This window comes from Lepidochelys kempii, chromosome 9 (assembly GCF_965140265.1).
Source record: "Lepidochelys kempii isolate rLepKem1 chromosome 9, rLepKem1.hap2, whole genome shotgun sequence".
NCBI classification, from domain to species: domain Eukaryota; kingdom Metazoa; phylum Chordata; order Testudines; family Cheloniidae; genus Lepidochelys; species Lepidochelys kempii.
Genome location: NC_133264.1, coordinates 76,262,934 through 76,387,544, shown reverse-complemented (window position 1 = coordinate 76,387,544; position 124,611 = coordinate 76,262,934). Strand labels below are relative to the sequence as shown.

The 124,611-nt window shown below is 42.3% G+C and overlaps 4 protein-coding genes across 6 annotated transcripts in view; 3 read left to right on the top strand and 1 right to left on the bottom strand.

The window, feature by feature from the left end:
- The first annotated feature begins 9,166 nt into the window (after window positions 1-9,166).
- LOC140917662 (putative P2Y purinoceptor 10) lies at window positions 9,167-40,016 on the top strand. 2 transcript variants are annotated; one of them, XM_073360940.1, is made up of 2 exons: window positions 9,167-9,184; window positions 38,382-40,016. In XM_073360940.1, exon 2 carries the CDS (start codon window positions 38,435-38,437, stop codon window positions 39,533-39,535), a length of 1,101 nt encoding a protein of 366 aa, XP_073217041.1. In that variant the 5' UTR covers window positions 9,167-9,184; window positions 38,382-38,434; the 3' UTR covers window positions 39,536-40,016. The 2 variants fall into 2 exon arrangements, with proteins under 2 accessions (XP_073217041.1, XP_073217040.1); XM_073360939.1 differs by lacking the exon at window positions 9,167-9,184 and adding an exon at window positions 30,184-30,356.
- Window positions 10,075-23,583, top strand: P2RY10 (P2Y receptor family member 10). The gene is given in 3 exon segments (XM_073360941.1): window positions 10,075-10,099; window positions 10,102-10,212; window positions 20,219-23,583. Coding segments are annotated over 3 exon segments (1,161 nt in total). The 3' UTR covers window positions 21,244-23,583.
- A 25,338-nt stretch (window positions 40,017-65,354) lies between the features above and the next one.
- Window positions 65,355-85,004, top strand: GPR174 (G protein-coupled receptor 174). The gene is made up of 3 exons (XM_073360938.1): window positions 65,355-65,594; window positions 73,201-73,276; window positions 80,827-85,004. The coding sequence occupies exon 3, from the start codon at window positions 81,455-81,457 to the stop codon at window positions 82,454-82,456; it is 1,002 nt and encodes a 333-aa protein (XP_073217039.1). The 5' UTR covers window positions 65,355-65,594; window positions 73,201-73,276; window positions 80,827-81,454; the 3' UTR covers window positions 82,457-85,004.
- Window positions 85,005-117,327: 32,323 nt separating this feature from the next.
- Window positions 117,328-124,611, bottom strand: part of ITM2A (integral membrane protein 2A) — a 16,945-nt gene continuing 9,661 nt past the window's right edge. For both annotated transcript variants that reach the window (XM_073360936.1, XM_073360937.1), the window contains exons 5-6: window positions 122,907-123,057; window positions 117,328-119,557 (exon numbers count right to left, since the gene is read on the bottom strand). In XM_073360936.1, the coding sequence (XP_073217037.1) occupies window positions 119,469-119,557; window positions 122,907-123,057 (240 nt within the window). In that variant the 3' untranslated portion in view covers window positions 117,328-119,468. The remainder of the gene's footprint in view (window positions 119,558-122,906; window positions 123,058-124,611) is intronic.

Genomic DNA, 124,611 nt, shown 5'->3' with positions numbered 1-124,611 from the left:
CTCTGGGTTTGGGTGAACGGTGCTCCATGTGTAATACCAGAGGGTGCCACATTTCATTGTTTCTGGAGGCTGAGCTCACTGCACACAACAGGGGCTTTTTGCATTCCTCCAACCCCCCTCACTTATGCCAGAAGTTCTGTGACTCTCCAATGTCACCCCCCCACCATACTATTGTCCCCTATTCTTCCCCTCATGCCGGGGTTCTGTGTTCATCCCATTCCCCCGTAGTACCTTCCCCTAGATCATTCTTATTTCTTGTTTTTCTGTATGGAAGATAAACTCTATTGGGAGGATGGGCAGAGCTAAAATGGGTGTATTGGTATTCTGGAAGGTGTTAATGGCTACAATCAACTGGTTCCTTTATTTATAGACAATTATAGAGGTGGTTGAAGCTGCTGGGTCTGCTAACTAGATGCCAGGGGCACCACGTACCTCCATTTTCCCCATCTGGTTTTCTCATTTTTCACCAAAATCAGTAAGATTCTGCCTAGAATATTTCTTGAAATTTTGGAATTGATTGGATGTGGCATTCACAAGGTGTCACATTACAGAGACACAAACAGAGAAACGCTATGAAGTTGCGTGTAAGTCCTTGCTTCGCATGGCCGGCCAATGTGTTGTATCTATGGGAATGGCTCAGCAAGGACAGAGTGTATTCCTGCAGTCTACCAGCAGGATCTGTAGGCACAGAGTGCAGGTGCTGCACAAATATCTGCTGTGGAATTCTCTTACATTAGCCACAGAAATTAGCCATTAAAATCATGCAAATTTCCGGTGGCCCAGTTGATATGTTATTGTGTGGGACAGTCCTGGCTTAGCCAGCCTTTCACTTCAAGGTCAGGGCAGTTCAGTAGTGACAAGACATGGGCTTCAACTCTAAAATTCAGATACAGTTTTGAACACCATGAAACCTGGGAGTGTTTGAACTCAGAGATTTAAATGTTTTGATGAAAAAAATTAAACCATCTTTAACCTTAACAGACTGCAACCGTTATTTTCAAATATACAGATGCTAACAGGCATATTACAAAAATACACCTTCATACTTGGCACTGACTGACATTTCTGTTGGCAATCTCCTCCGAGAGGCTAGGAACTTAACCACAAAGGAGTGATAACTCCGCTTTCATCCCAAAAGGTGGTACATGCAATAGATGACAAAGGCATATTGGTGAGACAGAATGGGAGACCTGCCTAGCTATTGCTTGTGATGTATCATTTCTGTGCACAGAGACCTTCCGCTTCTAGAGGTATAACTCTGGCACCAGTCATAAACATGGTCAGTTTACTAATCCTAATCTGTGTATGGGTGCCCCAAGTGGAAATGATCAGACTCAATAAAATGGGGGCATTGCTGTGGTTTTAAAGAGCTTGCTCAGATGCGTTGGTGATGGGCACGGCCCAAAATGAAGATAGAATATTCATCAATAATATGAATTTAATGAATACACTTTTGTGTCTCAGAGAATGGGGACCCAGTGAAGAGAGTATATTGTTTAGATTGCTCCAAACACTTGAGCTTTATAGATAAAAATAAAAACAAGATACTATGTATGACTCTAGCAACTAAAATACAATCTGGCCACTGTCATACGGTAAAGATAAAGATCAGAAAATAAAAGGATGTATATAAATGAACATGTATCACCTCCAGATGTCAAGGACATGTTCTATAAGTGCTCTGTGTGTAGATAAACTGTGGAACACTATGTATTTAAACAGGATATTGAAATGTTGTACTTCCTCCCCAGATGTGGCTAGCAAAAGAACAGAGTCCCTGCTGAGCAAAGCAAGGCAGAAAAGACAATTGAAGTAGTGATTCAGGGAACAGTGGAGCACTAATGAAGATAGAAACTCTAAAAAGGAGATTCTGAAGGCCAACTACAAGTCAAGAAAGCCAATAAATGACTCCTCTTGCTAAGAAACTTGACTTCCTCATCCAGACACCACTGTTCGGGCAGACACATTTACTCTCCCCTTTCAGCACAAAGTTGGAGTAATCAGACTTCATGAGGCAAACGAGCTGGGGGTGGCAGTGACGGAATTCACCCCCAACACTGAATGCGGGCCACTAGGCTACAACTCAGCCCCTTTGTGGCTACTATTCCTGCCCCTCTGCACCAGTTTCAGAACACCCAGTCCATGTACTTGTAGATTCTACAGGTACTCACCGAGTCTGTCTTCAACCCCCCTGAACCCCTTTGCCCAGAGACCCCTCTGAAGATCTTAGATGGGGCTGAGGACTTTGTGTCAGCCAGCCACTATTTGCATTCTCAAAAAGAAAAGGAGTACTTGTGGCACCTTAGAGACTAACCAATTTATTTGAGCATAAGCTTTCGTGAGCTACAGCTCACTTCATCGGATGCATTCAGCTGTAGCTCACGAAAGCTTATGCTCAAATAAATTGGTTAGTCTCTAAGGTGCCACAAGTACTCCTTTTCTTTTTGCAAATACAGACTAACACGGCTGTTACTCTGAAACCTGTCATTATTTGCATTCTGGTGCTCACAACATTCCAGACTCAGTCAACACCCACGGAAAGATTCAGTCTTGCCTTTCTGGGTGAATTTCAGCTTCAGAGAATTACAGAGAAAGTTAAACAGAGCATTATAAAACACCACCGTTTAACATTCAGCTTTACCATTCAAATGTTAGGCCACTCAGATATTAAAAATTATATATTACAATGGTCTTTAAATTTAAAGATATAATCTAAAGAAAACTTGGTTACCTTGGACTATTTTATGCCCTGTGTGATTCTCCTGTCTTTTCACAGACTAACAACAAAACCCATGTTGGTTTGTGGCTAGATGCTTTGGTGTGTTGATGTTGTCAATGCTGGTTTTCAGTTTTCTTGGTGAAATCTTGTACCAAACACAGTTGTGTGCATCAGTTTTCCCCAGTGAATCAGTCTCTCCTTGGAATCTTTTACTGGATGGGAACTGTTCAGAATAGTGCTTGAAATATAACTATTTGCCTTTGAACTCCTTATCCTGGGTGTTACCTCAGTTGGTTTCTCTGTGAATGCTTTGCTTTCTTTCACCAGGACTGAACTTTTTGCTGTCCTTATCAAGAGATTTTCCTTTTTTAAAACCAACCTGTTCCATTTGCTATTACATTTTGTTGGTTAGCTGCTGTTTGCCCATTTTCACTAGTGTGAAGACCATGACATTAAAAAAAATCGTATGTCCATTCCCAAAGATGCAGGTTACTTGATGCTATGCAGCAAGAGATTTTGGATGATAAGGCATTCCCCAGGGTGCAATCTGGACAGCTGAACAGCTGTTTCCCCTCAATTCTCCAACCGAGGTGCTTTTTACATTGCTTCTCTGTGAGAGCAACTACTTCAGATCTGTTCACACACAACCTCTAGCATGCAAATTACTCCCAGCTATACTGTCTAAAGTGCTCTGGCCAGCCACTCTTGAATTACACTGCAACACCAGCAAAGTCCCAGTCCCAAACGTTCCCCCCCCAGAAATGTGCATCTTGACTGCCCAGCCCTCTCCTGGACAACACAAGCTCATGTAAAGTCCGTCATTTTATTAATAGAAAATAATATGCATAAATCCTGTCACCTCATAAGGCATTTCCCAAACACTTCAATCCAAGCTCACTAGCTTAAACCAATAAAACAAGTTTATTAACTACAGAAAGAAAGATTTTAAGTGATTACAAGTAATGAGGCATAAAAACCAGAATTGGTTACCAGAAAACAAAAATAAAACACAACTAATACCTACCTTAACAAACTAAGTGAATTCAAAGCAATAGGCTCTCTCACCACATGCTTTAGCACTCTGGCTGAATGTTTCTCAGTCAGGATTCCTCCCCGAGGCCAGAGCTGTTTCCTTTGCTCTTCCAGGTGTTGTGGCTGCTGTGGGTAGAGAGAAAGGACAGAATAATTTGTGGCATTTGATCCCCATTTTTATACCTTTTCCTCTTCTTTGAGAATCATTGCTAGCTGGGGTTCAGGAGATAGAAAGTCTGTGGGGACAGGAATCTCCAGCAGTTTCTTTTCCAAGACGTAAATTTCTTGCTTATACCTTTTTCCTGCCAAAGTGTGGCCACTTAACCAGGTGATGGTCCGTTTGATTTCCTTGACACCTGGCTCAGGTGTCAGTTTGCTTTTTGTCTCTGAGGAACTGGTTTGTAGCTGCTTCCCTAGATTTAGAATATGTCTTAGTAACATCATACATGTAACAATAACATATAACAATATAACATCATACATATAACAATAACATCATACATGTAACTTTATGTACAATATGGTCAGACATATTTTACCAGGACAATAATGATCAGCAAATCATGAGTTTTCAAATGATACCTTACAAAGCATAGTTTGTACGGCATTTATCATAGTCTTGAAAAAGGAGTGGACATAGGGATACAGACTGTCACATAAGGCATGGTCAAATAAGGTTTAATAAAGACCCCTCATGAAACTTCATCTATTTTTAGAATCCAATTTAAAACCAAACTTTTTCAGAGAGTGTATATTACGTGTTTTTCCCACTTCCAGTTTCTGCCCCAAACCAGAGGTACCAAAATACCACAAATAAAAAACTCTTCTCATGGTGTGGTAGTTTTGTCTGGACCAGAAGAAAAGTCCCAGACTTCTTGTGAGAAAGCTTTGCTCTTCAGGGCTCAGAATTTTCATCCCAATTCTGATGATTCAAGATGCTTAGGTGGTTTGAATCAACTCTGGATAAGCATCCAAGATTTTGGGCGTTCATCTGAATCTAGCTCAGACTCTGAAGTATTTGAAGTTTGTCCTGTCCATAGTTACTATAAGAGATAAGTATTATTACTACTTACACAACAGTTTTTATATGAACAAATGGCTTTGTGATACCTTATAGCTAGGGCCCTACCAAATTCACTGACCATTTTGGTCAATTTCATGGTCATAGGATTTTAAAAATCATCAATTTCATGATTTCAGATATTTAAATCTGAAATTTCACGATGTTGTAATTGCAGGGGTCCTGACCCAAACGGGAGCTGTGGGGGAGGTTATTGTGTGTGTGTGGGGCGGGGGGGGGGGGCGCAGTGCGGTACTACTACCCTTACTTCTGCCCTGCTGCTGGCAGCGGTGCTGCCATCAGAGCTGGGTGGCTGGAGAGTGGCAGCTGCTGACCAAGGGCCCAGCTCTGAAGGCAGAGATGCTGCCAGCAGCAGTGCAGGAGTAAGGATGGCATGGTACTGCCTTGCCACCCTTACTTCTGCGCTGCTGCCTGCAGAGCTGGGCCCTTGGTCAGCAGCCACCACGCTCCGGCCACCCAGCTCTGAAGGCTATGAAGAAATAAGGGTGGCAATACTGTGACATCTGTAAAATAACCGTGTGACCCCCCTGCAACTCCCTTTTGGGTCAGGATCCTCAATTTGAGAGACTCTGGCCTCCACCGTGAAATCTGTATAGTATAGCCTAAAAGCACACAAAAGAGCAGAGTTCACCGGGGGAGACCAGATTTCATGGTCCATGACACATTTTATATGGCTGTGGATTTGGTAGGGCCCTACTTATAGGACCTCTTGCAGACGTTTTACTCTAGTGGTATACCCAGTGATTAAACAAGAGGGAACGGGTATGCTACTGGAGTGCAGAACTGGGCTCTGTGCAGCGTAAGTACTGTATATACAGTAAATTAAGATCTGAAAATGTACCCTTTAAATTAAAGTAAAGTAAAATCTATGCACATGCACTATGGCTAGGAAAAACCTGGCCAGAGAGAATCACCAATACAATCATTTAACGATACCTATAACTCCAATACCTGTTAATAAAAGGTCCAGCGGAAACCAACAAGCTTTCAGTTGTCATTAAAAAAAATATAGCTAAAAAAATTAAAAATTGAACCCCACATTACAAGGTTTTTCGCTTGCCTACACCCACACATCTGTTCTTTTCTTTAACACTAACACACATACCCATTTGGAGATTCTATATTTTGTTCACATATTCTGACTTTTAGCTATCTTGCCTTGTATATTCATTTCTCTGCTTTCTACTTTTAGGGTACAGGTCTGGATTTGAGAATAAACATGTTTATACATTTTTACATCAGTGCATTATTTTCAGTTCCTGGTATCAGTTTTTGTGTAGTTCTTGATGGGTACATAACTGGAATACTAAAAACCACTAGCAAATATTTCTAGTGGAACTGGACAAATGATTTAATATTAATAACATTCATTACAAATTTAGCCTTTTTCTTGTTTGTGAACAGATCAATTTAAAAAATATCTACTAGCTATTCACAATCATTTGATAAAGTGTTTATGTGAGTAAATTTCAAGCTATGGGCATTTGTTCACTTTGATTACTCACTATCCATGGTGTTTGACTTAACGTAAGTCATGAGTTTTTGTGTCTGGTTCCTAATTGGACAACAGTAACTTTTAAATCAGAAGAGTAAATATTTTTCCTTCATATGTTAGTCCTCTTGTTCATGTGAAAATATACATATCTGCGTAAAAAAACTGCTATTCCCCAAACACTTACATGAACTAAAACTCATTAATGTTGTTCCCTTTTCAATAAATAAAGCATGCACTTTTAGTCTTATATTATGGAAAGCAACACAGAAAACAAGCATGAATGTAAAATCAGCATGAAAGAGAATGCAGAGTGTTCTATCTCTGGATGATTCCCTCACCTTGAATCCCTGCCCCCTAACAGAGTCAGCTAGACTTTGTGTTCTTCTCTGCATTAAAAGCAACAAGAGCTTGTATTAAACAATTATATATTTTTTATTTAAGCTAGAGCCTACTGCAAGCTCCAGCCTGCTAGAGTCTGCTCTACCCCCTGCAAAGGAGCCTGGGCTTCTGAGACTGAGCTATAATTCAAGACACAATGTCTATTCAGCTATTTTTAACTCCATAGCATGAGCCCTGCAACCCTGAGTCTGTCTATCTGGGCTCTGAGATTCCCTCAGTGACTAGACACACAGCAAAGTTAGTGACAGAACCCAGAACTCAGACCCGTTAGTCGCTGGATCACTCAACCACTCCCTTTATATTTGTACAACTGTAAGTCAAACAATTGCAACTGTAATTAATCTAATGTCTTTCTTCTACAAAGAGGTTTGCCTTTGCCCAAGTAAACCAAGTCCGTTAGTGACAAACGTGAGGTCCAGGAGGGGTTATAACTGTAAGCATGCAGACTGTAGAGCATGTGAAATAGAGCTGATAACATCTGCATTTTAGAAATTGTTTCTCAGTTTTGGTAAGTGAGTTATTTCTAAATAGCTGTTCCAAAATATTTTCTGCTCAGTATTCTGTACTACTGGGTATTCTGAGGTCATTTAATTTAAAAACCAACTTCGTTGGAATTCACCCAAAAGTAAATTTGTTCCCACTTCTCGTGAGGAACTTAATAAAACCAAAAACAGGATTTGCAGACAAGCCGCAGTACTGTCCAAAGGATTGATACCTCTCTTCAACCAAGTCATGCAAATAACTGCAAAGCAAACTTCTTACAATACATTTCCAGTTCTTACCAACCTTCTCAACAACTCTTTGAAACAGAGAGGTTTATAAACCAGAGATCTACGGGTTAAAGGGTATTAGTGGAATTAGATGCCATTACTTTTAGCTCTTTTTTAGCCTCAAACAGTAAAGCATCAGTCATGGCAGAGTGTTTACAAAGCCAGAGTAATTTATAATTCGCCCAGTTCCCAGAGCAAAGGTGCAGTATGTGTGCTGTTGGTGGAAAGGGGTGAGGCCCGCCAGCTCCATGGCTGATGTGGAGAGGGCGGGCTTATACCCACCTCCTTTGCAAAGCTCCATCTTTTGGGTGATTTGCACCCTGAGAGCACAAGGAGGAAGAATTGTACTGGGGACTCAGGTGAGGCAGGGGGGAAAGAGAGGAAGGCTTTTGAACGTTCATCCTCCCTTGTGTACGTATCAGGTATAGATACAGTATGGCCCTTAGACTTGTGAGCTGACAGATCAATGACTAAATTGTTGTTCCATGAGAAAATAGAACTTGGGATGTTCTTGCCAGTACTCGAATACTGTGCCCTAAACAGGATGCAGAAGAGCATTTACTGCTGACACATAGTGACAGTTACATGCTACAAACCACAGGTCTGACTCTGCAGCACCTGCACAGGCAAAACTCCACTGACTTCCCAAAGGGACTGCAGGATTGGGCCCTCTGACACTTTAAACGTCAGTGATCTTGGGTGAACTCCTGGCCCCACTGAAATGATGGGAGTTTTGCCATTTACTTCACTGGTGTCCGGATTCCACCTGTTAGCCTGACACATTTCAGGATGGTTACAGATTCTCATTTCTAGTGCTGGGTTGCCACCATAAATTTAAAACTGTTTTAATTTCTCTGTCTATTAAGGTTGATGGGCCAGCTCCTGCTCCCACTGAGGCAGCTGGGAACTTTGCCATTGACTTCAGTGGGAGCAGGAGTAGGCCCTGTACATAACAATCACATGGAACAAGAAATAAACACTGCACAAACAGCAGGGACAAATACAAGGCACTAGCTGGATACATTCTGTGACTAGGTGCCCCCGCCCCCCAAAAATAAATACCTTGGGCCAAATGTTAACTTCACTTTCGAGAGTGAGGTGAGGCCCTGGGAACTCTGTAAACATCAGCTCAGAGTTAGGCCTGTAGAGGAGGCCAGGAGGTGCAAATCCCAGCCTCAGGGACCTACAGGGGAAGGAACCCTCCTGGCCCACAGAAGAGCTTTCTCCCTGGGTGATAGCTCTGCCTGGTCTTCCGTGGCAGCCTGGCTCTTGGAAGGGTGACATTGGGAGGCTTCACAGGAACAGTCCTGGAGAGAGAGTTCATGAGAGCTAATGGAATAGTGTAGAAGTTAGTGGGAATGGATCACAATGAGAGTTGTGAGCACTCCTCAGGCGATAAGCACTTTGTACAGGTTACCACAACGTGCGTGAGACTGACACGTCCTGATTTCAAGCACGTATATAGTCTGAGGTGTGTGCACCAATCCTAATGTGTGCTCAGTGAAATTTGTTACAGCAACATTGGATGCGGTCACAGTCTAACCTTATGTTAACCAGTCAGTGGCGTCATTACTGAAGTTGTTTGCTTAGATGTAAACAAGCTTTCTGCAGTGCGTGTAGAGTCATATTTTACTTCCTCTTCTAACTGCACAAGTCTACAGTTATCAGCAGGATTGCTGTGCAATAAGGTAAGGCTGTTTTTCAAGCTGTCCCTTCACATATTAAAACAAAAACTAATGAACCTGCACTGTTGGAATATGCTACATTAAAATAGTGCTTTTCTTGTGCTTTTCATTGTGGAGGTCCCCTTGTCAAAGCAGGAAAATTACAATGAGATAAGCTTGCTGTAGCACACTTTGTTTTACTAACTTTATATTGTAAAAAAATATTTGCAATGAGTGTTTTCTCAAAATAGCTTTTCCATAAAGATAAAGATACAGACAGAGATTTCAGAAGCACAGGCCAAAGCACTATGGTGATTTGATCTGTTTGCCCGCCACATTTTTTGCAAGCATGGAAGAGCTAAAGTAGTAGCTGTAATAAACCACGGGTGTCAGAGAGAGTGAAATTTTATGCTTTTGCAATTAATAGTACCTTAATTACTATCAAATCTTGTTACAAGAGGTTAGTTTGTTCTGTGGTGTAATTTCTGAGTCAAAATGAGTACAAATCTTTTATTTTTAAATTGTATTTGATGGTAACGGAGATTCCAGCAGACCTCTATTTCATCTAGCAAAGGATTTTCATTAGATTAAAAAGATTTCTTGTTCTAGCTGTTGTTTATATGTAATCTATGATGCTTTGTAATTAAATTGTGAGTGCAGAATGATAGTGTTCCTTTGAGCTGGAGATGGAAAACACAATGTGACAAAAGTCTAAAGGGTGGGGCTCAATGTTCTCAGAGACTATGAGGCAGTTGCCACTGATATGGAAACTGCAGCATGGATTAGGATTGCAATTATTAAACTGGATTAGACATAGCTTGATCTCTGATGGATGCATTTAAATCACACTTTCTAAAGCTGGTTTACTTAAGACTCCTTAATACTGTGGCAATCACTCCAACAGGTGGCTAGAGATGAGAGGGAATTTAATAGTGCAATCCTCTGGTGGCTGGTGACTAACAGTTTGTGCATCCTGAAGGTAACTACAGACAAAACTCAGCAGCACAGCTGGGTTCCAAAGCTAAGTAAATGTAAAGGGAATTCCTCTTTTGGTGAGTCAGTTAGCATTCAAAGCCAGTCTTGCCACAGACTCAAGCGGGAGAGACCTTTAGCTTTAGCATGAGATTTTAGCATATGAAATAAGGATGTTGGGTTTTTCTTTTAAAGAGCCATAAAGCAGTGGTTCTCAACCTGCGGCCCAGTCAGCACAAAGCTGCAGCCCATGTGAAATCCTCCAGGCCATACTGGTAGTATTGGATATGGCCCATATAACACATTGTGGGTCATGTATGCAGCCCACAATAGTAAATAGGTTGAGAACCACTGGCATAAAGTCTATTGTTGAAATATGGCTCAATGGATGGTGCTCAGAACTTTACTCCTGTCAGAGCAAATGGGCCAAATTCATCCTGGGCATTACTCCACTTCATACCAATGATGAATTTGTCCCAGCATGGTAGAAATGTTATGGCAAAATATCTGGGAAGGTGCGTGCACTTGTGTGGGTGCTGAGGGGACAGTGGCACAAACTTTTCCCTATCAGTATCAGTGACCAGTGGAATAATGGAGATGCATGATTGATGAGGTAATATCTTTTATTGGACCAAGTTCTGTTGATGAGCGAGACAAGCTTTTGAACCCCACAGAGCTCTTCTTCAGGTCTGGGAAAGGCACTCCTTGTGTCACAGCAAAATGCCAAGTGGATCAGATTGTTTAGCGTAAGTAGTTCACACATATTGTAAGGGACCAAACAAGATAGGAGTAGTCCGTTAACAGTGGGGGTAAAAACCTAACTGGCTCCGAGACTGATCTTGATCAGTTTATGGAGGGGATTGGTGTGATGACATTGCCTACAATGGTACGTAGTCAGTCTGTGGCTGCTAGTAGCAAATATCCTCCAACAGCAGGTGATGGAACACTGGATGGAGAGGGCTGTGATGCTCTGTACCGCAGGAGAATGCCCTGTACCCCTATGTTCATCCTTATAATATGATTGTGTGGTATCCAATGCAAAGTTTGTCATGTCGGGTATCTTCAGAAGGCTCATGATGCACTGAGCATTGTAGTTATAGTAATGTTATAGGTTGTAATTTCATGTATGTAGTTATGAGGCTGAAAATGTGTCCTCATGGCTTAAAACAAGCCCAGGCAAAAACTCTCCAAGAGCAGAGGGGCAGTTCACTCCTCATCAGGGCATGTATGGGACAAACCCAGCCCAGCCTCACAGGAATAAAGTACGCTGACCTAGGCAGCAACAAAGGATCTGTTGGACTCTTGAGTGAGTCACCCCCCTTCTCTTGGTCAGTTTGGGACTACGATGAGGTAATGCTCACCTGCCTCTGAAGGCGGGGAGGGGGACAAAGCCAAGAGGGAAGAAAGGACATGATAAAGGGAGAGACATTTGCCATGCTCTCTCTCTCTTCCACCCCCATCTACAAACACCGCCACCAAATGACTGAAGCTCTGATCAAAGGGGAGAGCCTGGCTGAAGGGCAACCAGCCAGCCTGTGGTGAGAAGCACCTAAGTTTGTAAGGGCAACAAAAGTGTTAAGATCAGCTTAGAATGCGTTTTGCTTTCATGTCATTGACCAAACCTGATTTGTTGTGCTTGGCTTATAATCACATAAAATATATCTTTTGTAGTTAATACATTTCTTTGTTTATTCTACCTAAAGCAGTGCATTTGGTTTGAAGCATGTCAGAGACTCCCCTTGGGATAACAAGCCTGGTACATATAAATATATTTGTTAAATTGACGAACTGATATAAGCTTGCAGCATCCGGGGCATAACTGGACACTGCAAGAGGGAGGTTTCTAGGGGTGTGTCTGGGAGGGGATTGGTGTGATGACATTGCCTACAATGGTATGTAGTCAGTCTGTGACTGCTAGTAGGGGTGGGACCGGAGATATAGGTTAGCGTCATTCGGTTGCACAATCCAAGCAGCTTACATGCTAGAGGCATGCATCAACAGTCCAGGAGTGGGGGTTCTCACAGAAGAGCAGGGTAAGGCTGGCTCCCAGAGTCGAGGATTGGAGTGACATAGCAGATCACTGGTCCAGATAACACCAGGGGAAGTCACAAGGGCTCTGAGTTATTATAGACAATTCTTTCCCAGGTGTCTGTCTGGTGAATCTTGCTGAAATGCTTAGGGTCCAGCTGATCACCATATTCAGGGATGGGAAGGACTTTTCCTCCAGGGTCAGATTGGCAGAGACCCTGGGCAGGGGGGTGGGGGTGTCACCTTTTACTGCAGCATGGGGCATGGGACACTTTCAGTGTAGACGGTGGATTCTAAGTTGAAGTCTTTAAATCATGATTTGAGGACTTCAGTAACTCAGCCAGAGGTTATAGGTCTATTACAGGAGTGGATGGGTGAGTTCTGTGGCCTGCAATGTGCAGGAGGCCAGACTAGATGATCATGATCATAGAATCATAGAATATTAGGGTTGGAAGAGACCTCAGGAGGTCATCTAGTCCAACCCCCTGCTCAAAGCAGGACCAATCCCAATTAAATCAACCCAGCCAGAGCTTTCTCAAGCTGGGCCTTAAAAATCTCTAAGAATGGAGATTCCACCACCTCCCTAGGTAACCCATTCCAGTGCTTCACCACCCTCATAGTGAAATCATTTTTCCTAATATCCAACCTAGACCTCCCCCACTGCAACTTGAGACCATTGCTCCTTGTTCTGTCATTTGCCACCACTGAGAACAACCTAGCTTTGGAACCCCCCTTCAGGTAGTTGAAGGCTGCTATCAAATCCCCCCTCACTCTTCTCTTCTGCAGACTAAATAAGCCCAGTTCCCTCAGCCTTGCCTCATAAGTCATGTGCCCCAGCCCCCTAATCATTTTCTTTGCCTTCTGCTGGACTCTCTCCAATTTGTCCACATCCTTTCTGTAGTGGGGAGCACAAAACTGGATGCAATATTCCAGATGTGGCCTCACCAGTGCCGAACAGAGGGGAGTAATCACTTCCCTTGATCTGCTGGCAATGCTCCTACTAATGCAGCCCAATATGCCGTTAGTCTTCTTGGCAACAAGGGCACACTGCTGACTCAATGTGGACATGAGAACAAATGGATATAAACTGGCCATCAGGAAGTTTAGACTTGAAATTAGATGAAGGTTTCTAACCATCAGAGGAGTGAAGTTCTGGAACACTCTTCCAAGGGAAGCAGGTGGGGGCAAAAGACCTATCTGACTTCAAGATTAAACTCAATAAGTTTATGGAGGAGATGGTATGATTTTGGCAATTAATTGATCTTTAACTATTCATGGTAAATAGGCCCAGTGGCCTGTGATGGGATGTTAGATGGAGTGGGATCTGAGTTACCACAGAGAATTCTTTCCTGGGTATCTGGCTGGTGAATCTTGCCCACATGCTCAGGGTTCAGCTGATCGCCATATTTGGGGTCGGGAAGGAATTTTCCTCCAGGGCAGATTGGAAGAGGCCCTGGGGGTTTTTCGCCTTCCTCTGCAGCATGGGGCAAGGGTCACTTGCTGGAGGATTCTCTGCACCTTGAAGTCTTTAAACCATGATTTGAGGACTTCAACAGCTCAGTCATAGGTGAGAGGTTTATTGCAGGAGTGGGTGGGTGAGATTCTGTGGCCTGCACTGTTCAGGAGGTCAGACTAGAAGATCATAATGGTTCCTTCTGACCTTAATATCTATGAGTCTATGAGACTCATATCCAGCTTCTTGTCCACTGTAATCCCCAGGTCCTTTTCTGCAGAACTGCCACTGAGGCAGTCAGTCCCCAGTCTGTAGCAGTGCATAGGATTCTTCCATCCTAAGTGCAGGACTCTGCACTTGTCCTTGTTGAACCTCATCAGATTTCTTTTGGCCCAATCCTCCAATTTGTCTAGGTCACTCTGGACCCTATCCCTACCCTCCAGCTTATCTACCTCTCCCCACAACTTACTGTCATCTGCAAACTTGCTGAGGGTGCAATTCATCCCATCATCCAGATCGTTAATGAAGATGTTGAACAAAACCAGCCCCAGGACTGACGCTTGGGGCCGGTTCCATTTGATATTGGCTGCCAACTAGACATCAAACCATTGATCACTACTCACTGAGCCCGACAATCTAGCCAGCTTTCTATCCACCTTATAGTCCATTCATCCAATCCATAGTTCTTTAATTTGCTGGCAAGAATACTGTTGGAGACGGTATCAAAAGCTTTGCTAAAGTCAAGATATATCATGTCCACCACTTTCCCCATATCCACAGAGCCAGTTATCTCATCATAGAAGGCAATCAGGTTGGTCAGGCATGAATCCATGTTGACTGTTCCTGATCCACTTCCGCTCCTCTAAGCATTCCTTCTTCCCTTTTTTAAAGTTGGGCACTATATTTGCCTTTTTCCAATTGTCCGGGACCTCCCCCGATCACCATGAGTTTTCAAAGATAATGGCCAGTGGCTCTGCAATCACATCAGCCAATTCCCTCAGCACCCTCGAATGCATCACATCCAGCTCCATGGACTTGTGTATGTCCAGCTTTTCTAAACAGTCCTTAACCACTGATGGCTGCTCACCTCCTCCCCACACTGTGGGTCCCTTCTGGCATTAAAGTCTATGAGTTATGAGTCTCTCTAATTTCCTGGGACCAACATGGCTACAACTACACTGCATAGTGGAATAATGGAATACATTAGTGGACATTTGATTCATATTGACACTTGTGGGCAGCCAGCTATGGTCACTCAATTAGGGTAAACTGCAAAGAATGGGGCAGACAATCCCCATAAAGCTTGTGGATATTCCAATACTTAGATTTACCAAGCCGGCATAAAACAGATTCTTCATTACCTTACTGGTTACTCAGAAGTCAAAACAACACAGTTCCCTTAAAGTGATCCAGCGTCAGGCCTCCATCCAGGTACCCACATCAAATATGGTACCAATTTCTGTACATCTTATTTCATCATATAAAAGAAAAGGTTCTACCAATCCCAAAGGATTGGACACATTACCTCCCAAGTTACTGAATGTTTCAGATCTTACCCAAATACACGCTATCACCAATTCTTATTAACTAAACTAACATTTATTAAAAAACAAAAGAGAGAGAGAGAGAGAGAGAGTATGGTTAAAAGATCAATATACATACAGACATGAGCTCAGTGCATTGAGGTTCAGATTCACAGCATAGATGGTGAGCTTTGTAGCTGCAAAGAGTTCTTTCAGAAATAGTTCATAGGTTATAGTCCAATGTCCAGATCTCATATTCAGGGCGTACCAGCATAACTGGGACCTCAGTCTTGCGGCTCAAACTTCCCCTGATGAAGCCTAAGCAGATCTGAGATGACAAAATCAGGACCCAAGGATCTTTTATACAGTGTTCTAGCATCCACTTGACCGCACAGTCCTGGTTAAACAATAGGCTTTTGATGTAACCTTTTGCTTTCTGAACACTACCAGTAATTAGTTACACAAATTAACACAGGTCAATTTATCCATTAGGCAGTCTATTACAAACTTCAAATATAGACAATGACATTATTTTACCCAAGATTCATCCAAATGTTAATATTCCCTTTTGATCTCTGAATCAATAGTTATAGTGACAGACAGGAACTGTCTGTTTACAGGTGACATCTAAGGTACACACAATTAGTATTACTTCTAACAGTATAGGTTTGGATTTCAAAGTTCTAGCCCATTTAGCATGAATGGCTCTAATTATCATTTGCATATCTGTCTAACATGACTTTAAAGGTGAGCTTTGGGTCATTCAGCCTGCAAGCTGTTAACCCTTTCTAGCCATGCGTCACAACACTGTAAGACATACATATTTATCACAGCTAAGCATTCAGCCAGGGGAAGCCTTCCTTTTGATTCAGCTGTAGAGCTTTTCACTGCTGACTGTGAGGGTTTCTGTTTTCATTGTGACCCCAGCAATGTGCAAGATACAGGAACACTCACAGAGGGGCAATTCTACAGGGAGGATTTTGCAACATAGTTAAATCAGTTCTAGTGTCTGGACACCACTTGATGGCCCCCCAAAAAACAGCAGAGTCAAGGAATGACAGTCCTACACTTGTTGGTCTCAGGTTGACCATTCCTTTCTTGATATTGCCATGGAAATAATATTTTGCAGACTTTCGTCTACAAGTAACCAAGTAATAGTGTGTACCAGTACAGACCATTTCCTTCCTTGTTACCACAGTCTTACAAATGCAAATCAATTAAGCAAACATCAATATTGTATTTATTCATTATTGATTTTATTGAAATGGCATGTTCTGAAGAAAATGATCCAGTAGGAATTTGTTTTAGCAGAGGCTTTCACTGTCCTCTTGTGACTTCCAAACTACTGTGATATGTCTTCATTATAAGGGAAAAAATATAGTTGAATGGAATATGTTAGCTTGCCACCTGTGCTATGCAACATACTGTTGGTGCCCTTGCTTTGTCAGTAGCTTTGTAGTGAGGGTCCAGTGCTGCCAGGTGTTTAACAGGATCCTTCTGTATTTTAGCTTAGAGGATAGTTTTATCATGTTTTAAATAAAGTGATTAATTAGTGGCAAGCCTAGTGAATTGGTGTGTGAGAATGCTCTATACTTGAGCATTATTATCATATAAATGTTACCCATGATTTTGCACTCCCAATCATTTCACTCTCCTTAGTCCATATTTCATCATATAGAGCCTGACCCAGAGCCCACTGAAATCAATAAAGAGCCTTTTACAGGCCCATCGTTCAATTGCTAATTTAATACAGATGTTTAATTTTTATTTTTTGTCAACCACATTTTAAGGGTATTTTTGTAACCATGTAGCTGTGGTCACAATTATTCTGATTCAAAGAGAATCTATTTAATTTCCCTAAATCAGGACTTTCCCCTAACTATAACATCAAGAAGTTAGGGGATTTTTCTCTGAAATTATTCTGGTATCAATTGTCAAAAATCAGAACACAAACTTTTCAATTTGGGACAATCCCAGAAGGCATTAAGACACACAAAACCAATAAAACATCATTTAAAAGTAGTCATACCATATCTATCTAGGGGTCTATGTGGCCCTCAACACCATAGTATCTCAACACCTTATTTTCGCTTACCAGAGTTAGAAATCTCTCTCAAAGAAAAGGCAAAAAGAAATGAAAGGTTGTCAAATCTGACACCTTGTGGCCAATTGAAGAACAGATTATAGGATGAGATGAAAACTGTGGCACAAAAATGCCATTATTCTCTAACTATCAGCAATGCTAGACCTGCATCATTCTGGTCCTATATCTTTTAGCTGAGAAAACACGATTCTAATCAGCCAAGGAGCAACTCAACCAGTGAGAAACCCTTTGAGGGACAGGAATTTCCTCATGTCTGGAGTGCTTGTAAGAAGGTATATTTTGCCATTAGGAAATGAAGGCTGCGTTACTGGAAATCACTTGTATGCAGACAATACTTTACTGAAGCAGGGATGGTAATATGTTTTCTCAGATGCTTATTTAATACATGGGTTCTTTTTAAGACCTGCAGTCGGAGCGGTCTCGCTGGTGAGCCAGGAGGCTGTGCTTGATTACATCAAAAGTGCTTATGAACTCTAATTCCTTAGTTATTATGTAAAATGTAATGAAAGCTAACTGCATCTAGGGGCATCTGCATGCAAAGGGACTGAAACCGAAATACCCCATTTTGATTTAATTTCAGGTCAATGGAATTGAAGTTCATGTAACAACAGCAGTCCATGGGCCAGATTGCTAAAGGTATTTAGATGCCTAAAGATGCGGATTGGATCAGTGGTATTTTCAAAAAAGGCCTAACTCCCACTTATCTCAGTCAGCCATTTCAGTGGGCTGTTTCCTGGGTGGGGTGTAGGTGGTGGCTGTTAGTGCTGTATGGCGTTAATCCGTTGCTGGGCTACTGTTTAAGACCAGGAGAAAAGAAAAGCCAGAGGAATAGAAACACATTTCAAATGAAGGGCAAAAAAGAGAGTAAGCAACAACTGCTGCTCCCAGGGCCTGCTGGCACAGAAAACGGGTGGCCATAGGCGGTGTTGGCATAAGCAGGCCAATGGTGAATTTGGATCATACCCTGTAGTAGACCATCTGCTTCTTACTCATGTATGAGTAACATGCTACAAGTTACCAGGCTAGCATCTACTTACAGAGACACTTCTGCTGGCAGATGCCTCCTGTAGGTGGTACTTTGCAGAAAATGAGTCATTGGCAGTGAATCAATATCCCCAATGCTATATCCTCATAGTAAAACTCCCTCCAGGGAACTAAGGTGGAGAAACTTTCCTCATAGAATCCCTCCATCGTCATTCTATTGGGATACCTAGAAGATCCAATGGATTCTCGTGGATCATAGGGGAATGGGAATCAGCAGAAGGCCTGCAACTGCCATGCAGAAAGTCTGTGCTTTCATAAAAAGAAAAGGAGGACTTGTGGCACCTTAGAGACTAACCAATTTATTAGAGCATAAGCTTTCGTGAGCTACAGCTCGACTGTAGCTCACAAAAGCTTATGCTCTAATAAATTGGTTAGTCTCTAAGGTGCCACAAGTCCTCCTTTTCTTTTTGCGAATACAGACTAACACGGCTGCTACTCTGAAACCTGTGCTTTCATACTGGCTCCATGCCTCTGGTGCGCCACACTTCCTGGCAAAAGGGCGACAATAAAATCCTGCTGCCAGGGACTTCCCTGAGTGGAGCCATGGAAGGAATGTAGAAAAGCATCTGGGAATCTCGTCTCTTTCTTCAGCCACTCCGTGACATTTACATGGAAACAGGAAGCCAGTCTTCATTTTTACCCTTACATTGGATGAGCTGGTAAAGCAACTCACCCAGGATTTTGAGTTAGCAGGAATATCCCCAAACTGAACTTTTCCTGCCTGTACTACCCCCTCTGAGGAGAAATCCCAGTTTGGTTTAAAGAAGGAAAAGTACTAATTTAACAGTTTAATTGGAAATTCCTCACCCCACCCTGATCAGTCTGAAGTTTGAATCAAAGGAGAGTCTGAAAAAGGAAAGTATCATCTCAAAATTAAACAGCTCAATTAAAAATTATGGCCCAGATTTGTGTTGCGGTGATGGGGAGACCCAGGATGACCACATTTTAAGTGTAGTTCAACGTGTTTGGTGAGCAGTAAGAAAGTAAATTCCATTTGTCTAGCCCAGACTGTAGGTTATCCTGGGCTGTCAGAGATAAGGACTTTTTCTAGCCTGGGTAGCAATCAATCCCATCTTCACTGATGGCTATGACTTTGTCAGGGTCCCATTGCTGCTTCAGTGACATGGACCTGGCTCACTTAGAGAAGAATGATTAAGTGATTAGGGAACTAGACTGATACTTGCAGTGCTTAATTTGTGCCAGGGCGGAGCCCCAGCACCTGTAGGCTTGGCAGTTCATAGTCCTGGCACCTCTGGACCTGCTGCATCACTTATGAAAGTAAAAAATTGCTTGAGCTCCAGCAATTAAGCACTGGATACTTGGGACACCCAACTTCAATTCTTTGATCTGCAACAGACTTCCTGTGTGACCCTGGCTGAGTTGCTTAGTCTTGCTGTGCCTCACTTCCCCTGCTGTAAAATGGGGGTAATAGCACTTCTCTAGCTCACCAGGGCATTATTGATTGTAAGGTGCTCAGATACTATGGTAATGGGGACAAGGTAAATACCTTAGATAGAGGGAAATAGTCTTTGAGGTTTCATAACCCCCAAAGTATCTTACTGCTTGTGAAAAAGCATTGAAGAGCGAGAAGGAGATATACAGAGGACATGTTCTAGACTGTAATTCTACTAAATGTACTAATATAAGTAATGCACGTGAAGAAATAATAATATTGATCAATCTTGCATTGCCTTTGCCTTTACAGCAATTGTTTTGGGAGGCACCGTGACTTCGTGGCTAGAGCAGTAGACTGAGACTCAGGAGACCTGGGTTCCATTCCAGACTCTGCCGCTCACTGGCTAGGAGACCTTAGGCAAGTCACTTTTACCTCCCTGAGCCTCAGTTTCCCAATGTGCAAAATGGGGATCATGATCTACTGATGCAAAATGCTATGTAAGAGCTAGATGTTATGATTATTTTTTTACTCTTTACAGAAATCTTCCATCCAGTCCCAAATGATTGCTCAGACACACTCAAGATGCAGAGCAACAGATCTTCAGAAAACTGTGCTGATCCTAATATAACATTTAAAAACTCTCTATACGCAACCACTTACACCATAATATTCATACCTGGCCTCCTGGCAAACAGTGCTGCACTATGGGTTTTATGTCGCTTCATCAGTAAGAAAAACAAAGCTGTCATTTTTATGATTAATTTGGCTGTAGCTGATCTTGCTCACATTCTCTCGTTACCGCTACGAATATATTATTATATAAACCACATGTGGCCTTTTGGAAAATTTCTCTGCTTGTTATGTTTCTACCTGAAGTATCTCAACATGTACGCAAGCATTTGTTTCCTTACCTGCATAAGTATTCAAAGGTACTACTTCCTCTTCCATCCATTCAAAGCCAAAGACTGGAAGCGCAGGTATGACGTCGCCATTAGTGCTGTGGTATGGATTGTGGTTGGGGCTGCTTGCTTACCATTTCCAGTTATGAGAAACTCTGACTTAACCAACCATTCAAATTCCTGCTTTGCAGATCTCGGAGTCAGGAAAATTGACAGTAAAACAGCTTCTGTGATTATGGTAACGATAGCTGAGCTTTTAGGATTTGTGGGCCCTCTAATTATTATTGTATACTGTACCTGGAAAACAAAAGAGTCACTTCAGCAATATGAAATGCCTTTGCAAAATGCCAGTGAAAAACGGAGAGCTTTACGCATGGTTTCTATGTGTGCAGCTGTGTTCTTTGTATGTTTCACACCGTATCACATAAACTTCTTCTTCTACATGATGGTGAAAGAGAATGTTATTACACACTGTGCCATACGCCGAAGCACTCTTTACTCTCAGCCCTTTTGCTTAAGCCTGGCAAGCCTGGACTGTTGTTTGGATCCAATCCTGTACTTCTTTACAACATCAGAATTTCAGGATCAGTTATCAAGACACAGCAGCGCAATCATCAGGAGTCGCCTGATGAGCAAGGAGAGCGCCTCGTCAGTTAAGGAATAAAAACCATGAGCATTTTTTTTAACCTAGTTACATATGAAATCTTGGACTGCTCTATAACTCTATAGTCAAATCGGTAAAATAGAAACACCTGCAGCTTTATTTGATGGGGTTTGTGATGCTGAAAGTCTTTTGAAATATAGAAGACAATACTCATTTAAGATCAGCAGTCAAATGTTATGGGTGTTTGAGACCGGAGAACCCCTGACTGGAGTGAACTGGTGGAGTGCCACATCTGGTCTACCTGAACTAGAAAATACTGTAGGGCCCAGTGCTGCCTTTGCAGGGCGATGGCCTGACTGACCTAGTAGCTCTTTCCTAACTTGTGTGGTTCTGTGATCAAGCCAAAGACACTCCAAACACTGAGGTCCAATGTGCCCTCCTCTCAGCAACTTCTCTTCTGCAACAGAAATACAGCACAGCATGAGAAATAATTAACAAACAAAACCAAGCTTGCATTAGGTCAAAGCACACAGAGACACAGAGTGGAGCCTCCTCAGGGTTTGCAGCTTGATTCAATATGGCAACCACATTTCCAAAGCTACACAGTTGCCCTGTCTACACTATGGTGTCTCTAGTGGATCAAAATCCTGTACTGCTAGAGCCTGCTGTTGGAATTAAGCATATTGTGTTATTCACAACACATTTGTATCTCTATTTCACATTTTCTTTCCATCTTTTCTTGTTCTCTCCTTCCATTTCTTTATATCCTTCTCTTCCATCTCAAACATCTTCTCTTTAGTCACACATAGGTGTCTGTGTATCCTTCCCCTCCCCCTCCCCCTCACGCCCTCCCTCAGCAGCCTGTGCTATAACAGAAGTCAGGACTCGGCAACTAAGTTCTTCAGCTGACCTCCACAAACAGTGCGGCCTGTACATCAAAGAGTGGGCTCTTCACCTGCTGCCAGCTGCCTCCTCCTCAGCTGCTTCCAGTCAAAGTGTGCTATATGATGCAGGACCTTCACATCAGGACTGCAGGCCCCATTGTTCCCTGTTGCATATGACCCTCTTCCATTAAGCGCTTTGCAGTTGGTCCATGCTGTAAAAAGATTGATTTAGTAAATTCAACTAACAAATAAATTAGCAGAAAGAGTGATCTGCAAAAAAAAAAAGAGAGGCCTAATTAATTGAGTAAATAATTAATAAGTCCCTCAGCTCTAATGGTGACCTCAGTGTGAGTACCCCCATAAATACATTAGCTATTAAAACAGTCAAGCAAATTGCAAAGTATTATTTCACAGAACGCAGACATTAGCACCACTAAAAATGGGTCAAATTCATCCTAGAGTAACTCCACTGACTTCAGTGGTCTTATACCTGGGATTGATTCGGTCAGATGTGTGTGTACTGATTTATCCACTTTGTAAACATGTTGATTTCAAAATGAATTTTAAGACAAAAATTGTCATTAAGCAGCAGCAACAGCATCTACATCTTGCAAAAGTAAGCCTTATGTGTAGCTATAAAACACAAACAAAAGTAGCTGAAACACTTAAGTGTAACTACCTGAATTTCATTTTATTTCTTTTTGGCCCAGCCAAAATTGCCTTTCCATTTAGTGTCTCCCAGGTCTGAGGGGGCTGAGGGTGGGGACTATCGCTTGGGTTTAAATAATGATTACACTGGGTATTATCTTTAATGGCAAATGATTACATTATATTGACAATAAGCGAGGTAGCTCACCTACTGTTTTTTAAAGATAAATGTTATAGTTTATAAACATGCAGCTATTTGTAAAGGGATATTTCAGTATTCACATGCATAACAAGGAAATATATTTTAATTAAGGGAATTATTTCTAGCTTCTTAGTGACAAATTTGTTCAATAAGTAACCAGTCCAATGCCCACTGAAATCAGTGGAAAGACTTTCATTGCCTTAAATAGGCCCTGTATTTTGCCAAAGACGTACACACACGCTTAACTTTATGCATTACAAGTTCTCCCGTTGAAACAAATGTAAACAGATGCATAAGTCGTTTGGGCCTAAGTGTATATTCAAGCTTGTACAATGCAATTTTTATTAGTTTTTTTTGGTCAATCAAGTTTCTTTCTCCTGTGCAATCAACTGTTCAATTTACTGCCCTATGTGGATTCAGCCTACAGTTGTAATTATTTCTCTGAGAATTTTTATATATCTTGGTCAGCTATTGTGAAGTGTTTTGTGTAATTTCCTTCAAGCTACTGTTTTGCGCTTTGTTTGGTGGAGACACAAATGTTTAAGGTACCACAATGACATTTGAACAGCTTGTCTTCCATTTTCTTTGCAAAATCATGCTTTAAAAATAAATGCACTTTTGCAAATGTAACACAAGTTCCACAAAGGTGTGTTAATGTCTCAGACAACAATGTGCTTTCCGATCCTTGGTTATTTGCAATACAGTTTTGCTGGCAAGTTCCAACAGCCTATTCACTATGAGTGAAATTCTTCCCTGTGGAGAAGGCCAGCTCAGGACCAATGCAAAAATTAAGTCCCACTTAAGCCCTTAGAAAAGGACTGGGGCCAGCACTCATATAGGCCAAAGACTGCAAAGGGCTACAAATTTGGTTTACTACCAACCTTAGCTGCATTTAAACTGTCTACACACAGTTTTTATACCAATTTAACTATTTCTATTAGGAAGTTGAATTTTCTACCAAAATAGTTAAATCGGTGCAACCCCTAGTGTGGATTTCCTTTTTACCGGTATTGCTTATTGCCTTTCTTCTGCAGGACTAGCAACAGGGCCATCATATCAGAGAAATTCTGGAGTGGGGTGAGAGTTGTGTCAGCATATAGAATGTTATATGTGGTTATGTTATAAGCTGCAAAGTCTTTGAGTGGGGAGCAGGAAGTGGAGCATATAGCCCTATGGAAAGTCTGACAATGGAGGAGAAGGTGTTCCTCTCCCTTCTACTCCCCCGCGCCACAGGAAATGACACCCCTGAATAGCAGAACTAGTATCAGCACTTTTATATGGCTATAGACCCCAGCGGGGGTTATGTTATTTTAACTACAGCAGTATTGTTAAAGCAGTGGAGTTTTTGTGTGAAGACAAGGCCTCAGCAGTGAAAGGGTCCGTATTTGGAGTGACAATCTGTGAAGATCAGAATCTGTGATTTTAAAAAATGTATTAACATTGCTTCAAATAAAGTGGAGATTGCTAAACTATAGAAAAACAAAGTTACAGGCTGATCTCTCGAGGGAGAACGTCTGCTTTTATTTGCTCTGCAGAGAATTTTGATGACTTCTCTTAATGTTACAATTTCTGTGGCAGCAAATAAAATTGCCCATTCTTATTCTTGCCCTGTTGTCCAAAGGCCCTTTTTGAGTGCCAGAAGGAGAACTGAAGAAGAAGCTTCTTGTCTGTGAGACTTGAGATCTCTTGCCATTTTTTTTCATCATGGTCTTAGAGCAGCCATTCCAGTAATAGCTTCTGACATGTTGTCTCTTCTTTTTCACTTGCTTTTTATAGGTCTTCAGGTGAAAAGTGTATTTTCTTAAAAAGTTTCCTCAACACTGGTAAACTGATGTGCTCTCTGACCTGATTCCTGTGGGTTATGGGCCTACATTGCTCTAAAGGCTAACAGCTCGGTAGCCGTTGCAAGGGATAATCTCCCCTTCCACTGTGACCGCACTCCCAGTGCACCAGCCTCTTCTCAAAGCCGCTGCTCCTCTCTCTCTGCCTGCCTCACTCTCTGGCTTGCATAATGGACTTGAAAGAGATCATATATTGACTCTATATAGACTAAAGTAAAAGTGACTCCTGTCATATATCACAGTCCACACCAGTATTTGAATATGACATGAGACTTATGTCTTTCCCCATGGGAAAACACCTGACTTCTCTCCCCTCCCACTTCTGGAAAGTCCCATCTACAGATTTGCACTGATTTCCTTTTGCTCTGAAATTTGAAAGTAAAAATCAGGAGTTAAAAGGTTTTTATTCGGTTTAGACTTAAAACATTAAACAGTATCCCCAACTCATTTGCTCCTTAGGCCCAGGCCTCATGACCCTTTTGGTTAGTATGGCTCACACTTCAAGGGGTACAGCATTTCCACTGCCTACTTGGTTGAGAGATGGTGGTTTACGAATGGAAATGGTAATCACATGATCTAGAACCACACGTCCCATGGGTGAGACCTTGTGGGTTGCATCAGTAGGTTTACTTGTCAGTTCCTCCACTCCTTTTATAGTAAGTTTGCTTCATATGCAATCTGAAAATTGCTTTCATAGTCAGTTTCCTGGTACCAAGCTAGGATTATAGTATTGTGACAGTAGAAAGCATTCCAGGGAATCTGCCATGTTCCATTCTGTGAGGATTCCTTTCATGGACTGTCTACATCCTTGCTCCTGGGCTCCCCAGTGAGTGCATGGCAATTAAGATGGCTTTGTGTTTCCTCAAGAAATACACCAAAAAAACAAAACAAATGACCCTCCCCCAAAATCAACTAGCTTTCATCAGTGACTCCTCAGAAAACCAGAGATGAGCCCACTCCAAAATCCTGGGTCTGATCAGATCTAAACTTTGGGTAGTTGAAATCTGGAACTTTTCACCTTCACCCCACTGCTAGAGAAAACTTAATGTAGAGTCCGGGTTGAAGAACTGGCCACTATCCAAGTAACGTAACAAGTTCTCTGAATTGCTCACATAGATAAAAAATATATCACATATCACCAGGGCTATCAAAGGGTGTGGAAGGTCAGCAACAGCAATGCAATAAGACACTCCTTCACTGGTGAATGCTTGTTGGGTGAAAAAATGTCCAATAGGAACAGGTAATGATCTGTGTTATGTAGGGTGACCAGATGAAACGGACAAAATATCGGAACACATGGGGGAAGCAACAACAACAACAACAAGCGGCTGGAGCCGAGTTGTCAAAGCAAAAAAACAACAACAAAAAACCACTGGAGAGGCCAAAGCCGCAATATTGGGATGCCGGACAAAGAACTAAAAATTGTGACAGTCCCGATTTTATTGGGATGTCTGGTCACCCAAGTGTTATGTATACGGACATTTTGATTATTAGCACGAGTTGCTTGATCTATTGATTTCTTAAGAATTTCCAATTAAAACTCTGAGGTTTGGTAGGTTCTTGTCCCAAGATCAGACCCAGTATTCTGAGCATTTCTGTTCGGCTGGAAACCCTGATGTGCACAGTTACAACACTCATGCTTAAGAAAAACCTTCTGTATTTATAATATTTTATTAACACAGTTAGTAAAGTTACAAACACTCCAACCCAGCAAGGTAGATAGACATAACACAGAATGTGTGTCTGAGCATCCATATGCTCACACCATCGCTTGAAAAAAGACCCGAAGTGTTAGTCAGCGTCAGCATCACCAGTGGCTGTCATCCTGGCATCTTCCAGGAGTTACCTTTCCCCAATGCATACAGGCCGGAATACAACTTTTATAATGTGTTGTGCTGATGCCACTGTGCCTAATGCATAGTCAGTAGGAGTTGTACCCTTTTTCCTTATTTGTACTTCCTTACTATATTAATGTTGGGGTGCCCTTCTCCCATAGGTTATGAGTCCATTTGCCTCAAGCTTATTAGCATATACATCATTAGTTACCAGGGCATTCTTGTGGTCAGACATCTGTTGATGTTCCTAAAATAAAATATCACAAACAGGTACAAACTAGTAAACTTGGGGTTACCTGTCAGCAGTTTAGTCACTCCAGCCTTCTATCTTGTGATATATTACAATCTATGGTTACTCCTGGTTAGCTGCTTATGCTAAGGCTTTTGGGGCCTTATGCCTTGTTTAGCTAAGCTATTGTCTTACATGTCTTGTAGGCTCATTACATTACTGCCTTAACTTATACCCATGCCTTACCTAGAAAATACCTACACCTAAAGGCTACTTATGAGAGGGCTTGTTCCTTGCAGGTTTGATACACGATCCCTCACCTGACGTGCCCTTTTATTTCAGTAGTACCTGGTGAAATACTACCAGTATTTCAGAGAACGTTGCAGTGTTGCCAACTGACAATTTTATTATGGATGTCACACTATTTGGTGTTTTTCTTCAAGTTGCTGCTACTGGAGTCAAGGGTTTTAGTGAGAATCTCAGCTTTATTTATTTTTTAAAATGCAAGTTTCTAGCTCTTATTGCAGAGAAAAACTCTGAAAATGTGCCCTGAGTGCACCCTACAAGCTCATCACCTATTAGGTAAATAAAAAGAACCCCATATTTAATTATTTATTAAAATCTCATGCTTTTTAAGATGATCTCATGATTTGTGGGGCCTGACTCGTGATTTGTGAATGCTTGAAGTTGGTAATTCTGCAGTCCCTGACCCAAAGTGTGTGCAAGTGTCAAAATCCAAAAGGTAAAGAATAACTTTGGCCATTACTCACTTTAAAACAAATCTAAGTCTAAATGAATGCCACTTCTGTAAACACTGTTTATATAATTTATGGTGAACTTCACCCCTTGTCAGAGGATCTATACAAGGCATATGCACCACTTGACTCATGAAAATCATTAAGTGGGCTCTAAGTAGTGCATGGGCTTCATGCCAGGACTTCCCCAGTGGTGAATTTCACTTGATGTGAGTAAAACCCCTTACTTCAGAAAAGTACAACTTTGTTTTACATACATCCTTCAGGTGCATCCTGTTTGATATGTAAAAATGTTCTCCGTTTAGAGAAATGTCGATATGTATTTGTCCTTCTGCCCACAGAATACCAGTTTATAGGCTCAAAAGACATACATTTAATTTCACTGCCACTTTAAACTTCCTTGTACCTTCTGTCAGAGTTTATAAAAGCAGAGGTTATACCCTGTAAACCGTGTACTTGTGCAGAACTATACTTAAGCAAGGATAGTTATGCAAAAACATATATACAGTTTATTCAGTCCATTAGAAGAGAAATAATTATACACTTTAATGTATGGCAATGGCTTTTTAAAATTAATATCTGTGGGCAAGATTGTCAACCTGTGTAACTTTGGTTGTCAGTGATGTCACATAATAGTGCATTCTGTGATGCTTTTAATGACCTAGAATGTGTGAAAAGTTTTCAGAGGGCAAAATAAACTAAGAGGTAAAATACAACTACAAGGGAAAAGCCCACATTTTAAAACTCTCTCAGTTCGACTGTGTTCCCACCCCTTTGGTTTTTGTGGACATTTTAGGGAATGAGTGCGCCATTTCTTTGCTGAAACAGCCACTTTGAAGCAAATACTGGAGAAGATGCACAGAAAACAAATTTTGAATTTGTAAACCTGATCACTGTTTTCCCAACACTGAGATTCGAAGCTTCCAGTCAGTGCAGGAAGCTCATGACTTTGCTGACTCTTATTCATATACAGATTTAATTGAAGTGATTAACAAGCAGGAATAATTCAGGACTCCATAGATCTGTCTATGAGTTTTAAAATATAAGCACTTAGGGCCGAACCATGGACCTGCACAAAGCTCTTGTCACCATAGAGCTTTTCCCTTGTGCAGGCTGCAGAAAGCAAGTTCACACTTGGGGCTGCCTCTTCCCCCACTTGGAGGTTTGGGCTAGTGGATCCATGTAGTTGCAAATGTACAGGCTACATTCCCACTTCATCTAGACAACTCTTCCCCCGACAGCTATTTTCTACTGCCGCAGAGAGATCCACCATGAAGCACCGCTTCATGGGCCATGGAGGACTGGACCCAATAATGCCTGTTCACTGTAGCTGTTACCTTCCCCTGCACAGAGGAATCATGGTGGAACCACTGCTTTAAGGATTTTGTGTGTTCAAATGCATTGGGATCAGGATTTGCCCCACAGCAATTGCCAGAGGATTTAAGCAACAAATTATTGTAGATTATACCTTTCCCTCTTCTCCTTCCATCTTGGTACCCCAGTGTGCATCTGCTTGTTTTGAGTGACCCACCCAACAGGATATAGCAAGGGAAAGAATATATTTCAATTTGGTCAGCATCTATACTAAGAACTGGGAGCACTATGCCAGCTCTACAGTGCTGCCATGTTATCTCTGCAGATGCTGGGACATGATATGTGATGTACATCGTCATATCACAACATTCAGCAGGAAACAATGCAACTGATAGTAACTCATATTGCAATGTACACATGCCATTTTCTGACAACCCAGAAAGTAATATGTCATCACCTCTGCATGCAGTACCATGCTTAAGGAAAGGATATCTTATACACACATGGAAAAGGAATTGAATGAGGCAGAGAAGAGAAAGCTATATCTGGAATACACAACACTGGACATTACATGCCTGTATAAGATGAGAGTACTTTTAGAACATTCAAGCTATAAACCATCATATATTTTGGATATGGAAGCTAAACCAAAATTTCACACCTTTCACTCATTTTGAAATACTTAGATCTATATAAAGAAAAGGAGTACTTGTGGAACTCCCCCTCCCCCCGCCGCTCTCCTGCTGGTAATAGCTCACCTTAAGTGATCACTCTGGTTACAGTGTGTATGGTAAACCCATTGTTTCATGTTCTCTACGTATATAAATCGCCCCACTGTATTTTCCACTGAATGCATCCGATGAAGTGAGCTGTAGCTCACAAAAGCTTATGCTCAAATAAATTTGTTAGTCTCTAAGGTGCCACAAGTACTCCTTTTCTTTTTGCGAATACAGACTAACACGGCTGCTACTCTTAGATCTATATATTTTTCAGTTATATTTTAGTATTTGCTCACGAGCCAGATTTTTGTGTGTGCACAGTTTTAACAAACAGAAGGAGTCTACAATGACAAAACGTCACAGGCAAAAGTAAAGTATAGCTCGACTGAGGGCATGCATAGAACATAGCAGAAACTCCAATTTTGTGCAAAATTAAAGCCTGAGTTGCATCAGAATAATATCATCTGAATTATTTTACTGTCAGGAGCTGAAAACACGTTAGATGGCTAAATGAAAAAAAATACAGGATTTCCTGTTATTCAGTCACTGCATCAGTCTGCAGATGTCAGTGGATTTCGGAGCACTAGGACAAGAGGGTGAAAATTCTCTCTCCGTCTGAGAAGTTTTTAAAAATATCTCTATCGTTGGAATCTACAGCATAAACAGTAGTTAATAAAAACCATTTTGCTTTTTCTCTACCCTTCGCTGTGGATATTTCCTTCTTGAAGAATGGAAGTTAGAATGAGGTAAGATTTATTTTTGCTGCACATTTCCTTTTGTAAATCCAAGCCCTAACAATATTCAGCAATACCATCATATGCTTTTTTCAAGAGAAACTTCAAACAAATACTTGTACTAGTAGGCTGTCCTCAGCAGCCTTTGATAGAAGAGCAATTTGTTGTTTTATTTCTGAGTGGGTGGGTAAGTAGAAAGCAATGCACTGTGATAGAAAGACTGTATGAGAAAACTGCTGAAATGTATTTTACAGAAAATATTATGTTGATTGATAGGATATTACAACAGATCATTCAGTTCTGTTTCACATATTCTTTCAGTTGCATGTGTTAAAAAGCTAATGATAATTACTATTTAAACAAAAGCTGTAGAAAGTCTCATCTACTTAAATCAGAAACTCTAGAAAACTATTTTAAGTCATCAAGTGGATTTTTATTAAAAAGATGCATTTCCCCACCCCTGCCATATTTGACTATAATTCTAAAGATGAACCTTTGCCATAAAGTTCAAATTCAGGTTTGGAACTGAGTTTCCCCAAAGTTTGGGGTTGTTTGGATCTGGAATTAGGGCTACCCCTATATAATTCATAAACAAACAAATAATAATAAAAATGAAAAGACGACATTTTTACTGTCTCTTTGAATTTGGAAATTCTAAGCACAATACCACAGAAATGTAGGACTGGGTGGGGCACACAGTGAGTCAGAGTAATGATAATTCCGGCAATTTCCATTGATGCCTACTGTAATAAAGACCATTATAAGTACATAGCAGAAAGTTAGAGTGCTGATATATTAGTGCTTCTTTGCATTTATGTGTATTTTAATTATTGGCTTAACCTGCTAATTGAGCACATGGCTACTCTGTATAACCCATGTTGCTATCACCTTTACCTACATCCTCCCTCCCCATTCATTGTAATGATGCCATTTTTTGTTTCCAGTCTTCAGTTACCCTGTAAACCCTTCACAACAGGAACAGATTGTTAGTATGCATTTATATAGCATCTAGTATAATGGTACCTTGAACCTGCTTGAGACCTCTAGGCACTACTGCAATAACAATACCAAAATGGAAAATATATTTAAATGATTAAAAGCTACAACACATTAATATTTTTCCAAGGTCTTAGAAAATATTACTGGGTCATAACATCACTGTCTTTACCCAGGTGTAGATGAGGGCAGCACTCAGAAAGAGTCAAAGGGGCCAGAGACAGAAAGGCAAGAGAGAAAATTCACCAGAGGTTCACCTGTGAACACACACAAAATAAAAATCACTTATTTCAGGGAGTATTTTATTGAAGAGAACTGGATTTAATCCAAATTGACAGCAGCTTGTCAACAGGTTCTAGCTGCATTCATTCCATATGTGTGTTACAACTAATAGACTACAAAACAAAAAACCAAGTACAAGCCAGCCAGAGTAGCACATATGTTTTCCCCACATTCGAGTCTGGTCAGCACAATCTCTTTGTTTCTTTTTTTAACGTCTTGAGGCCAAAAAAATCTCAGCTGCATTTAATTAGCTCCTGGCTGGTTCCTGAGCTGCCTCTAAGCCCTTGATGCAAATTTTCCCCCAAGCCCGATGTCATTGGTTAGCTTGGCAGGGCCTCCTTATGAGGACAACATGGAGGTCAGGTGTGTTAGGATTTGGGGGCCTCCCCAAGAAGCACCAAAAAGTCTGTACACCCTTTCACAGAAAGCCACACCCAAAATGATACTATAGGACATCATACTAGCCTCAAAGGAAGTGGGGCCTTCAAAAAGTGTAAAGTTAGATACGAATATCTGATTTCTCCGTGAACCACCTAGCAATTTCCCCTCCATATCTTCCTCAGAAATACAGGGCCAAGGCTTCACAATTACTTGCCGTCAGGCAGAGAAATGGCTTCCCTGGATTCAAAAAGCAGTTTTTACCAGTACAACAAGGGTTTAATTAACATTAATTGAGTCTTCAGACAGCCTTCATGCCTGGTGTGAGATGGAGTTAATTAGTTCATCAATATTGAACGCTGTCTTGGGAAGACCACTACCCAGAAAGACACTACATTTCATGTGTCCATCAGGGAGTTGGGGATGGTGGAGACTTTTAAAGAGGACAGTTGAGCCCTAGAGCTCAAGGGGCCTGATACTGACTTCACCTGCTGTAAATCAGAAGTAAAGTAATGATACAGTACTGACAGTAGCCAGGAAAAGGTGCTAGCAATTTATGACTGTTCACTTGTCTGTTTGGAATAAGGTTTAATTTAGTGTATTTATCAATTTTTAATGTAAAAAAATATGCCCAATTACACATGTACCTAGTTAAAGATTGAAATACAGCCTCCCGTACAAAAAATGCAAAGCCAGCCCAAACACATTCTCAGGTGCGAGGTTGAGAAAAGAGATGGACATGCCAAGTCACTGAACATTGGCTCTGCTGGACAACTTGGAAAGTGAATTCCACAGTTAAGGGCCTCCACTGACTATGCCCTGATAGCAGGCCCTGTAGGGTTACATTTTGAGCGTTTGCTTGAGTGCCCTAGATCCTCCCTCTGGCCAGTGCCATACTGCTCGCTGTTCCAGACTCACCGCCTGCCCCACTCACCCTTCTTGGAAGTGAGCAGTCCTGAAAACAAGGAACAAGATGGATGTGGCTATAGAGGGGACTGGTGAGATAAGCCAGTAACCTTGGTGACAGCAAATACCTCAAGTGCTCTGAGACCATTAACAGCAACAGCCCCAAGCATAAGGGGTCACCTTCCTCATAGCTTTTGTGGGGTCACCACCCTCATAGCTACTGCCAGCACAGACCCCGTGGCAGGATCCGTGAGGAATAAAAGAAGTAGATGACCAATAGCCTAATGCAGACAAGCACATCAAGGACAGCTTAACCCATGCAGTCTCCACTGAGGAGCTTCAGCAGCAATTACTTTGTTCACTATCAGAACCATTCACATGAAGCTACACACAGCTTTTCCAAGGACATCTGTTCTGTATATTTTAAAATATACATTTTTGATTTTGAAAAACACAAGCACGCTAGCCCACACTAACATCTACTTTGCCAAAGTTAATGGTCAAAACCTGACCTACTTTCCCCACATGAGCAAAGTTCATGTATATTTATCTACATGAGCATTTTTTTCTTTCAATCTTGAACATGCTTTAGTGCATTTTTGAAAGAATGCCAGGAGAGAAGAGTAAACTCTCGAAAATTGGAAAGTGGAATCAGTAGGAACTTCAAAAAATGATGACAAATACTTTGACAGTGTTTTTTGTTGTGAAAAGAAAAGGAGTACTTGTGGCACCTTAGAGACTAACCAATTTATTTGAGCATAAGCTTTCGTGAGCTACAGCTCACTTCATCAGATGCATGTGGTTGTTTATTAATACTGTAAGGCCCTGTTGTCATAGCTCCAGGCAACATGATATTGGCGCCCTTGTTAAGTATAGTCAGCATTACTTCCTCTTAACTACATTGGTCACCCTTAGAAACTTGCCAGTTTTGCTTCAGATAATGGTTACGTTCGCATTTGCAGTAATATCTAAATTTCCCTATGCTTATTTTAAGGAATCAGCAAAATTCTGCAGAGATTGGAGTAAAGTTACTCTGGGTTATGTTCTCAGAAGTGCAAAGTACCCACAACTACAGCTGAAGATAATGGAAGCTGTGGATATTTAGAACCTCTGGAAAAAAAAATGAGGCCCTTAGTCACCCCAGGCGAAAAACTCTCCTGTATTTAAAGCTGAGCCCAGTATTCGGGGCAGAGATTAAAGATAATCTAAGCATGGCCCAAAAACCCTGAACAAATATTTTGCCCCAGTTTTTAATAAGAGTAATGAGAAGCTTAGGGGCAGCAGCAGGGTAGGTAATGGAAGGAAGGATATGGAAGTAGAAATTACCCCATCTATATGGAGTCAAACTCAAAAATCTTCATGGGACCAAATTGGAGGGTACAGATAATCTCCATCCAGGAATATTAAAGGAACTGGCACATGCAATTGGAAACCCAATAGAAAGGATTTTTAATAGATCTATAAACTCGGGGTCATACCCTATGACTGGAAAATTGCTAATAAAGTACCTATTTTTAAGAAAGTGAACAAAGAGATCCAAAAAACTACAGGCCCATTAATTTGACATCATTTGTATGCACAGGCTTGGAACAAATTTTGAAAGAGAAAATATTTAAAGACAGAGTTAATTGATAATTGGAAAAAAATACAACATGGTTTTACAAAAGGTAGATCGTGCCAGACTAACTTGATTTTTTTTTTTTGAGATGATAACGGATATTTTAGACAAAGAAAATGCAGTGGATCTAATCTACCTGGATTTCAGTAAGGCATTTCATACAGTTCCACATGGGAAATTATTAGTTTCATTGGAGAAGATGAGGATTAATATAAGAGCTGAAAGGTGGGTAAGGAGCTGGTTAAAGGGGAGTCTACAATGGGTCATATGAAAGATGAACTGTAATGCTGTTACTAGTGCAGTTCCTCAGGGATCAGTCTTGGGACCAATCTTATTTAACTTTTTCATTCATGACCTTGGCACAACAAGTAGGAGTGTGCTAATAAAATTTGCAGATGACAAAAAGTTGGGAGGTATTGCCAACGTGGAGGAGGACCAGAATATCATACAAGAAGATCTGGGCAACCTTGAAAACTGGAGTAATAGAAATGGGATGACATATAATAGTACAAAGTACAAGGGCACACATTTAGGGACTAACAGTAAATTTTTTTGCTGTAAACTGGGGATGTATCAGCTGGAAAAGACACAGGAGGAGAAAGACCTGGGCATATTGGTTGATCACAGGATGACTATCAACATGATACGGCTGTGAAAAAAAGATCTAATACAATCCTAGGATATATCAGGCAAGGTATTTCCAGAAGAGATAAGGAAGTGTTATTGCCATTATACAAGACACTGGTGAGACCTCATCAGGAATACTGTCTCTCATGTTTAAGAAAGATTAATTCAAACTTGAACAGGTACAGAGAAGGGCTGTTAGGATAATCAGAGGAATGGAAACTCTACCTTCTGAGAGGCGACTCAGGCAGCTTGGCTTGTTTAGCCTAACCAAACAAAGGCTGAGGAGAGAGATGATTGGTCTCTATAAATACATCAGAGAGATAAATACCAGGGAGGGAAAGAAGTTATTTAAGTTAAGCACCAATGTTGACACAAGAACAAATGGATATAAACCAGCCCTCAATAAGTTTAGGCATGAAAGTAGACAAAGGTTTCCAATCATCAGAGGAGTGAAGTTCTGGAACAGCCTTCCAAGGGGAATGGTAGGGGCAAAAACCTGACCGAGCTTGATAAGTTTATGGAGCTGATGGTGTGATGGGACTGCCTACAATGGAGTGTGGCCCATCTGCAACTACTAATAGCAAAAATCCCTAATAGCTGGGGATGGGGCACTAGACGGGGAGGGCTCTGAATTACTACAGAGAATTCTCTCCCAGGTGTCTGGCTGCTGGATCTTGCCCACATGCTCAGAGTGCAACTGATTGCTATATTTAGGGTTGGGAAGGAATTTCCCCCCGGCTCAGATTAGCAGAAACCCTGTTCTTTCCCCCCACGTTTCTCTGCAGCATGGGGCACGGGTCACTTGCTGGTTTAAACTAGCAAGTAAATGATGGATTCTCTGTAATGAGAGGTCTTTAAATCTTGATATGAGGACTTCAGTAACTCAGCCAGAGGTTATGGGTCTATTCCATGAGTGGGTGGGCGAGGTTCTGTGGCTTGCAATGTGCATGAGGTCAGATTAGACGATCACAATGGTCCTTTCTGGCCTTAAAGTCTATGAGTCTGTGAGTAAAAGGTAAGGGCATCATACTGCAAACACTACTAAACGTAGGCTGGTATTGTCAGGAGGGCTCAGAACACACAACTGGGGCCAGAGTTCTCAGTTCCTATTTAGAAATCAAAATTTGTGGCTAGAACTTCAGAAGAGCTCAGCATGTGCATGGGGGGTGCTGAGCTCTTCTGAAAATCATGCTCCTGGATCCAGAGCTCCTTTGAAAATTTCTCAGTGGGAGCTCCTGGGTCCAGAGCTCCTTTGAAAATTTGATCCCAACTGTGGGTTCTGAGCTCTTGGAAATCTGACCAGGAGCTTTTTAGAAAATTCTAGCCAGGGGGCTTACAAGTGTGAGCAGTCTTATTGACAGCAAAATCATGTCTTCATTCATTACACATTGTCATCAATGCCAGTCTGATTTTCAAGCACTATGATAAAGATTTTGCAAGATCAGGCCCTGATTTCATGTCTACACTTACCTCCGGAGCAAGTGATCCAGCAGGGGTCGATTTATCGTGTCTAGTGAAGACACGATAAATCAACTGCCAAGCGCTCTCCCGTGGACTCCAGTACTCCACCGGAGTGAGAGGCACAGGTGGAGTTGATGGGGGACTTTCAGCAGTCGACTTACCTCAGTGAAGACACTGAGGTAAGTAGATCTAAGTACGTCGACTTCAGCTACGTTATTCACGTAGCTGAAGTTGTGTAACTCAGATCGCTCCCCCCTTCCCTCCCCCGCCAGTGTAGACCCAGGCCTTAGAGAGAAGCAAAAGAGACATTAACTCGAATCCAGCTGTGACACCTTGTGGTCAGTTTAAAAATTTTATTCACAGCATTTGGTGCTAGGGTGAAAATTACATGGTTTAATCTTAAATGATAATGTTAGCTGTGCGTCATTTTATAACCTGCTGCATGAGCAGTAATCCCTTTGCCTAAGAAAATGTTTCCCCAAAAAGGTACTCAGGAAGGGTGAAATTCATCACAGTAAAGAAGGCCCGCACAAGTACCTCTGCACCATTTAAGCCCTCAATGTTGGGCATATGTGGCACATAGAGATTTGTGCAGGTGCATATGGGTGAATGTCACCCAAATTGGGAGAACTTCTAGGGTAATTGAATAGAGATATTTTTCCCATCATGTCTGGAATGGTTAGATGTTATTTTCTGTTATTACAAAATAATGACTGCATTATGCTATGTGTGTAGTAATGCATTTCCAATACCGACATAGAAACTGACGCACATTTGGTTAGATATTAGTTTATATATCTAGTCCTAAATATGGAGCCAGAGCTCTGATGGATCTGTCTGCTCCTTTCCATCACAGACCTCCTCCACAGTCTGCTGTCTGCTAGCCTTGTCCCTTATTTAAGCTATTTATTGTGTTACTTATGGTAATCTAATACAAGACCTCTATGCCGGTTGTTAAAGATGCTCAGACAGTCTCAGTTAATTCAAAACTATATTTATTTAATCTCTTGTTGGAGACGTCTGTAGGTCTGCACGAGGGCACTGATTCGATAGGCATTTGAACACAGTGTGTAATGAATGAAGTCAAATGTTATGGAGAACCTAGAGATCTGAAGAGTAGCCTGGCAGCTGGCAACAAGCTGATTAATAGCGTCACTGTGGTATTAGGACACTGTCAGAGTAGGTTTACATTCTGGATGGAATTCCATAGGACTACCTCAAGTCAAGGCTGGGTGGATGATGAACTGGATCAGCACATCTAAGAGATGGCCCAGTTCTTTATCCTTCCTAGTCAACCTGCACAACTTTCTGATCAGTGCTGGCTGGCTATGGGACCCTGGCAGAGTTGGGTTTCTGGATAGCTTGTGTGTCTATACCCAAATCCCAGAAGACTTTGGGCTGCTGAATGACTGGAATTGATGAGTGAATAGGACCCAAGGTTGCAGATGTTCCAGAAACAGCTACTCATGTTGGGTTGGCTACAGAGTCATCCCATTGATAACTGTATTGGGAGCTTGTTCAAGTGACAAAATCTCTTTTATGGCCCTACTACTGATGGTAAAAGCATCCTCTTTGCTTGTCATTTTAATCTCAGTTTCTGTAATGGAGTGAAAAACAAAGCTTTTCTTTACATTCCTTCCTTTTCAATAGGTATTTACTATGTGTAAGGTCTCATTTAAATGTATTTGTCTGAATTAGAAAATACAAACATCAATATTAATAAACACTGAACAGTTTTTGCCTTTACTGTCTTTGTTTTTACTCTACAGAAATCTTTCTTCCATCCCATCATCTCCTAAATGAATGTGCAGATACATTCAAGATGCCGAAAAACAGATCTTCAGGAAACTGCACCGATCCTCATATGGGATTTCAATCCTCCCTATACGCAACCACTTACACCATAATATTCATACCTGGTCTTCTGGCAAACAGTGTTGCATTATGGGTTTTATGTCGCTTCATCAGTAAGAAAAACAAAGCTGTTATTTTTATGATTAATTTGGCTGTAGCTGATCTTGCTCACGTTCTCTCGTTACCGCTACGAATATATTATTATATAAACCATATGTGGCCTTTTGGGAGTTTCCTATGCCAGTTATGTTTCTACCTGAAGTATCTCAACATGTACGCAAGCATTTGTTTCCTTACCTGCATAAGTATTCAAAGGTACCTTTTCCTCCTCCATCCATTCAAAGCAAAAGACTGGAAGTGTAGGTATGATGTCACCATTAGTGCTGTTGTGTGGATCATTGTTGGGGCTGCTTGCTCACCAGTTCCAATCCTGAGAAGTCCTACCTTATCCAACAATACAAACACCTGCTTTGCAGATCTTGAAGTGAAGCAAATGACTATGGCAGCTTCTATTACTTCGGTAACAATAGCTGAATTATTAGGGTTTGTGGTCCCCCTAGTTATTATTGCATATTGCACTTGGAAAATGAGACAATCTCTACAGGAATGTCAAGTGCCCTTGCAACAGAGAAGTGAGAAAGAGAAAGCTTTACGGATGATTCTGATGTGTGCAGCTGTATTCTTCATATGTTTTACACCATATCATATAAACTTTCCTTTATTTATGATGGTGAAACAGAATGTTATTACAAACTGCTCCATACGTAGAAGTACTCTTCATTTCCATCCAGTTTCTTTATGTCTTGCAAGTTTGAACTGTTGTCTGGATCCAATCCTCTACTACTTTATCACATCAGAGTTTCAGAACAAATTATTGCGATGTAGTGGCTTTGCCCTCAGGAGTTGTCTCATGGACAAAGAGAGTGACTCATCTTTCCAAGATAACAGCGATGATATTACAACACAAAAGCCCTTTTCACATTTTAAATTTCGGTCTCTTCCAAAACTCTGGTCAAATAAATACATGGAAACTCCTCCAACTGAACCAGAGGGGCTTTTACTACAATAAACCTTTTGAAACTCAAGACAGTTTGTTCTACATAGGTGCAGTCCAAAGCTCATATGGAGAGCACATGAAGCCCAGAAATATGTACTGAATAATGTCCCTGGCCATTATGTCCAAGGTATCCAGCACAGAAAGACATTTTAACTTTTTTTTTTTAATGTCATTCATCCCAATCACTACAACCTCCCCATGCAAAATTCTCTCACACTTCTTGGGTCACCTGTTACATCCCATAATTTATCTTCCTTAAAAAGACACTCCTAGCAGCTGATCTATGTATTGAAATACCATTGACCATCACGGGAATTCCAGCCACTGAACAGTTACAAAACAGCTACAACCTACAGTCCCCCGCTCCTGCAGGCCATTTCGACCTTGACGCTGATGCAGCTATGAAAATGTACCTCATGGTTATGTCTCTGCTTTTAGACAATCCTTGCCCTAAAGAACTCTTACCCAAGGTACATTTAGAATATCTGGTATATCTGTGAATACATTTTTAAATCATTAAATTAATGTTTTCTATTGAAAATAGTAGCATGGTTTGCGTCTTGATTAACACAATTGTTTCCATGTATTCCGACAGAAATGGAATAATTTCTGATAAGATAAAATGTTAGACATTCTTGAAAATCCTATTAATGTTCTGGGTTGTTGGGAAGGTTTCCATTTTTGCTTGAATTAATAGCAAAAATACAACCTTCCAAATGACAATTTATTCAGGAACAAGAGTGAATTAAACTTCAACTTAAACACTAAGTCCAAAAAATTCTAAGCTGCAGAAGCTCTAGAAAATTATAGATACTAGGCTGCACTTGTTCAGCAGAGAGGTCAGTTTATTGAGAAATTTAAAAAAAAATGCTTTCAAGCAACTCTGCTCTTCAGAAGGATTCACCATGAACTACTCAAGCCTTGTCTAGACTAGGGAAAAAAGATTGTTTTTTTAACCCCCACTGAGTTAGCTCATTTAAGATAGTTAAGTCCATTAAAAGCCCCAGTTAATGTCACTGTAGGCACAGCTTAAAACCTTTAGCTCAGTTTTGGCAAGCTATGTCTTAGGCTATGTTTTCCCTGGAAAAATGTGTGCCTTTATGTCAAGATAGCTCTATCAATGTAAAATGCTAGTGGAGACAACAAACAGGAAGTTTTTACCTCAGTGTAGCTAGTTGAGGTCAACCCCAGGTAGAGGGCATAGTATTGAACCTCAGCTACCTACACTGAGGTAAAAATCACCCGTTCATTGTCTCTGCTAGGATTTTACATTAAGGTTGTAAACTCAAGTCAGTTACCTCCGTGTAAAAACATACCTCTTTTAGTGATGAAGACAGCCTTAGAGTCCTGCTTAGACTATAATTTAATCTGCTAAAAATCAAGCTAAAGATGTCTACATGGGTTAAGTGGGGGTTTCAGTTGAGTTGAATTAGCTCAACTGAGTACACTCCATTGAAAAAAGCACCTTTTTTGTCGTCTAGACAAGGCCTTGGACACTCCATAGCCTCTTCTGTTCAGAATTGTACCTGTGGTGGCCCATAGGACTTCTGGGGAATGGCAGATGCTGAGATGGTTATTTACTAGATGAACATTAAAGGACAGATTATGTGTGCAAAGGGGAATAAGGAAGAGGGACCACAGAGCCTTCTCCATAACTTGTTTACCCTTCTAGAGACCAGGTGCAGTTGCAATGGGGAGCTGTACGAACCAGCATTGCCAACTCTCATGATTTTATCGCAAGTCTAATGAGATTTGACATTTTACTTAAAGTCCTAGCTCTTGAAGTCATGTTAAAACACTGAGATTCTCTTGTAAATAAGTTTCCAGCCCATGTAGTTTCAGAGAAAAGCTTTAAAATATGATCTGTGTGCATGCTAAAGGCTCAGAAACCAAGAGGCACATGAAGAGAACACAAAATGTGTTATTTTAAAAATATAGCATGAGTCTTAAACCAATCTCATGGTTTTGGGGCCTAATGGATGATTTTTTTGAACATTTGTCTTTGGCACTACTGAGCAATGTTCCCAGCTAGCATTGCCAATGGTGCAAACAGAAACACAGTGAGAGTGTATCCATAGTCATGGCAGAGGGCCCTGAATGAGGAGACGGAACAAGCTTGTATCTGTTTAAAGAGTGGTGCGCACCAGATTGCATAGGCCAGCTCTATAGTATAGAGAAGCAGAGCCCAGCAGAGAGGCTGGATCCTGGTTCTATATTTTACAGGGCTGATGCTGTGAACTGCTCAATATCTCCTGTAGGGGCAGACTCCCTCACCACACAATGCAATGGGAATTGAAGGTAGACAGCTCCTCTTGAGGCACTCAGTAAATGTCAGCACAACCCTGGGCTGAATCTAATTCAGATACAGCACTAGTAAACAAAAAAGAAGGGATTGCCCCAGGGTGCAGCCTGGGACTGTGGGACCACAGTGCCCCCTTAACTCTCTCCAGCCTGGGCTGTCTCTCACAATGCCTTGCTAGTGACCAGGCGCTGTGATCACTCAGCACAACAGAATGTGGAGCCCCACACCCAGCTATATTGCATGAATGATCCCAGAGCCACTCATGAATCACACAGAGAAAGGCACCAGCCAAATCTGCTCTCCGCCGCCCCCACCCAGCTCCAAGTACTGTACCCCAGGAATATACCATCTAATTTATTAATTGGTTCACCACTTCAGCAATGGAAAGTGGACATACACCAGCCTTTGTCAAACCTGAGCAGATTTGCCCCCACACTTCATACCAACTGACTGGTAAAGATAAACAGTTAAACAAATTTATTGACCATAAAAGATAGATTTTAAGTGATAGTAGGTGATAGGCAAAAATTCAGAGTTAGTTACCAAAAGAAATAAAGTATAAGCACGCAGTCTAAATTCTCAACCCTATTAGACTGGGCAACATCTAGATAAAGCAGTTTTTCTCACCCCACTGGATATTGCAGTCCATAGTATACAGATTTCACCTTTGAAATGTGTGTGGCCCAGTATGTGTCCACTCTGTCTGTTTTATACCCCTAGTCCATGTGCTTGGAAAACACAAGCCCAGGCATGTCTGGGGGTATTGCTGAGTCTCTCCAAGCAAGGTTGAGCAATTCCCCTGGTGTGACCTCATGCAGGTGACTCATTGCATTGTAGCTCCCTTGCCGGACAATGGCTGTTGATGGGTTGTTTCACACCCCGCCCGGGAGTTGGTTACTTTCCTTGCTGTTGCCTCTGGGGAGCTAATATCTAGCTGATTCCCCAACTTACAGCATGTTTTGACAACCATACAACACAATTCTTATAACTTCATATGCATTACTGATAATCATACATGGATAGAAAAAAGACTTTCATCAGAGCATAACCTTTCCCCTGATACATATAAAGCATGGCTTGTGAAGTAATATCACAATTATATGCAGATGAGGAATATGGGGCGTTACAGGGTGCTCCCCCAAGGTACAGAATGTCACAATCATATAGTCATGATTGGGCAAAATGTATGAAGATGACTAAAAGTATATGCTGCCAACTGCTGCTCAGTACAGAGGCGGCAGATGTAATGTTTTGTACTAATTTCCTCCAGCCCACAGCATGCACTACTCTCAGGCAAATTTAGTTTAGCCATCCTTTTTATCTGCCAACTGTGCTCACATTCTGATCTTAATGAATTATATATTTTGCACAGTGGAGTGCAAAGAACACACTTTTCTATTGATCTTGGCCAGAACGAAATTCACACCAGTGCAGAGGAACTATGCAAAGCCCTGCATACCAATTAAACCCTCGGACATGTTGCCAATAAAGTTGATTCTCCATACATCAAGAAGTTGCTTTTGCCAACAAACAGAAGTGATAGAACAAAATGCAGGCTGAGGGTATACATTTTTAAAAGTTAGGCTCCCATTTAATTTTAAGACCAAGTGTAGAATAGTTTCACTGATAATTGAATGTACATTTCTACCCATGTTTCACTTCTGGTAAAAAGCAGCGCTTTCTTTGCAATTCACTGCTCACATTTGCCAAAGCAATTCTGAGAAAGATCAGAGGAAACCCAGACAACCTGAGAGACTGTCATATATGCAGCAGTTAGGACCTCTAACCTGAATCGCCTTCAAAGAAACATCAGTGTTTTGCTCACTTCCTTGCTTTTCAGAAATGCTGAGAATTTTCAGAGATGAAACCAGGCATCTGGGAGAGTTTACAAAGGATAGAACAAAGCCCTAAGCACAGAAAGCTGAACACAGGAAACGGAAGACAAAGACATTTGTTTAATTCAGATGAAAAGCCATGTTTGTATAAAAACATCTATTCTAGGGCTTTTATTGGCATAGCTATGTTGCAAAAGAAATCACACTGCTAACCAGCATAGTTACGGTGGTAAAAATTTTTAAGTGTAGACAAGCCCTAAGATAAACTACAAACGTGTGTGTCCTGGAACAAATATTTGGGGAGTGTCTATGCTGGCTTTTCGGCCAACCTTGTGAGTCCTTACACTCAACTCAGTGGCATTTGTTTGTCTGTCTTCTTAAATTTTTCCTAGCTACTTGGGTTCAGGTCACCAGATCAGTCTCTTCCAGGCTTGTCGGTCCAACAATCACTCCATATCCACTCTGTCCTCCTGTACACAGTCTATCCACTGATTTCTTGGCCAGCCTCTTGTTCTCTGCCCAATAACTCTAGTCTCAAATGCCTTCCTAAGACGATTCCCTTCTATGACATTGCACTCCATTATGTTTTCTGGATATATGCTTATGGGTGTGAATATAATATAACTGGAATATGCTTTATGCAAAAGGTCTCTTGCAAGGTATCATTACAAAGCTTATAATCTACGGAGCATGTTCATCCTATTTGTATGAATGTATCATTCTTGTATCTGAAACTAGGAATATAAAGTATAACTCTGGGGTACTACTGTAATTATGCAAAGTGTGGGCCATTGATGATGGTTTAGAATCTTGATGGCTCCCATTGACTAGGACAACTGAGAAAGCCCCTGCTTTTCACCTAAGATGCCTGCTGGAACTAACAAGGACTATATCCAGAGGATTGGGGGAAAGGATTGGGCCCAGACTACGAAGAAGTCTAGTCTGTGAAAGAAGCTTATTGGAACATCTCTGAGGGTGAGATTTAGCTGTAAACAGTTTCTTAATGTATTAGGCTTAGACTTGCATGTTTTGTTTTATTTTGCTTGGTAACTTACTTTGTTCTGTCTGTTATTACTTGAAACCACTTAAATCCTACTTTTTATACTTAATAAAATCACTTTTGTTTATTAATTAACCCAAAGTCAGTGATTAATACCTGGGGGAACAAACAGCTGTGCATATCTCTCTATCAGTGATATAGAGGGTGAACAATTTATGAGTTTACCCTGTATAAGCTTTATACAGAGTAAAACGGATTTATTTGGGGTTTGGATCCCATTGGGAGCTGTGTGTCTGGGTGCTGAAGACAAGTAACCTACTGAGCAGTTTTCAGTTAAAGTCTGCAGCTTTCAGGGTGTGGACCAGACCTGGGCCTGTGTTGCAGCAGGCTAGCGTGTCTGGCTCAACAAGGCAGGGTTCTGGAGTCCCACGCTGGTTGGGAAAATGGGCTCAGAGGTAATTTCAGCACATCAGGTGACAGTCCCAAGGGGGTCTCTGTGACCGAACCCGTCACACCTTCATCCATCCTTTGTCTTTGACAATACTATCTCAGCCGCCTCCTTGCAGTTTCTCTCTAATACCGCAGACCTTGGTCTCACTCCTGATGACATTATATGCATGTGGTCCAGCAACATCAACCCTCTCACTTCCCTCAAACATCTCATTTCAATAGCTTCCAGTCTTCCCAAGTGCCTATCTTTGGTTGCCTATTTCTCTGATCCATGCAGAAGAACTGGTTTACCACAGTATTGCATAGTTATCTATCTGTTTATATGAAACATGATAATTAGATGTGGGCTTCAAAAGTTAACTCCAAAATTTCAGGAAATGATCTACACATTAATGGCCAGAATCCTATTGATTTTGGGGACAATTAAAACAACATAAGAGGGAAAGTAAAGGACACATGGAACTGCTGTCATCACTTGATGTCATCCATTCATGCCTTCCAGCATAACAATACCCCTGCTCATCTTCATAGTAGAATTTAATATGTTGACACCTGAATAACAGATGAGAAAAAATTGTTCTCCCTGCTGGGACCTTGGGGCGAGATCCTCAGCCAGCAGGGACAGCCAGGGAGAGAGAAAAAAGGAGGCTTCATTCCTTCCCTCCTCTTCCCTAGCCTCCTGCCTCCTAAAAGCCTGCTCCAGATAGGAAAGAGAGGGCACCAGCCATACACTCCTTCCTTCCCATCTGAGGAGAAGAAGGATAATTTGGAGGTGTGGTGGGGAAGGAAAAAGAGAGGCCCTCTGGCAAAGTAAGGGGAATGAGGGACCCCAGTATGCAGGTCTCACAGAACTCCTGCCACAGAGAAATTGGGAGAAAATTGCAAGGACTCCCTGAAGTGGACGTGGGATGAGGGGGACACATAGGGAACTTGCAGTATGGAATGGAGACGAACAAAGACCCCCTGATGTTTGCAAGAAGCTTCTACAGAAGCTTTGAAGTGTACAACAACCTCCTAAAAACATGTTAATTGGAAACCAATTATCTCAGTATAAAAATTGTAGTGTTAACATATCACATGGCAATAGTAGGTCTAATTTCTAAATTTCTGACTACCATTGGGACTGATGCTGGCTTATTTCCAGATTTTTGGATTAATATTTATAAATACATGCTATTCTACAAACTTTGCAGCAAATTTCCATAATTCTCACACAATTAATTTCAAACCAAGAATACCAGAGGAAATATTAATATACATTGTCGCTGTCTCTCTCAGCCTAGGGTAAATCACAAATGCTTCTATCCTGGAACAAAACATTTGGGAGCATCCACAGTAGCCTTTAAGAAGGTGTTAACTACCTTGAGTTACTTACATTAGAGTTGATTGCTACATATACCGTAAGAAGATGGGGAAGAAATGTAATAAAATGGACACTTATGAAGCAAAGATGGGAAAGTTAAGTGAGGCACTGAAGAGTTAATGACCTGATTTTCAGATGTGAAGAACTCCTGCCCGCCTCCTTACATTCATGCCCAATAGGTGGGCACTTAGCTTTCACACAGGTTCTCTCTTGTGGTCCACAATGATCCTAGGACACTAGGCCTTGTCTAGGCTGGAGATTTGCCCTGTTTGTATCCATCAACATTAGCTACACTTGTGCAATCCTAGTATAGGCAGGTAAAGTCACTGTCATGGCACATGGAATCAAGGACATTCTTAAAAAGAAGGCATCTCTTATAGAAAACTACAAAGTACAGACGCAAACAGGCTTTGACATAGCTCAGGTTCCAGCTTTGTTCCCCTTGTTTAGCAGGGACGACACATAGGACACAGAGCCATCTTGTGACTGAATAATATACTGCAGTTAAACATATTATGGTCACTACATGCACTGGTTGAGTTTACCTCAGATGCAAGCAGTAGTAAACTCCACCAGTACAAATAGTAGCTTTACCTATTCACTCTAGGAGTCAGAGTAACAGCCGTGTTAGTCTGTATTCACAAAAAGAAAAGGAGTACTTGTGGCACCTTAGAGACTAACCAATTTATTTGAGCATAAGCTTTCGTGAACTACAGCTCACTTCATCGGATGCAACCGACTCTAGGAGTCGTACCACTGCAACTGCACCAACAATTGGCCATGGAGGGCTGAACTTGGAGCAGGCGTCTGGGATAGAAAAGGTCGAAATACCCTGGGGAGGCAGGAGGGCATCCCACCTGAATGATTAGAGGGAGCACGTGGCTGAGCATAAGAACAAAAAAGGTTAATAGTTTTGTGAGGGGTTAGAAACAGAGAAAATCTGAGTGTGAACTGGGCTGGGAAAAAAGGAAGGTGGATAAGGATAACGGAAACTCTGTGGAAGCTCTACTGCTTTGGCTATTTAAAAAAAATCACATCTTTTCAAAGCCCACATCTGAAGGGATTAAACCCTTAATCCGTAACCCGTAACCCAGCATCTGCTCAATGTAGTTACTAGCTTTTTATTAAAGATTAATAGAATTGCCTGGTTCTGATCTATTAATGGCTGAGTGCTCTGACCCTACTGTTCAAGGCACTTACACTCAAACTGCAAGTCTCTCCACCATCACGTCTTCACTCTCTTCTCGGGACTGAATAAGAGAATACGTGACGTCCTGAAAATGATGCACCAGTTGCCCTCAGATGACAAAAAAGAGATCTGCAGCCGCATACTGGCATGTTCACATGGATGGATTAGAACTGTATTCACACTGGTACCCAACTAAGGTTAGTGACAATTTCTGCTGCGATGGTTTACCTTTATGAAAGCCATGCAGGTGGAGGGTTGTCAGCATAAATGAAATCAGAATGGAATTATGTGGTAAGTGAAACAGGCTGCAGAATGGCTTTAGGTGACAGTGAGACAGACTTCTAAAAACGGGTGATGGACTCTGAGTGCCAGATCTCAGATGGAGCCCTGAGTAATGCTGTCCACACTGAAACCTTTATTGGGCTCTGATGTTTGAAGCATCACCATTTATAATGATCTTGTCAGTTGTCACACACATTTGATTATTCTAAACAAATTTAATTCTTTTATGGCTCTGTCTAGAGCCATGTGATTTTTTTGTAATGAAACCTGAAACTGCAAAATTCCAGAGACCTCAGAGAATGCACCTTGCAAATAGGGAATTCCCAGCATGGTTCCTTATTTGCACAGTATATTCTAAGGCACAGCAGGCAAGGAGGGAAAGGACAGTCTTCTGGCTGCAGCACAGGAGTTAGAACATCTGGGTTCCATTCCCAGCCCTGGCACAGGCTTCCCATGTGACCTTGGGCAAGTTACTTAGCCTCTGTCACTCAGTTTCCCTCATTACAATGGGGTTCATGTGGAGTTTGGGGGGGGGACTCTTGTGAATCCAAACCTCAGAGGGTCTGAACCTGCATGAACAGGTGAAACCAGTGACAGCAGCTACACTAGCTACAGAACTTTCTACAACACTTTCACTTTCTAGGAAACATATTCCAAGTATCCTAGTTCCTTTTGCACAAAAGGAAGGGTTATAGGGGCCACCACCTCAACTGAAGAGGGACATCCCAGCCTCTGCAAGAACGGTACAGAGATAACTATATCAAAGGCTATCAGCGCAGATCAAAAACGGGACCACTAATACTCCTGCTCTCAACTGCTAAACTAAGGATTTTGCTATGAAAGATAAGCTAGATGATGGCTGGGAATTGCTACTTTTAATTTTGTTTCTTGATTTAAGAGGAAGTCCCTTTGTGGCTGAGATTTTCAAAGCTGCTTAAGTCATTTGGATGCTCAATTCCCATGAAAATTCATGGGAATTTCAATGTCTGTATCCCTTAGGGTGGCTTGGTCTATGTTGGTTTCTGTGCGTAAGGTTAAAAATGGTCACTAAAAAGGAATGAAAATAGTTTAGTCAAGTAACAGGGCAACACGGATCTTCTGCTGAACCAGCCTGTTAACCTCTGTTGGAACCAGGCTGGGAATCACTGACCAACCAATTCCCCCTTATTCAGGCCAAACTGACACTAAGAGCACTTTACTGGCAAAGCTATATTAATATAGCATGTTGGCAAAACATTGTTAGAGTGGATATAGCTTTTGCTGGCATAGCTTATTCCACCCCCACCCCCGAGTGATATAAGCCACAGTGGTAAGAACACCTTTCTGTTGATATAATCAGTGGTGCAAGTAGATTCTAACTCTTACCAGTACGGCAACTCATGGGAGGGACACAAAGGGGGGCACCAGCTAAAGGGGGGGCATGTGACCTTCCCACATGCCTCCCCATGTGACTCTTCCCTGCCCTGCTCTCAGCCCCAGGTCCCCACACTCTCCCCATCCCCTCCCCATCCCACATTACCTGAGGCAGCGGGCTCTGTCCTCTACTGCACCAGCTCCCCTGGCATCCGGCTGCTCTTCCTGGCAGCCAGGCCCCAGAGCAACTCCCAGATGCTGCCCAGTGCAGCACAGCAGCTGCCTGGGAGAGTGCCAGGCAGCATGGCTGGAATAGGAGAGGCTCTGGCCTTCCGGTTCTGTCCCTGCCCCTTCCTCTCTCCACCTGGGCCGGCAGGGGTACTTGAGCCTGGGGAGAGACATTTGACCCTTTGTGCCCCTCCCACCAGTCATCTTTATGGTGCCCCCCCCCATAAAAAACGTTCCGTGACTAGAGCCCTGTGCGGATACAAATTTATATCCACGGATGTGGATATCCGTGGATAGAAATCGGTATCCGCTGAACCACGGGGCTCTCTCAGGTACCGCAGCAGTGAAAGGAGTAGAACATTGGCAGCTCCTCCGGTGTGGCTGTATTGCCACCAGCTCCAGCAATAAATGTCTTAATGGTACGGCGTGCCTGGCTGTACCGGCTTCCTCGCATCACTGGATATAACTGTGGCTGCACTTGGGACTTTTGTCTGCACTGCTATGTTAGTCTGGAACCACATCTCATCACACCCCTGACTGATATGGCTGGGCCAGAAAGTGTGTCATGCAGAGGAGGACTCGTTGGAGGCCGAACTCAGGCACTGCTCTCTGATAATAAGGGGAGAAGGAAATGGGACAGAGATGTTTCTGCAGGGAATCCCTATGAACAATTTGAGTAGAAAGGTTTGCATATTGGTTGCTATTTGAGTCATCAGCAAAGCCCAACCCCAGAAAGGGGTTATCAGTGTCATAGAATTTAAGGCAAGAAATGACCACCAGATCATGTGGTCTGACCCTCTGCACAGCACAGGCCATCAACACCACCTAGCACCACACACTAAACCCAACAAATGAAATTAGACCATAATGTTACAGACCACAGGAGACTAGACTATTTTATTGCAGTGGCTGAGAATAGGAGGGACCAAGGTGCACCAAAGCTTGAGGCACCAGAAATGGCAGGGATTTGATTAAGTGAGATATGGTTGTGAAACTGGAGGTTGAAGGTAGTTTGTGTGAAAGTGATCATGAAATGATAGGGTCCATAACTCTAAGGAAAGGAAGGAGTAGGAGCACTGGCCTGCTAAACCCAGGGCTGTGAGTTCAATCCTTGAGGGGGCCATTTAGGAATCTGGGGCAAAAATTGGGGATTGGTCCTACTTTGACCAGGGGGTTAGACTAGATGACCTCCTGAGATCGCTTCCAACCCTTATATTCTATGATTCTAATATCTAAGGAAAAAAGGAGTCCAGGAAAAGTGGCAGTTTTTCAGGGAGATGATATTAAATGCAAAACTGCAAATTATCCTGATGCAAGGGAAAGATAAAAAGAGTTCTTACTCTTCCTAATGACCTGAAATAAAAAAGGAATCCTATAAAAAGTGGAAACATGGACAAATTGCTAAGGAGTGAAAAAAATAGCATAAGCATGTAGGGAGAAAATCAGAAAGGCTAAGGCACAGTAGGAATTACACCAAGCAAAGGATGTAAAAGGCAATAAAGAAGATCTTCTATAAACACATTAGGAGCAAGAGAAAGACGAAGGAAAGTGTACGTCCACTAGTTAGCAGGGAAGGAAAGCTAATAACTGATTTACATCAATTTAATGCCTATTTTGCTTCAGTTTTCATTAAAAAGATAATTGTGTTAAGTATCTAGTCACTATTTAATATTAACAACAAGGGAGAAGGAACACAACCAGAATAGGGAAAGAGCATATTGAAAAATATTTAAGGTTAGATGTATTCAGGTCAGCAGGACTAGATTAAATTTATCTTAGTGTACTCAAGGAACTAGCTGAAGCAACCTCAGCTGTTAGCAATTATCTTTGAGAACTCCTGAAGTACAGGTGAGGTCCCAGAGGACTGGAGAAGGGCAAACATAGTACCTATCTTTTAAAAAGGAACTAAAAGGATCTGGGGAATTATAGACCAGTCAGCCTAATTTCAAAACCTGGAAAGATACTGGAACAAATTATTAAACAATCAATTTGTAAGCACCTAGACGATAACAGAGTTATAAGGAAAGGAGTACTTGTGGCACCTTAGAGACTAACCAATTTATTTGAGCATGAGCTTTCGTGAGCTACAGCTCACTTCATCGGATGCATACTGTGGAAACTGCAGTAGACATTATATACACGCAGAGACCATGAAACAATACCCCTTCCGACCCCACTGTCCTGCTGGTAATAGCTTATCTAAAGTGATCATCAAGTTGGGCCATTTCCAGCACAAATCCAGGTTTTCTCACCCTCCGCCCACCCCCACACAAACTCACTCTCCTGCTGGTAATAGCCCATCCAAAGTGACCACTCTCTTCACAATGTGTATGATAATCAAGGTGGGTCATTTCCAGCACAAATCCAGGTTCTCTCACTCCCTCACCCCCCTCCAAAAACCACACACACAAACTCATTCTCCTGCTGGTAATAGCTTATCAAAAGTGACCACTCTCCCTACAATGTGCATAATAATCAAGGTGGGCCATTTCCAGCACAAATCCAGGTTTTATTTGTGCTGGAAATGGCCCACCTTGATTATCATGCACATTGTAGGGAGAGTGGTCACTTTTGATAAGCTATTACCAGCAGGAGAATGAGTTTGTGTGTGTGGTTTTTGGAGGGGGGTGAGGGAGTGAGAGAACCTGGATTTGTGCTGGAAATGACCCACTTTGATTATCATACACATTGTGAAGAGAGTGGTCACTTTGAATGGGCTATTACCAGCAGGAGAGTGAGTTTGTGTGTGGGCGGGCAGAGGGTGAGAAAACCTGGATTTGTGCTGGAAATGGCCCAACTTGATGATCACTTTAGATAAGCTATTACCAGCAGGACAGTGGGGTGCGAGGGGGTATTGTTTCATGGTCTCTGTGTGTATATAATGTCTACTGCAGTTTCTACGGTATGCATCCGATGAAGTGAGCTGTAGCTCACGAAAGCTCATGCTCAAATAAATTGGTTAGTCTCTAAGGTGCCACAAGTACTCCTTTTCTTTTTGCAAAGACAGACTAACACGGCTGTTACTCTGAAAAGAGTTATAAGGGAATATCCAGCATGGATTTGTCAAAAACAAATCATGCCAAACCAACCTAAACTTCCTTTTTGATAGGGTTACTGGCCCATTGGATGCAGTGGGAGGCGGGGGGCAGTAGATGTACTATATTTTGATTCCAGTAGGGAAGCAGTAGACATGATATATCTTGATTTCAGTGAGGCTTTTGACACTGTCCCACATGACATTCTCATAAGCAAATGAATGAGATCTGCTCTAGATGAGATTACCATATGGTGGGTATACAACTGGTTGAAAGAATGTACTCAAACAGTAGTTATCAATGGTCCAGTTTGACAGTGAGAGGATGCATCTAATGGGTTCCCACAAGGGTTTGTACTGGGTCTGGTAATATTTAATATTTTCATGAATGACTTGCATAAATGGATTGGAGAGTATGTTTATAACATCTGCAGGTGACCCCAAATTGGGAGGAATTAAAAGCACTTTGAAGGACAGGCGTAGAACTCAAAATGACTTTGACAAATTGAAGAATTGATCTGAAATCAACAAGATGAAATTCAGTGAAGACAAAGGCACTTAGGGAAAAAAAATCAAATGCACAACTACAAAAAGGGGGATAACTGGCTAGGCAGTAGCACTTCTGAAGAGGATCTGGGGGCTAAAGTGGATCACAAAACTGAATATGAGCCAACAATGTGATGCAGTTGTGAAAACGGTTAATATCATTTTGGGGTGTATTAACAGGAGCGTTGTATATAAGACATGGGAAGTAACTGTACCACTTTGCTTGGCACTGGTGAGACCTCAGCTAGAGAACTTTGTCCAGTTTTGGGCACCACACTTAAAGAAAGATGTGGACAAATTGGAGCAAATTCAGAGGAGCACAACAAGAATGATAAAAGGTTTAGGAAACCTGACCTATGAGGAAAGGTTAAAAAAACTGGGCCCATTTAGTCTTGAGAAATTAAGAGTGAGGGGGGAACCTGTTAACAATCTTCAAGTATTTTAAGGGGCTGTTATCAAGAGAACAGAGATCTATCATTCTCCATGCCCACTAAAAGTGGTCAAGATGTAATCAGCTCAATTTGCAGCAAGGGAGATTTAGGTTAGATATTAGGAAAAATGGTCATACTATAAGGATAGTAAAGTACTGAAATAGGTTTCCATGGGAGGCTTGTGGAATCCCTGTCATTTGTTTTTTTAACAACAGGGATCTCAAACTCAAATTACCACGAGGGCCACATGAGGACTAGTACAGTGGCCCAAGGGCCACATCACTGCCCCACCCCACTGCCCCCGCCCCCACTCCACCCCTTCCATAAGGCCCTGCCCCGCCTCTTCCCACCCCTTCCCTGCCCCCATTCCAACCCCTTCCCCAAAGTCCTCACCCCAACTCCACCCCTTCCCTGCCCCTATTCCAACCTCTTCCCCAAATCCCTGCCCCGCCCCGCCTCTTCTCTGCCTCCTCCCCTGAGCGTATGGCTCCCCGCTCCTTCCCCCTCCCTCCTGGAAAGCGCTAAGCACCGCCAAACAGCTGTTTGTTGGCAGGAAGCGCCTGGAGGTAGGCAGAGGAGCGGGGACGTGGTGCGCTGGGGAGAGGGGAGCTTGACAGCTGCAGGAAATAACTCGGGGGGGGAGGCAGATGGGGGCGCGGGGAGCTTGGCGGGCTGCAGCAAATAGCTCCGCGGGCCGCATGTGGCCCGCGGACCGCATGTTTGAGACCCCCGGGTTAGACAAACACCAGTCAGGGATGGTTTACGTATACTTGGTCCTACTACTGGGCAGGGGCCTAGACTAGATGACCTCTCAAGGTTTCTTCCAGCCCTACATTTCTTTGATTCTACTTCCACACAGCAAGTGTAACTCTATATCACATTACAGCAGATATGACTGATGTATATCAAGAGGAATGAATATTGGTTATACATAACTGCAAACCACAAGCAAAACAGGATATTGCTAAGTTCAGAGAGTTGCTTCTGAAATGAATATTCCATGTAGCACAAATGCATATGCTGAATTGAATGCAGGCCACCCTTTCCTATAAACTAGATGACTAATTTAGAAGAAATGGAAGATCTTTAGCTGTACATAACATGGTTCTTTTTATAAGAAAAAGATAGCGTACTGTAAAATAAGCATCTGAGTTCTGCCAAAACCCAACAATCTTACGAATATAGCTTAGAACATAAACTCATTTCCCTTCCCTTGGAGAATTAGGTAATACTGCGGTCTGAGTTGTATATTTGTTGCTGTTTTACTTTCAGGGAGTATTGGTTAGAGCAGTGATTTTCACGGTCATCGCATACTTCTTGGGCCACACCATACAATCAGCTTTCTGCTACATACTCCCTTTTTTTTTTTTTTAGCTTAAATTCAATCCCACAATCAAATTTACAAATGACACCAACTGAAAGGACAGGATGTATGAGGACAGAGACAAACTGCAAACCAACTTGGAGAGATAAGACAAATGGGCACTGTATGCAAAAAGAGATTTTGTACTGATAAGCAGAAGCGCTACAGCCTGCAAAAGGAAATAAACAGCATAAGTAATAATGTGGTCAAAAGTCACCATGCAGCTGTATCAAAGGTTCATTTTGTCTCCTTAGTCCAGTCATTTTCGATGTAATGTAATACCTTACTTGCCAGAGAGACTGGGTGGGTGAAGTAACATATTTTATTGGACAAACTTCTGTTGGCAAAAGAAACAAGCTTTAGAGCTTTCACAGAGCTCTTCTTCAGGTCTCTTATACTGTATTTGCCCATGAAAGCGTCTCTGCCTTCAGACATTGCCCACAAGTGTTGGGAGAACCACACAGGGTTAGATGGTATTAATAGCTAAGGTAAAAAGCTAAATTTGCCATATGGTTGTCTTAACAAGCCTTAGGGTTTGCAGAAAAAAAAGCCTGGATCTTAGGAAGTTTTTGCATCATGGGAGAAGGGAGAAAAGAAAAAAAGTCAGTGAAGTGAAAAAAAGATCTTTGTTTGAAAAATGGGCCTAATGCAAAAATAAGCTGGCCAAAAATCCCAACTCTTTATATTTATGGTTGGCAAACCCATTGAAAAGCTGAAAGGTGCAGATTCCACTGCACATAAAGAAATTGTAAAAGAACCACAATAAATACATTTATAGAGTGTCCTTCTTCAAGGTCTCAGGGCACTTTACAAAAGAATCTGCAAAATAACAGTTAAAACCCATTTAAAGAAGCAATAAAACCAAATCCCTCTGTGTTTTAATCTTAAAAGCAACAACAGATTAAGCCATCCAATTACCAATGGAAGCCCGTTCCATACGCAAGACACAGACGGCAATGCTAAAAGCTCTGTCTCCTATAGACTAATTAGGGCACATTAAGTAATCAGTAGACTCCTGAGAAAGACTAGAAGCATTGAATGATAAGAGTTTTAGATAATAAAACAGGCCACAACTATTAAAGTACTTCATGTGTCTATAAAGCAATCCTGAAATGATCTGATAGGTCTGCAATAGTCCAGGAAAAGATTTTAAAACAGATGCAATCTATTGAAACTAAAGGAAATGATTGGTTGCATGTTTTAGATTAGACGCTAAAACCTGTAAACACGAATAGGGACCCAACCCATCAAAAGGATAACAATGTAATGAAGGAGGTGTATCTAGTAGTTAGGTTTCCTGAGCACAGAGTTCTGCTCCCATCTCTACCACAGTGAACTTGTATTAGTCACTTAACCATCTGGGCATCAGATTCCTCATCTTAATAGAGATAATAATACTTATCCACCCTTACAATGTGGTTTGATCACATTGGAAGATAGGTGCTATATATGCCTTACTAGTTATTAATGAAGCCTTAAAATGACAAAGATATTTACCAAAATCTTTGTTATGCATGCTGAACAGGGGCCTCAGCGTGAAGATCTTATGTAGCAGGCTTAAAGATAGCTAGGTCCAAATCAAAAGGTTTTTCAACCCATTAATAGATTCATGGTCAATAATACATCAAGATTTAAAGACACATACTACAACCCTTACTCATCTTGTGGTTTCCCTTGCTCATAGCGTAGTATCACTGAAATCAGTGACATTACTCAGTGCAATAAGGGTGACAAGTTCTAGCCCTCTATAAATTGCCCAGAGATTGACCCCAGCTCAGCATCAACATTTAGCCTCAACTAACGCCACCTCCATTTTATTCAGGCTCAGTTTCAGCAAATAATGCCACATGCCCCAATCAAATGGCACAAAAGGGGTCAGTCAAGGATACGCCTGCATCAGAATGAATGATTAAATGGCTTCATTTGGGTATTTTCCGCATATCAAACAAACTGAGAAAACAGTTCATGGTGCTGGATCATAGTACCTGAGGCAATAGGTGTAGAGGTGCTAAAAAGAGTAGTTCCAAAATAGATTAGATTATTGTTGTTTTAATGAGTGTACCACAATAAAGCAGCCCAGAAAACCAGCCACCAGGAGTAACTCCATTGAAGTCAGTGGAGTTACACCTGTATAAAACTGGTGAGAGCAGCCGGAGGCCCAAGGGCTCAAGCCTCCCTTCTGCTGTTATCAATCCAACAGCTTTTAAATCTTCTATCATCCTCACCAAGGAGCCCAAATTTATATTAAGAAAGGCAACTCTGAAGTGTCCATTAACCCACCCGGGGGTTATCTTCCTCATTTGAATCCAAGCATCCATCACCAAAAGTGATATTTTTCATCTCTTCACTACTATTGCTGCAACATTATTCTTTTAACTGCCAACCTGGAATAGGATTCTGGGAACATGTGGTGGATATTAACCTCTCAGGCATTTCAGTGACAGAAAGCACTGCCTCTAACGAGAAGAAAATTAATATTCACAGGCTCCTAAGCCCCTTTTGTGTACCTCAGACTCAGACAAATAGAAGCAAGGTTATTAGAAGGGTTAGTAAGCCAGAGGGTTGCTCTTTCAGTTTCATGGCTTCTTGCAACAGGAAGAGGCTGTCGGTTGTGACTGCCTCTCAGCAAAGGAAGAAAGCAAACCAAATGTCTGATATCAGTGTTAGAACACGCAGATGGCTACCTAAAACTGTTTTCATATTTTCATGGAGCTACAGGAATGGAGAACCATAGGGCAAGCAAGAGCATAAAAAGAGGCAAGAACTGAGAGGGTATGGATGCGGGAGCAGCGAGAGTGAATGAAGAAGGCTCAAAGGACTGATTGCAGTCTTGCCAACCCCAAACTTTTAAAAATCATGAGGCAGGACCCCCAAAATGATGAGATTGCCTTAAAAATCATGAGACTTAAAAATAAAAATAATAATAATGTTGGGTTCTTTCTATTTGCCCTCTGGCTTCTCAGACCTTTAGGCTGCACTTGGGTCACATTTTTAAGTTTTTCTCTGCAACCAAGAGAGCTAGAAACTGCCTTTGTTTAGGAAATGAAAGCCAAGAGTCTCGCCTCATCACATGCTTCTAGGGGTTGAAGCTTTAACAAACATAATAAATATCATGAGACTCATTGTAAAATCATGATAGTTGGCAACACTGCATGGAGAGGGTACAGGAAACCCAGGGGGGCATGACAGAGATGGAAAGGCAGAGAGTCCTATTCACATTAAACTTGAAACACAATGTTTGAAATCTAGAAAAGGTTAAAGTATTTCAATTTTAATATATGGCTAGAGCCTCTCCCCCTCCTTTCCCCTACCCTCTCTGAGGCTCGCACTCCCCACCCAGTGCTTAGAGCAATGAAGCTGGGGCCTCTGTGCTACCACAATTCAAATAACTCCCTTCCAGCCATACCACCTATGGGCTTGCTGATGTCTGCAGGAGAGAACGTTTGATGGGCTTCATGAAGTCTGTCGGAGCAGGGCTGCTATCCTGCATGTTTGTTTCCATCCTAAATTGGGACAAAGTTAAAAATCTTCACAGAATGAAATTCAGAAAAATTTCATCCTGGAAATGTCAAAATGTTTTGTTTCAGCATTTTCAATGGAATCTACCTACACTTTTTGACATTCCTGAAACTGATATCTCTCATTGCAGCCTGTTGATGTGATCCCAAATGCTTTATTTTGCATCAGTTCAATGTTAAACTGCATTTTCCCATTGTGGTGCATTGCCTAATGGGAGCTGTAGTTTGGGATCCTGATGTTTTGTTTCCTATCAGTTCAACAAAACAGTAAGAGATATTTCCCTATCAGTGCATTGCCTTTGGGAGTTGTAGTTTGGGACCCCATTCTTGTCTATGGGCCAGTCATGCTGGCTGGACTGCATTTCCCATGACACTCTAGCCATGTGACTCCCATGATGTACTACACAGAACTTGATCAGAGGGAAATCTGCATTGCATTGTGGGAGATGTAGTCCTTTAGAGAGATCAGCCCATAGGAGAGCAGGGGGGCCCACACTACAACTCTCATAAGGCAATGTACTTCTAGGGAAAATGCCCTTAATGTTTTATGGACCTAATTAGAAACAAAACATTGTGGGTCAGTTCAATTAAAAAAAATTGATTTTTGTTGAAATGACCCAAAACAAAATATTCATTTTGATTTTCCTCATGGAAAAAAAAAATCAAGAGTTTTGGGGAAAAAAATTGAGATTTTGTTGTGGAAAATTACAGTTTTTCAGAAACTGAATTTTCCACCAGAAAATCATTCTGATGGATAAATTCCTGACCAGCTCTAGTTATGAGTTCATGTGCTAGAAGTAAGAAAGTAAACTTGCCCAGTAATGACTTCTATAATCCACTCTAGATCATCCTGTTGGTGCTTTTGTAGAAATACTTTTCCTTTTGGTATTATAGCTATCGCAAATAGAGATATGAAAAGCAGGTTCATTATAGTTTCTGGCTCTAGTAAGCCAGCCTCCTTGAGTTTCATGATAAAGCTTTGACACTCACTGCCTTTCACCTGTTCTGCTGAAAGCAGATTTGCATCCTGTAAATTAATGGGTTTGAATAAGAACAAATAAATGGAACAAAAACTACAGTTTGGATTTATATAGCATCAACATTTCAATCCATTTATCAAAACTGTTCACTGTTTGTAACATTAGTTCAGGGAACTTTCAGGAACATCCACTGAAATGACTAACGATACTTCATCACCGGCTGCAAAGTCTGGCTGGACATTGCAGTGAGTTAAACCAAAATAATCCTACCACAAGCATGCTGCTCAATGTTACAGAAGAGAAAAAAAGTGCAAGGTCTTGGCCAAACTGACCTGGAAGAAAATTCCCTCCTGATTCCAAATCTGGTGATAGATTTAACCCTTTGCAGATGAGCAAGCATCACACAGCTAAGCATCTATGGACATAGTATTTGGTATACTGCATCAGAGAATTGGTTCATCTAGTCGTGTGTTTTGCCTTTTACTATGGCCAATATCGAATGATTCAGATTAAGAGATAAACAACCCTCTCCCAATAATTTATTTGGCCAGTTGTGAATTGGGGAGGAAAAATATCCTTCCTGACCTCTGGACAGGTAAGAAACTGAAGCATGAGATTTGATTCTTTTGATTTGATCCATATAGATACAAGTGCTAAAATCATGTGAGCAAAGAGGATGTAAATGAGGGATGCAAAATGAGGTTTTAATTTTTGTTGAAATTTCCCATGAAGATTTTTCTTTGGATGAAAAACCTAAAGAAAAATCACAACTGAAAACTATTTTTGTTTTGTTTTTCAGTTCTCCCATTTCCCCCCTTTCTTCCTCCTTTTTCCAGAGGCAAAATGGAAAAAGAGAAGAAGGAAAAAGGGAGATAAATGGAAAAAAACTAAAAAACTGAAAAGAATGAAAGGGTTTTTGTGTGTGAAAAAGGACATTTTTCACTCCCCATCAAATGTTTTGTGTTACTTGTACCTCTCCCTCCTCCAAGCCCAATCTCCAGTGACAGGTGCTTGGGGGACAGCAATGGAAAGATAGCTCTATCCCCAATGTGACATCCTAATAATTCAATCAACATTATGACATCTTGTAAAGGTGGGACATTCCTTTTTGCACCCCACAGGGATCAAGTATGGCACCAATGAGATTGAAGCATTTCAGTTGATGTCTCTCTCCTCTAGTACACTATCTGGGGTCTGTTCACCCACCTAATTGCAAATAGAAATGAGTCCATACCCCCATTTTCACACTTGAAGTTTTCTAGTTTTACTAAAGGGAATTAATTTCATCATTTCATACATAGTAGGGACCGAAAATTTCTTGTAGACCATTATCATACTTATTTAACAAAAAATTTAGGCAAGATGCTCTAGAAATATTGAAAGGCCACAAAATGAGCACAAAGCAAGAAAATACAAAAGACAGGCAAGAATGAAAGAAATGGAATTCTGTAAAGGAGATAAAAATGTAGCAATAAAGAAGGGAGAGAAAATATTTGACAAAGAGTTAAGGGAAATAGATCAGATTTTGCCTGATCCCTGTTTATTCACTATGTCATTTCCACTAAAGCCTTATCTCAGCTGTTTTTTAATCTCTGCAGTGATGGTACCTCCCTGGCTAATTTATTCCACTAACCAGTTCCACTCATTAATATTGTTCCCCCTTTGTTTCTAATGGTTAGCTAATATTAAAGGCATTGTCAAGTTGTTTCCTTAAGGAGAAATTGATTGCATCAATCAGATATTTCTGTGCAATCCTGTATATTTACAAATGATGGACACAAAGTCCTGTTTCCCTGAACAAGGTAGGAATAAACAATAGGAAGCTGCTTCCCTGTTCACAAATCCAAGGCTGCTTTCCAGCCAGTCCTGTGCTCACAGGAAGCTGTCTCTTTCATGGCTTCCTCCAAGGGCCATTCTCACCAGCACTTCTCTGGCTTTCTCCTCACTTTCTGGACCTGTCTGCTGCTGACACACGCAACTTTTCCAATCAGTGCTCCAGCCCTGCATTTGCAATCAGTTCCAGGAAAAATCCTCTTATTCTCCCCGAGTTTGTTCTTTCGCAGGCCTTACCATGTGCCTTGACTGGTGGTTTCTATTTTTTCAGCTGTCTTTAAACAAAGGGGCATTCCATTGCTTCTTCTTTAAACCTGAAGGAAAGGGGGCTAACATGCCCATCAGCTTCAAGAAGTCTGCAATTGCCTATAGATCAACGAAATGCTTGCAGGCAGCCACCGTAAAGTACCACCCAGCATAATACGTTTTCCCAAATAACTCAGCTAAATGTTTTCCTCCTTGGCTTCATGTCATTACTCCTTAACTTACCCTGTCTGAAACTGGGAATAGTGCCCTTTCTATTACTCTACTGTAAGCCAATAGGTATTTATTCACACTGATCACATTCTGTCATCAGCTGGTCTTTTCCACAGCACTTCAATCTAGCACCCATTGTTGCTACCCACATCTTGGACTTTCTTACAAGCTGCTGTTCTGATTTCTGCCCAGACTGAGCTGCACTGGCTAGAGATAGATGGGTCTGAACCACAATCCTGGGTCCAAACACACCCAGATTTTGTGAGGGTTCAGAAACTGAACCAGGATGATGGCCCAAACCGCAGAGCTGTCTCACCCCTCTACCTGGCCACACCAAGTCCCTGGATCCAGACATACACACATTTTGGGATGTTTGAAGTCTGGACCTGAATTTTGTGACTCAGTGCCCTCTCCGGCATTATTGTGATAGCACTCTGTGTGAGTGAAGCCTCTTGTTCTCCCCCACACACATAGAGTAGGAGGGAACCCACAATAGCTAGTGAATGGACAGCCATCTCCACTAATCCCTTTTAAGTACATTAAGAGACTCACTGGATTTATCTGTTGGGGTTTTATTGATGATCGCCTCGGCTCTAGGATTATCTCAGTACTGATTAGACATAAGCGTGGGCCTAATGGCTGGATCCCAGCACCCTCAAACTTTGGAGGAATGGAGATGAAATCTAGATCTGGATCTGAATTCTTTGACTCAGGCTTATCTCCAAGAGTGATGCAACCCTTCCCCCCAGCAGAGTTGGGGAAGCCATGGCTTCTTGGCTGCCTATCTCCCTGCCCCAGCTTAACACTGAGGGGCAGCTATTAGTCCTGGCAGAACATCCTGAAGAGCTGTCACTCTCTGAATTGCTATTGACAATTAAATTGCTGCATTTCAATGGATCTCATGACCAGAGTCCCAGCCCCTCTCTCTGAGATTCATCTCCAAAGGGCTCATTCCATCCTGTTAGCCCCAGGTTTTCTAGTTCCTTTACAGATAATTTAGATTCAATTCCTGTAACCATAGCCTTCTAATTTCAGTCCCTCTACTGATCCATTGGCTCAGAATACATCAGACCTATTTTTGGCTTGAACCTTGTTCAATAAACAATAAAGAAGATGCTAGAGCTAGAAGAGTTATATATATCCATCATGCTGCTATTCAAACCTTGTTGTTTACAATTTTTAGCAATACTAAAGTCATATAGAGCTGATAACCTCAACATCTAAATTGCCTTAAACATTCTCAGATCTTCTGCCCTGACAGTGCGGCAGTCAGAAATGATTCTTAATTATCCCACAAGGTAACAAAAGACACTGATGGGTGTCAATGATAACTAGGTGAAATCATATTCACCTACTGCAAAACATGTCAAATCATGGTTTCACAACCAGTATTGACTCCACTGGAACGCTTCCTAGAAGTAAAGATCCATGTGCATGAATCCCTTTGCGGGTCCAGAGCATAATCCTGACTTGGTCCTTCCATGCTATTTCCATGTCAGCCTCGGGGTCACATTCAGCATTGATGTAAATGGTGGTGGGAACTGATGAGTAAATAAGAAAGTAGCTTTAATTGTACCTGACTGGCATGCAGTTGATGGGCAAGTGAGTGCAGGTTACATGCTGAGTGGGACTGAAGGGAATGTATCAGCAAAGGATGAATAGGAGGGTGAAAAAATAGCCCATCAGACACAATATTGAGGTCAATGTAACATAAAACTTTTCTCCTCATCACTGTCTTGTGTCCCTGAACCTTGTTCACTGAGAATCAAATGTGAAATTAATCTAACCCTAGCCAATACACATTTTTATTTTGCTAATGGGGTGTCAAAATCATCAATTACTACATTTGTGACACAAATAGATGATCATTGAAATAATGTGAGAGTGGATATATTTTGCAGTATTATCCCATTGCAAATATATAGTAAAAGGCTTCAGAATATAGTCTCTGGTAGAAGTATGGAAATATCCTTTAGTCACTGAAAGGCAGGTCTAGACAACAAACTCTAAGCATGGAGAGGCCATTGAAATGCCACACCAGGAATCACGCCAGTCCTTGTGCTTAACGCAGATGATCTATTCTCTAGGCCCTCTACTATTGTCGTTTTCATGGGCTCCTCCTCGCTCTCCCTTCAGTCTTACATGGTTGTAATCCAAACCACCAAAAGAAAAAGAGAGTTGACCATGATATAAAATAGACCATAACTCTGTAGGTCATAGACTCAGCCAAGGTGTGTAGGTCTCTGGCACAATGACATGACCTGTCACAGGTAATCTAAATACCGAAGGTAGAACGGTTTACATAGTCCCTTCTTGTGGAGTTGTGTCATTTAATGGGGAAGAAGTCTGTAACTAAGAATACATCCCAATCAGGCTACATGGGAGCTCTTCAACAGAATTAACAGGGTAAACTTCAAATGGAGAAAGGAAAGGAAAAAGACTAGGGATAATGAAACAGTCCACAAAGTCTGAGAGTGGAGTAGTATGAATAGTCCTATTGTGAGTCTGGCATGTAGTGTTGACGTTCTTGTTGACCATTTGAGGAGAGAAGTAGCTATAGACTGAATCATGTGCTTCTATTTCCAAGCGACAGCCCTGATGGAAGACAAAAGAGCTAGCCCTCTTGGAGCTGGGAAAGTGAAGGACGGGAGATGATGCTAAGGAGATTGCCAGAGAAGCAAGGATGTATTGCTTCCTCAGAAGTCTCCAGCCAGCAAGAAGAGTACAAACTAAAGAAGCAGAACAGTGATGGGGGACATATGGCTACCAAGATAGATAGGTAGAAAAGACAGTTAGAGGAGGGAAAGAGAAAAGGGGAATGGAAAGAACCGAGAAAGTGAGGAGGTGGGGTTTGGGAAATGGAGGGACTGAGGGATTTGGGAAGGGATGTGTAAATTAGTGGAGAGAGAGAAGAAAAGGGGAAATGAAGACAGTGACATAGGGTATGAGGAAGGGAGGAAATAGATGATGTTGGCAGGGGGGAGATAATGGACTAGGGCATGGAGTGAAGAAAAGGAAAGGCACCATGGAAGAGAAATTCAAAAGGTTGCGATGAAATGAAGAAGCAAAAGAAAATCCTACTCTATGGGGATTAAAAGAGATAATTCAAATGGGGGTGGGGGAGGAACAAACTAAATGAAGAAATGGAAAAAGGGAAAGAAAAGTGTCACATGGTTTTCAGTACTTTTAACTCTGTCTCCTTGGCAGAAAAGGGGGCTCTGGAGGGAAAATTTTGCTGAGAACTGTTAGAAAACATCATTTTGTCACTGAACCTCAGCACCTATTTCAGCTAATTCAAGCCCTGGTGTAGCCATTAGCTTACAGCCATTAAACTGTACCAGCAGGTACTTGTGGGGGATTTATTGTTAGAGTGAGGAGTAGCAGCAACCATTAGAGATCATATGGATCTACACATCTGTGAGGTTCACCAGGATGTGTCAATATGCCCTGAATTAACAATTAAAAAATGATGTTCTCTGTTACTATACAATCAGACCATATTGTGAACTATCAACTACTGATTGGAAGACAAGACAATGTCATATAAATAGAAATGGTCACTTTTCCTTCCCTCTTTTAAAGTGTAAATATTGCGTGCATTTTGAACCATAGTTGCTCACCATTCGTCTGTGCTGCCCACTGGAAAAAGGAAATGTAAAAATGTGCAGATTGCAAGTTGCTCTCGGATGTTATTCTGAAGCAGTGACAGCTCTCTACTACTGGCATTTCTGAGCTCAGATGTACTCTGAAAGCTCTCAGCAGTTGCACTTTTGTTTTATATATCAAACAGGGAGTGGAAACTTGTATGCGATCGGTAAAGTCAGTTTCTGAGTTACTCGTACCAAAAGCTCTCAGAGCTAAACAGAAACCAGAAGAAACTGCAAAAGGTAGGATTGTTATTTTTGGGGGGGAGCTAATTTGTAATCTTTGCTGTACTTTTTCTTTTAAGAAGTTTAAAATGTACCAGTTAACAATACAACTTAGCTTTATACTGCATATTTCACCCACGTGGCAAAGATAGGATGGAATGAAAGAATAACTTTCAGAATGGAAGATAGACTAGAAATTTTTTTTTTTAAAAAATAGGAAGATTCATGGAGGGCATATAGAAATACTAGGTAGTTGTAGTGCAGAGGAAATTAAGATAAAGGAGTATCATTAGAACTCTGGAGGGAAGCTTGTTTTTTCTGTTTAGCTGAAGGGTGGATTTCTTCCAATGTATATAAAAGGATTTGTAGATCAGAGTTATGAAGCATTAGAAGTTTTTACATAATTTTTAACTGTAAAATTTCAAACCAGATTTTCTACTGCTGTGATGTGGCTATCAAGAAAGAAACAATATTCAAAAAGGAACAATTATAGTTTTTTTCCCCATTCTTGTAAGCTCTATAGCTGAAATCAATAAGATTTCTAAAATTTTACTGACATGTCATTTTGTAAAAGAGAACATTTAGATTTTTAGTGGGAAATATGGAACAACCTAAACAAATCTATTAGTATCTCAGGTAACTGTTACACATATATCTATAGATCTCACTTACATGTAAGTGGGTGTTTTTGTCTAATGGATTTTTATTAATGGAGCACATCCTTGTACAAGACAATGCCCAGTATAACATGTTAACTCCAGGTAAAAGAAGAGTTCCTTTCTATTCCATTCCCATGTTCCAGTTTTTTCTAATACATTTTTTTTGGTTTCATTTGTACCCCTTATATCTTTCCAAGTGATCACTACCATGATGATGTATAAGAATGTAAGTAGATAGCTTTACACTGTGCTTAGCACAATGGTATCTGAAACAAAGTCTAGGTATTGTTAAGCACATGGCAGAATTCACAATGGAGAATGTAAACAGAATAGTCTGGCTAAAACTCACATTGTTTTAATGCTAGCTGTAATTCACCTTTAATAACATTTTTTTGAAACACTGCAGTAATAAAAAGAAGAGGGATGTGCTGGTTAGCTGAGAATGGACTTTGTCTTTTTTACTCATGTAACAAGGGTGCAAAATACTAGCTAAGAATTAAAATGGAAAGATTTATATTTCAAACAGAATTAAACCAAGATACTGTACCATTTTTGCCTGAGTACTCTGGGAATTTATTAAGCCAAAATTCCCCTCGCCCCCTCCCCACCACACCATTGACTCATAGACTCTTAAAAAGGCCAGTTTGTCAGTCTCTCTTTGAGTGGGTAGGGAAAGCACCAATAGCAGAACTTTCGGAAAGCTGCAGTAACTGGTTTGGGTTCAGCCATCTATCATTACTGTCACACTGGCTTTGAAAGCTTGTGTGAGCATGCTATCACCCCGTAGTTCTTTGCGAGCACTGGGCTGAGCCGTGTAGCTCAACACTTTTTAGTTACTACGTTTTTCCTCCAGCCTTTTCTTATAAAGCTGCAAATAAATTTGATTTCAAGTTTTGCCTGAGTAAGGATGCCAGGTTTAGGTCCATCGCCTTGGTATTGGGATAGCACAGGTTACTGCAGTGTGCACTTCCCTGCTGCTCTGCCGCTGAACCCTAATCCTCGCCTGCAACACCTCCTAAAAATCCGTTATGAGCTGATTTATTTCTGTCGAGCAGAAGCTGCCAGTTATGCTGAACTCGGCAGTGGTTTCTTAACATGCACAAATGGTGGCTAGGAGACCACCACCACCACTTTCACTTAGGCTCAGGTCCGCAGTTCAGTATCCGGTGCAAGTGGGTGCAGTGCATGGATTGGGGTTGGAAGGCAGGGAAAGTAGAATTCACCCCACATGGCTTGGAGCAACAGCAGAGTTGCTCTGTGATGGCTTCTGCAGCCCAGTGGGTAGAATAGAATGCCCAAATGCCTAGAATAGCCTCTGTGGATCTTTATGCAGCGCCTCCAGAGGAGAGGATTAGAGGATCCATACAGTGGTAGATTCCCTCAAACTCAAAGGCTTCCTTGCAGGGGTCCTGTCCAGTGCTGCCTGGTTTGCAACTAGCCCCATCAAAGACACCAGTGAAAATGGCTCCTCACATTAGAATGTAAGAATGGCCATAATGAGGCCGTATATATGCTACTGCTTAAATGAACATAAGTTACGTCGCTCAGGGGTGTAAAAAAAACCAACATAGATCAACTTAACGTGGCTATGTCGGCGGGATATGCTCTCCTGTCGACATACCTTCTGTCTCTCATTGAGGTGGATTAATTACGTCGACAAGAGAGCGCTCTCCCATCAACTTATTGCATCTTCACCAGACCCACTAAATCAATGCTGCTGCATTGATTGCAGCGGCACCGATTTAGCGCCGTAGTGAGTCCAATGGCCCATCTAGCCCAGTATCCTGTCTCTGACAGTGGCTAGTGCCAGATGCTTATGACAGCTGGAAGTTTAGGGACACCAGGATGGTTGCATCGCTGACCAGGTTGGCCAATAGCCTTTGAGGGACTTTTCCTCCATGAATTTTTCTAGTTCCTTTTTGAACCCAGTTATACTTTTGGCCTTCACAGCATCATGAGTTCCACGGGTGGACTGTGTGTTGTGTGAAGAACTTCCTTAGGTTTGTTTTGAACTTTCAACCTATTAATTTCTTTGAGTGACCCCTAGTTCTTGTGTTATGTCAAGGAATAAATAACACTTTCTCCACATCATTCATGGTTTTATAGACCTTTATCATATCTCTCCTTAGTTGTCTCTTTTTTAAGCTGAACAGTCCCAGTGTTTTTAATCTCTCCTCATATGGATGGCATTACATACCCCTAATCATTTTCATTGCCCTTCTCTGTAATGAAATTCTAATATACCTTTTTTCAGATGGGGCGGCCAGAACTACACATAGTATTCAAAGTGTGGGCACACCCTGGATTTATATAGCGGCATTATGATATGTTCTTTTTTATTATCTGTCCCTTTCCTAATGGTTCCTAACATTTTGTTAACTTTTTTGATGCTGCTGCACATTGAGTGGATGTTTTCAGAGAACTATCCATGACGACTCCAAGATCTCTTTCTCGAGTGGTAACAGCTAATTTAGATCCCCTCATAGCCATGGGAATGGTTCTGGATTTGCCCCTTAATGCATTGATCTGGAATTGATCAAATCATATGTGTAGAATAGAGCTGATTACTATTCATGATACTGTTTTAATTGTTATTTTAAAAAAGAAATTCCCTCTTTGCCGGGTGGGTAAAGAATTCAACATATATATTAATGGTATCATCATCAGACAGTCATATTTTCCTCCTAACTTATGCAATGGTTCATGCACAACCTGCGAGTTGAAACTGCATAGTTTCGGCAAAAGCAAACTGGCCAACTTGTTTAGCAGAGGTCACCTACAACCGTTGAGGCTTGCTTGAAGTTTCAGGTTTATTCCTTAAAAGTGCTTGAATACTCCAAGTGAAACTTGAGCAAGTGCATCTCCACTCTCTAGCTTCTATTTTCATAAGATACCAGAGGGTTTCGGTAGTTCTGTCCCCCATAAAACCCTAGAATACTTCTCTCAATAGGCCCTGTGACTACCCTTATTTTGGGTGCTTTCTGGGGTGAGCCCAGACAGTTTCTCCAACCACATAATGTCCGTTGAAATTCTCCCCCTTCCTGGGATCATGAAGGGTCACAAACTGGATCATTCCTCTCATAAGTAGACTTCAGGGGCACTGGCAAGGTGGACCTCCTCCTCTCTTCAGGTGTCCTCCCTGTTCCCCATTCAGGAAGAGTAAGACTGGGAAATGCTCTCTGATCTTGCTACTGCCTCTTAACTAGCCACTTGCTGCATGTTGGCACTGAGAAGTCTCACAATGCCCTGCATGAGAATTATTGTTCATTAGCTATAAAGTACAGGTAATCTGCTTGGCATGGCACAAGGTGCAAATAAAGACGGTTCCAGCCCTAAGGAATTTACACAACCCCAGTTTGTGGTGGAGTTTAATATGATGCACTCTAAATATCAGAGGAGACAACAGCAGGGCTGGACCCTATTCCTGCAACTGAACAGAGGTGGTAGGAGTAGGCAGGCTTGCTGCTATTACTAACAATAGCAGTGTCTACAGCCCCACACTGAGATCAGGTTCTCATTGCACCAGGCACAATACCTACAGATAGTAAAAAAACATTCAGCCTGTGTGATGTCAGAATGAATAAGGGGAAGAGGCCAGCCAAACAAACACTCACTGATCATCCCATGACGGGAAGGGGATGAGTTTGTTGCCATCCCAAAGGGAGCAAGAGTGCACCCCTACACCAGGAGACACTTACTTGTAAGTAGAGGTGTCCTGGGGCTCTAGCTGGGAGTAGGGAGGTTTTGTTGAAGGAAAGAAGTTCCCAGACAAATTTAGTGTTATTTCAGGTTTTAATCCTGCAGGCTCAGCCAGCCCTCATGAATACTTACTCTATAGTTAAATTGGCGAGGCCTTGATTATTAATAAAAAACGATAGCCTCCATATACAGGGCACTTTACTACCACATCGCCTTTCCACAGTCACGCCCCACTGAAGTCCCGTCACTTCATGGGTAAACACAGGAGCTGCTTAAAAGCACAGAGCAACACTATACAACAGTTCAGGTCAGGAAAGAGAGGAGAATGCTGTATCCAAATACAGGGGGAAGAAATTTAGGTAGCAGAATATCTGAGCTGCAGTTGGTTCAAGACAGCAGGGCTAACAATCCTTCTTAGAGAAAGTTTAATGACAGCACCTAGGTGGGACCTTCATATTAGTCTCCTTGTAAAGATGCTATTGCAAACAGCATAATACGTCCAAGTGCTGAACAGGCACCATAGTTCAATCCTGATTCAGAAATTGGTGCTAAATACAGAATCATAAACATCACTTTGATTAGACTCGAGAGATCTCCCTTCTAAACACTGACCCAGTTCAACAGTGCTTAATTTGTGAGACAGGCTCACAGCACCATGTGGGATGGCTAATTGCTGTGAGTCTCATACTAGCTTTGCAACTGTCTTCTGGCATTTTTAGCTGTATTTTTTCCTCGCAGCTTTTGCCTCTTGCAAAACATCTGCCTGTTCTGAGTTATGGTAGGTTGTTTTCAACCTTTTTTTGTTGGTGGGCCCCTAAAACGTTTTGAGTGGAGGTGCAGATTCCTTTGGAAATCTTAAACATAGTCTGCGGACCCCCAGAGGTCCAGAGACCACAGGTTGAAAACCACCATGTTAAGACATTTATGCACCAGCCCCACAGCCTGCAGGAGGAAGTGCAAGTTTGAAGCCCACTGGATAGGGTGTGTTCAAAATGTGCTGTATCACCTACCTGATTTACTTGATAACTGAAACGCGGTAAACTGGCAGGGGAGAGGGAAATGGGGGGAAACGAATAACATTAGCTAGTCTCAGGCATAAAGTAAGGAAGCATTCAGATACCATAATGATAATATCCTTAAGAGGATGGACTGAGGAATAGATGGGTTAGATAGAAGCGTCTTCATGCAGTTATGTCAATGCTCCAAATTCCTGAAGTGTTAAATCATGGCTATTCCACTGCATGTCCTCTGAAGCAGACATCACCAACCATGTTGAATCATGCCCTAGATCAGTGGTTTTCAAACTTTTTTAGATTGTGTATCCCTTTCCAAATGTACTCTACCGCCTACCTCCAGCTAAGATAGGCAGAGGTGACACGTGGGTTGGGGGGGCACATGGGGTCAAGTCGTCCCCCAGATTTCTGCCTTCCCTTTAACAACAGCTTCTAGAGGTTTTCACACTGTGGGAGCAGCCCCGCTAATGGGACATGGAGGAATGTTCAGGAGGGAAAGTGGCAACACCAGGCAGCTCAAGCCAGCCCTGCATGGAGCACCCACCTCCATCCCCTCACTCCACCCAGCCTTCATGGATTGAGGGGGCCACAACCAAAATTGTAACTCAAAGGGGGGGGGTGGCAAGCTCAAAAAGTTTGAAAGGAATTTCTGAATTGCACAGCAGAAAGGAAATGTACACCAATGTGGCTGCAGTTTTAATTGAAAGGAGATTAAATGTTGATTAGATTGCCAAGTTTTACTAAATAAAATAAGTTGTCCTCCATTACAGGATTTTTCTTGTATACCCCCTGGTGAAAGCTTGCATACCCCTATGGGAATGCATAGCCCAGTTTGAAAACTACTCACTAGATCAACTGGAAAAAAAATTGCACATCAGTCTCTCAGCTTGTTCCATAATCTGCAACTAAAACAAAGAGGACATTAAGACATATCTGCTTTTGCACATATTGGGCCAGACCTATTAAGTGGCTAGCAAGGGATTATGTTTTAATTTTTAGCCTACAAATGGCAGTCAGTCAGGATCTATTTTACATATTTTCACTCCCTGACCTCCCCAAAGGAACTCCCATTGGCCACAGTGCATGAAGCGAGCAACTAAGGATTCAGACCCTTGTCAAAGTGATAACTGTGTATCTGAATTTATAGTAGAGTGGTACATTTACAGCTAACAGCAAGTTCCATAGCAATGAAATGCCAGTTTTCCACCAATATGGAAGCGTGATCAGTACCAATCTTGCTATTCATTATAATGGAAATGCTGATTAAAAGAGAAAGAGGAGTTAAGATTTATAAAATTTAAACTCACTCCCATCCCCCACTGGTTGATTTCACCTCAGGTTCACAACTTGGTGTGCATTAAAAGGCAGAATCATGAATTATTAAGCTTTGATTATTGATGCACAAGGAAACAGCTTTAAATTCTAAGTTAGCCATAAAAAACACAAAACATTCCCGTCTCTCATCTTCCAGTAAGGTCAAGGCAGTGTGGGCTAATATATATTTGGCAACTTGACATATTAGAGCAACAGCAAAAACTCTGGCTGTATGGACAAACTGTCACAAGAGTCTTGGGGCTCAGGGTTCGAATACAGTATAATACCCTCAACATGATATAATATTAGAAGTATCATCTGTATATTCTAGCAGTAAGAAAACACAGGAACTTTGGTTTTCACATACTGTTTCAGGGTAATAGTTAGACTCCAGTTGTTTACAGCAAAGAGAATTATGTTAGGTGCTGAAGATACCTAGCAAAACCCTGATGGCCACTTCTGAGAGAAACCTGGTTGGGGCTAAAGCAGGGGAAATCTCAGAGAGGTTCTTTCCTCATGGAGATTTCTCCTCAGTTAGTCTGTCAGAGGATGCAGTTTGTCTCCTGCCCCCACAGAACAAGATGGAGAAATAGAGAAAACTGTTTGAAAGAGCAAAATATTTCTTCTCAACTGACATTTTTATAAAGGTAACAGCCCTGAACTTTATTAATATTATGGTAGGGCCTAGACACCCTCAAAAACGTATTGGAAGAGGCAATTCCTGGTCTGAAGAGCTTATAAAAAATAGGAAGCCATAACCCTCCCCCAAACTTAAGAGTCATCACCCCACCTCCTCTATCTTGTCACCCCCAGTTGTCATTTTTGGAAAGAGAAGTCTTGGTACATGACATTGTTAGTATTATAATATTTCTGTTTACATGGCATTCATAGGAAACAGTTATTTTTGCTCATTGCTATTCTCCATATTCTCTTTTATAGGCTCCATAAGAGAAATAGGAGAAACAGAAGGGTATTACAGTCAGCAGTGACCCCACAGCCACCACCCAAAGAGCAGGTCAGTAATAAGCAACTAAAAGTTGCGTACAATATCTGATTAACACTCTATCCACATTGTCTTTTCAATGGTACTTTTATATTATGTTACAGCACATACATTAACTGTACATCTAGCATGGTGTGTGTACAGAACTGGGGGGTGGGAATTTGCTGCTGGTATAGACCAGCTGCAAGTTACTACTCCACTCCCCTGGAGCAAGGGGGGCACTTGGGAGGGAGTTGTGACTCAGGAGGTTTCTCTGAGGTAAAATGCCTCCTTGAGCGACTCCTGGGGTCGTCAGAGTAACAGCTGTGTTAGTCTGTATTCGCAAAAAGAAAAGGAGTACTTGTGGCACCTTAGAGACTAACCAATTTATTTGAGCATAAGCTTTCGTGAAGTGAGCTGTAGCTCACGAAAGCTTATGCTCAGATAAATTGGTTAGTGTCTAAGGTGCCACAAGTACTCCTTTTCTTCCTGGGGTAGTGCATCTTACAGACCACTTCTTGCTCAGGGCTGTACTTAATGGCATGAGTTAGCAGGGGTGCCACTTCAAATTTTGGTGGGAGGGGGCAACTTTAACCATGATTCCAGGGGCTACTTAGGCACCCAAAAACTCTACATTGTTTGCAGATAACAACTTAGAATTTGGCAGACAGGAGCACTGTTTCTAATTCCTATGTAAAGAAAGAAAAATATCTACAAACACCAATTAAAGCCATAGTTTAAATTGATATGTGAATTTAGAACTATCAGGAGATAATGCAATCCCAAGCCTTGACGTACCAGTTTTGGAGCCTTAACACAGATATCAGAAATATAAGTTTGATACTTTGTACGCTATCTTTAGTAGAGAGAAATAAAAATAAATAAAATCTGTTTAATAATCTGCGTACTTTCTCTGACACACAGTGTTACTGCCATTATCTACTCTATTTTAGTCAACTGTTTTTCACTCCACTAAAAATGCATTTACTTTTTTTTTTAACATATGTGATTAAGGTTTTTTTTCTCTTTTATTAAAAGAGGAATTTATTTTTCTAAATATTTTGGCATATGTGTATCAATCACAATCATGTACGTGACTCATTAACATTTAAATCCATCATTACTATTAGTATCAAGCTTGGAACCACATTTATTTTTGTATGAATTTTAAATTATTTTACAGATATAATTAAAACACAATTTGAAAATAAGTGAGCTTATCTGCACAGTGTCTAAAGTTATGTATTTAGCTAACTTTTTTAAACTTGCACCAGTAAGGTGAGCACAAGCTAAATGTACATCCTAGAATGTCACTATTATTTGATTGTATCACTTTAAATAATGAATGACAGAGCACAATATGGTAATAAAAGTAATAATGATAATTACTCCAGCTGGCAAAGGTTATGTAGTTTAGAACTCACTAGTCAAAGAATTATTTTTAGGCATAAGAGAAATAAAACTATGAAATGCACAGTCCAATCAAAAAAACTCAACAGTAGTCTAATCCTTAGTGAACTTTGAAAGAATAAAATTGCAGAGAATATATGTGCCTTGTGCAGTTGGACAGGAAGTACCAAGAAGTACCAACAAGAAATATCAGCAACAACAATAATACGTGTGTGTGTGTGAGTGAGAGAGAGAGAGAGTGTGTGTGTTGGGGAAGTGTGTGTGGGAGACTGTGTGTGCCCCGAGTGTGTCAGCACACTGTCTCTTTAAGCTGAGCATTCAGGAGTCTGATCATTTGTTCAGTACAGCAGCAGCAGCAGCTGCAGCCCCCACTCCTGAGTCAGAGGCACCAGTGCAGACAAGTTCCCTGTCCTCCCACCCCACCTCTAGCATCAGGCAAGCTCCCCCAAAGCCCTGCCAGCCATGGATCAGCTTCCTAAAGCAGGGGAGACTGGAGCTGGGCAGTCGGAGAGTGGAGGCTGCTGACTGGGCACCCAGCTCTGGAGGGGTGGCTATGGGGCAGGGAGCACTAAAGCAAATTTTGGGGTGGCTATAACCCCTGCAATCCCCTCTTCCCCCAGTGCCGCCCCTGGACCTGGCTGTATATCACTGCAGCGCTCCGCCTGGATCTGGGGCGTGCGCCATGAGCAGACCTCTGGTATGAAACTTTTTGGGGTGGGGGGAGAGCAGGCATGTGTTCCTCCCACCCTCCCTAAATGGCAGCCCTGTGAGCTAACCCAATGCTTTGTCTCATTCTAGATCCACCAAACCCTGGTTCTGCAATCCTTACTCATGTGAGAAGTCATTATGGACTAAATCGTGCCCCAATTCTCATACTGACCAGTACCTTACTCCATAAGTTGTCCTTTTGAATTCACTCACATGCATAAGGACTGCTGGATTTACCAATTCTGTTCCAGGATTTGAATGTGCAAGTTACAGTGGGCCACGATCCTCAGCTGATGGAAATTAGCAAGCTCCATTGAAGCCAGTTACTAATTTACACCAGCTGAGAATCTGGCCCAACATATTTAAGAGCCTTTTTTCTGTGTGAAGAAATGCCTGATGCAGGAAGTACCATCCACCCTACTATTTTGAGGCTCCAGATTTGATTTGAAATATAAAAGTCAATACACCCATTCTGCTGTGCTATCTATAATGAATAGAATTTACTTGTATAAATAATCCCATTTGCTTCCCCTTCTCTTAACCTCTATCTGTTGTTACACTGTGAGCTACAAGGGCGGAGTCTGTCCCTTCTTGAAGGGATGGGAACTGTCTGGTGCATTGCAGGCACTACCTTAAACCAATAATGAATATATAGAATGACAATTCTGTATGGAAGATGCTATTAATACATTTTTTTAAGTATAAAAGATAAGTCACCGTGTTGTGCCTGCCAAAATCTGACCGGTCAAAAAAAAAAATATTGCCATTTAAACAGGAGAAAGAAAATAGAAAAAAAGGAAGTTACTTATGGTTTATAGTTAGATACAGAAAGTCTTCGTAATACCATAAACTTGAAGGTAAACAAGCATGCAGAACATATGAAACATGAGTTCCTCTTTTAGCACCTTGCTGGGTTTTATATTGTATTTTTGGCCAAAATGCCATACTTTTTTGTTTGGAATTTTCCAGTTGCAGTTTCTCACTTTGCTTGTATTTTTTCCTCTAGTAAAAATTGTCATTCGTCTCCTGGGGTGACTCAGAATATCACAAGCATCAATATCTATAGCTATATATGGAATCCCTGCAGTGAAAGCATAATTTGAAAAAAATTTCAGTGCTTGATTTTTCTATATTTCTTCAGTGTCTCCTGAAGCTCCCCAGTGCACAGGGAGAGGAACCCACTGCTACAGCCCTTTAGGCTAAGATTTTCAGGAGAGCCAAAGGGAGTTTCATGCCCAAATCTTATTGAACATCTTTGGGAGTTGGGTACACAACTCTCTTAGGCTCTTTTGAAATATTCTAAACTTAAAGGGTAAAGCATTCTTTCCCTGTGTACGAGGACAGTTCTGCTAGCTAGTGCCTAGCAGGTTGAGCCATTGTTCCAGCTAGTCTCTACTTTTCTTCACTTTTCTTTTTGGGTTACTGTAGGAAAACGGGTTTGTAAATGGGGAGCAGACTGTGAACTTTCCTGAGTGCAAAGACTGCAATTCTATTTAGCAGTATGCAGGCTGTGCAAGGAGAGGGAGACTTCTTACTTTTCCCCGTCTATGTGCCCTTTTAAGGACTAAGCAGAACCTAGCCTTTGAGGTTATGATGCCTTTGATGAATTATGTAATGTTAGGTAATTATGTAATGTCTGTTGTTTAGTGCAAGTGTAATGACATTGTGTTAGTAATGGAATTAAGGGAAATATTTCAGGAGGAGTAAATACAGAGTGAATGATGGTGACTTTACACAATAAACCAGAGTGGGAAAAACACTGAGGCTATTTTACTCAGGTACTGGTTCACTTAGAGAAGCTCCACCATCCATTTTACCGAAGTTGTTTGTGTGTGTGTGCAACATGTATGGCTTGCGTTAGTTGCACTGCATTGCACTACCCCCTCACTTGCATGGGGGCCATTGATGTAGGGCCAAATCTATCTAGTCTTACTCACCTAGGTAATCCTAGTTCAGTAATGTGAGTAAGATTTAACCTTACTGGCTGGATGAATCTTGCTGGGAACCACCATGCAAGAGAGGGCTTATAAAAAACACCCCATTGAGAGATTTTTTTTAAAAATGAAGCTGTTTTATACGCTGAGCCTGCAAACACTTATACACGCTTAACTTTACTCATATGAGCAGTCCTATTGAAGTCCATGGGACTACTCATGTAAATAAAGTTAAGCACACATAAATTGTGCAGATTTGGGACCTTAGCATGCAGACAGAGATGAAATCATTTTAGTATCACAAATTCAGAACTTTAAAATAAATTCAGTGCTACATGTTAGGGAAAAACAGGTTAATATGAAGAGGGAAAAATAAACATCAAGCTGGCCTGTGCAACTATCGATGAGCCTCCTTTGTTCAGTCATCAGAGTGCCTAATTCTAGAATCACAAAATAGGTAACGTAATATCTTTTTATTGGACCAATTTCTGTTGGTGAAAGAGACAAGTGTTCAAACTACACAGAGCTCTTCTGCAAGTCTGCGAATGACAACACCGAACCTGTTACCTAAAACTCAGAGGAACTGAAATTAATACATACGGTATTGGGTCATGGTTTAATTGACCTTGTTCTGTATGCCCCAATCTCACAAACATTTGCACATCTGAGTAATTTAACACATTGAGTAGTTTGATTGAACTCAATGGGCTATTCATGTGCACATTTGAAGGGTAAAGGCCTTATTTTATTTCTTGAGCATTGTCATCTAATGCTACTGTTATGCTCAGGAAAGCAGGCAAAGGCACTGGGTGGGAAGCACAGACATAGGATATTTATTTAATTGGAATTCTACAATAATATAAAAGGGGGGCCTTTCCCAGGCACCCCAACACCAATTACAAAAACGAGAAGTAAACTAAACAGAAGCTTATTCTGGAATAGCCTCATACTAGGAGTTGTGGGGGCAAACAACTTGTTTTAACAGAGAGCTGGACAAATTTTTGAGTGCGATTGTATGAGAAGATTCTTTGTGATGATAGGGGGCAAAGCTCAACAGCCTAGAGGCTCATGTCTGGTTTACATCTTATGTTCCTAAAGCTCTCATGCTTCAGCTTTTCAGCCGGCCACTAGCAGGGGTCAAGAAATGAATTTTTTCCTCATTTTTAAAAATATCCTTCCTCTGAGCATCAGGGATAGCCATGGCTGGAAATGGGTCACTGGGTAGGGTGGGCCAGGGCCTTGAGATGGCGCTGAGCAGTCTCCCTTCCAGGTGCTTGGCTGGCAGGTTTTTGCTGACATGCTTGGGATGTAGCTTATTGCCATATGTAGGGTTGGGAAGGAATGTCCCCCAATTCAGATTGGCAGTGACCTTGGGATCTTTTTTGCCTTTCTGGTGTGTGGGTGGGAGTCACTTGTCAGGATTAAATAAGATATATCTCATTTAATCATTTCCTTGCCATTGCAGGGTGCTTGAGCACTGGTGCACCTGGGTTCCTCCTATTCTCTGCCGGTGGCACATATTAATGTAGTCTCCTGTGGGTCTCATTTACTTTGCTCTCATTTCAGTTGTTGGGGTTAGTATGCGGGTGCTGGAGGGGGTGTTGGTGGCCTGTGATACACAGGAGGCCAAACTAGGTGCTCTAGGTCACTTCTGGCTTTAAGCTCTATGACTCTATCACTCTCCTGGCCCATAATACTGAACCCACTCCAAAACACAACATTTCCCCTGCTCCATAGATTAAATTCTGTTCAGATGGCATCTCCCACAACAGACTGCACAAACAGACATGCCTTGCAGAGTGCTCTTAAGGCCAACAACTTAGGCTATGCTGGACCACAGGAGAAGGCGGCTCATCTGAGAGCCGTCAGCCCACCCCTCACAGGGAACATTCTGCTACCGAACCTTTCTCTTATAAATCACAGGTGCTCCAGTCTGAGTGCCTCCGCTGATCACAGCTGTGACAGAACGGTCCAAGAGGAGAGGTGGTTTCTCGTGTAGGAAGGTCCCAAGACATTTGGGTTGTTGTGGACAATCACTTATCATATGTTAACAGTATATTCAAGATGCTTTCATCACTCAGTTTGTCATTTGCAGGGGGCTTTACCTCAACAAAATACTGGCTGCGTGATAGATCTTTTTATGAGATGTTTCATCCATTAGCAAAAAAGTTACATTTTAAGAAACTTTAGTATCAGCACCTTCTTGTGAGAAGGTAGGTTGGAAATGCAAAATATTACAGTGATATCAACTGTGAGGAAAAGCAAACATGTAGCTGCACTTTTACTTTCAGTTTCAAGGGGAAACCTGTTAACTGGCTGCCGAAGTAACCAATGGAACAAGTGAAACATTAGTGGAAGAACTATGCTCAAAAATCATGTTCACAGAACACAAAATAGCATTTTTCCCTAGAATGGAGTTTAGCTAGGAGGAAAGGCCACCATTTTGTGACCTGACATTCTGGGTTAGCATAACAGCATTTGCACTGACGGAAAGGTCAGATTTTCAGATTAATATATCAGCCTCATTTACATGAGAAATAGATTCTTTTCTGCAATGCGGCAGTAGCCCGAGACCTTAGAGGTTTTCAGTACATACGTACTGTAATTATATGGTTTCAATCAGATGAGAAAAGTGCTCCTTCTTTTGGGTAAATATCAAAAATTCCTTCTGTGGGTGACTTTTATGAAAGGTTCTTACATTTTGGACATTTCTGGCAGCTTATGTTATTTTATCATTGCAAAATTATGGAAATAAAATATTTTTACTTAAAGAATTTGTCTTAGGCACCAAATTCAACATTGGTGCAACTCTACTGACTTCAGTGGTGTTACAGTAGGGATGTATTTGGATCAATGTGGTTATTAACATAAAGGAAGACGTAGGCACTTCTTGAAGGGCTCACTACTTTATTAGTCATGCAGCACACTAGACTCCATTGCAGATTCCCAGGCATGATTACTTGGCATAGGAACTATCCAGTCTATCTACCTAATCAGTACTGAGGGACACATAGTGATGCAGAGTGCCCCTTGTCAGGATGTCTGCTGCCTCCAACAGGTGCAACTAGCCATAAGAAGGTCCTTCCTTTTAAGCAGATACCTCAGTTTGTAGAAGAGAATTTGATAAAACTACTTAGTTATTAGCAAATGAGGGTGTACTAGGGTCAGAGAAGAGTTCTGTTTAAAGATGCATAACACTGGATTAAATGATGCAGGTGTCGTGATTAGGCCGGTCTATACTTTCTTCTTATTCTGCAGTGCCCTTGCTCTCACTTTCACTGAAGATGACAAAGGACTTGATTTTCTGAAGTGCTGAGCACTCACTGATCTTGATGAAGACAATGGGAACTGTGGTGCTCAGCATCTTAAAAAGCAGGCCTACCTTGGATAAAAAATAATTTAAAGTTTCTTCCAAGATTTCATACACACACATTATATATATATATATATGGAGAAGGAGAGAGCACTTTCAAAAAAGCATACTCCCATATGGCATGATATTAGTCAGTAATTTTCCTCGTTTTCTTTCAGCTGCAGGTCTGCATCTGTTTTGACATTTGGGGGCTGAGAAAACTGGCTGTGAAATACCTCCAGATGGATGATTTTGAGGATGCTATTGTACATGTATTTATTGCTTACAGCACCACATAGTGAATGCTCCTTATTCCAACCTGCACCTTGCCTTCATGCTGAGCTTCATTTTATCAGCACCACAAGCAATTATATTCAAGAGGCATTTGAGAGGGAACGTGACCAGGGTCATACATGACTTACTCACCACAGGACAAAGTTTCTTCCAAAATCAGAATAGACGACATAGAAACTGAAACCAATGTAAAAGTGAAGCCCGAAGGAAATGTCATGTGTAGTTTTTACTTTAGGACAATCTGGTCAGCAAGAAGCTTTAGAGGAATAATGTTATCAAGCCTTGCAAGCAACAATCTTACTTAGTTAGATGAACACAAAGTAAACAAGAAACTGTGAAGAGCAAAATAATGCTGTACAAGAAAGCAAAGGGATGCAAAGGAACAAGACAAGTAAATGTTAAGTTTGCAGCTTCTCCGGTATTTTTTAATTGTTACCTACCTAGGAAATTTGACGATAGCTGGAAATTCCATTGGTAACGTAAACTTCTCATTAGAGTTCACATCTGTGCTAAATGAAAATAAACATGACGACAGACAGCTCAATCTGTTACAACAATACTGATGTTAAGTGTTACTATGTAATTACATACACTTTGATTCTGGTCCCTGGATTAATAGGGAATGTTTTAGCTCTGTGGGTCTTTTATGGCTACATGAAAGAAACTAAAAGGGCAGTGATATTTATGATCAATCTAGCCATTGCTGACTTAGCACAAGTTTTATCCCTGCCTCTAAGGATTTTCTACTACTTGTCTGGAACATGGCACTTTGGAGAAGGTCTCTGTATATTTTGTTTCTACCTTAAGTATGTAAATATGTATGCAAGCATCTACTTCTTAGTTTGCATCAGTGTAAGACGATTTTTGTTTCTTATGTATCCCTTCAAGTTCAGTGACTGCAAACGTATATATGATGTGTACATCTGTATCGCTGGGTGGATTGTCGTCTGCATTGGCTGTTTGCCTTTTCCTCTTCTAAGATTTAACTCTGGTAACTCTAGTAACTCTGATAATACTGACATTCAGCTTAAGTGCTTTGCAGATCTTCCCATAAAGGACATTGACCTTTCCAACTCCATTGTGATGATGACCATAGGTGAGATGATTGGGTTTGTAACTCCTCTGCTGATAATTCTGTATTGCTCATGGAAGACTATCCTATCATTAAAAGAAAAGAATTCAATTTCCCATGACTTTGGAGAGAAAAAAAAGGCTTTAAAGATGATCCTCACCTGTGCTGTGGTATTTCTGATTTGCTTTGCACCTTATCATATCAGTTTTCCTTTAGATTTCCTTGTTAAATCAAAATGGATAAAAAACCAATGTGCCCGAAATGTGATTTCAATATTTCATGCAGTGGCTTTGTGTCTTGCCAGTTTGAATTCTTGTGTAGACCCAGTCATATACTACTTCACTACAGATGAGTTCAGAAGACGACTTTCAAGACAAGATTTGCAAGACAGTATTCAGTTACACAACAGAGGTTATGCGAAAAAGCATTCCAGAACTGTGTGATAAGGTGAAGTGGTGTAATATTAATATTGCACTTTCTGAAATGATTACAAGGATGTTCATCATCATATTCATGTGGTCCAGCATATTGGGGAAAATTCTGAAATCCTTTCTCAGGCAAACATCTGTTGACTTCAATGAGCATTGGACTGATTAAAAAATTGACAAAGGACTTGAGGATTTGACCTTTTTCTTGCAAGCCTGTTGTGAATATTGAATTTAAACAACATGGTATGTATATTATAAAAATAATTGATATGGTGACCAATCCAGAACTGACCAAACCGGAATAAAATAGCTTTGTTCATGTGAAACTGATGAGAGCGAGATTAAGATTTCACTTGTTGAATGGAGGTAAGGGCCAGGGCACTAATTCTGTGTCCAGCTATTGCTGTGTATAGGACAGGGAGCATGAAGTATGTCACCTGCCACTACCCTCCTATATCAGCTTTCAGCCATGTGATATGCAATACACATTGTCCCACTGGTCACAACCACAACATGTCCGCTTCTACAACTCTGCAATGCCTTGCAGAGGCCCTCAGGAGATATCTCATATATGTCCACATGCCCCTCTGAGAAAATTCTCTGCTACTTTGGCCAACAGTGCAGAAGAAATGCATCATTTCTGCTAATTTGCAGCTTAACGTGCCTACGTAAGAAGGCTCAGTATTTGGTTGAGGCCACTAATCCCACAAACTACATCTAGGTTAGATAAGCGTGATAGGGCGGCCCCCACCAGCAAAAACTGATTGGCAATAATGCACAACTAGACCTAGCTGAGGAGAAACCACACAGTACAGTTTTGGTGGATTATGTAAAGAGGAGAAAGTAATATGTTGGAGGCATGGCCTGTGAGGCTCCATATAGTGCAAATTCTGTGCAGATTAGGTGCAACAGTCTACATCCACTACCCAACTCCATACCTTTCTGTAATATCGGCTACCCTGCCACATGCTAGTGACTGCTGGCTGGGGTTGAGCATGGCCCAGCAAAGCTCTTTGATTTGGATTTGGATTTTCCTGTGTGGCCTGGATTTGGTCCTAAAATAAGAAGCACTTGACATTATTTATTTTTGTGATGAACACTGAATTCAGAAACTTTGTCAAAACTTTGAATCAAGTAAAACTGTCTTTATATTGGGCCAGTCCCTGATGTTGTTGGGCTCCTTACTCAGACAATATTCCCTTTGACTTAAAAGAGAATTTTCACTAAATAAGGACTTCCAGATTTGGCCCCTTACTAAAACAGTAATGATTATTTAATTTGTATAGCATGCTAAGAGTCTGCTTAATGCAATACTAACCATATGGAGAGGAAGAGGAAGTTCTTGCCTCAACAAGTTTACAATTTAAATATTAATTAACATTGCCTCATATTTTTGAGTAGATCATATTATATATTCCATCACCTCGGCTCTAAGATATGGTTGGGTTAATCTATTAAGAAAAAAGTAAGGACTGACTTGTAATTTTACCTGTTTCTATAATCAAAAGTCCTAAAATGTCCAGAAAGCTTTTTTATTTTACTGCCTGTTTCTGGCTCAGAGATGGAAATGCCAAAATGAGAAAGATTTCACTGCTAATTTTGCAGACTCGAGTAAGCTTCCAATAAAAGGCTCCCCACTTCAGGATATTTGTACCAAACAAATGTCAAACAAATCTTTTAAAGCTCACCCCTTGCTGAAGGTGTGGAGTGAAATGATTTCTTACTTACAACTGACATTTTGTGACTATAATATCTATCTTCTGTGTCGTCAGTCACATTTCAGGTGCATTTTGCAAAAATGTTCAATGGGACTCCAGGTTTACGAGCCCACTGTTCATTTCATGATTGATTTGATAAGATGATCTCTGTAATTCTAAAAATGCCAAACTCTAGCCAAGTGGAAACCAATGAGAACTTCATCCCTGACTTCAATAGGGCTAAGATATGGCCAGAGGACTCTAAATTCTCTGAATTTTGCTGGTTTACATTTTATTATTAAAAGTAAACTACTTTAAACTAAAGTGTAATTTTAATGCAGAAGATTAATGTAACTAGAAGCAAAGATATTATATAATAACCTTGGAGAGATTCTTACAATGAAGGTTCAAACCTGTTTTTTGTTTTGTTTAAGCAATTTATTTTATACTAAATATCAAAAACCTGGGACTGCTGTTGGGACTTAACCCTGCATTTCACCGGCACCCTTCTGTGAAATTTATTTTGTATAAAATATATTTTTTTAATGTTAAAAATACTGTGAAAATGTAGAGTTTTAATTTAATGAAAACGTAGTTTTGCTAGATAGGGACATAATTTATAAAATGTTTACTTTCCTTTGAACTGATTGATGTGTAAGTTTAAGACTGTTATGACATAAGGCTCGGTTTATACACACACACACACACACACACACACACACACACACACACACAGAGAGTAATCCCTTTGTACATGCATATGCATGAGTCAGCATGCCTGTATCTGTATTTGTCTGAGTATATAATGCTAGACAGGGTATTTCATGGAAATTGTAACTTGTCATTAGAAATGGAAAACAATCTACTTTCCAGCATCTACATAATATTCCTGACTGTATATAATTAAATAAAAATTCCATTTTTATAAAGTAGCTCATCTCCACATTTATGAAACCTCCTCCGTCACCTGTTCACCCTGCTATAGAAACCAACTCCAGGAAATTGAATCTTGTTGCTGACACCTGCCTGTCAATGGCACGATAGAGACTGGTGAAAAACCCTGCTCAATAGGGACCAAATAGCTCTGTAGAGAGCACAGACTCACTTTCTGTGGTCAGTCATCACAGAAGGCACTAGTTACTAGAGCTGATGTGTCAAAGTCATTTTCATCCCAAGGGTCCCAAAAAGAAATGATTTCTATTTATTCAAACAAACATTTTCATTTTCAATTTTTTGTTTGTATTTTGGGTTTTTTTTGTTTCTTTCCTCGTTTTCTTATTTCTTTTATCTCCTTTCACCACAGTTTCCTTTTTGACACTAGTGGAAAAAAAGTGGGGGGAGAGAGTAGAGTTTAGAAATAAAAGAGAACGAAAAGAGAAAAAAAGAAAGACAGAAAATTGACAAAAATCATTTTCCAGTTTTGTTAAAAATAGTTTGAGTGTGTGTGTGCGCGTGAGAGAGAGAGAGAGAGAGAGAGAGAGAGATTTCACAAGCTCTATTGGTTATCCACACTGGGCCACATCTATTCCTCCTGTTACCCTACTGACTTTGCTGATGTAACCCCAACAATGAGTTGGGCCCACTGCTTGTTTCAAACTAGTAACTCCCCACTCCGCCACTTCCTTCATGTTCTCCAATGAGCACCCAAAGCAGTTTGACATCTTTCAAATGTTGCTAAGATACGTCTCCATTATTGCCTCCAGCCTACATGCAGCTTTCATACCCCTGCGTCAAATCCATCTAGGATCTTATATGATCTCCTCACAGGGCCATCTTGCAACCTCAGTTGCCATCTCTGCCTCTCTACTTATTTTAGGGTTTAGCATATGGAGAAGCATAATTCTTTTACATACCTCGGATAAAATGTAGCCCTTTGGAAAGTGGGCACAATTCCATTGAAGTTAATGGAGCAGTTAGATGTCAGACTGACTGTCAATCTATGAATGCCTAAGACACATGGTGAGGTACACACACAGGACCAAATTCTAACAGCTACACAGAACCCTGTGATCATTACATACTTAAGTGCACTGTGTCAGTAAGCCATGTTCTGTCTACCGATCTGTGTTTCATTATCACACCCAGCATACCTTACAAAAAGTGAATGACACTTGCTTGGTTCTCAGTTTGGTAATGAACCCCAAAATGAGTCTGTGTTCATCAAACCATCAGTGAGCCTTAGAAAAACCTTCTCAGTGAGTCTCAGATCAGTTTTGAGCAAACCAGGGCTAATGTGTATAGCTTTGTATCAAAACTCTGAACAATTTTCAATTTGCATCAAGTTTCACTTTGAGGTTTTAATTAGGCCAAAAACTAAAACAAGACTCTAGAACACAAACATATACAAATCAAAACCAAAACAAAGCTTCATATGAACCACTCTCAACCACAACTGACGAATTTCACATGAAGTCCATAAATATGGGCTTACTATAGCCATACTTTTCCATGGGGATTTCTGCATGATTTTTAATGAGGGATTTTCCAGATAATTGTAAGAAAGCGCAAGCGATGAGGCCCTGCATAATGGAGCATAAAGCAGGGTTTAAATTCCTCCCCCTCCAATCATACATGGAAGTGAGGGATGGACCTTAGCACATCTTAAGAATCCCTGAAAATCTCCACATCCCTGTCATCAACTTTGGGTTAATACTTCTTTTGTGAGCAATGTAATGTGACGAGCGGACTTTTGACCAAATAGAAAAGTGGGAACAAATCTATGCTGTTCTTAACTGACCAGAAGATCAACTGCTGAGGAAGGCATAGGGCTTGCCTCCACTGGGATGGGGTACACTGCCCTAAGACTCAGTGGCAGGTTTCTGGCATAACAAGGTAGTACCTGGCCAGGTTTAGCATTTATAGACCTTTTCTTCCTATAATTGATACCCACAGATGTTAAGGGTGATTTCATTTAAAACAACCCCCAACGAAAACATGATCTCTAGCTAGAGGAAATTTTATTATTTGTTTAGCACCAACAATGTGTTAGGTGCTGTACAGGCCACACAACTAATATAAGCTCTTTAGGAATGGCCTACGATCTAAATGGGAGACCTATAGAAGACAGAGATCCTTGGGAAATCTAGAGGAGTGGAGGACGTAGCTCATGACATACATTAGAGATACTCAGAGACTGAATTAGAGATACTCAGAGACTGCGTAGCAACTGAATTCATTTTTTTTCATTTAAATTTCTCTCTCTCTCTCTTTCTCATATTCTGCATTTATTTTTCCTTCTGCCTGCTCTCTGTGGCCAGATCCAGTCCTGCTTAAGAGGGCACAATGCTATTAAATCAGGGGTACTAGTCATCGGAGTAAGGGCTCACCAGATCAAGCCCAGAATCTCTCAGGGCCTGCCTATACTAGACTATTGGTAACATCAGTTCAGCTCCATCATGGTCAGCAATGTTCAGACCCCTAGTGCAGACAGGCTGCTGCCACTGTGTTATAGAACCATGTCAATTAGACAGATCTGATCTGAGCAGGATTAGATGACACCATGCTTAAAATGGTAGCAGGAGCGCTACACTGAGGCTCCCAGTATTGCTGACTCCAGGGAAGTTTAACTATTGTTAGTAGCAGTGGGATATTTTTAGAAAATGTCCCTCCTACTGATTGGAGCTAAGAGTGAGAAAAATGCCCAGACAGAAATTCACACCCCTCTTGTAAATACCATCTGTATTCACTTGTTGACTCTACAGAAAAACATGTTGAAGTAATTTGCACAGTTCAACTGATCTACTATAAAATACATCAAAATCATATTTCTGTTCATTCTAATAGCGTCCACTTAAATTTTTACTGAGAAAGGTCTCTAGACATGATGGATTGAGCTAATTTAATTTCCCTGTGTACAAGAGATAGAATGGTTTCCCAATTTTGGATGATGGAGGTGGGAGTATTTTTTTTTTTTTTGTATAACAAGCGGTCTGCCTACTGAACTATTGTCTTGCAAAATGCTTATCTCTGTATGTTCCTTTTGTGTGGAATTGTTTGGTGAAAGAGATTGAAAGAAAAAAAGGAGGAAAAAAGAAAAAGGATCAATCATTTTATTACGCTCAAGTAAATAATAATCTATTGATCTGGGTGTGCACGTCCCTGCTCAAGGTAATACTAGCATTTCTGAGATACCAAACAATTCTAGTGGGTCACTTTCACCAGACTACCTCTCAGCTCTTATAGTAATTTAATACTATAGCCCTGCCATAATTCTCAGCAGCATGTCTACAGCACCTTCCAACTGTGGAACTCATGGCACTTAATAGAATTATTAATTATCAACACTCTTATGAGAAGGATTATCCCTGCATTAGAGATGGGGAAACTGAAGTACAGAGGGGTTAAAGTCAATTTTTCCAAAGTGGACCTCTGATTTGGGTTGCCTCAGTTTTGGGGTGTCCAGCTTTAGACACATAAGCCTGGATTTTCAAAGGTGCTAAATGCCTACAATTCCAACTGAAGCCAGTGGGATCTGCAGGTACTCCGAGTTCTGAAAATGTAAAGCTAGGCACTTACCATTCAAGGGAGTCAAAAAATAGGGGCCAGTTTGGAAAATGTGGCCATAAGTGACATGCCCAAAGATGTGAGTCAGTGACACAGGTGGGAATGTCATTGCACAGGGTCAGGGTGAGGAGAAATGTGCCATGGGGCACTCCACATTTCCATGCCCCACCACCAGATCCCACCACTTCTCACTTTTCTCTGAAAGTGGAATGTAACATTTGGCTTTAGTAAAATAAAGCTACTCTCAGTTCTAGGTTGAGAATTAAAAAAAGAGAGTAGTTTGAAAAGTTACACTGCTAACTTTTCGCCCCTAGAAAATAATGTGGGTGCGGAAACAGCAATGTGGTTTATTCATATTAGTTTTAAAATAACGGTTTCTTTTTACAGGAAAAAGAGTGTGATATGTTCAGTAGACGACTTGAGTTGATTTCACAAGAGAGATAAGTATTGCCTCCTTCCTCCCCTGAGCACAATACTTAAGGGGGTTTTCTTTGAGTAGATTCTACCTGTGCATATAGCAGAAATGAAAATTCTTCTGAAATGAGAAAATCATTTCTACCCAAACATTTCCAAGCACATTCCCAGTCTACAAAAGGATGGAAACAGTGAACCTGCCTCTGGTTCCCTAATTCATGCCTCACAATTTAGATGATTCTGAATATGGTCCAATCAAACATCAATATCACGTTAACGAAAAGAGTCCAATGCTAGAGCTGCCCTGTGTATGGAACACCTAAGATTCTAATGGGATAAAAAAATAATAAATCTTTGTTCTTGTTCCTTCACGTTCTCTTTTATCCATCACCCACATCAGCAGAAACTTCTGGTAGCGTTCATGGCAAAAGAAAAAGAGGCTGATTGTGCTGGAGGAAAAAGGTTCTTTGCATCTGACAAAAATAATCTAACCATGCCAGTTACAAGTGACATTTTGAGACTTTCTCAGAAGACACGCATGTGTGCACACACACACAAATTAACTGTGTGATTTTTTTTAGCATGCATTACTATGATCAACATTAAGGAGAGGAGCAGTGTTTGAGGCTACCTGTGCTTTAGAAAACCTTGGGCTAAGATTTTCAAAGCCATCTGGATTAGGTATGTATTTTACATTAGAATTAATGGAGGATGTGTGTTCAAATCCCTTACATAGCTTTGAAAATCTCAGTGCTTTCAAGCTGCATTTCGGCTTCGACACAGTCATGTGCAAACAGACCAGGGTGTTGCTGTATCCCCAAGGGTCTTGCTAAGCAAGAAAGCTTTGAGCATTTAAAAAGAACAATGAGAAGTCCTTGTGGCACCTTAGAGACTAACAAATTTATTTGGGTATAAGCTTTTGTGGGCTATAACCCACTTCATCAGGTGCATGGAGTGAAATTCAGTATGCAGATATAAATATACAGTACATGAAAAGATGGAAGTTGCTTTACCAAGTGGGGAGTCAGTGCTAATGAAGCCAATTCAATTAGGGTGGATGTGGCCCATTCCCAACAGTACAAAGGATGTAGATCAACAGAGGGAAAATTATTTTTTGTAGTGACCCAGCCACTCCCAGTCTTTATTCAGGCCTAATTTGATGGTGTCAAGTTTGCAAACTAATTCCAGTTCTACAGTTTCTCATTGAAGTCTGTTTTTTAAGTTTTTTTGTTGAAGAATGGCCACTTTTGAGTGTCCAGGGAGATGGAAGTACTCTCCTACTGGTTTTTGAAAGTTATAATTCTTGACATCTGATTTGTGTCCATTTATTCCTTTCCATAGAGACTGTCCGGTTTGGCCAATGTACATGGCAGAGGGTCATTGCTGGCACATGATGGCATATATCACCTTGGTGGATGTGCAGGAAAATGAGCCCATGATGGTGTTGCTGATGTGGTTAGCTCTTATGACGGTGTCCCTTGAATAGATATGTGGACAGAGTTGGCAACGGGGTTTGTTGTAGGGATTGGTTCCTGGGTTAGTGTTTCTGTTGTGTGGTGTGTAATTGCTGGTGAGTATTTGCTTCAGGTTGGGGAGCTATCTGTAAGCGAGGACTGGCCTGTCATCCAAGGTCTGTGAGAGTGAGGGATCTTCCTTCAGGATAGGTTGTAGATCCTTGATGATGCGCTAGAGAGGTTTTAGTTGGGGGCTTTAGGTGATGGCTAGTGGCTTTCTGTTACTTTCTTTGTTGGGCCTGTCCTGTAGTAGGTGACTTCTGGTACCCTTCTGGCTCTGTCAATCTGTTTCTTCACTTCCCCAGATGGGTAAAGTAGTTTTAAGAACACTTATGCCCAAATAAATTTGTTAGTCTCTAAGGCAGAGGTGGGCAAACTATGGCCCCTGGGCCACATCCAGCCTGTGGGACCATCCTGCCCGGCCCTTGAGCTCCTGGCTGGGGGGGCTCACTCCCAGCCCCAACCCTGCTGTCCCCCCTCCCCCGCAGCCTCAGTTTGCCACGCCGCCAGCACTCTGGCCTGCCGCTCCTGCCGGGCAGTGCGGCGGCGTGACTGGCTCTGGCCGGGTGGTGGGGCTGTGAGCTTCTGCTGCTCTGAGCAGCAGCCAGCATGGTAAGGGAGCGGGGGAGTTGGATAAGGGGCAGAGGGTCTCAGGGACAGTCAGGGGACAGGGGGCTGTTGGATGGGGTGGAGGTTCTGGGGGTGGTGGTCAGGGGATGGGGAACAGGGGGGGTTAGATGGGCGTGGGTGTCCTGGGTGGCCTGTCAGGGGGCGGGGGTGTGACTAGGGGTTGGGGCAGTCAGGGGACAAGGAGCAGGGTGGGTTGGATGGGTTGGGGGGTCCCGGGAGGTGGTCAGGGGACAAAGAGCAGGGGGGGTTGGATGGGTTGGGGGTTCTGAGGGGGGCGGAAAGTGGGAGAGGGTGGATGGGGGTGGGGGCCAGGCTGTTTAGGGAGGCACAGCCTTCCCTACCCAGCCCTCCATACAGTTTCACAACCTTGAAATGGCCCTTGGGCCAAAAAGTTTGCCCACCCCTGCTCTAAGGTGCCACAAGGACTCCTTGTTGTTTTTGCTGATACAGACTAACACAGCTACCCCTCTGAAACTTGAGCATTTAAGGGAGGTTTGGAAAAAGGACGGTGAAGAATGGAGCAATATCATTCATTTTAAAGGCTGGCCACAGATGCATATGGGTGTACAAATAATACTTTTCTATAAAACTGTTGAGCTAAATTATTCCTTACTCAGCTCTTATTCAGATAAAGTTCTCATTGTTTTGGACTTTTGATTCTACATTAATTCATTTTTCTGATGATCTCAGGGCCATCAGCAACAAGATTTGCATAGGTAACATAACTAGCCTTACTGCCTGAAAGTCATCAAGTTGAATGAAAGACAATGCTTGTGCTACTGGATTTGGGTACTTAATGAGAATATTGCTTTAAGGATCTTATATCTGAGAACATGGAAATGACATTTAGTATAAACCGGTCTCCAAAACCAAAGGTGCTACCTCTTGTTGTTCAACAAGCACAGTTCTCTTAAAGGAAATTACTGCTGGGAAAGAAGGTGAGTAGCAAGAAGCACATATGTGGGAAATGTGCTACAACCAGCAGAACCATTCTAGCCTTGTTCTGAAGTTATGACTTCATGCTATGTGCTCTGCTAGTCAAAAGGAAAGGTGAAATGTACAGAGAGCTTGATTCTCATCTCACACTTACAGCTGGGTGTCTTCTGTGGCGATATTCTTCACTGACATCAGTGTAAGTAGAATCAGGCCCAGAGACAAGTAACGACATTTTCTTGGTGCATGTGACCCACTGGAACACTGACAGATAGACCACCTTGGGACTGAGAGATGACTATAGAGTGTGAGAGTGGAAAAGGACTTTTGCTTTTGCTATACTCTAGCTAAGGTTCCATCAGAGTTAGTTGTGATATACCCTCCCCCATCCCCCCCCATGGAAAATTTTGACTTTTCCATTTTCAAATAATTTTTTTTCTATTTTTGGCCAAAATCTGTAAGATGGGGAAGTTACTCACCTTGCAGTAACTGAAGTTCTTCGAGATGTGTGTCCCTGTGGGTGCTCTACTCTAGGTGTTGGTGCGTCCTGGCGCTGTTGATCGGAGATTTTCGGTAGCAGTGCCTGGTCAGGATGCAGGCACTCAGTTGGTATCTCCCGTCTCATCTCCAATCTTCCTGAGCGCCTGCGTCCCGCACCCCCCTCAGTTCCTCCTCTACCGTGGAGCGATTATACTAGAAGTCCAAAGTAGAGGGGAGAGGGTGGGGAGTGGAGCAGCCACAAGGACACACATCTTGAAGAACTTCAGTTACTGCAAGGTGAGTAACTTCCCCTTCTTCTTCGAGTGCTGTCCCTGTGGGTGCTCCCACTCCAGATGAATGTGTAGCAGTACCCACTATGGTCGGAGGGACTTTGGAGATGCAGCAGTGAGTACTGTAGAGAGTACAGTATGGCCTACTATGGTGTCTTCTGTGGTATCTTGCGTGATAGCATAGTGTTTGGCAAACATGTGTTCAGATGACCATGTAGCCGCTCTACAGATGTCAGAAATGGGTATGTTATGTAGGAAGGCAACAGATGTTGACATAGCTTAAGTGGAATGAGTTCTAATGCCTTTGGGCGGTTGAATATTTTGAATATGGTAAGAGGATCTGATGCAGTCAGAGATCCACTTGGACAGATGTTGTTTAGAGATAGCCGTACCTTTCGATCTTTCAGTGATGGAGACAAAGAGTCGTGGAGATTTACGAAATGGCTTAGTCTTGTCTAAGTAAAAGGCAATTGCTCACCTGACATCGAGAATATGCAGGGATGCCTTGTGTGGAATACTGTGAGGTTTGGGATAAAAAATAGGCAAGTATATCGGTTGGGTAAGGTGGAAGGTGGATACCACCTTAGGGAGAAATTTAGGGTGTGGTCTCAGAGTGACTTTGTCTTTGGAGAAGATTGTGTAGGGAGGATGGGCCATCAGGGTGCTTATTTCACTTACTCTCCTTGCTGATGTTATTGCAACTAAGAAAGCTACCTTCATGGACATATGGGGAAGAGAGGAGGTAGCCAAAGGCTTGAATGGAGGTTTCATGAGCGCATGAAGAACAAGGTTAAGATTTCATGTAGCTGCCGTAGGGTAAATTTCAGGGTAGAGATTTTGCAGGCCCTTGAGAAATCGTTCTATGGTGGGGTGGGTAAAGAGTGACTAACCTTTTAACAGGTCGTGGAAGGTGGTAAGCGCCACCAGGTGTACTTTAATGGAGCTGAGCAAAAGTCCATCCTGTTTTAGTTTCAGGAGGTAGTCTAGAATGTTAGGGAGGGTCATCGTATTGGGCATTAAGTGATTACTTGAGCACCAGAGGGCGAAACGCTTTCACTTCTGCAGGTAAGTTTTATAAGTGGAGTCTTTTCTACTGTGCAGGAGGACGTATTGGACTTGCTCGGAACAGGCTAGTTCATGGATTTGGAACCATGAAGAAACCAGGCTGTCAGGTGGAGCTTTTGGAGCTGGGGGTGAAGAACCTGTCCATTGTCCTGAGAAAGGAGATCTGGCCTGTTGGGGAAAGCCCGTGGATGATGGGAGGACATGTGGAGTAGGTAAGGATACCACGTCTGTCTCAGCCAAGCCGGTGCAATGAGGATGACCCAGGCCTAGTTGTCTATGATCTTCCAAAGAACCCTGTGTAGCAGAGGGATTGGTGAGAAGGTGTAGAGGAGAGAGTTGTTCCACGGAATGAGGAATGCGTCTCCTAGGGATGCAGTCCCAAGTCTTGCTCAAGAGCAAAACAGCTGACATTTTCAATTCTGTGTTGTAGCAAAGAAGTCTATTGATGGGGTGCCCCAGAGGGAGAAGAGCTGTTGAAGTATTGCGGGATGCCGTTCCCATTTGTATGCTGTTGAGAAGTGTCTGCTGAGTGCGTCGGCAGTAGTGGCAGCCTGGTAGGTAGGAAGCGATGATTTGTATTTGATGTTGTATGCACCAGTTCCATAGTCAGATGGCTTCCATGCAAAGGGAATGTGATTGGGCTCCCCCTTGTCTGTTGATGTAGTACATACATGCTATGTTGTCTGTTAAGACCTGAATAGATTTGTTCTTTATGAGGGGAAGAAAGTGAAGGCATGCTCACCTCACTGCTCTGAGCTCTAAGAGATTTATGTGTAGGCACGTCTCTGATGCAGACCACCGGCCTTGTGCCCTGTGTCCCCCTAAGTGCTCTCCCCAGCCGATTAGGGAAGCATCCGTGGTGAGCATGAGCATTGGGGATCGTTGCTGGAAGGAAACCCCCATGCAGAGGTTTTCTGGTCTTGTCCACCAATGTAGGGAAGCTAGAACATTGGGAGGAGGAGTTAGCAGCATCCCTAAGGTATGTCTGTTGGGTTTGAAATTGGAATTGAGCCAGCCCTGAAGACATCTCATGTGTAGCCTAGCATACTGGACCACAAAGGTGGTGGCCGCCATGTGACCAAGGAGCTGTAGACAGATTCTTGCTTGTGTCCTGGGACGAACAGAAAGCATGCATATGAGCTGAGTGAGAGCAAGGAATCTGTGATATGGGAGCAAGGATCTGCTCTGAATTGAGTCGAGATGAGCTCCGATGAACTCGATCTGTTGTGAGGGTGTCAGAGTGGATTTTTGGATGTTTATTTGGAGGCCTAGGCTGTGAAAGAGGGAGATGGAGAAATGGGTAGCTTGAAGTGTCTCACCATAGGAGTTGTCCTTGATGAGACAATCGTCCATGTAGGGGAAAAGCATGATCCCATGTTTGTGGAGATGAGCCACGACCACGGCTAGAGTTTTGGAAAAGACTCTCGGCGCTGTGGAGAGGCCAAAAGGAAGAACTCTGCATTGAAAATGGTTGTGACTGATTGTGAATCATAGGAAGCATCTGTGAGCTGGATGAATTGATATATGAAAATAAACGTCCTGTAGGTTGAGGGCTGTGAACCAGTCCCCTTGATCCAGTGCAGGAATTATTGTGCCCAGTGTGACCATCTTGAATTTTTGTATCCTCGCAAATTTGTTCAGTTGGCGTAGATCTAGTATAGGCCTCCATCCCCCGGTCTTTTTCTGGGTCAGGAAGTAATGGGAGTAGAATCCTTTCCCTCGATGTTTCGTCGGCATAGGTTCCACTGCGCCTAGCTGGAGAAGGTGAGCCACTTCTACGCGAAGTAGGTGCTCGTGAGAGGGGTCCCTGAAGAGCGACAGGGAAGGGGGAAGGGTAGGAGGATAGAATATGAATGGAATAGAGTAACCAGACTGAACTATTTTGAGGACCCAGCGATCCTGTGTAATACACTGCCAGGCATGTTGGAAACAAATGGGCAAGTAGGCTGTGGAATCAAGGGGTGGTCGCGCAGACCCTCGACCAACGTTTCAAAATCGTTGTTTATTCCCGGATGGGTGGGAGGTGGTTGCTTGAGCTTGATTTTGTCTGCGCTTAGGGGGGCTAGAGAGATTCCTATTTATGTCATATGGTTTGGGTTGAGGCCGATAATATTGTTGTGTGTGCAGTCTTTGGTAAGGTTGGTATCGTTGTCTCCTGGGAAGAGATGGGTGAATACCCAGGGTGCGCAATGTCGCTCGAGAATCTTTCATAGTGTGAAGCAGCTCATTGGTTTTTTTTGGAAAACAGTTTGTCTTTATCAAAGGGGAGGTCCTCCACTTTGGTCTGCAGGTCTTTAGGGATGCCAGATGCAGAAAGCCATGAAGATCTGCATATAACCACAGCATTTGTAGTTGTACGGGCTGCTGTGTCCGCCATGTCTAAAGAGGCTTGTAGGGCCGTTCTGGAAATCAATTGGCCCTCACTCAGAATTGATTTAAAGTCCACTCTCCTATCCTCTGGAATGTAGGAGGCAAATTCAAAAAGTTTATTGTAGTTATCAAAGTCGAACCTGGCAAGGAGTGCAGAGTAGTTTGCAATCCTGAATTGTAAAGTGGAGGACGTGTAAACCTTGCAACCCAAGACGTCAAGGCTTTTAAGTCTTGTGGGGTGGGCCGATATTGTGGCTGTTTCGTCCTTTGTGCAACTGCATCCATGACGAGAGAGTTCATGCTGTCGGTGAGAAAATAGGAAGTCAGCATCCTTAGCAGGAACATAGTATTTACGTTCGGCCTTTCTGCAGGTAGATAATAAAGAAGCTGGAGTTTGCCAGAGAGTGTCAGCTGGTTCCAGGAGTGCTTAATTTATAGGGAGCGCAATCTTTGAGGGTGCAGAGGGTTGAAGGATTCTGAGGAGTTCGTGTTGTGTCTCCTGAACCTCTTCTCGGGGAATGTCTTGACTGAGTGCCACCCTCTTGAAAAGCTCTTGAAATTGTTTACAGTCATCCACATTCTGTGGAGGCATCGGGGAGAGGGCTCTGTCTGGAGCAGATGGAGAATTAGGGTTCGGTGAGTCAGGATATGGTTCGTAGCTCACGTCCTCAGGAGGGGGTTCAGGTACTCTAGAAGTGGACGGAGCTGGAGATTGAGGCACAGAAGCAGGTAGTGGTTTAGTGGAAGAGGTCTGAGGATGAGTGGTAGGAGGATGTGGCCAAGGGTACCACTGGGGCCAAGGAATAGGGTAGGAGAACCCAGGTGCCATCCACGGGGGGGAGGGGGAGAAGGCAATGTAGGGAAACTGAGGCTGGTGGCTGTGGATCGTAGCCTGAGGTGGAAGAGGGTCTGGTGGAGGAGGAGAGGCAGGTGGGGAGAACTCCACCTGCTGCTGTATATCAGGTTCGCTGTCAGTGAAGGTAGCCAGTTCAGGTGGTGAGAGCAGCTGTTCGAAGAGTGAGGCCTGTGTATCCAGGAGCGGAGAGTTAGGCTCAGGTGGCACTGAGCGGTCACACTGGGTGAGGAACTGTTGCTCCTGCTCCCTGGGCTACGCTGAGCCTGGGCTGTGCTCTAGCGCATTAGCAAGTGAAAGTGAAAGTGCCTGGGGTGCGGCGGGTCTGTTGGAGGTGCCCTGCAGGGGGTCTGCTGCTGGTGCCGGGGCAGGAGGCAGGGTCGGTGCCGACGTCCTTGTCGGCACTGGGGCAGAGTGCACAGCCGGCACCACCGCTATGTTTAGCGCTGAGGCGCTCGGTGCCGCGGAAACCTTCCTGGTATGGAGGTCGGGTTCCTGCCTCTGCAGTCTGCGGGAGCCGCGGCTGAGGCTTTAGGAAGAGCTGTGGTGCTGTCAGCACAGAGGGTAAGGATCTCGCCCTTGTCAGAGTCCCTCCCATGAGACTGCTGTGCTTCTTGCCTCTGCTCCAAAGAGGGTGAAGCAATGCTCCACACTGGTTCAGATCTGGCCGGGGAGCGTGTAGGAGCGTGTTTAACCTTCCCCATCTCCGAAAGCGGCTGCAGGGATTTTTCCATCAGAAGCATTTTAAGCCGCAGGTCCCTGTTGCGCCGAGCCCTTGACTTGAGGCTCGTACTGGGGAGGCACTTTACGGGAATGTGGGTTTCCCTGAGGCGCTTCACACAATGTGAGTGCCCATCGGACCGTGGCATGGAGTCTTGACAGGAAACACACTTTTTGAATCTTGAATCCCCTGGCATCGTGAACTAGAAACGGCAGGGGAGAGTGTCTCAGCAGGAGACAAGCCTGAAGCGAAAAGGTTTTTTTTGTTTTTTTGTTTTTTTAACTAAATAACTAACTATGTAACTACACTAAAGGAAGGGAAACAACTGGGATGTAACTAATAACTATTTCTATATTCCTTGTTACTTTTTTCCTACAGAGACCCGGGAAGAGAAGTAGCACTGCCCCAAGTCCCATCTTCCGCCGGGGACGGTTGAGAAGGAACTGAGGGGGGTGCGGGACGCAGGCGCGCAGGAAGATTCCCACGAGACAGGAAATACCAACTGAGCGCCTGCGTCCCGACCAGGCACTGCTACCGAAAATCTCCAATCAACGGCGCCGGGACGCACCGACACGTAGAGTGGAGCACTCACAGGGACAGCACTCGAAGAAGAATTTCAGTTGGGGGGGAGGGGAGGGGGGACTTGGAATCTTAGGGTGACCAGATGTCCGGATTTTTTGGGACAGACCCCATTTTTGGGTCTTTTTCTTATGTAGGCTCCTATTACCCTCCCACCCCCGTCCCAATTTTTCACACTTGCTTTCTGGTCACCCTATGGTATCTTGACAAGAAACTTCTCAAGAACCTTTTTTGGGGGGGGTCAAAAATCCAATTTTCAGAAAAAAAAAAGTTTTGACAAAAAAAAGTTCAGACAAAAAAAAATTTTTGACTGGCCCTAGTTTCAATACTACATAATGTGAGTTTGATGATGATTTCCATAGCACCAGACAAGATGCATGGATTTATTTTGTGTGTGTGTATGTATCTCTCTCTATTTCTGTAATTTGCCAATAAAAGCCACTTTTGTTGGAACTAGATGGTGGGCACAATTGAGTCAAGGCAATCACTATTTGGGTGATTCAGAGAGAAGTCAGCTTCAGGGCATGGGGAAAACCCTGTAGGTAGGAAGACACAGGGTGCCATCACACCAATCTTTTCAGACATTAAAAATGACTTCAAGCAAAACTATGAAGATGGGCATTTGGAGAAACTTAGTACTACAGCACACATTTGCATGACATGCCTTTGGGTCAAATAACTGGGCTCTCAGTTTTAGCAGACATGGAAGTTTATAGATAGAACTACCCTTCAAAGGCTTGTTTCTTTATGTCTCAGAGCACAGCCCCTTGAGCTTCTGTTTCCATAGACTCCCACACAACAGTTTCCCTGCTAAACCACACTCTCTAAAGACAGCGTATGTTGGCTGCAACAGCTGGAAGGCATTTCTTCATGTGTCTACTGCATTTTCTCACCGCTTCCTTTCTTTGTCTCAATATGTTAGAAGGATAAGACAAGACATGACTGAGTTTTCTGGAATTTCAGGACTTAAAAACAGTAAATAATATCATGTCATTTGGAACATGCTGGGGAAGTGGGAAAATTTGTCATTTTTTGCCATTTATTGTCTGAGGTTGAAAAATTAACTTCTTGCCTACAAGAGGCTGTCAGTGACACCAAAACTGCTTTGCAGCCCCTGGAACTGTGCAGACAACCCACACACCAATGCACTCTCTCTACATGGGTGAGACTGTGGCAAAGGGGAAGCTTGTGTGGGCACTAGAGAGGAAAATTCAGAAGAAAGTACCATAGATACTGTTGTACAAGTCACTCCTCCGATGTCACAATCTGAAAAAGAACAAAAATGATTGACCCATATACAGGCCAACCCTACCAAGACTTAACAACAATCAAAATAAAATCCTATTAGTGAAATGCAGTCATTAACCTGCAGCCTTGGAGTCAGATACAAAAATATTTCGGTTCTGGCTCATACTGGGCATAGCACCCACGTCTCATATTCTTTACCACCTTTCTTTAACTAGTGCAGTAATGCTGATACTGAGTTTGCACAGACCTATTTATAAACATGACTGTCACAGTTGCAGGGTAACTGCAGCTATATTACTGTCTCCCCCCGCAGTGGTGCACTTCAGCAGTTTCCAGCCAGGTCTTAGCCAGCTATCATCTGTCTCTGGGTAGGGACTCTTGTCTCACTCCCTGCTGAGTGGGGGGTTTTAAGGCTGCACAGCTCCCTGTCTTACCCTGCGATATCCTCAGCAAGACAGTCTGCCTCAAGGCCAGAGCCTGTGCTTTGCTTTCTCTCGGAGGGCTATGAACAGTGCATTGCCAGCAGTTACCAGTCACCACACAGCTCTTTCTATGCAAGAACATCTATTCTTAAGGTAATAGAGAAAACATAATTAAAACTATAATCAGATGTTTAGTGTGTGTTCAGATACCAGGAGTCACCATCAGTCTGATGCGGCCTAGTAGGCCAAAGTAGTTCCAACCCTTGTGCAAGCACTGGGGCCCTTGGACAGATGGTCCTGTCCGTTTGCTGGATCAGAAAGAACCTCAGCCTTTTAATGCCAAAATCCAATTCTTTTTCTGGAAAACCCAATTTGAACCAGTATATGCAAGACTTCTCAGGAATGGTGCCTCTCTAGAGGTGCTTACAACCTGATTGATTCACCTTAACCATACCCCACTGTTTTTAGTTTCTGGAGGAGCTGTGGTAACCCTCCCTGCTGGAGCTGCATACAATCCCTGGCCCTAAGTGGTACATAAACCATTCATAACAATACAATATGTTTCCCCAAAGATACTGTATGGGATTGCAATATCTGTCACAATGACTTTAAATGTCCCCTCATACAAAGCTGTGTGTTAATTAATTAAATTCACATACAAATAAACTGAGGCCACTTTTATCCTTGTACCCTGTGTTGTAAAATTTGTAAATCAAAAGCATTTTTCTCTGTGTTGGCAGACAAGGTGAGCAGGGATTGTGGGAGGAGAAGTATAAGCAGAGGAAAAAATATGAATGTTAGCTTAAGTGCTGCCAGTGTCTCCTTACCCTTTGGCTTTCTTTTGGGATGGGCAATGCCCAGCTTTGCTGTAGCTTCCTTCTGCAAAAAAAAATTCTGTTATGAATGTGATGGAGTGTACAGATCATTTGGGGCTTCCTAGAGAGGGGTCCTGCAGCCCCACAACACCTCATCCCAGTGGTTCTCCCTGAAGCAGGCCTCACTGAGCCAGATGGTGGCATAGTGTTTTTTGGCTTCAATTCCAGCTAGTCAGTTGTCAGTGAGTTATTAAAAGAGTAAGCTTCTATATCAGAGTATGCAGTAAGGTACAGTTATTTAAGTAATTGAGACTGAAACATGCAATGAATGTATGAGCAATGCCTGTTGTTGTACAACCACCCTCTGTTATAAATATTTTGAAAATTCCAGTATCTACAATTATCTTAAATTATTCTACTAACCCCTCATAGTGATTAATTGGTTTATACTTATTAAATATTTGAATATATAAGGTAACAGCTCTGAAGTATTTGAATAGAGAAGAAAAACACCAGCGCTCAACCCCCAAATAAGAGAGCAAGATGTAATTAATGATAGTTCCTGCTACAGTATTTCTTTATCTTCCCACATAATGGATTGAAGTGAGTATAAAGATTCCCAGTTGACTTCAATGGGCAATGGATTAGGTCCTAACTGTGAGAGATTGGCCTGCCTGGTGTGGAAGGAATGGACCAGATCCTTCTCTGGAATCACTCAGTTGAATTTGGTGCAATGTTCATTACAGGCTAATCCCATCACTTATAATAAAGACTAAAAACACTCTACCAGACACAAACATGGCATGAGCATGAGAGAGAAAGCAATACACCAGTCTGTCAGCCTATTGCACTTCTACCATGTTAGAGGCTAGTGATGAAAGATGGTACACCTAGGAGCATCACAGTAGCTACCCCTTCCTGTTCTTACTCAAACTGATTACACCTCTGATTACACACAATTTTCAGGCCCTGTCATGAGACTATGGTTTTGACCAATGAAATGAAGTTCGAAACTTTCCATCCTTTGCATCATTTAGACAGCATCACTCAAATAATAAGAAATGGTGTCTTGATCAACACAGTCTGCATTCATTTTGGAGACTAAATCAATTTCCTTTATGCCCATGTAACATGTAGGCATGAAGTTAAAGGGATTGTATTGGTTTGACTGAACATGACTGTGTGTGTGTGTGAGACTTATAATAAGAATTAAGAAGTGTCAACTGTGTTAATTTGTCAGCCCAATAATTCTCACCCCAGCAAACTCAGTCAGCAGCAATTTAATAGAGGAATGTGGTAGGGAGGTCCCACAGGGCTAAAATGTCATTAATTTTTGCAAAATATACTACACTACAGTTAGTGGTAAACTATAAAGTATCTGATAATAGCAATAAAAAATGAATTATGCATCATAATAAAGAGTGTTGTGTGGTGCTTTTCAAAAAATTATCTTTGTTAAGCTAACTAGCAAATTTCAAATATTTGGAACCCGCAATAAGTCTCACAGCCATTATTGTGATTTAAATGTAGAAAACCTTGACTATTGCATGACACAAAGCAGGTATTTAAAGAAATGGTAACTCCTTGTGGTCAGACTGGTCCTTGAGCAACTAGCAAGAAAGTTCCCATGAGACATATGTAAAGCAAAATCAAAAAACACTCAATCTTGGGTTTCCAGTTTACTTAAGAGGTTTCTTGTTTAACTAAAATAGCACAAACCAGCAGAGTTCCTGGCCACTTCCTTTTCTGCAGGTTAATAATCAGTCAAATCCAAACCAATAACATAAACCCAAACAAAATAAACACACAAAACATGCACTGGGCAGCTCTTACGTACACAGAGTTCCTTGTTCTGGATTCTGCTTAGCATTATAGGGTTGCAGATGTCCAGTTTTTGACTGGAATGCCTAGTCAAAAAGGGACCCTGGCGGCTCCGGTCAGCAGTGGAGCAAAAGGGGTTAGGGCTAAGGCAGGCTCCCAGCCTGCCCTGGCTCTGCATGGCTCTTGGAAGCGCCCACCATGTCCTTGCAGTTCCTAGGTGCATGAGTGGTGAGGGAGGCTCCATGTGCTGCCCCTGCCCCTAGTGACGGCTCCGCAGCTCTCATGGGCCGGGAACCACGACTAATGGGAGCTGCGGGGGCAGTGCCTGTGGGTGCGAGGGGCCTCCCTGCGCCTAGGAGCTACAGGAACCTGGCAGCTGCTTCCTGGGAGCTGTGGTAAGCGCCGCTGTGACCCTGCACACCCCCAACACCCTTCCCCAGCTCTGAGCCCCCTCCCACACCCCAAACACCTCATACCCGGCCCCACCCCAGAGCCTGCACCTCCAGTCAGAGTCCTCACCCCCCTTGCACTCCTCACCTCTCTCCCAGCTCAGAGCCCCCTCCCACACTCTGAACCCCTCATTTCTGGCCCCACCTGGAACCCACACCCCATCCCAGATCCCACACCCCCTGCACCCCAACCCACTGCCCGGAGCCCTCTCCCGCACCCCAAAGCCCTCATCCCTGGCCCCACCCCAAAGCCCGCACCCCCAGCCGGAACCCTCACCCCCGTCCTGCACCCCAACCCCCTGCCCCAGACCAGTGAAAGTGAGTGAGGATGGGGGAGAGTGAGCGTCAGAGGGAGGGGGGATGGAGTGAGTGGAGGGGCCCTCATAGAAAGGGCAGGGCAGGGATGGGGAAGGGGTGTTCAGTTTTGTGCCATTAGAAAGTTGGCAACCCCACTTAGCAACCCATGTCTCTCACTCCCATGAGAGTAGCCCAGCCCCTATCGAAGGGTCTCTGGATAGCTCGGCTCAGTTGTACCTGACTGATTCCTCTCATGTATGTACTCACAGCTGCTTTCTGGCTCACCTTCCCCTAAGGACACCAGTAAGCTGAAGGGGAGTCAGAGCTCTCTCCAGAGGGCACTGAAAGCTCTGGATTCCTTCCTATCAATGTTTGCAGCTTGGATTTTACCATCCCCAAAGAAAGTTGCCTGGCATAAAATGTGCTGGTGGAGGAATTAACTGCAGAATGGGAATGTCCAAAGAATAGTCCTCAGAGAAGCCACTAAGAGATTTTCCTGGAATCTGTAGGCCAAGAAAGTCAAGAAGTTCCCTTTTGCTGTTAAGGGTGAGGTACTGTAGCTATATAAGTCACTTAAGAGGAAGCGGAGGTCTGTATCTTACCACAGTGACAGTGTGCTGCACATGACTGCTGTGCAGTTATGGCCATGACATAGCAGGGTGTAAAATGCCAGAGTGTTCCCCAGATGGGGAAGCAGCCATTGGAGCATGTGATGATGCTATTATGTCACTAAGCCACTAGACCTACAAGACAGACCCCAAATAACCCTCCCACTTCCTGGTCGTATCTGTGCATAAACCCATTTGTAACAGTTGCTAAGGGAGAAGTCGATGCAGCTGAACTACTCGTATTGTTTGTTTGGAGAGTTATCAGCAAAGCCACAGCTGAATAGAAGGGGAAACAGTGTTTGTTTCTAAACACACTGACACTCTTTTGGAAGCAGCGTGCTTGCCAAGGGCCTGCAGAACAGCACAGATCCCTGAATCAACAGATCTCCAGCCTCAGCTGACATAAAGTACCATGGCACCTGACACCACTGCAATCATCAAGCACTTTCTCCCTCAATAACTTGTGTGTATTCCCCCATTCACACTGCAGAACTGAGGAAGGAGAAAGAGGGCCAGGGTAAGCAGAGGCCAAGGGAGTTCTTGGAAACATGGCACCAAAGTAGGGTTCCCAACTTTCTAATTGCACAAAACCAAACACTTTTGCCTTGCCCCCTTCCCCACCACTTATCTGGGGCTCCGCCCCCACTCTCTCCAGCTCTACTCCCTCAGTCACTTGCTCTCTCCCACCCTCACTCACTTTCACCGAGCTGGCACAGAGGGTTGGAATGCAGGAGGGAGTGAGGGCTCCAGCTAGGGGTGTGGGCTCAGGGGTGAGGCCAGAAATGAAGGGTTCAGGGTGAGGGAGGGGGTTCCGACCTAGGGCTGGGGGTTGGGGTGCGGGCTCTGGGATGGAGTTAGGGTGTGGGAGAGGGTTCTGACCTGTGGCAGCTCTTATCTCAGGCAGCTCCCAGTCGGCGGTGCAGCAGGGCTAAGGCAGGCTGCCTGCCTGCCCTGGCTCTGCGCTGCTCCCAGAAGCAGCCAGCATGTACAGCCCCTAGGCAGAGGTATGGCCAGGTGGCTCTGCACAGTGCACACTGCCCACACCCACAGGCACCGCCCCCGCAGCTCTCATTGGCCACAGTTCCCAGCCAATGGGAGCTGCAGAGCTGACACTGAGGGTGGGGGCAATGCAAGGAGCTTCCCTGATTGCCCCCATGCCTAGGGGCTGCAGGGACATGCTGGCTGCTTCTGGGAACTGCACAGAGCCAGGGCAGGCAAGGAGCCTGCCTTAGCCCCACTGCACCACGAACCAGACTTTTAATGGCCTGGTCAGCAGTGCTAACCAGAACTGCCAGCGTCCCTTTTTGACCAGGTGTTCTGGTTGAAAACCTGACACCTGACAACCCTACACCAAACTTCCTTAAATATATAAAAAGAAAAAAAGAAAAGAAAAAAGGAGCGGGGAAGGTTTCAGGTCCCTTATTCATCATAACAAAACAAAAGGATAGGCACACATCATTGTTTCTCGCCTTTGTAGCTCACTGTTAATGAGAGCTGACTGAAAAAGGGGAAACATTCTTCACGACAAATTTCTAAGCCCTGGTCTACACTATGGGATTAGGTTGAATTTAGCCACATTAGGTCGATTTTAAAATGAATGCGTCTACATAACCAACCCCATTCTGTCGACGTAAAGGGCTCTTAAAATTGACTTCTGTACTCCTCCCCAGGGAGGGGAGTAGCACTAAAATTGATCTTGCTGGGTCGAATTTGGGGTAGTACAGACGCAATTCAACAGTACTGGCCTCCGGGAGCTATCCCAGAGTGCTCCAATGTGACCGCTCTGGACAGCACTTTGAACTCCGGGGCACTAGCCAGGTACACAGGAAAAGCCCTGGGAAATTCTGAATTTCATTTCCTGTTTGGTCAGCGTGGCGAGCTCAGCAGCACAGGTGACTGTGCAGTCCCCCTAGAATCGCAAACAAACTCCAGCATGGACCGAAAGGGAGACACTGGATCTGATTGCTGTATGGGGAGAAGAATCTGTGCAGGCAGAACTCTGATCAAAAAGAAGAAATGCTAATATATATGCCAAAATCGCACAGGGCATGGTGGAGAGAGGCTACAACAGGGACACATAGCAGTGCTGTGTGAAAGTTAAGGAGCTCAGGCAAGCCTGTCAAAAGACAAAGGAGGCAAACAGTTACTCTGAGTCAGAGCCCCATACATGCCGCTTCTATGATCAGCTGCATGGCATTCAAGGGGGGGACCCTACCACTACCCCACCACTGTCCATGGACATCTGCAAGGGGGGAGTCTCGTGCAACAGGGAGGAGGATTGTGTGGATGAGGAAGAGGAGGAGGAGGAGGAGGAGAATGTGCAGCAGGCAAGCGGTGAATCCGTTCTCCCTGGCAGCCAGGACCTTTTCATCACCCTGGAGCCAATACCTCCCAAGGCGGGATCCCTGACCCTGAAGCTGGTGAAGGCACCTCTGGTGAGTGCACATTTGTAACTACAGTACAGAGTTTAAAAGCAATAGTGTTTAATGTTTGATTTGCCCTGAAGAATTGGGATGCATTCGCGGCCAGTACAGCTACTGGAAAATCTGTTAACATGTCTGGGGATGGAGCGGGAATCCTCCAGGGACATCTCCATGAAGCTGTCCTGGAGGTACTCTGAAAACCTTTGCAGAAGGTTTCTGGGGAGGGCTGCCTTATTTCGTCCTCCATGGTAGGACACTTTACCATGCCAAGCCAGTAGCAAGTAGTCTGGAATCATTGCAGCACAAAGCATGGCAGCGAATGGTCCTGGGTTTTGGTCGCATTCAAGCAACATTCAGTCTATATCTTTCTGTGTTATCCTCAGGAGAGTGATATCATTCATGGTCACCTGGTTGAAATAGGGGAATTTTTGTAAGGGAACAGTAAAAGGACCCCGTTCATGCTGGGCTGTTTGCACTTGGCTAGAAGGGATCATCCCGGAGAATAGCCACGCGGCTGGGGGAGGGGTGAAGGGACCATCCCAGAGAATAGCCATACAGTGGGGTGGGGGGAGGTGTGTGCTGCACATCCACCTGAAAACCGCAGCCCCTCCTTTTAAATGTGAAACCCAACCAACATTACTTGCTATGGGAAAGGAGGGCGTGGCAGTTTGAAACCATTCCCACATGTTATGAAGGCATAAGAAGCCAACCCCGCGTACCCTTTGGCTTACCATGGCTGCTTGGAAACCAAATTCTGTTGCCGAGCCGTGTGTGATGTGTCACCATACCAGCAGGCGCTCAATATAAAAGGCAAAATACGACCTTGTACCTAAAGCACATGTGCTGTCTGCTGTGAATTGCTTGATTCACTGTGAAAGAGTCTCCCAAAATGTATCACCTTAAATTTTACTCTCCCTTTTTATCCCTCCGCAGGTGCAAATGTTTCTATGCTCCCGCTATCATCTCTGACCCTGAGGTTATCGCAGATTGGAAGGTGAAAAAAACGCACTTGCGATGACATGTTTTCCAAGCTCATGCAGTCCTCCCGCACTGATAGGGCACAGCTTAATGCATGGAAGCATTCAGTGGCAGAGGCCAGGAAAGCATTAAGTGACTGCGATGAGCAGAGGCAGCAGGCGATGCTGAGGCTAATGGGGGAGCAAACGGACATGATGAGGCATCTGGTGGAGCTGCAGTAAAGTCAGGAAGAGCACAGACCCCCGCTGCACCCATTGTATAACTGCCTGCTCTCCTCCTCAAGTTCCATATCCTCCTCACCCAGACACCCAAGAACGCAGGGGGTTGGGGGGGGGAGGCTCTGGGCACCCAGCCACTCCACTCCAGAGGGTGGTCCAAGCAACAGAATGCTGTCATTCAAACAGTTTTGATTGGTAGAGTGGCTACAATAAGCAATGCGGCCTTGTCCTTACCTCCTCCCCCACCCCCACCCGGGCTACCTTGTCAGTTATCTCACTTTTTTTTTTTAATTAATAAAGAAAAAATGCATGGTTTCAAAACAATAGTTACTTTATTTCCTTTGCCAGCTGTGATCAAAGGGGGGAAGTTGGTTGGCTTACAGGGAATTAAAATCAACAAAGGGGGCGGTTTTGCAGCAAGGAGAAACACACACAACTGTCACACCATAGCCTGGCCAGTCATGAAACTGGTTTTCAAAGCCTCTCTGATGCGCAGCACGCCTAGCTGTGCTCTTCTAATCGTCCTGGTGTCTGGCTGCTCAAAATCGGCCACCAGGTGATTTGCCTTAACCTCCCACCCCACCATAAATGTCTCCCCCTTACTCTCATAGATATTATGGAGCACACAGCAAGCAACAATAACAATGGGAATGTTGGCTGCGCTGAGGTCTAACCTTGTCAGCAAACAGTGCCAGCGAGCTTTTAAACGTCCAAAGGCACATTCTACCACCATTCTGCACTTGCTCAGCCTATATTTGAACTGCTCCGTACTATTGTCCAGGCTGCCTGTGTACGGCTTCATGAGCCATGGGAGCAAGGGGTAGGCTGGGTCTCCAAGGATAACTATTGGCATTTCAACATCCCCAACAGTAATCTTCTAGTCTGGGAAGTAAGTCCCTTCTTGCAGCTGCTCAAACATCCCGGAGTTCCTAAAGACGCGAGCGTCATGCACCTTTCCCGGCCATCCCATGTTAATGTCGGTGAAACATCCCTTGTGATCCACCAGTGCTTGCAGCACCATTAAGTACCCCTGGCGGTTTAAGTACTGGTTGGCAAGGTGGTCCAATGCCAAGATAGGGATATGCATTCCATCTATCGCCCCACGACAGTTAGGGAACCCCATTGCAGCAAAGCCATCCAGGATGACCTGCACATTTCCCAGAATCACTACCCTTGATAACAGAACATCAGTGATTGCATTGGCTACTTGGATCACAGCAGTCCCCACAGTAGATTTGCCCACTCCAAATTGATTCCTGACTGACCGGTAGCAGTCAGGCGTTGCAAGTTTCCACAGGGCTCTCACCACTCACTTCTCAACTGTCAGGGCAGCTCTCATCTTGGTATTCCTGTGCTTCAGGGCGGGGGAAAGCAACTCACAAAGTTCAAGGAAAGTGGCCTTACGCATGCAAAAGTTTTGCAGCCACTGGGAATTATCTCATACCTGCAACACTGAGCGGTCCCATCAGTCTGTGCTTGTTTGCTGGGCCCAGAATCAGCGTTCCACTCTATCAACCAGCCCACTGCTGCCATGATGTTCCAATTATCACAGCCCATGCTTTCAGGAACATCTGTGTCCATGTCCTCCTCCCAATCATCCTCATGCTGGTGTCTCTTAGCCACGTTCTGCACATACTGCAGGATAATGCACGAGGTGTTTACAATGTTCACAACAGCAGCGGTGAACTGAGCAGGCTCCATGCTTGCCGTCTGCACGGGTAACCCAGGAAAAAAGGCGCAAAACAATTGTCTGCCGTTGCTTTCATGGAGGGAGGGAGGAAGGGGAGATTGACGACATATACCCAAAACCACCCACAACAATGTTTTTGCCCCATCATGCATTGGGAGCTTAACCCAGAATTCCAATAGGAAGTGGAGACTGTAGGGACTGTGGGATAGCTACCCACAGTGCACTGCTCCATGAGTTGATGCTAGCCACGGCATTGAGGACACACTCCACCGACTAAATGCGCTTAGTGGGGACATACACAATCAACTGTATAAAATCGATTTCTAAAGATTGATTTCTATAAAATCAACCAAATTTTGTAGTGTAGACATACCCTAAGTCAGTTTTGCTCTGCAAAAGAATGATTTTCATTTATTCAATGTTTGAGAAGATTTTTATAGGAAATTTCCAGTCTAGAATATTTTCCCCCAATTTGCTACTGAATGGGAGGGAGGAAAATAGGAGAGGAAAGTTAGAGGTCAGGGGGAAGATTTTTTTTTAAAATAGACAAATTTAGAACCATTTTTTCATGAAAATGTCTGAGTTTGAATAAAAGGTCTTTTTTCAACAAAAACCTTTTTCATTCAAAAATCTTTTGATCAGCTCAACCCGGTCTTGTGAACTTAATGAGAGGAATCTCCCATCAAATCTATTTATGGGTTTCCCATTTCTCTCATCACCATGGTCTCCCCGAGGGCTTGATCCTGCAAAGTGCTGAGTACTCTAGTCTTGATCCAGCAAATCACTTAAGCATGGGAGTAGTTCCATTGAAGTTAATAGGACAGTAGGCGTATGAAATAAGCATATTGAACATTAAACACATCAGTAGATTAAGGGCTTGGCTACACTTGCGAGTTAGAGTGCATTAAAGTAGCCCTGGGTGCCCTAGCTCGCTACCAGTCCACACTGGCAAGGCACGTAGAGCGCTCTGACTCCACGGCTAGAGCGCTCCTGGTACTCCACCTCGGTGAGAAGATTAATGCTTGCTGCAACTTGGCTGAAATGCCTGGGTGTCAGTGTGAAGGAGGTGTTGCTTTACTGTGCTCTGATCAGCCTCCGGAAATGTCCCATAATCCCCTTAAGTCAAGTGGCCCCTCTTGTTATTGTTTTGGAATCGCTGCAGGAATGCGGATATGCCCTTTGAAAGCTCCCTTTCTGACAGCCAGCTGCTTATCTGCTCCGAGACAAAGCAACCATTAGTGTGGAATGCTGTGTGTGAGAGAGGGAGGCGGGGGAAGGGAGGAGGAGGGTCTGCTGCTGTCTGAACTTACAAGACAGCATGCTGACATGCTCTCAGCCCCCCAAAAACCCAGTCTCTCCCCCCCATACATACAATACATTCCCTGTCACACTCCACCCCACCCCAATTTGAAAAGCACATTGCAGTCACTTGCATGCTGGGATAGCTGCCCATAATGCACCACTCCCAATGCATATTTAAAAAAAACCCAATATTTTAATAAACAAAGTAAGCTCCTTGGGCCAAGGGTTGTGATTTCTATAGGTTTGTGCAGCATCTAATGCAATCAGGACCCATCCTTGATTGGTTCCTGAGAGTACAATTGTCCTGCTCATAAAACATCCAAATTTGCGAGTAGAACCAAATATCAGTTTTCTCTTGGTAGGTTAAAGATATGGAAGTGATACTAGATAAACATGAGATGATCATACTGAGATACTACCCTAGTGAAAGCTCTTATTCAAGTAAGTTTTATCTTCAACCCAGAATTGTAACATTACTCTCCTCTGTTCAAAACAACATTCCAGATACTGTTCTTAACTAAGCCTGACCTTCTAGCACTTCCCTGACGCATCTGACAATGTTCTTTACTCACTGATTTTTTTTTATGTGCATTGTACAAAGGTTAGCCCATTTTTATCTTTTGAGCATACTCTGTAAGTGGTTTAAATAGGAACATAGAGTCTTTATTTAAAAGCAATAACATGCCCGAGTTTCATAACTTCAGCTAGTTCCTCTTAAACATCTTTCCAAACAACCTCTCTCTCTTACATAGTACTTTATCTTAAGCTTAATTATGATGAAAAGAAATTCTTTAAAGAGGCTGCCGCTTGCAGGTGAGGAATTTTCATCTTTTTGGGGGTGATCTGTGTGAAATTATCCAGTGTGACAGTCGTCTTCATTAAAACACCACTTATTAAAAAGAGAGAGAGCGCATGGTGGTAAAACAGAACAAATGCTTGGCATAACATACCTCATCAGAATACTCTGCAAAACCCAGTGAGGTTAGATCCCTTTGCTTAATCACAAAGAAAAGCAGTAAAATATTACGTCTCAAAAATTAAGACCCCTCTGGCCATACTGATCTCATCTTCACTAGGAAAAAAGTTGTGTTTTTAACATGTGTTAACTTCCTAGTGTAGACAAGGCAGTTGTAGGCACTGTATCCAGAGGTACAGACACTCTTTTCTTAACCTGTGTATTATATAAATTTTATATTGGCTTTAATAATTTTAAATCTATTAACATGTGTTAGTTGGGCAAGGTAAACTCTAGGCCTCCCCCGCCCCCACTCCCCAGTCTGTGTCTTCACTAAAAAAAAAAAGCAGAGTTAATTAACTCAAGGCAAAATCCTAGTGAAGACATAGTGGTTTGTAGTTTAAACACATTAGCAGGTTGAATTAAAGACTATGGGGGAGTTTATGGTTTAACCTTGATTTGCTAACTCATGAAAATTACTGACTGCTTTATCTTCACTAGGGTTTTACCTTGAGTTAAGAACACACCTTATTTTGCTGAGTGAAGACAAGGCCATAGGGTTTAACTAGGCCAGCTAATTACAACCTTTTGTCTGGATGAGGATTTTAGCCCATTAGTTAACATGTAAGCAACACTATGTTTAAAAATCCACCTTTTTCCAACTGTAGACCGTGTTCAGCCTGATAGTGTCTCTTTGCTATTAAGAAGTCCCCCTATCCTTCACCCAACGTGCTTATGAACAAGTCTCAGTTCCTAGAATTCATTATCCTACCAGGGTGAAGTTACGTCACCATTTCCGCCAAGGGTATTTTATCAGGAGTAACATGTAAAGGCCAGTCTGTCCCCTATGCAAGTACTATTGTCACTCCCATTATTTCAGAGAGGTTCCTGCATCTAGCATTTCATCAGCTACTTTGATCTTCCCGTTGCTATACATTACTCACTTGTCAAGATCACTGATTTTAGTTGTGTCCCCATTGTTCTTGGCTATAGGAGTTAGAAACTGAACATATCTTGCAAGAGAGTGTGATCTATCTGATCACAGAGGTAGCATGGATTCATCAATTTTCCTTTACTAAGGCAATTTACTTTTTAAAAATATGATAATTATGACAGGTTTCAGAGTGGTAGCCATGTTAGTCTCTATCAGCAAAAACAATGAGGAGTCCTTGCGGCACCTTAGAGACGAACAAATTTATTTGGGCACAAGCTTTTGTGGGCTAAAACCCACTTCATCAGATGCATGGAGTGATGAAGTGAGTTTTAGCTCACGAAAGCTTATGATAATTATGTTATCTGTAACCCCCACTATTGCCTACATGGTATTGAGGTTAAAACTCATGCTGATGAAGGTACAGATTCACACACGTAACTTTAACAAGTGCTACTAATAGCACATGCCTGCCATGGCCATTTACAAGTAGATGTTAAGTGGAGACTTATTAGAGGCTTCACAAAGGTCAGTAGTACCTCAGCTACATAAACTATTTTAAGTTTGCCACAAGCAGCAGCTTTCTTTCCTTTAGTATACACAGAATAGTGCAAAAGTAGGTTTCGAGATCATGAGTCATCTACTACATGGGATTTATGAGCACATGAGGTAGTTTTCTTGTCAATTTCATAATATTTTCCTCTCTTGCACATAGATTTTCAAAACTTAGCACTAGTTGAAGATATTTTTAAGGGGTCAGGCATGTAGCCTGCATATTAGCTTCAAGACAACTTGTCAACAAGCAAGTATCCCAGCCTATCCCCTGGACAGTGGTTTCACACTGACAGTAGATGTTTTGGTGGACACAGATCTACAATATAAAATAATGACCGTGACCAGGAGTAGAGTTTTCATTTCAGTTATAAGCTTCACTTACTACACTGATTTTTGAAGAATGTCTCAACCACTGAAGTAAGTTATATTGTAGTTTACATTCACTCTACAAAATATTCTTTAACAGGGATAAAAGACTAAACACTGCTAAAACACTGTGTAAATGTTAGATACAAGCAATTTTCTTTTAAAAACCAACAGTGTACCAAATGGTTTATATTATGAGAGATCACTATACTTTCAGTATATAAATAGGGGTGTTCATGTTATTTCTTTTGCTAGATGGTTTGTAAAGCAGAATGTCTGCACTGAGACATTATATAAAGTACTTGAGGTTTGGGAAACCTTGAAGTACATAAAACTAGACTATTACTTTCACTGTTATTTTAATAGAAGACTTCAAAATACAAAAATTAGCTTAAAGAGCCATCTACTGGTCAAATGTTTACTTACTACTACATAAAAGTTTAGTGCACACTTTAAAGTAAAGCAAAACTGATGCATTGGTTGCAAACAAGAAATCCTGAGAGAAGGTTTATCGAGACTAGAGATAGACAATTAGACATTTCAGTGCCTAACATTTAGGCTTTTTGTCACCTAGTGGAACTGACAATTCCCAGTTATTTGCTGTGTTGTTGTAGCTGTGCTGGTCCCAGGAGACCAGAGAGACAAGAGAGGTGAGGTAATATCTTTTATTGGACCAACTTCTGCTAGTGAGACAAGTTTCAAGCTGTAGAGCTTTTCTACACAAGCTCAGACCTAAAGAAGAGGTCTGTGTAGCTTGAAAGCTTCTCTCTTTCACTGGCAGAAGTTGGTTCAATAGAAGATATTACCTCACCCACATTGACACTCTGAACCCAAGGTTAGGTGCCCAAGCTCCTGGTACAATGCAAGGGGAGCATTGGTACCTAAAACAGGGATTCCCAAAAGCCAACAAAATAACTGAGAAATCCCCTAAGCTAGCCAACAGGAAGTGCCTTAAGCCCACACCTCACACAGTGTTAGACATCTATTGTCACTTGGGATGCCTAGCTGGCAATCCTCTCCTGGAGTTAGGAGTCTTACTCAAGATCAGTCTTCCCAAGAAAATTGGGGTGCTGCCAGTACCTTACCGTTCAAACGTTCACCCAGGATGTAGGAGACCCTGCTTAAAATCTCTCCTCTGCCCAATTCAGAGCAGAGACCTCAATCCCTGTACTACCCATTGGGTATAGTCTCTCTCTCTGGCTCAGTGACTATTAAGTATTTCACACAAAATGGAACAGTTCAACAGGAGAGTGCTCTAACCGCCTGAGTTGTTGGTAATAAGGAGGCCACCCCCCCTTCCTGTCTTCGGGGTGCGGGTTAGGTGGGCTCTGAGTACACCTACCAGGTCAGGCCCCACAGGGGAGGTTAGGGGGTTCACAAACTAGGCATTCCTCCTAGGTGGCTTTGTCCCTGCCCACCACCAGAAACTGAAGTGCCTAGGGGATTTTACCAATGGAAAATTAGGTGCTTAAGGCGCCTACAGGGTTAGCTTAGCAGCTGAGCAGTGGTTTTGTGAATGCCAGTGGCTTGATGCTGAATTGAGGCACCTCAAGGGACAGTTAGACATTAAATTCCCTTTGTGAATCTAGGCCATAGAGCCTAATCCTCCCATCCTTATACCTGTCAATACAAAATGGGCAAGAGTTGTCAAACATTAGGATAAGCTCCAGCCTCATTTTGAAGTGTACAGCTGAAATGTCAATTAATCCTGCAAAACAAAAAAAGGGTTAGATAATCCAGGAACTTGGCTGTAGAGGACTATCAGCACCATCTGCTGCACTGCACGTGCTGCAAGCTGGCAGCCCAAAACAAAGCAAGAAGTCTGCCTAGATCTGTAGTTCGCTCCATTCCAAGCATGAGGAAGCTTTAGCTGCCTGGGTATTTTGAGACACTCATCTGCTCTATTATCCTTGCTATGCATTCTAGGTTAGGTGACAAGTCTAATGGATTCAGTGCTAGCATTGTACAACAGCTGTGGGTTTCCATGCTGCTTAAAGCCGGGTTGGAAGAATGTGGGTTATTGGAAATGTACTTAGAATGTTTAATACCAGTCAAGTGGTTACGCAGTACTTAAGTCTCATCTTGCTCTCTGATCAAGATCTTGGTGAAACAGCAATCTACTCCTCTACATTTCTAAGTCCTTCCACACAAGCATGTCAAAGCAAATTAAGAAAATCCATCCTCAGAGGTATTAGTCCCCCACCTCCCTACCCATGAGGAAAAATCAAGGCAGAGATGGAGTGACTTGCCCTAGCAAGTCTGGGCTAGGGACAAATAGAATCCCCATCTTTTGACTCTGTCCTACAGACTTCTTCCCCACTTCAGCAAAGCACATGCTTGAAGTAAGAGCATGATCTCTCTCTCTTCAAAGCACTTTGAAGCACGTGCTTATTGCTTTACTGAATATTAGAGCCATACAGGGCCACATACTCCTCCTCCCTATTGAATGATATGAAGACCTAACACCTGCAGAAGAGAGCTGTGACTCTGTAGCATAGCCTCTGCTTCCAGAGACAGTGATACTTACACCTCAACTCTGGGAGAGTCAATCTGGACAAAGTCACACTGCCCCTTGTCACCACCCCGTGATAGGACCATTATCGCCAGCTCCATGGAACCTGACGGATAAGTCTGCACAACTCATATCCTGTCCCTGCAGAAAGTTATCCCCCTCCTCCCCAGGATCAGTTATTCCATTGCTTAAGCAGCAGCTAAATTCTGCTGATATATGGCTGCAACATCCATCCTAAAAAAGTGCATACTGGAACCACCAATTCAGAATGATTTTCTGAATCACGGCTCTGTCTGCAGAACGGTAACCATTTCATTTTCCAAACAAAGTGAAATGTTAAGTGTTATAGAGGTGTGCTACATTAATCCGTGTTGGTAAATCTTTTTCTAAAGAAGTCAATACCAGGATTGAGTGACAAGGACAGGTTACAAAGCCACCATAAAGTGGCTCTTACCTATTTCTGTACAGCGGAGTGTCATATGTTGTGGCACATGTAACCTCATTTATAGTTTTGGGTTTTGTTAAACTTATCGTAAAAATTCAGGGATGCCATGCTGATCCTCATGCTCAACTGTTAGCAAAAGTTTCTATTTACAAGATAAAAATGAAATTCTGCAGTAACAGTTAAGTGAACTTTCTATTTTGCGCACACACACCTCAATTCAAAGTGAAAACACAAAGTCTACATGATCATCATCAGTACTCATTTACAGTGCTGTTAATTTCAGTAGTATTTGCATTGCCTCCTTGAGGAGCGTGGAATTTAACTACTGAATACAACTTTGTATGTCTCAATGTACCCACCAACATTTTTTAAAAAAAACAAAGTATCTTTATTAGCCGTGCTCTCAAAGAGCCTTGTGAAAGGATTTTTATGCTTTAGTTGCACTGGAGCTGTCAACTACAGCCCAAAAAGTTTTCTTCACTACCGAATTGCAGGACACTCACAAAAAAAACACGAGAATCCCTCTTCCCCTACATCCTCCAAAAAACAAAACAAAAACTCGCACCTTTAAGGGAAAAAACAACTTGTAAAGAGCTGGAAACTTCCAAATTGAGTTTAGATACCCGCTAGTACATTAGAGGAACAAGAATGATTAGGCAGATAAAGGAGTTTCCCTCATAAGGCTGCATCCATATTTACTATTTTTAAGAACTATGCTATGACAGTACACAATCTCCCCTCCTCCATTCATTATGGTATACGCACCTGCCACTTTAAGTGTCAATTAAGACCAACACCACAGTTCTAGAGAAACATTTATTATAAGGTTGCAGGAATAATGCCAATATAAAGTTCCTTATTAAAACAGACTCAAGTTTTGAATCTGCAGCACTCTAGCAACACTTTACCATCTTTATACTGTAGTTCTCAACAGGGAACAATACTCTGACCGCAGTAATAATGCTACTTGCTCATAAAAAGTTCTGATCTAAAAAGTTCGTGGTACAGGCCAAAGTAGTTAAATTTACAGCTACAGTCACATCCACAAGTGGGCCATACCAAGAGAGGTTTAATGAAACAGGCAGTTACAAGATAAACCAATTTATAACCAAAATACTGACACAAACTTTAGAGATTAACAGCAACTAAATCTATGACAACTAAATACCACAAAAATCAAACAAAAGAATTTAAATGTAAACTTAGGGAAGATTCCAAATATACATACGAGTTCAATACAGTAATTGCACAAAATGAAAAAAGCAATGTTAGAGGTTTATAATCACGGAGGTTAGATTTTACATGCTTCACACGTGGAAGTTAAAACAAAACCTTTAACGATAAATGTTGAAAGGTGGAGGTTGTTTGTTTTTTTTAAACCAGAAAATGGAGTGCAGAGCAATTCTATAGAACTACACTAAATGTGCAAACCACAGATTATTAATGTATTAATTTAATCATTCTGTGAAAAATCAAAAGGTGTATAAGGTGATTCTGGCTATTCCTGAGGGCATTCTGGGCCAAAAATTAAGCGCCAAAAAATTAAAAATTCTGTGCACTCTTTATCAAATGAATGTGGAGGCTCCAGCATGGCACTGGGGAGCACAGGCCACTGGCTGCACAGAGGTGGGAGATCACTGTGCAGCTCCCCTTTCCCGGGACACAGACTCAGTGGTGAGGTTGCACACAACCCTGACACAGTACAAGGATCGGGCCTGCCCAAGAAATACCCCAGAGCCCTGCCCCTCCATGCACCAGGTGTGGGAAGGCAGGCTCAGAAAGGCAGGATCCAAGTGTGGAGGGAATCCACGTGTGGGTTGAGAGGGTTCTGTGTGGGGCAATCTGGTGCCGGTATCTCAGTGGGGGATCCGAGTGTGTGTGTGTGGGGGGGAGGGGGGGCAGGATCTGAATGCACAGGGACTTGTTGTGGGGTTCTGAGTACAACAGTAATGGGACTCTGCGGGGGGGGGAGGGCGCGTTCAGGAGAAGGTGGTTGGGGCTCAGCAGAGGAGGTCCGAGTGTGGGGGGGGGCGGGATAGAGCTCAGCAGAGGGTCTGGGTGTATGTGGGGGGTCCAGATGCTGGGGGAGTGGGGCTCAGTGGGGTTGCAAGCCAGGTGCTGCTGACTGGGGCTTGGTAGGGTGGGGATCCGGGTGGCTCATTGGGGAGGTGCAGGGGGAATGGGGCTTGTCTGGGGGGGGGTAGAGGGGTGAGGCTTGGTGGGAGGGTCTGGGTGTGAGGGGTTCTGGATGCACAGGGGTTGGATGGATGGGAATTTGTAGAGCTTCCTACAGCCCGGGGAGAAATCTGGGGGTGGGTCTGACACAGCCCTGGATGCAGTGCAGGGGAAGAGGAAGTCCCGTCCTCCCCAGCCCAGCCGGGACTAGCAGCTGAGCCTGGCATGATGGTAGGAGCCATCAGCCGGGTCTTCCCCAGTCCCGCCTCACAGCCGGCTGCCCTGGGCAGCCAAAACGTACTGCTCGGGAGGGTTGCATGACCATTTTTGTGGCTTCCCTTTGCATCCCTGTCAAAGTCATTTTTCTGTGGGGAAACAAAGAACTCTGCAGGGGACATAAATTCTATACATGCACAGTGGTGCAGAATTCCCCCAGGAGTAATTCCGACCAAGGAATCAATTAACATTATATATGTATTTTTTTTCTGCCTTTCCCAGAAAAATTCTAAGTCAGACGCAGTCAATGGATAAGTTGATAACACATTTCTTCTAAACATCTCAAATTTCAGTTTTACGTAAGACAACTAAAAATACTGTTATACCAAGGATCAAAGAAAGCTGAAATGGTGGTTTTGTAATAGAAGCAATACACAGGAGATGCATAATAAGGCTTTTGATTATCACTGCACATTTTAATTTAGAAGTCAAACTGTAAAGCTCAGACTTCTTAATGAAGATGTGAAATAGTCACTTTCCATCCAGTGTCTTTCACTGTTGACAGATCTTTGTTTCAATGACAAAAGAATTTTCAAAGTGTCTGATTGTACGACAGTTCTCAGCTGAGCGCTTCTGGAGACCTGGGTGGAAGAAAAAAGTAAATTAGCAAGCTACAACATTGTGTTCTTTACAGATATCTAGAAGTATCTGTATATTTCTTAGGAGATAGCAGTTTATGACTAGCTTAGTCTGGCAATATACAATTAAGTACTCAATAATAGTGTAAGGTCATTCAGTTAGTTATCACTATGATTGTACACAAGCTTGTTTCTACTGTTTAATTATAAAAAGCCCACTATTCTCAGAGCTGTGTTGACATTATACTAGGGCTAAACAAACAGGTGTTAAATACCTCTTATGAATAAACGTAAATTTCTTTCTTTCTGTTTCCAGTATCCCCTCAGCCCTTCAGACTGTAAGCTGCTATCTCTAAACTAATTAAGGTCATGCCATAAGCCTCTCTACTAAACCATAGCCCCTCTTAACCCTTCCATGATCCTGAAGGCAATTCTCCCTTTGGCTCCTCTTTCCCTTCCTGGGTTCAGAGAATTCTGAAGTGGCTGCAGAGAGGGTGTTGCAGAACACAATCCTTTTTTGTTCAGCCAGATACATTTACACCAAAACACTGCAGAGATTACTCCTCTGGGGCCCAATCTTGGTCCCAGTGAAATAAATAGCAAAGCTTCCACTCACTGATAGGAATAGGATCGTGCCCTTGATTGCCACTCTGCTGACAATGGATAAAATACATTAAAAACTTGACAGAGCATTCTCAGTACATGTCAGCAGCAGACCCCTACCATACCCAAATTGATTCTCCCACATGGTTTTAATGAAAACAGATTAGACAGAAGGACAAGCGAAATACTGTAATCAAAATGGCAATACTGTAATCAAATCAATAGTTGATCAAATTCAGTCTCCCTAGTGGAGTGCTCTCAGTGATGTCAGATACCTCATGAAAGCTAAGAAGCTGACTATTAGCATTAGTTTTGTTTGGGTAGTTTAACAGAACACACAGAACAAGAGTTTCCAATGAAAGTCTCTTCCAGAGTAAGAGGAAAAGGAGTACTTGTGGCACCTTAGAGACTAACAAATTTATTTGAGCATAAGCTTTCGATGAAGTGAACTGTAGCTCACGAAAGCTTATGCTCAAATAAATTTGTTAGTCTCTAAGGTGCCACAAGTACTCCTTTTCTTTTTGCAAATACAGACTAACATGGCTGCTACTCTGAAATCTGTCTTCCAGAGTACTAGCTGCTAACAGTCTGTTTATACTGTTATGATAAACTGACGAGAATGTTGGCCTTCACTTTGAATTTTTGCTTATTTTAAAATAGCTTTTGTAGAAAGTTTATAAAGTCAGTGGGAAGTTCTGTAACTGGGTATAAAACTGCCCTGTATATGGAGTCTCAGTTAAAAATTTACTACATGTAAACAAAAACAAGCCACACACTACTGTCCTTCCTCCTCTGTTCCTCAAGCCCAAAAAACTTCCTGTGAAACAACTTGTCTGAAGTGTCCACAAATTAGTGGTGAAAAAATCCAGGACATAAACTCCAGAGTCAAGGACCTCTAACTAAAGGTACCGTGTCTTCAACCCCCAATATCAGTTGCCTCTTCCTATTATTTTCTCTTCTCTTCCCCCAGAAGAAGTGTTTGCAAAATGAGAATATACCATTTAATTTTCATCAGTTTTAGTGTCACTGGTTATATAGGGCATGGAGGCATTTACTACATATTAACAACAAGACGTTATCTTTTAGACTAGGATTTTCTATGGAGAGTTTTAGACCCAAGCAATTCTCTTAACAGTATAATTACAAAACCCTTAAAAAAAAAAAGTAAGGAAAAAACAGCTTAATTACAGCAACATACTGTAGCACAGTAAAGTATTTTTACTTATTTCCTGGAAAAGACTTACATGCAACCAACTCATGTAAATGGCAGATTTGAACTCCTGCTGTCAGTGCTAATGCATTAGCATGGCATGTCAGCGACACAAATGGAGGGTTAATACACTAGAGCAAACAAAACTGATTACTTCGTATTTAGGCAAGTGCAGTACACTACTCAAAGTCTTCAGTGCATTGACCACTCACTGGAACAGAGCATCTATCTGAACTAAAAAAGTGTGTGCCTACCAAGGGAGTCAATATTAACAACCTCCCCATCACTGCTGTAAGCTTCTCAGGGGGACTGAGAGATTCCCGTTTCTGCATATAAAAGCTTCCCTTCTGCTGTCAGAAGGACAGAAGCAGAAACAAATCAACTGATCCTTCAAAGTTTTATTCTGCCAATAGCAACAATATCAAAGAAACACGCAAAATCCCAGTGGATTTGGAGCAGGAAGACGACAAACATAAATGTTGAGACAACAAGGTGGAGTTGTACCAGTTACCTAACAGCAACACACATTAGTAGGGTCCCTTACTCCCTGGCAAGCCCAGGCTAGAAGCACCTGCAAATTTAAGATACAAAGAGCAGCACCAACAGGCTGTGAAGGAATATCCTGTCAGATCACTTCAGACAAGAGGATCACTGTAAAATGGAGCAGGGAGGAAAAATTGGATAAGTTCACTGTTTGGCAAACAACTTCCTCTAACCAACCCCTATATATTAGGGTGCAAAGGTTTAATTTCTAGAAGGGACTGACTTAACTATACTGTGAACTACATACAGTAATTCTAGTATTAAAAAACCCCTTGAGTGCTTTAAAGAGCTGTGATGACCAGAAAGCACCCAGTATCATTAGTGCTTTGGCAGCATATTTGTGTATTCAGACCCACTTCAAACAGCTTAGATACCAAATTCATTCCTGAATATACGGCAGTGCTCTAGTTTGGTTGCAACTGAATCTTGCATCAAAATGTTTAGGATTAAAGTATGGAAGTCAACTGGTATCACATGCAGATCTAGGCATCTGTATTTCAGATTTCCTTTTAAGATTCCCTTGAAGCATTCATTACTTGTGACAACAAGTCTCTAAAATAGATTCTACAATTTGTCAAAGTGTAACTAATAAAAGAGAAATCCCCTATTATCTGAAGACCAATTATCCAAACATTAGACTGTTAAATTTGGATGTCCCTCCCACCCTGCAAACAAGATTTCTATGTAAGCTAGTTTCTCAAATTCCAAATACTCTACTGCCTCAGGATCTCTGACTAAAATGAAAGAGTGAAAGTGAACTCATGTTCAGGTTGGTGTTTTGGGCATATCATTGAGGGTTTTGTAAGTGGTAATAGACTATGTCTCATTGGAGAAGAAAAACTTCAGACTCAAAGAATCTAAAGGGGAACAAAACTACATTAAAATAAAAATGTAGGTAAATGTAGTAACAGCCTGTTTAGTGGGGCATTAACACCTACGTGTTTCTGGAGTGAAGTTTTTAAGTTTCCTATTTCCCATACTGGAAGAAACACTCACCTGCTCTCTGATCTCTGCGCTGCAGTCTGAAGGTCTCTTTTCCTACACAAAGCTGGTAAATGAAGATGCCCAAATCAGACACATTATCTATTTCTTCTGTTACCACCATTTCTTCACGAACTAGATAAGTCTGAGGCAAGTAAGAACCAGTCTAAAAAAAGAGACAAGGGAGTTAAATTCCTTCATTAATGTTCTGTTAAGAAATGATACTAGTCTTCTGGATGGTCACATAAAGAATAAATAATTTTGACCCCCTACTGGATTCTATTCATTAGATTGTTAAAGCAAAAACAGGATTCATTTTTAACATTACCTACCCATCATTAAGGGTCACACTCAAGTTGTTAATTCAAGCTAGTTGGGGTACTATATTAGGAAAGTTGTAGTTAGAAGCTAGACCCACTCACACAACCCAAGCACATGAAGAAACTAAATCTAACAGTCTAAGTAGACGATTCAACCCCCACCATTATTCAAAAGTGGTATTTCTGTATTTTCCTTATTTGAGACAAACTATCTCCAATACCATGAATACACAAAAGAGTGCAGCTACTGCTTCCAAATATATTAATGATATGGCAAATATGAAGCTGCTGCTTCTGCAGCTAAGTTATATGCCCACTATAGCATATGGCAGCGTTTCCCAAACTTGGGACGCCGCTTGTTCAGGGAAAGCCCCTGGTGGGCGAGGCCAGTTTGTTTGCCAATGGGGGCTGCGGGAACTGGAGGCCGGTATGCCCCTCGGCCCGCGCCACTTCTCGCAGCCCCCATTGGCCTGCGGCAGCAAACCGCAGCCAGTGGGAGCCGCAATCGGCCAAACCTGCGGACGCAGCTGGTAAACAAACCAGCCTGGCCCACCAGGGGCGTTCCCTGAACAAATGGCATCTCAAGTTTGGGAAACACTGCCATATGGTATTGTAATGTTCATGACAGGAAGAGCAGTGTGCATTATGCTAAAACATGATCCTCTTCCTTCAGTTCAGCTATTAGACACTATCATGCCTGCTCCTTTTCAAAACGCACATACACTACATAGGAAAGGATTATAAAGTCTGCTTCCATGGAGATATGGGCACTTCCTAGCAAAAGTTATTACTGTTTCCAACACAAGTAACTAAACCTAGAAACCATCAGCCTTTAAGTTTCTCTCTCTGGTCAGAAGTGATAACTACATTCTATTGATTTCAATGCTTTGTCATGACACATTGTTTTTCTTTAGTTTATAGGGAGCCTGAATAATATTAGACATTTTAAATAGCTTCAAAAGGCCATCTGATTTTCCGGGTTTTGAGTAAAAAACCCTAAAATTTAAGATCAAGTCAAATAATTTAATAGCGGTTTCCTATTTGGGTTAAAAATGTTTATTTTTAAAATATAAAATTTAGGTTATTTGAAAGTTTAATGTCTTCATGAAGCTGAAAAATTATTATATTGCTCTATTTAACAAGCTGATGTATGGATCAAATTTCACAAGTCTACATTGGCTTTGAAAAAATATTTACGTAAAAACACAGCCAGGGAAAGTTTAAACCCAGTTTTAAAATCTCATTTGGAGGCAGAAATCAGGTTTTTCTTACTTTAACTCTAAAAAAGTAGAGTCCCTTGAAAGTGCCAATTCGTTTCAGAATTTAACAGTTGCCAAGCCACTGGTTTTGAGTCTGTATCATGAAAAGCTCACAACTGCACTTCAGTGAATGATTTGAGG

What these genes read in the sequence shown, in the direction of transcription:
- GPR174 (XM_073360938.1), top strand. Translation starts at nt 81,455, where the DNA reads ATGAAAATAAACATGACGACAGACAGCTCAATCTGTTACAACAATACT.
- LOC140917662 (XM_073360940.1), top strand. Translation starts at nt 38,435, where the DNA reads ATGCCGAAAAACAGATCTTCAGGAAACTGCACCGATCCTCATATGGGA.